This window comes from Mytilus edulis, chromosome 5, assembly GCF_963676685.1.
Source record: "Mytilus edulis chromosome 5, xbMytEdul2.2, whole genome shotgun sequence".
In the NCBI taxonomy this organism is placed as follows: domain Eukaryota; kingdom Metazoa; phylum Mollusca; class Bivalvia; order Mytilida; family Mytilidae; genus Mytilus; species Mytilus edulis.
The window spans coordinates 39,589,463-39,724,595 of record NC_092348.1 but is presented as its reverse complement, the minus strand read 5'-3'; the positions used below and the strand labels follow the sequence as shown (position 1 = coordinate 39,724,595).

At 32.8% G+C, this 135,133-nt stretch overlaps 8 protein-coding genes and 2 long non-coding RNA genes across 15 annotated transcripts in view; 6 read left to right on the top strand and 4 right to left on the bottom strand.

Annotated features, from left to right (window-relative positions):
• Window positions 1-10,106, bottom strand: part of LOC139523644 (uncharacterized) — a 13,140-nt gene extending 3,034 nt beyond the window's left edge. Inside the window, exons 1-6 of one of the 2 annotated variants that reach the window (XM_071317811.1) lie at window positions 10,022-10,106; window positions 7,396-7,581; window positions 6,618-6,683; window positions 5,705-5,773; window positions 4,730-4,875; window positions 1-2,920 (exon numbers count right to left, since the gene is read on the bottom strand). The exon at window positions 1-2,920 is cut by the window's left edge and continues 3,034 nt beyond it. In XM_071317811.1, coding sequence (XP_071173912.1) covers window positions 2,805-2,920; window positions 4,730-4,875; window positions 5,705-5,773; window positions 6,618-6,683; window positions 7,396-7,571 — 573 coding nt within the window. In that variant the 5' untranslated portion in view covers window positions 7,572-7,581; window positions 10,022-10,106 and the 3' untranslated portion in view covers window positions 1-2,804. Of the gene's footprint in view, window positions 2,921-4,729; window positions 4,876-5,704; window positions 5,774-6,617; window positions 6,684-7,395; window positions 7,583-10,021 lie in introns of those variants that run through there. The other variant, XM_071317810.1, reaches the window with a different exon arrangement.
• A 5,238-nt stretch (window positions 10,107-15,344) lies between these two features.
• Window positions 15,345-17,596, bottom strand: LOC139522402 (uncharacterized). Its single transcript, XR_011664419.1, has 3 exons — window positions 17,333-17,596; window positions 16,980-17,090; window positions 15,345-15,480 (listed from the first exon to the last, which is right to left on the bottom strand). It is a non-coding gene; the product is annotated as an uncharacterized lncRNA (long non-coding RNA).
• A 4,130-nt stretch (window positions 17,597-21,726) lies between these two features.
• LOC139523643 (uncharacterized) lies at window positions 21,727-23,956 on the top strand. The gene is made up of 2 exons (XR_011664657.1): window positions 21,727-21,814; window positions 23,596-23,956. It is a non-coding gene; the product is annotated as an uncharacterized lncRNA (long non-coding RNA).
• A 5,002-nt stretch (window positions 23,957-28,958) lies between these two features.
• On the bottom strand, window positions 28,959-42,615 carry LOC139523642 (uncharacterized). 2 transcript variants are annotated; one of them, XM_071317808.1, is made up of 3 exons: window positions 42,563-42,615; window positions 35,686-35,775; window positions 28,959-32,427 (listed from the first exon to the last, which is right to left on the bottom strand). In XM_071317808.1, exons 1-3 carry the CDS (start codon window positions 42,599-42,601, stop codon window positions 30,226-30,228), a joined length of 2,331 nt encoding a protein of 776 aa, XP_071173909.1. In that variant the 5' UTR covers window positions 42,602-42,615; the 3' UTR covers window positions 28,959-30,225. The 2 variants fall into 2 exon arrangements, with proteins under 2 accessions (XP_071173909.1, XP_071173910.1); XM_071317809.1 differs by lacking the exon at window positions 42,563-42,615 and adding an exon at window positions 40,565-40,585.
• Window positions 42,616-54,031: 11,416 nt separating this feature from the next.
• LOC139523641 (uncharacterized) lies at window positions 54,032-57,973 on the top strand. Its single transcript, XM_071317807.1, has 3 exons — window positions 54,032-54,152; window positions 55,148-55,900; window positions 56,662-57,973. The coding sequence occupies exons 2-3, from the start codon at window positions 55,159-55,161 to the stop codon at window positions 57,822-57,824; spliced, it is 1,905 nt and encodes a 634-aa protein (XP_071173908.1). The 5' UTR covers window positions 54,032-54,152; window positions 55,148-55,158; the 3' UTR covers window positions 57,825-57,973.
• A 192-nt stretch (window positions 57,974-58,165) lies between these two features.
• LOC139525086 (uncharacterized) lies at window positions 58,166-59,533 on the bottom strand. The gene has a single exon (XM_071320268.1). It carries the CDS (start codon window positions 59,531-59,533, stop codon window positions 58,166-58,168), a length of 1,368 nt encoding a protein of 455 aa, XP_071176369.1.
• Window positions 59,534-61,005: 1,472 nt separating this feature from the next.
• On the top strand, window positions 61,006-65,250 carry LOC139525085 (uncharacterized). The gene is made up of 5 exons (XM_071320267.1): window positions 61,006-61,041; window positions 61,496-61,598; window positions 62,706-62,827; window positions 63,375-63,449; window positions 65,170-65,250. Exons 1-5 carry the CDS (start codon window positions 61,006-61,008, stop codon window positions 65,248-65,250), a joined length of 417 nt encoding a protein of 138 aa, XP_071176368.1.
• A 33,209-nt stretch (window positions 65,251-98,459) lies between these two features.
• LOC139523640 (sterile alpha motif domain-containing protein 3-like) lies at window positions 98,460-108,268 on the top strand. 3 transcript variants are annotated; one of them, XM_071317806.1, is made up of 7 exons: window positions 98,460-98,725; window positions 103,950-104,510; window positions 104,771-104,923; window positions 105,200-105,299; window positions 105,654-106,025; window positions 106,354-106,540; window positions 106,861-108,268. In XM_071317806.1, exons 2-7 carry the CDS (start codon window positions 103,957-103,959, stop codon window positions 107,244-107,246), a joined length of 1,752 nt encoding a protein of 583 aa, XP_071173907.1. In that variant the 5' UTR covers window positions 98,460-98,725; window positions 103,950-103,956; the 3' UTR covers window positions 107,247-108,268. The 3 variants fall into 3 exon arrangements, with proteins under 3 accessions (XP_071173907.1, XP_071173906.1, XP_071173905.1); XM_071317805.1 differs by lacking the exon at window positions 98,460-98,725 and adding an exon at window positions 99,243-99,322; XM_071317804.1 differs by lacking the exon at window positions 98,460-98,725 and having other exon boundaries at window positions 103,862-104,510.
• LOC139525084 (uncharacterized) lies at window positions 100,835-103,273 on the top strand. Its single transcript, XM_071320266.1, has one exon. The coding sequence runs from the start codon at window positions 100,835-100,837 to the stop codon at window positions 103,271-103,273; it is 2,439 nt and encodes an 812-aa protein (XP_071176367.1).
• Window positions 108,269-111,270: 3,002 nt separating the features above from the next.
• LOC139522401 (uncharacterized) lies at window positions 111,271-126,932 on the top strand. Of its 2 annotated transcripts, none has more exons than XR_011664418.1 (5): window positions 111,271-111,397; window positions 114,347-114,448; window positions 123,617-123,919; window positions 125,243-125,275; window positions 126,487-126,932. XR_011664418.1 is itself a non-coding variant. In XM_071315919.1 (5 exons), exons 2-5 carry the CDS (start codon window positions 114,394-114,396, stop codon window positions 126,636-126,638), a joined length of 528 nt encoding a protein of 175 aa, XP_071172020.1. In that variant the 5' UTR covers window positions 111,271-111,397; window positions 114,347-114,393; the 3' UTR covers window positions 126,639-126,932. The 2 variants fall into 2 exon arrangements, 1 of the variants encoding a protein (XP_071172020.1); XM_071315919.1 differs by having other exon boundaries at window positions 123,617-123,904.
• Window positions 126,933-135,133: the final 8,201 nt, after the last annotated feature.

Here is a 135,133-nt window from a genome sequence, read left to right as displayed (position 1 = left end):
ATTATAGATTTACTATCATTGTAACCTTGATGCAGGGATACCACGAAGGTAGTTATTGCATTCAGGCTTCCAAGCGCTTTAGTTGAATTTTTCATTTTGGAAATTTTACAAACATCATCATAGTTTGGTCAATTATTTTTGTCAGATACGAAAAAATATATGTGGTACATATGTTAGCTACTACCGAATTATCCTTTTTTTATTGTGAATTTACCGAATGCGACCCTATTACCATATGAGTACTGCAGCCTAGCATGAGAATAAAGGTTCCCTGAAAAGATATATATATAAAATTTACAAGGGACAAACAATTTATAAGAATGCAACAAATGTTGAGTGTAGGTTAAACAGACACGCAATTCGTACACATCAAATCAAGCTCAATGATTTATGTTATTAATGTTCTAAACTACATAGTGAGTGCAATCGAATTTGAGTACAAATTTTCTTCAAATAACCAGTTGTTCTAAATATGCATGAAATAGTTGCCACTGAAGGTTAAGTAACCAACAACGAATGAATCAATCAAAACGATGGTGGCAGTAGTAGTATTTTTTTAAATCGTTTTTTCAGATTGATTTTTTTTTTAAAGTAAAACTCAAATTGAAATAAAAAAGAAACAAAAAAAAAAAAAACCCACCCAAACATAACAGCTTTAATTCAATGTATTTAGTGTTCTTTTAATTTATGATATTATAAAACCATGAGCAATGGTTGATCTGTCATGTAAATCCGGGAACATGAAACCCTTATCTTGATCATAACACTTGCTGGGAATAATTCTTAACGAGTCTGAATGCATGCTTTATTTAGCTACTGTGAATGTGATATCTGATTTAATGAATCCACAAATTATTAAATCCTACAACCCATGAGAACTTTAGTCAATTTGAGCTAGGTATGTTTAAGTTTTAATTCCATACATAATATTTGAACTCAAAGATGTCTTTCTTAATGCCCCTGTATAGAATATTGACACTTGAACAGTCTTTTTTTCCATTATGATTTGATTGTTCTATCCTTCTGCTAAAAACATGATCCAGAGAATATTGTCAAAATAAAATCCCTATTTACTCCCACGAACCGTAACGACAAATTAAATACGAGTTTCTCAATTGCTGAACATATAAAATCTGTTACAAGAAGAATTAACGACAAAAACCCATAGAACACTTACACAGAGCAAGATAAATGACTTAAGATACACATAATCTAAAATTGAATGCTACTAAGCTTATTGTATGAATCTATGAAAAATTATTTATCTTGTTGGTCAAAATGGTTGACCATCATATATTATATTTGGTACAGATTACCAGCTGCAATTCTGTTCTACAATCCTTTATTGCGACACAACTGAATACGATTAATCATCGTTTTTTACTTAAATAAAAAGTTAGTGAGCTATTATGCAATCGCAATGTTCACAGCCATGTTCAAACCTGTAAAATATAAGAAGAAATATATTTGTTGTAACAGACAAATAGCAAACAAGATATAAACATTGAGAGTAAATTAATAATCATCTGTAATATGCATTTGCATTACTGACGATGGAATTTATCTATAACAACATTTACCTGAATGAAATAGCGCTATAAAATAAAATATGTTATTCAAATATGTTAAATATTGAAGTACAAACATATGACTAAATTTAATAACAGTTACTGTTAACTCACATAACAATATCAATATATATATACATATGTTAAGGTTAGTAAATGATTATATCATTACACAGCAATCTACACAAAATATACAATGTAAAGCTTTTTACTACTATTGAGAACTTTATAAAGAGAAACAGAAGATACAATATATTGAAATTTATCAGTTGATGGCAACCTACAAATTTCATGGTAAAAAAATCAGAACACGATCATAAAACATACATCAGTCTACAAAATACAATATATAACATAAGACTGAGCAACTAGACATACCCTAACATAACCAATGGTGATCTTTTTATATTTAACCATACAAAGAGATTTTGATTTTGTTCTCTATATTTTCGAAAGTAAATCCTAGGAAATGAATGAAGAACTTCTCTTTTCAAAAAAAAAAATCCAAATCATGTCATACAAAAGACAGCACATGTGCATACTTAACAAGTTACAACAACCATGGTAGAAATATTATTATACAATGAATTAACTATGCAGGTATAAGCATGATAAGAAATATTTATTTTTATGTACATTTATTTTTACCCCAAAGGGTCACCATATTGAACGCAAGAGACAATGATCTAAAGATACATTCAAAGTTATAGAATTGTTTATAATATTCATAAATAAGACGTTTCAGTATCAGTGATAAAACATTTCCATGGCACAGTAAATAAAGGATTTATCACCGAGTGTCCAAATTACCATTGATTTTTTTCGTTAAATAATTAATCACAAAATGGTGTACAATGGTATTGTTTCTTTAAAATATTCAATACCACTGGAAGATAAATTATATATAATACAGTGATGTGTTTTTGATGAGTATATTTATGTTACGAACTTGTTAAGTATATTTATGTTACGAACTTTTACTACATAGTGGTTTCTCTATCTCTATCCGTACACTTTTTATGTATGTTTCAGTTATTCTATGCAACTTTATTCATTGGTTTACAATATGTCTTTATTATTTAAGAGCTTGCCCTGAAGTCATTTAATGAACAAATTGTTTTGAAAAAGCCAGCATTTTGACACAAAACAAATTACATCCGTTTAAAAATCCATGCGATGCTTTCTTCAAAAAAAGGGAAGCGTATCCCGTAACACGTTAATTAATAATTTATATTTCTAACCTGTACATAAAGCATCTCTCCAGCTACTAACACAGGAGCATATTAAATCGCCATAACTGTCCTGACTACAAGATCCTCCATTCGAACAGTAATCCGGATGACAAGAATTGTCTGTGAATAGCGATTAACACATTTAATCATGCAATTATAATGTTTTAGATTTCTGTAAACTGAATTAATTAAGTATATAAGCCAAATGCAATATGATAACATGGGTTACATTGTTTTATGGGGTTTATGGCTCTTGTTTTATGTTTTCTTGTTCAACACTTAAACTAGTTTACATTTGAACTGGATACGAAATAGAAAAACCAAACATTTACTTTTAAATTTACATTGAAATTGAACACATAAAAACTATTTCTTTTTAGAAAACATGAGAGTGTTAACATATACAGCGAAATTGTAAACAGTGTCAACAATAGATCTATCAGTTGAAGCAACAGAAAACAAACATAACATGCAGCGAGTAAAACATGAAATACATTTGCATATCAATCTCAATTTAAATCTGTGACAAATTATCTTTCTTATCTTTGATGAGTTTGTAAAATCTGGGAGCGTTATGATATTTATACAACTTCTGGTCTACACAAACAATCTAAATTAATATATCCAGTGTCTGTGAGAGCTCCTAGCAAAATATGTTTCTTTAGATTACAAATGTAAATTTCGTGTTGGCTTTTATTAAAAAAAAATGTGTTTCTTTATTCAAGTCTCATGTAAACATCATATGTATTTCTTTGATGCACTTGGATAAAGCTGAGGGTCACGTTGGACTTTTTCAATATATCTTAAAACCGTCTTATGAATATGTCATCTCACAATTTTTAAAATCCGTAAATTAGTTTTAGTCTTCAACAGTCATGTTCATCACAACATCACCGAAATCTGAAGAACTAATTATGCAGTCATGTTCAGTTGACAGTCTTATCCACTACAGTTAATTTAGTAATGTTCAGATAATGTCACTTATAGCCAATTCATTACTGTTCGATAGTATCTTTGTAGACAATGGCAATGATGTTGTTGTTTACAGTTTAAAATATCGAACATTTAATCGCCTGAACGTAGACTGAACAGATCTTTATTGAAAGAAAGCTTATTATCGGCACAGTACTGAATTTACTGTTTTGGCTAATGGTTATCAAAGTTACCAGGCTTAATAGTTGATACGCGATACAAACTTATCGTCTTCAAGGGATTCATCAGTGACGCTCAGATAAAAAAGTGAGGAAGCCAAATAAGTATAAAGTTGAAGAGCATTGAGGACCCTAAATTCGAAAAAGTTGTGCCAAATACGGCTAAGGTAATCTATATTGTTATCGAAGGTACAAGGCTTATAATTTGATTCGCAAGACTCATCTGTGACGCTCAGATCAAAATAGTTATAAAGCCAAACAAGTACAAAGTTGAAGAGCAATGAGAATCCAAAATTCCAAAAAGTTATACAGTTTAGGCAATCTATGCCTGGGATAAAAATCCTTGGTATTTCGAATAATTCATACTTTTGAAACCTGTGACCATATAATTGATATTGATGCATATCAACACCGAAGTGCTGCCTACTGGGGTAAGTCTAAATACTAGTATTACTTGAGGGATTATCATGACTTAATAATTTCTGGTTTTATCTGTAAACAGCTGTTCAGTTCAAAATTAATTAACTAGTGGTACATATAAAAATACATTGTATACAACTGTTCAACCGTTTTTCAACTTGAAGATTAACCAATAACTAATATTTTACAGTTGTAAACAGTCACATTGTTTATTATTAGAGCACAATATCATGACAATTGATTCGAATTTGCACGCCTCCCTTACAAAGCATATTTCATATTTGTATTGTTTAAAATATATTAAATGGTTAACTTTAACCTTTCTCACACATGTATTATCGTAGTGTTTAATACTTACAGAAACAATTATCAAAATCGCTTGCTTGAAGACTTGACAGTAGAACATTATCCCGATCAAAACAGGATACACTGTCAATAGTAAACGCTTTTGATTTCAGCCAGGACCAAAAGGGAACATTGCAATCACAGAAGGACTGAAGATATCTGTTCATAAAAGAATGATAAAATGAAACGATTTACTAATTGTGCATGTATGATTTTGTATTTCTAATAATTTAGTAATTAAGATACGGCAGTTTGAGAAAAGGACCAATCGAGGCTTCTGAACAAAGACAGCAATATTAAAACAAAGTTGTCAAATACAATAAAAAAAACACATAATTACGGAACCGCTGTGGGGAATTCAGATTAACTTTCCCTTTTTTACTGCACAATATAATATGTCGTAAGGCGACATTTTGTTTAGTGAAACAAACATTTATGATATAGGAATGAGAATGAGAGCTGTTTGATTTCTAGAAATAATGTACAGGGCATATGCCAATGAATATGATGCATACACGTATAGTGCACTCAAAATTAGCATAATTTAAAGAAAACAAAATTACCCTTTTCACATACTAGTAAACACATAGTGTCCTTAATATTTTGTTAAAGCATATGCATATAAGTAAAACGGTATTACAATATGTTTTTTTTCACATAACAGGTACAAAGATGACACATATTACAACTAAATTCGGATTTATTAGAAATTAAAACTCAAAACAAAGGACAGATTATGTGTTTCTCTGTACTACATGTATCATCTAGTTCAAGTTTACTTTATCAAAGTTGTTGACGGTGAATGATCGATTTACTCAAATGGAGAACTTTTTTCTTCTATCTGTTTTTATGAAATTTTAGTTTCGTCTTTTCTTTTGCTATTTTGGTCGGCTTTTTAAAGACGACAAAAATAATATGATTATAACACGTTTAACATTCAGCTGTAATAACATGGTTATAAATAGTTTAATGTAAACTTTATACTTACAGATTGTCTACGCTGATCATGTCGATGTTATATGAAAATGTGTTTTTCTTGGCAAATGCACTCAAACCTCTGAAAAAGTGTTTAACAACTTCAAAATGGCATTATCTGATAAAATAGAATGTAATGTAGGCTATTGGTTCCCTATCACTTTTTGGTGCATCATAAATAACGTGAAAATTTTACAGTTATTACTTTCCCAAGTAGTATTTATATGAGTTTATCTTAAATATCTGAACACAAAAACCAAACTCTTATTTCTTTTTATAAATACTAACATTTTGACGATAAGCAAAAAAGACGAACACAATTAAATATATATCGATAGAATCTGTCTTATACATGACAAACACAAGGAGACATATTAATGTCACATGCTGGCATTTTATAGAGTAACACTTCACACAGAAAGATATACAACCAAACACGTTTGAAAAATCTAGTTTTGCTCGATTTAAAATCCACAAATACCTATTTTCAGCTATTGACAAAGAATAAAAAACGAAACCCCCGACATCATGACGATTACGCATACGTACTACCAGTGAAAGATGTACCCGGTTTCGTCTTTTTTTTAAAAACCATTTACGAATGTGAATGAATTGTTTGATTCATAATTTGACTTCATCAGTAATATTTACACCGAAGCCTTCTGAGGATAGAGAAGTATAAAAAATTAAAAAGTTAAAAGCCATATGAGAAAAGTCGGTCACCAAACTCGTGACTATAGTCACATTATGTCTTTTGTTACAGGGAGTTTTACTCGATAAAAATGATTTTGTCAACGTATAATTTCAAAATAGTTTTGATAGACTACTTTTCGTTCGATTCTCTGAGCAGGGAAAGGAAATTGTGAGTCTACAACACATAAGTCACATAACTGAATATTAGGAAAATAAAAACAGCTTATACTTACACATTATATGATAATGTTTTATTTTGAAATGCTCCGATTGTGGAAATGGAGTCGTCAACCATATTTCTGAAATAGTAAAAGCAACACGATATTTTAGGTAATCTACTTGTAGATTCAATATACACTGTTGTTCAAAACAACAAAAAATAAAATCGCAAAAATACAGAACTCCGAGGAATATTCAAAACGGAAAGTCCCTAATCAAATGGCAAAAACAAATGACAAAACACATCAAACGAATGGACAACAACAGTCATATTCCTGGCTTGGTACGGGCATTTTCAAATGTAGAAAATGGTGGATGGAACCTGGTTTTATAGCACTAGACCTCTCACTTGCAAAAGGATGGCAAAATTGTCAAAGTAATCTTATCTAACAAACACATTTAAGGGTTGTAACTACTGAGTCACAAAGATGGTAAGATCTGTGATAACACATCATGTAAATGCAGTACTTGTGATGTCTTTTTAACTTTCAAAATGATATATATTATCGTAAAACATATATTAAATATTTAGTCATTATTTCAAATTCTACCAAATGAAATATGTAATTTGTAGAAAAGGTTATACCATTTACATTTTTCTTACAGATATATTAACATTTTATATTTCATTGGTATCCGCCTTTTGGGTTCATACCAGGTCTTTGCAATGTTTTTCACGACAGTTTTTTATTCTTTATAATTTTTAAAACAAATGTTCATCTTTTGTAACTATCATACTGTTTTTGAAGTAATAACTAAGAATTAAAGACTGGCAAATAAGAGACATATTACATGAAGTATGAGTCACTTTGGAAGTTGGTTGGGATGACAGTCAATCCTTCTGAACTGCAATTTACTTTAACTTGTCCAATGTATGGCCAACTTGTAGAACAATTGCAGTCTGGACATAATATAACTACGTCTGTATACGATGCAATGACAAGTAATCTAACTATATTGTAGTACATCGTGTTCAATCTGAAATATAAAACGTATAAGACTAAACATATTTTTCCTTCTTTGAGATACTTTTTCCAAAGAATTCGGATTACTTTTTATACTATAAATATTCAATAATATAAATAAAGCTCATTGAAAATAAAAACGGATGATGTACCATGGCCTTAAATGTGTCTTCACAGCGAGAAAATCCTGCATCCGGAAGCGGCAGCTGGTCCCTAAAACAAAATGTGTATTAGATCAACAAAAACAGACGTCACACTAAACTTCGAATCATATAAATGATAAAAAGGCATACAAGACTTACCAATGGCCAGGGGTTCATGACCTAGGACAAGCCAAAAAAATGCAGCGGGGTTAAACATGTTTTGTGAGATCTGATTGTCAAATATGACTCTAGCTAATGTTAAATAAACAAAACATCAGCTCGTTAAACCTGTAATTGAAAATATTAAAATGCATTACCATGTTCGCTGTTCAACTTCGCAAGTAACCGAAACACATGTTAAACAAGTTTAGAAGAGTAAGAACCATAAATTCACTTACACCATGAACATAAAACACGAATGACATTTTTTCATCCAGTCGCATGATGTATGCTTATATTTAAAAGATGTAAACAATGTCACACATGCCGATCAAATCTTATCAGAAAAAGAATGTGTCCAAAGTAGTTGATTGGATTTCAACTGCAGCAAAAAACTTCCTTGACCATTTTTTTTTAAAACTGACTTGACCAAAAGCTTTAACCTAAAGCAGAACAGACGAACAAACAATAGGCCCCTATATGGGGTCATAAAACATCTATCAATAAAAACTGGAACTATCAACTGTAAATTTTAAATTATCTGCCAGTATGCATCTTGAATTGTCTGCAACATGCATAAATTAAACATACAACATGTATATGCACGACACTCATAAGTTACTTTCAATCTATCAGATGCTTTCATCTCATAGAACTAATGAAAACAGGCAGACTTTAAGTGCATGCAACCTTTAAAATAACAAAAGGACTAAAACAAAGTTTATGTATAAAACACCACCACATTATGTATGTGCTTATCCCAAGTCAGGAGCCTGTTATTCAGTGGTTGACGTTTGTTTCTAAATGTCATATTTGTTTGCGTTAATTGTAATTAAATAAATCTTATACATTATTGCTAATAGATAAAATCGTTTAAATTGTAATACGTTTTGTCACGTCATTTTTTTGTACCCTTCAAACGGTATGGGTTTTGTCCATTTTTATCGTGCAGCCTATATCTGCTTTCATCCAATCATTTAGGCTCTAGTAGAAAATTGTTTCATTGGCATATTTTTATATGTTTAAAAGACAAGTCAAGTTTATTATCCTAAATTCAAGATGACAGTTGCTTTATCTTTAAATAAGAAGATATGGTTTGAGTGCCAATGAAACTACTCTCGATCCAAGTCACAATGTATAAAAAGTTAACAATTGTAGGTGAAAGTAAGGCCTTCAACACGGAATCGAACAGTAAGTTCTACAAGGTTACAGAATGAACAGTGTTAAACAAGTCATTCAGGAAAACCAACGTTCTTATCTTTTTGTGAAACGAAAAACGAGAAACACATATGAACAACACAAACATACGAAAACGACTGAAGCACAGGATAGTTTTTTTGTTGTAAAAAATGTTCAAACATGAAAAAACGATACTTGACTCAAAAGAAACATGGGCTAACAGATACATCATTTTCTTTTCAGAATACGATTCTCGTCTTTATTTTTTTGGGGAGACAAATTCAACCTTGTTTGTCTTTTTAGCAAATCCAACACTTCACATTTTGGATAGCGATGTATGTTTCACAACATGCACCGTTTGCTGGAATATGTTCTATTGAAGCTGATTTAAATTCAGATCATTTTTATACGTTTTTTAAAAATCATTTATGCAGGGTAAAAAAAATATTTATATTATACAAAATGAGAAATGATCAACACTTTAACTACAAATTTATATTCACTAAATAAAATATAGTTGAGTGCAGATCTAGTCCGTAATATTGTTAAAACTAAAACAGGGAATCATATTAAAATTCCTGACATGTCTTATATCAACAATTATCACAGTTGAACAATATCTACTATCTAAATTGGTTAAACTGGTTCTTTCTATTGACGATCTTTCCGATGTTAATTCTTTTTGGACGTTCAAATATACCACTGATTTCAGGTATTTTAAAAGGCATACATGTACATCAATTATTTTACTTTCATGATGGAAATTAGTGCAAAACAAAAACAAAACGAATTATTTCAAAAGTTTGATTTTAGATAATTAAAATATGCTGATTTTTTCTTGAACGGCTAGTTCATTGTAATAAAGTAAAATTTCGAACAATTAACGTAAACCTAAGGAATAATTTCCATACAATTCTACCGAATACAACGTTAAATAGAAATACAATAATTATTGTAACAAAATAAACCTACCTCACTGAAATGTATTGTACACAATGTGGGATTTAAATCCAAGTCTACATTTATATAGATACGAATCGATCCATAAAATTATGACAAGACTCTTTTTCTAGTCGGTTAAAAAATTGAAGTGTAGGTTTCGTCGTTGATTCATTAATACGTCATATGACCTTTTAAATGGAATATCAGGATACAGTAAGAATAAGTGTAGGAATCAAATAATTGTTTTAAAACCGTTCGGTTAGTATTCTACTTTTAGAAATTCAGTAAACTAAAGCTACTAGTATCTACAGTTATAGCTATCAAAATATGTAAATAATGTTTCTACATATAAAACAAATAAGCAATTCACTGTTCAGATCGTTATGTAAATTTGTTATTTTCAAACTTTTAAATCTGGTTTTTTTTCTTCATTTACTGGCTTCCATGACCAGTAGGGCCAGGTGAACTATCGTCCATTCTTTGAATCTTGTAAATATACCTTCCAAAATAGTTCTGTGTAGTACTAATTTGTTATTGATATGTCTTATGGACATTGTCTATATATTTTATCTTATCTCCTATAGATCTATGGGGATATGATTGGTTTAAGGACTACACGTGGTGACTGTATATATTTGATATAGGGTGTCCTAAAAATACAGGGTTAGTTACCATACATGGTAAGCAATCATATGGGGTTAGTAAGGATTTACGTCCCTTTCGAAACCGAAAAGATGCCACAATCCTTTATAAAAACAACACGGTGAGGAAAAATCTGAAAGGATTCAACAGAGGAAGAAATTAATGATGAAAGGTTGAATTAAGTTTATAAAACATACAGCTGACACGTTTTTATTGTTGGCATAACTTCCCTTTCAAAACAAAAAAACGTAAAAGGATTCAACAGACGAATAAATTGATACATGTAATGAACGATTGAAATAAATTCATTAAATAAGAGTTTAAGCTAAAAAGTTGTTATTGTTGCCATATGTTTTCTGTATAGACAAATGGAAGTAGAATCTTAATACTAAGTATTGAAGACTTTATCACTTTGACAGGCCGCTAGTCAAAATACCACATGTGAAGATAGTCGGTAAGATAAATTTCGTTACACGGTGTGCTAGTGACCTAATACGATATATATGGGGTGAGAGCTTCGATGTAACTAATAATATACGTCCTCATATGATTTTCATACTGGTGTGTCTTCGTCTGTAAGTGGATAATTTATACAAGTAACATTTTAACACTTTATTCTGTGTTGGAATTGATGTTACGATCGACCTTTTTCTGTAAAATGTTAAAAAAAAACTACATTTTACAGTATTTTCACATATATAATTGTGCAGCATTTATTTTTATCAGATATTATGCATGCTTTAGTAAGCTTAAATCAGTCTATGCAGTGCGCTCAGTGTCTATTTTTATCTACGTGTATCACCACTAGATCTATTCCGGAAACCAAATATAAAAGAGAAATATGCTTTATATGCAATAACTACAAAGAAGGTCAACATGACCGAGATTTCATTGTTGACTGACTTTAAGGTCATACGATGCATAAAAAGATGTAGTCTTAGTGCCAATGCGACAACTCTCCATCCAAGTCACAATGTGTATAAAAAAACCATTATAATTCAAAGTACGGTCTTCAACACAGAGCTTTGGCATTTACAGCTACATGCATATATATATCTAACTTTTTTTTTTAATTTCAAAAGATAAGCGGATTTTTGTTAAAGCATTTGAATATCTTCTACAATCAAGTATCTTCTAAATTTGTGAACAATTCTTTGGAATAATGATTTATTTTTATCAAACTTGATTTTAGAAGAAATTTTTGCTGTATATTTATCTTATCTAAAGATAAACCATAGGTGATTTGTTCTTTAAAAATGGTACTAATAATCTTCATACATAATCAAGCCACATGTTATGTTTAAAAAGAGGCCCCTGGGGTCTATGTATACGTTTTCAAACTATTGGTTAAATCAGTCGAAGGATTCATCTTTTATCCCATATGTAAAAAGTAAAATTATAAAAATACTGATTTCTGAGGAAAATTCAAAACGAAAAGTCCCTTATTGAATGGCAAACCCAAAAACCCAAACACATCAAACGAATGGATAACAACTGTCATATTCCTGACTTGGTACAGAATTTTTCTTATGTAAAAATGTTGGATTGAACATGGTTTTATAGTTAAGAGTTATAACTCCTGTAATTGTATCGTATGCCTTTAAGGATGTACTTAGGTGAGGTTTTATATGTCAGATGTTCGGACTCCTTGGTGTTTTTATCTACGATACAAGGTAATATATTTTGCCCCATAACATTCATTTATCTATTCATATAAGACTTAATAGCTCATGAAATGTCATTTATCAGTATTTGAGCAGTCTCTTGATTTTCTTTCTTTTGATTTGAGACCCAAATAATACCAATGCAAATATAAAGTATCTCGAAAAGGAGCTCCATGACCAATTAATATTTTAAGCTTATTTTAACCTTAACTAATGCTCTTCCGGTTTATAGAATAAATTTTAAATTCTTGTTTTATCTAATTTCACCTAAATACATCCTAAAATGTTTATGAAAAATATAGTAAGGGTTTATCGATAAATTTCAACTCGGGTAGTGTTAGTCATTACATCATCACTATTTGTGTCGAGGTTCGTGTTGATGAGTATCTTTGGTTAAATCATGATTGTCGTCAAGAGTTTGCACCTACAGTTTTGTAATTCATCATCGGATCATTTAGTAAATGAACGAACAAAGAAAGCAAATATGGGACTCTTTGGTGACTTTATGACCAACATTTCAAGGACTACATCATTCTGTATAGATTTATAGCATGCAGCTAACTATAGACAATTTTTATTCATGCGTTCATTGCAGAAAGTTTTCTTCTTTGAAAGTGAAATATCTTTACGACTTGTTGAAAATTAAAAATGAAGTAAACAAGTTTGACGAAAGATACCAATTAGACATTCAAACTCAAAGGAGAAAATAAACTGACATCGTCATGACTAAAACAGAAAAAGACAAACATCATTACACAAAACACAACAAAGAAAACTAACGACTGAGCAGCATAAACCCAACCAAAATTGGTGGTGATCTCAGTTGCTCGGGAAGGGTAACATATACTGCTGCACCTATGGCAACCGCCCATATTAGTACAAACAGGAGAAAATTCGAATTCAGTATGTCACATTTGGGATTGTAATTACGACAATTATAACATGTCCGATGTCATCTATGAAACACATATTCTATAATGTTTAACCATCTCGTGATGGCGTCCGTAAAAATGTAATATTTTGCTCCTGTTTGTTGTTCGAAGATAAGCTTTCAAGTATGAAAATACGTATTACCAAAGCATAAGTCTCTGTTATCTGTTGTTGTTGTTTTATGTGAAAATTCTTGACAACGGCTTTGCCACAGGTATTCAAGACAACGCCGTTTAGTACTCGGAAATTTTTGATTAATTTATAACCTCTGGATCATCGATTTTCGTAGAATGAGCAAAAGTTGTATTTTCGTGGATACTTGATTTCGTGGTTTAGCCTATGACTGCACTCACGACTATAGAAAATGTGTACTTCATTTAAACTGGTGGTTCACTTTTACTAACTAAATCTACCAAAATTGCTATCCAACGAAGCTGGGTTTTAGGTTAAAATTCGATATTGGTAAGAATTAAACAGTGTAAATCAACATTCGTATTACAAGGGAAGCTATATATGTGAACAGGTTTAAAAAAAACTATGGAACCTTGAACTAGAAAATTACTGAGCAAAACTGTTTTCAAGTTTTATACATCTAGTGTATAAAAAAATCATTAATGAACCAAATACCGAAGCCCTTTGCCTAAGTTGGGTGTCTCATATACTATTATGGATGTTTAAATACGCAGCAAAGGTTGGTCAACATGAAGACGTTTAATCTAATGCTTGTGTAGAATGTGAATTTATCCAACTGTATGACGGAATGAGGACTGAAATAATCTCTTCAAATTGGTTGTTTGCCAAACAATTATCTCTAATTACTAAAAATATTTTCACTCCGTTATAGGTACCACAGTCATGTCCACTATCTATTTGACCATTTCGCTTTTGCTAGAATCATAGCCATGAAATATACCGGCTACTGGACTAACTGGAAACGCAAGAGAAATGATAATATAAAAAGTTGCTTACCCTTTCAACCATGATTTTATTTCGTTTAGAGTTAATGCAGATATAATTGTAAAAGATACATTTTTCTCAATCGATTCTGAATTTCGAACAGCGGTATACTACTGTTGCCTTTATTTATGTGTATGTTCACTTGTGTTAATATGTCTTTTGATTGAGTTAAGCCATTTCAATTACTATTTTATATTGTGTCTTTATATGTTGTGATATTACACTATTGTTTCAGATAAGGGTGAAGGTTTGGTACCATTAAAATGTTTAAACCCGCTGCAATTGTTTGCACCTGTCCTAAGTCAGGAATCTGATGTTCAGTATTTGTCGTTTGTTGATGTGTTTTCTCGTTTTGAATATAGATTAGACCGTTGGTTTTACACTAGAAATTTTTGGGGCCATTTATAGCTTTCTGTTCGGTTGAAACCAATGCTCCGTGTTGAAGACAATACTTTGACCTATAATGGTTAACTTTTATAAATTGTGACTTGTATGAAGAGTTGAGACAATTGGCAATCATACCACATCTTCCTACCTCTATGTATGTTTTAACTTGGACTTAATGCTTTGGAACTGAGTGTGGAATATTGGCGTTTGGGTTTGGCAATATAAACAACAAATCTTGAAGTAAAGAATTCATTCATACAAATGAGTCCAATCCGGACTGTATTAGATAACACATGAAGACTATTAATTTAGATTTAATTTTGTAAAATAGTGAAATGTTCATTAAAATTCAAGACGTTAAATATTAAAGGAAACAGTTCTGTCTAAAATCATTTTATCTTTTTTCCCCAGCAATATATCAGCAGGTGAATCAAACTATCAAATTCAAATATTATTGATACAATTTCCATCCGGAGAATGTTGTTCTGCTATGGTTCTCCTTGCTCAAGATTTTACCCTGGTGAGCATAATTATTTCTGACGTAAACTTCCATTCCTTCAGTTACGTATTTGATGACAAAGCCTGTTGTGCATGCGTCATCTAGTTTCGTTTCCGTATCTGTATGTAATACTCCAATGACGGAATTGCCCCTCATCAATTCTGTGCCGTATTCTCCGTAATTCAAAGCACCGCCGTCAGTAGTACGTGAATCGACGCAAAAGGTCCATGTGAACCCGTAAACACCAGAGGACGGGGCTGTAAACTTTCCTGTACTGGTACTATATCCTGCACCGTAATTTGCCTCTGTTCTGTCGAACTTAATGATGGCTCCGTCTGTCATAGATGCACTTTGTGAATTTGCACTAGCCTCGGTTATGTACGAGGAAAATGCAACGTTGCAAGAACAACCTGATCATTAAAAATAAAATTCAAAGTATAAGTACAACTAATGTACACAAATTCTCCTAGATATATGTACCACTTAATAAAAACTACATTTTTAAAAATATTTATTGGACTTGTTCATGTCTGAATATTCTGCAGGAAAAAAGGTTTATCTTTGGCAAAACAATGGTATACATGAATTTAAAAATAATATCTTATAACATTACAATCAGGACACACAATATTTTGACTCTACATTTAATAAGATAAAAGAAAAAACTGGAAATATAACTAATATATATATTTGTAAACGTATTTTTTTTTTTATAGTAACTCGTTCAATACACTAGTCTATAAAAAAACCCCGCTGAACTAGTGGGACTGTTATAGTCTTAAAACGACGGAGATAGTTGATTCGAATTCAAATTGTTGCATCTCCCGCTAGTTAGTTCGGAAGATAAATATGAGCCAAATTTGATTTTCTCAAAGTAGGACCAACTTGTATTTTATATGAAGCATGTAACTGTTTGAGGTACATCGCATGAAAAAAGCTGAATTAAAATGGTTCATATAAACAAGATGTTGTATGATTGCCAATGAGACAACTGTCCACAAGAGACCAAAATGACACAGACATTAACAACTATAGGTCACCGTACGACCTTTAACAATGAGCAAAGCCCATACCGCATAGTCAGCTATAAAAGGCCCCGATAAGACAATGTAAAACAATTCAAACGAGAAAACTAACGGCCTTATTTATATAAAAAAATGAATGAAAAACAAATATGTAACACATAAACAAACGACAACTACTGAATTACAGGCTCCTGACTTGAGACAGGCACATACATAAATAATGTGGCGGGGTTAAAATCATATTACATTTAATTTCATAAGATCTCGTCCTAAATGTTTTTGAAATATCGCCTGCTGGACATTAAACCTTCAACAATTAAACTCACCTTGTATATGAGCTTTGTTCTAGAATCATGTTCATGGGATTTTTAGTACTAACTGGTGAAATAAGACGTGAAAAATCTAACGAAGAAAGTCAAAATAGTTCAAAGTATATTCATATGGCACAAACATGTTGCCTTCCTGACATTACTTATACATGCAGGTACCGCTAGATCTTAAATATCCCTTCATTCTTGTTATAAAAGGTAACTTCGCTTTTCAATCATGAAATTACGGAAACTTATATTGATTTGTTAATGGAGAACGACAAACTACCCGACGGTTCCAGCATCGATACGCATACTATTCTAGGACTAATGATGGAGTAAAAGAAAAATAGTTCCGGAAAGGAAACGATCACTGTAGGAGTTTAGGAGAAAGAGCGAGTGAGGCAAATAGGTTTAACAAGAACTGTATATTGTAAAACTATGAAAAAAAAATTAATTTAACATTAGCCATATAATAGTACTTGATCAGGGATTTGTCTTAAATGCGGGCAGTCGTTGGTCCGAACATTGTGACCTAGTCCCCTGAACTTTGAATGAGAAAAAAGTCCAACTTACCAGAACCTCTGGTTATAAGCATCATCCAAATCAAAATGAAAAACGTTATTTTTGATGACATTTCCATTCCTTGGTCACTAAAATTCTATTCATGTAATCGTAGTTGCTTTTCTGAACAAAAAATAAAAATAAAACGTACACTCATATTAAATTGAATAAAATTATATTAATGATACTAATCATATTGACTGTTACATGTATTTGTTAAATTTGAAAAAAACATCATGGGTAATCGAAATTTGTTTACTGTAAAAACTTAATTATCATAACTAAAATCCTTTATTATTAAAGATACAAGTACATATTATAAAGGTATCATATAATAAAAAATAAAACAAACATATAGTACTTACGTATTTGTATTTCTTTCAGAAAGCACTGGTACCACGTACATGGGTGCAAGTCAATTTATAGTATACTTGTTATTGTCGTCATCAACTTTTGTTCAGTCGATTAAGATGAGCTTTTCCGGTTATATCAGATCGCCTAAGGAATCATTTCTTTTTGCCGTCAAATCAAATATTTCAAAGATTTAAATCAGTGTTGTTGTTTTCAATAAATTGGACAAATGTACTTTCATCGTGGCACCATTAAAAAATCATATCCGCGTAAACCGGACAGAAAGCTTTTTTTGAGTTATAAAACAACAATCTTTTTAAATCATCAAGTCTATTTATGAATAAATTTAAAATGTCATGTAAACAACTTATTTTTATAAAAATAAAAAAATGGATCTATCAACTGATATAACTGTTTTTTTTTTTTTTTTTTTTTTTATCTTAGATAAAGATATAAAACCAGTAATGTCATCCTTCATCGAATTGTAGTCTCGAAGCGTTAAACTTACAGAGTGTAGCTTTCGTCAAAGGGAGAGAACTGGAAAATAATGATACACATTTACAGATTTTAATGTTTATTTTCAAACAGACCAAGTTTGCAGTAGTTGTAACATAGTATAACAGGAGAAATATTTTGTTTCATATATATAAATCTCTATTTTTACCATGATTCGTACAAATCAGTGAAAAAGCAACGGAAAAGCTACTGTATTTATTTTTTCGTTCATCGAGATATAGCCACTTTCCTTTTGCTTATCATAAATTTAGGACACAATATACACTGAAATTTATCAAACATCCTCACTCGAATTAATACATTGATGGTTTAAGTAATATCAATTGAAATTTGGCAGTTTATGTATAGTCAATCATTTTACTGATTATAATTATATCAATATATATCTGTTTTTAAATTAAAGAATATAAATAGGCTGACAACGCATACATTAGAAAAAAAATGTCGTTATCTGACAGTATTCATACCCAACTATTTAATCAGTTATATTCAGGACCGACAGCTTTGTCGATAAATATTTGCGGGTACAACCCATATTGAAATGTACGGAAGCCGTAAGGGGACACACAAAACATTAGAAAATATTTTTTTTAATTCGAGATCACGATAAAACATTACCGTTTTACCGAGATCTCGATAAAAAATATATCGTTATCTCGAGAAAACGAAATTGTTATATCGAGATCTCGGATTATTAAATCGTTATCTCGGTTTAATATATCGAGATCTCGATAAAAAATATATCGTTATCTCGAGAAAACGAAACTGTTATATCGAGATCTCGGATTATTATATCGTTATCTCGAGAAAACGAAACTTTAAAATATCGTTATCTCGAGAAAACGAAACTGTTATATCGAGATCTCGATAAAAAAATATATCGTTATCTCGAGAAAACGAAATTGTTATATCGAGATCTCGGATTATTAAATCGTTATCTCGGTTTAATATATCGAGATCGCGATAAAAAATATATCGTTATCTCGAGAAAACGAAACTGTTATAACGAGATCTCGGATTATTATATCGTTATCTCGAGAAAACGAAACTTTAATATATCGTTATCTCGAGAAAACGAAACTGTTATATCGAGATCTCGATAAAAAAATATATCGTTATCTCGAGAAAACGAAACTGTTATATCGAGATCTCGGATTATTATATCGTTATCTCGAGAAAACGAAACTGTTATATCAAGATCTCGGATTGTTATATCGTTATCTCGGATTATTTAATTGCTTCTTATCACGTGTCAACTTATTACACAATGGTGACAGTCAACACGGCGGAAAGAGTAAGTATGATTTGTGTGTTTTAAAGCTTGTTTTATATATGATGTTATGGTGGTGTGTCACTATTATAGGTGCATTTAGCTGGGAATATATGATATGCGTAAGAAATCTGTATGGCAATATCTGAATAAATCAATTGAACAAATTCGTCAATTAGTGAATGTTTACAGTATAAACAAAACATGATAAAGTTCTCTTAGAAATCATACTGTAAACACTGAAGAACACGATCATTTCCGTCAGGAAGGTAGAAAAAGGGACAGTACTTCTTGATGGGTTGATAAATCAGCGTCCAAACTTTAGAGGAGGTACATTTTTATGTTTTGATTGTGTTTGTTCATCCTTTAGAAGAAATATTAACATCTGTTTAATGTGCCATTGACCGTCATATGAACGATCTAGGCTCATAATCTAAGATTTGCTGTAGCGGCCATGTTTTTAATTGGACCAAAACAAAGGTAGGATTGTTGGTAACATTCCTGCATAGTTTCGTCAAAATCCGTCAAGTGGTTTCAGAGAAGAAGGTGAAAATGTAAAAGTTTACGACGGATGACGGACGCAACGTGATGGTGAAAGCTCACACTGACTTTCAGTTAGGTGAGCTAAAAAGGATTATATTTTCATCCCAATTTTTATCAATTATGTGTATAGTAATCCTTTGGGTAAACATTTTATCAATTCAATGAGATATGAGGAACTCTTTCTTTTGAATTCTATAGTCGGATAATCGGAAGATCTGCTATATGTATGTAGACAAAAAGACAAAAATTACAACAAAGTTCCAAAGTCATAACATTTGTATATACTAGAACACACCCGTGATATCACAGGTCCGTGACTGAATTAAAGTATATAACTATGCGTAAGCCTTATTTTAGTACTAGTATTGTCATCTGATAAAGTCATGCCGATTATAAGTTTCACAGTTTTCTCTGCTTTCAAAATCTTTCTGTTTGAACCAGTCGACCTGGATTTTATCAGTTATAGGTAATATTGGAGTATTTTTTAATAACAGCATTGTCCTATATTAGTTATAAACAAGAATGTGTCCCCAGTTCACGAATGCCCCACTCGCACTATCATTTTCTATGTTCAGTGGACCGTGAAATTGGGGTAAACCCTCTAATTTGGCATTAAAATTAAAAAGATCATATCATAGGGAACATGTATACTAAGTTTGAAGTCGATTGGACTTCAACTTCATCAAAAACTACCTTGACCAAAAACTTTAACCTGAAGCGGGACAGACGGACGGACGAACGAACGGACAGACGGACGGACAGACGGACGAACGAACGGACGCACAGACCAATAAACATAATGCCCCTCTACTATCGTAGGTGGGGCATAATAAAGTTGAATTCTTTGATTCGCTGTTTTAAGTCATGCCGGCTAACAAATCCAAAACTACCTATACGCCTTATTTTAAGTCCAGATTTTTTGTATTCGTATTGACATCTTAGATAGTCATACTGATTAAAATACTACAATAGGGAACAATATGACAATGATTGAATTTAGAAGTGTCAACCCTTTGATTATGACCCGTGTATATAGCAAAATCCTAAATACACCGTTTTGTGGTGCGCCTGTAAGATGCGCAACGTACAGATAAGGTAATAGGTAACAGGTGAATATATTATTTATATCGATATCGGATTCTACCCGGAACTTGTTAATGTTATGTGGAAAACAAACGGGTCTGGAGTGGTGTAAATTCTAATCAACACCATTGTTCTAATATTAGCTATATATAAAGTTGAATTCTTTGGTTTGTCATTTTTACCCCATGACGGCTGACAAATTCGACCTCGTTATTTTAGTATTATAGATATATACAAAAATATTTGATCTTGACAGTTTCTTTTGTAGGTAAACGTGCTTCGTTTGGTGAAGAGATATTTTGAAATGGAATTCTTTTATAGAGATATTGTCAAGATTTTACAAATGAATCATGCCATTAGTATATCACTTCGTCAGGTTAAGAGGTATTTAAAAGAAATGAATCTTGCTCGTAGAAAAGACTACTCAAATATTCGATCTGTATTTAACTTTGTTCATACGCAAGTCACTTCATACGGACCAGCGCATGGATATCGTTGGATGTATCAGAAGTGTAAGCGGCACGGGTTTAAAATAAAAAGAGACCACATTAGCCTCATGCTTAACACAATTGATCCAGAGGGGGTATATCTTAGAGCCCGGCGAAGACTAAAAAGAAGAGAATATTTTTCAAGGGGGCCAAATTTTTGTTGGCATTTGGACTCCTACGATAAATTGAAAAGATATGGCTTATGCATCAATGCTTGCATCGATGGGTTTTCCAGGAAAATAATATGGCTCAAAGTTGGTAGATCTAGTAGTAATCCAAAAGTCATAGCTAGGTATTTTATAGACGCAATAGAAGAGCATAGAGGTCATCCATATAGCATGAGAGGTGATATGGGCACAGAAAATGGGCTGGTTGCAGTAATGCAGACGTTGTTTGCTGGAGATGAAGTGACAATACCTTTCATTTACGGAAAAAGCACTATGAACACTAGAATTGAGTCCTGGTGGGGCATTTTTCGAAAGAAGTGCTGTCAAGTATGGATATCGGCGATGAAAGGCCTTCAGGAACGAGGTCAATTTTCAGGAGACAAACTTGACATTAACCTAATTCAATTTTGTTGCATGCAGTTACTTCAGGTACCTTTCTTTTCTATTTGTAGAAATATTTTACCTTCCAATATGAGCTCATGGCAATAGGCTTTCTTTGAAAGATCCTTTTTGATACCAATTTTTGTTGTACGTTTTACTTGTTAAAAACTCTTATTTTGATATAAGGAATGTATTATGTTTTTTAATCAATCCCTCACAAACGGTATTTTAAGGGAAAATATAGATTATTTGATACGTTGCTTGGAGCATAACTACGTAATTGGCTTACACTTCAAAATTGTTTTATTTTAGTTATCAGTTAGGTCATCACACGATCTACTGTATCTACTAAATCATTGGAATGTCACTCCGTATTCATCGTAGTAATCTTCATTTGACTAATTTATTTTAGGATGAAGGATTTGATATCGAGGTGCTTGGTTTTTTTTTCTATTCAGTATCAGTCGTTTAGGTTGTCTGAGCTGCCTGTCAACAACAGCGAGTGTTCTCTTGTGAATCTTTTTATTTATGTTTTGTCTTCTTTTTCTGTAAACATGGTAAATTGTCTATGATTTTTCTCGATGAATTGGATCCTTTTTAATTCTTATTTAGATTGTACGTTTTACTTGTTCAAAATTGTTATTCTCATCTTGGTATATCAGGGACAGGCTGCATTAAATACGTTTAACCCCGCCTCATATGTTTAAGTGTGCGCCTGTCTTATGCCAGGAACCTTTGTCAGAGTTTGTATTTGAATTAATCTTTTAATTTCTTTCTGGGAGAAGGTTTCTCATTTGGTTTGCCTTGGTGTTAAGTTGGCATATCCTCATGATGCCCTATGGGACCATACATAGACGGTCGTACATGGTGTACATGCTGCATGGCGGCCTCCGTATGTCACGCTTTAATTGTTCGATGATTTGGTATCTGATTGGCATTTGTTCCATAAATTGTACCTGACTTCTAATGATTGTAACGTATAGGAGTTTTTGTAATAAGTAATATCCTATTTTAACGTATAAACTCGTAAACGACATACATATCAAATGTGATCTGGAACAGAAAAAAAAATAACATCATAGAAAAAAGTTACCCACATTAGGATTTCTCGGTAACGCGAAATTGTAGAAGAGGGACGAAAGATACCAAAGGGACAGTCAAACTCATCAATCTAAAACAAACTGACAACGCCATGGCTACAAATGAAAAAGACAAACAAACAACAGCACACACGACAAAACATAGAAAACTAAAGAATAAACAACACGAACCCCACCAAAAAACTAGGGGTGATCTCAGGTGCTCCGGAAGGGTAAGCAGATCCTGCTCCACATGCGGCACCCGTCGTGTTGCTTATGTGATAACAAATCCGTCTAAGGGGGACGATCCGAGAATTTTGAAAAGGAAGGGTGCTAGAACAAATGAGGGGTGGTGGTGTGCCAGGCTACTATTTGCCGATTTTGGCCTATATTTAACTTGAATTTAACAAAATTTTCCAAAAAAAAGGGGGTGCACATACCCGGAACACCCACTTCCCTCACCTTTTAATCGTGTGTTGTTGAATCTGGACATATTTTGAGAATGACACATATACTTTCAGTCGACGTTTCGTCTTAATGTATGTTTGCCAATCAGAACCTAGAGAAGACAATTACGCCAACAAGATTGGATTTTTACAGTGACATTTGGAACAAACTGATCAGCCCTACTTCTAACGGTAGTGTACAATTAATGGGGAAGATTTTAATCAGATTGCATTTGAAAATCTTGTGATTTGATTGGCCTTTTGTCCTGATTAAAAATGAAAAATGGCTTTGTCTTTTTTACAGAACGAACTAGATGACACTGCGCAGGTATGGAACACTCATTATATTAGGAGAAGTAGAGAGTATGTTTTTCATGGACGGCCTGTCAACATGTATCTTTATCCCGACTTGTTCAATGCTGAGGAGCATATTCGACTGGTCGATGACGACGTGCTACACTTTTGTCGATCAGAATGCGCTGAAGAGGACGAGTACCCATGCGAAGAAGAGATTTTTGAGTTGGGATGCATTTACATGGAGGAAAATCTACTGAAACCACCCGAAAACGTCGACGAGTCAGTAGCGCTATACCTAAGTTTGCGTCGCTGGTTTATTCAACAGCTATGAAAATGAAAGAGATACAAAATAAATAAATTGGTTTATGCTCTCGCTCTTTTGTATTTGCATGTAGTGATATACAAAGCAGTACCTTACGAAAATGGGTGTAACCGATGTTCTTCTATCACACAGGTACAAAATATGGTAGTTTTTTTTGATAAAGATCTTGGCTTTTGACTTTGTAAACGTTCCAAAATGATACGTGGAAATAACCATGCTAATGATTTTTGTTGTATATCAGACCGAGAGCGTACATATATAGGTCTTTTGATACTTGAACTGTCAATCAACTGTTTGCTAATTACACTTGTTCCATCTTGTTCCGTATGTCAATTCTCTGAGATATTCTCCAATGCTTCTCTTTCTTTTGCTCTATCTCACACCGTATTCAAACGTTGGTCTTTTGTTCTTTTTGCTAAAAAAAATTCTTCTTCTTTTGCGCTCTCTTGCACCGTATCCCAACCTTTTTCTTTTCTTCTTTTCGCTCAAAATAGCTCTCCCCTCACAACTTATCCCCACCTTTGTCTTTTGTTTTTTTTTCTCGCTCCAATGGGCTCTTTTCCGTTCCTATTCCCGGTACCCCCGGTGATCTACACTGCTCTGATCCGTGCTCACAACCTTGCTTTTCCTACTTTCGGCGTTATTTTGACAGCAAAGGAGGAGAAGAGAGACTGTGGCCGATGCAAAATGTAACCATGAGTCGTATGAGCAAGCCAACGAGTCATACGAAAAAGCCACGAGTCGTATGAGCAACCATACGAGTAGTATGAGGTACCCTGCGAGCAACGACTCTCTCGGTCTCTTTCACTCACTTGTTAGGTGTTTGTGTCTTGTGTCCAAAATTCCTCAAAAATAGACATGAGTCGTATTAGCATAGCTTTGAGCACTATGAGCAACATTTCGATTCGTATGAAAAAGAGTGGACACACTGAAATGTCTCGCCTGTTCCAGTGTTCATAATATAACTTATGTTGTAAGTATAAAAAAACAAGTTTAAACCACAAGCATTATAAATAAATTAACATTTAAATGATCAATGTACATGAGACGAAGGTGAGATAAACCCTTTCAGACAGAAATGTAGTTCATGCACTCATTCCATACAACAAATCTAGTTTACCTATTGCTAAAAGTATCTCCGAATAAACCTCTTAAAAAATAACCTTGACCATGAAACATAGGTCAAGATCAACTTACACCTACTTAACAGACATACACACCTTACAATTATTCCCAACACCAAATATAGTTATACTATCCCTTTAGTATCTGAAAGAAGGCCAAATCAGATAAATGTAACATTGGCCAATGAACCATGACCTTGAGGTCAAGGTCAAATGATTATTGCCAGAATGGAATCCATACACGAAATATAATTGACTTCTGAGAAATAGACCATATCACAAATTTTTAATTTGGCCAGTCAACCATGAAAAAGAGGTCAAGGTCAGATTATTATTGACAGACAGACATGTACACCTTACAAACATTCCATACACCAAATATAATTGACTGGATACTTATAGTATCTGCAAAATAGACCAAAACACCAAAAAAAATATACTTTGACCACTGAATCATGAAAATGAGGTCACGGTCAGATGTCACCTGCCAGTTGGACATGAACAACTTACAATCATTGCACAACCAATTATAGAAGACCTATTGCTTTATAGATATGGACTTATAAAAAAGAAGATGTGGTATGATTGCCAATGAGACAAATATCCACAAAAGACCAAAATGACACAGACATTAACAACTATAGGTCATCGTACGGCCTTCAACAATGAGCAAAGCCCATACCGCATAGTCAGCTATAAGAGGCCCCGATAAGACACTGTAAAACAATTCAAACGAGAAAACTAACGGCCTTATTTATGAAAAAAAAATGAACGAAAAACAAATATGTAACACATAAACAAACATTAACCTTGTTAACTGATCCATGCAATGATGTCGAGGCCAAGTGAAAACTGACTGACAGACATGAGGACCTTGCAAGGTAGTACATATCAAATATACGAGTATCCTATTACTTATATTAAGCGAGAAATTATCATTGCAAAAGAAAAAGAATTTTTTTCTCATGTAGTTACTGAACCATGGAAATGACGACAAGGAAAATCGTCATGACAGACGAAAAGTTCGTAACATAAGGCATCTATATATAAAGTATGAATTATCCAGGTCATCTACCTTCTGGAAAATAAAGCTTTTAAATCAAGCGCTAACGCCACCGTATCACTATTCCTAAGTCTCGCTTTCTGCGACAGAATTCGCTGGCGAGACAAAAACCCTGAAAGTAACGACTCTTAACGCTGTAAAGCATGATTCAGAATAACGTTTCACCGCACACACACCACCATTTCCACGCTGAGACCTTGACCTTTTACCTTGAAAATCGATAGCTTCCGAGTAGATACAAAGGACTATCATCAAAACTCGTCAAAACTCATTGAAAGATGTTGATTCTAAAGTGTCCACAAAGGGATGATATGGACAACATAAACAATTACAAGTATTACTGCGACCTTGACCTCTGACTTTGAAATTCAAAAGCATCCGTGATATTGTTTTGGACTATCATCAAACGAAGCATGCTGATTCTAGAGTGTCCACAAGAAATGTTTCGGTGGAAGGACGGAAGCTTTCAAATATTCCCACGCAACTAAATTAGCAAATAAATCTGTCGTTCGTCATTACTGTGAAGTTTCAAAACATTTAGCCTAACAGTTTCAGAGGAGAAGATTTTAGAAAATCGGCCAATGAGAATCTAAGGTTTGCTATAGCGACCCTGTTTTTCATTGGACCAGAACAAAAATAAGTAAGTTCGTAAAGAACCTTCAACTGAACATTCCTATAAAGTTTCGTTTAAATCCGTCCAGTGGTTTCAAAGAAGAAGATGAAAATGTGAAAAGATTACGACGGACGACGGATGCAACTTGATGGTCAGGTGAGCTTAAAATGTAGCATAAGGACATGAAAGATAGACTGTGCCAAGTTCAAAGTAAATCCCTTCAGTGGTTTTTGAGAGAAAATTTTCGGAATGTTAACAGCGGGCGACATACGATGGAAAGCAAAAGCACAAATAGTCTTCGGCTAGGTATACTAAGCTAAACCAGATGCTCCGCAGGGCGTAGCTTTATACGACCGCAGAGGTTGAACCCTGAACGGTTAGGGCAAGTATGGACACAACATTCAAGCTGGATTCAGCTCTAAATTTGGATTGTGATTAAATAGTTGACACAGCATAGGTTTCTGACACAGAATGAATGTGTTCTAATGAACTTAAAATTTTTGTTTCTCTTAGAGCAATTCACTATGCTGTTGAATATTAATCCTCTCAAAAAAATGTTTGAAGAAATTTTCTTTTTTATTTATGAAATTTCAAATGAGAAAAATTGAACCCAATTTTTTTAATCACATCCCCCTTTCCCTTATTCCAAAACTAATCTCAATTAAAATTTCTAATGGAGTTTGCAACAATAACTACTCATTTAAATACATCATAAAATATTAAGATGTAAAAAAACTGCTTGTTATCACTGAATGGTAAAGATTATTTTAATTTATCAGTTGGTAGTAAAAAGTGAATATACATTGTATATTGTATATAACAAAGATTTAAGTTGATTCTGGACAAAGAAAGATAACTCTAATTAAAAAAAAATTTGATATTTCACAATATTGTGCAATTAGATATTTCTTGCCATTGCGCAATACTGTGCAATTGAAAAGACTTGCTATTGCACAATACTTAATATAATAATTTTAGATCCTGATTTGGACCAAAATTGAAAACTGGGCCCATAATAAAAAATCTAAGTACATTTTTGGATTCAGCATATCAAAGAACTTCAAGATTTCAATTTTTGTTAAAATCAGACTAAGTTTAATTTTGGACCCTTTGGACTTTAGTGTAGACCAATTTGAAAACAGGACCAAAAATGAAGAATCTACATACACAGTTAGATTTGGTAAATCAAAGAACCCCATTTATTCAATTTTTGATGAAATCAAACAAAGTTTAATTTTGGACCCCGATTTGGACCAACTTGAAAACTGGGCCAATAATCAAGAATCTAAGTACATTTTTAGATTCAGCATATCAAAGAACCTAACTGATTCATTTTTTGTCAAAATCAAACTAAGTTTAATTTTGGACCCTTTGGACCTTAATGTAGACCAATTTGAAAACGGGACCAAAAGTTAAGAATCTACATACACAGTCATGACAGTTAGATTCAGCATATCAAAGAACCCCAATTATTCAATTTTGATGAAATCAAACAAAAGTTTAATTTTGGACCCTTTGGGCCCCTTATTATGTTGGGACCAAAACTCCCAAAATCAAATCCAACCTTTCTTTTATGGTCATAAACCTTGTGTTTAAATTTCATAGATTTCTATTTACTTATACTAACGTTATGGTGCGAAAACCAAGAAAAATGCTTATTTGGGTCCCTTTTTGGCCCCTAATTCCTAAACTGTTGGGACCTAAACTCCCAAAATCAATACCAACCTTCCTTTTGTAGTCATTAACATTGTGTTTAAATTTCATTGATTTCTATTTACTTAAACTAATGTTATTGTGCGAAAACCAAGAATAATGCTTAATATTTGGGCCCTTTTTTGGCCCCTAATTCCTAAACTGTTGAGACCAAAACTCCCAAAATCAATCCCAACCGTTCTTTTGTGGTCATAAACCTTGTGTCAAAATTTCATAGATTTCTATTAACTTAAACTAAAGTTATAGTGCGAAAACCAAGAAAATGCTTATTTGGGCCCTTTTTGGCCCCTAATTCCTAAAATGTTGGGACCAAAACTCCCAAAATCAATACCAACCTTCCTTTTGTGGTCATAAACCTTGTGTTAAAATTTCATAGATTTCCATTCACTTTTACTAAAGTTAGAGTGCGAATACTAAAAGTATTCGGACGCCGGACGACGACGACGACGACGACGACGCCGACGCCAACGTGATAGCAATATACGACGAAAATTTTTTCAAAATTTGCGGTCGTATAAAAATAAATATCATGAAATCTCCTTCAATATCTTTATTTGGCCAACAAAACTGACAAAATAATATAAAGCTGAAAAATGGGGGCCCGTATGCATAACACATCTTAAGGTTATATTTGTTCGTAAAGGACAGTTTTTTCTTCAAAAGCAATGGACGTCTACTGGTACTCTAAATGGAAATCTTAACTTCAGTATTTTTATGAATACAGGCTCAGGCCATTCTCAGTAATGCATCATACTCAGTACATTTTATATATTGAACTGAAAAGCAAACTTAATCATGTTTACTTAATAAATATTTACATTAAAAAGTTACATTCAGTGCATATGATATTAAAGTTTTACTAAAGAAAAAAAGCTAAAAACTTTATGATCTTATTTAAATTGGTCTAAATTTGAAAAAAATGAAAACAAAATTTCGACAGGAATACCTCTGACTCAGAAAAAAAGTGTAATTCACACTGAATAAAAGTGTCAACGAGTTAAAATAATGGTGGAAAGGTTATTTATTGGTTACATGCCTAAAATTACCCCAGTTGCTGGAAACTACTCTGATACTTTCAGAAAGTACTCCTACAGCTTATTAAAAAAAAAGGCAAAAAAGGGACATATCTCCCAAGACGAGACATTGGAGCAATGTAATTAATATGCTGACCAATATTTTGATAGCTTTACTGCTTTACAAATACTGAGGCTAACCTCATGATCTATTTCAAGCCATTTGAACATTGTTAGTAAACCCTTTAGATTATGTTTACCTAGTTAAGATCAGGACCCTTTTGATTTTTACAGGGTCAAAGATTTTAATATGTTTATGATAGATAGTTGACCCATATCGATAATACTTTCAGACTGGTGACCTAAAAATGCAAGAGGTGGGATTAACTTCAAATCATTGAAATGACATATTTTAATGCGATTTGAACCATGCATGTTTATTTTGTTGAGACAAGTATACACTCTACATTTATAATCTTCAGTTAAACATATCTAGATTCAGTCAGGCCAGTCACTCAAAGGATGCTGCAGTGATCTAGCATTGATGTAAGCATGGTTAAACAATGTGCATTTAGTCCCTGACAAATTTACATTTTGTTGATTCTTCTTTGAATCATTACATGAAATCATACAATGCAATCTTAAAACAATGTGCATTTAGTCCCTGACAAATTTACATTTTGTCGATTCTTCTTTGAATCATTACATGAAATCATACAATACCAACTTATTGAATGTAAGTGATAAAGGCAAAAGAAAGAAATGTCCAAACTTCAATCAAAGAAGTGACTAAACATAATCCATCTCCCACATGTTTGTTTTGAATATGTTCATAAAGTCTTCTCTGAGGTCAGCAACAGACTCATAACAAGATGGCAGTTGTAGCATATTCCCACAAGTCTGAGCTGTGGGTCTCCTCTCAAAACCTGAAAGCATACTAAATGCTACATTTAATTGGTAACACATGAGGTTTGATCCAGTACAAAAACGCATAAAGTTTTGAAGTCCTTTCTCGTCTAAACTTTTTATAAACTTTTTAAGATAACCAGCCACAATCTGTTCTTTGAGTTCAAGAACATCAGGAAACTTTAGAAGTTTCAACACTTTTGCAACTGTTGGGTTCTTGTTTTCATATAGTTGGACCAATTCTTTTCTGTTCACTGAAAGTTTATTACGGAATATATCTTTCCAACATTCAATCACAAATTTTGGTTCTTGTAAAATTTCTTTATGCGCTATTTCTTCTATCAAACGTTTAATATTTTCTGCATTTGGGTACTTTTTGCAATTATAGACCTCCAGCACATCAATCAGCTCTCCAATTTCAACATTAAATCCTTCTAAAGCATACTGAATAGTCACTTTATCTGGGTAAGGTATATACTGTAGGAAGGTTTCAACCAAATCTACTTCTGTTTTCCCATACATAGCATCTTCAAAAATTGCCAAACTTATTTTGATTGGAAAATATCCAAATTGAAGCCCATTACAAATAATAGAGGCTACTGACTCCCAATGTTCACGTTGCATGTCATGACGTAATATAGGGACTTTTGTAGAATTACCCTCGCAACATCTCAAATAAAATGTGTCCCAAAAATCAGTAAATATGTCTCTGAGAATACCAATCCCTTCCCCTGCTTCCTCTTTCCCATTATCCATAATCCTTATTACTTCACATTGTCCAAGATCTAGAGTTTTGTCCCGAAATAAGTCTATCAACTCACAAAATGTGTTGCTTTTATGAATCTTAATCACTATCTTGGTATGTTCCTCGTCCGAATATAGTAATATATTAGGCACAACCAGTGGTTCATTTGGAATGGGCTGTTGGAGGGGCGGCTCATTTAAAGAGATTATCAAATCTTGTGGCTCATTTGAAGGAATCAGTTGGGATGGTGTCTCAACACGGTCCTCTACAAAGTTAAACAAATTCTGAACTGAATCATTTGATGATTCATCATCATTTTCAATTGGACTTACTGGCAAATTTAGCGGCAATGTTTCATTATAACTGTCAACTGATATATCATGTGGCACTATATCTACATATGGATTCAATGCCACCAGCATCATATTATTGCCAGAAGGTTGACCAGAAATGACAAAAGTATCATCTTCATTAACTCTTAGCTGGACTGTTTGTGGAGTTAATGATGAAGTCTCTGAAGGTGAATCATTTGATGGATTAAATTTATCAGAAGATAAGTTAGCGCCTTTGCCTGCAGCTGCAGTTGAAACGTGTTTATTTACTTGTAGTAATTTGGGATCAGGTAAACTATCATCAGATGGAGATTCCATTTCAGAACAGCCCACAGCAGTTGTTGGTAACTTCTTGCTGTATATGTAAAATCGTAGAAGTTTTGATCCTGTCAAAGTATATAGGTCTGCAATTGTGCAATCATTGTCCATTCTGTCTCCCATAAAATTTCTGACTTCATATTGAAATTCTGTTACTTTTCCTCTTTTCGATTTGCCATTCAGGAAAAATACCTTCTTCCCATGTTGCAGGATATCATCCTGCCTCCAGGTCTTAGGTGCATTGATGTATCTTGCGCCTCCACCATTTGGTGTCCTGACTTGACGATATTCACTACTTCTGTAATCGTAATCAAACCACCCAATTTCAATCTTCCTCTCGTGCTTTTTGGCATTGTTCTTTCCTTTGAGCTTTTCACTTCTGTTAGTGGGTCTTGTGTCCTCTTCATGGGCATTTTTTTCTTTTTTCTTTCTTTTGTTCTTTTTTTCATAGGAACATTTGCTGTCTTCCTCACTGACATTGTGGTCACTGTCTGATGACTTATCATGTTTCACTTTGCGTCCCATTTTTTTCCTAAATTTATGGAACAGACCTTCTGTTCTTTGATTTTTTTTAACATTTTGTACTTTTGTCTTAAAATGACGTTTTGCTGCATGGATATCTCCATAACTTATCATAAGGAACTTGTGCAGGTCGGTATCAGTCATGTCCAGCAAAGTCTGGGGATCGACCTACAAAATTATAAAAAAAATAATAGAATTATTGCATGTATGAGCCAGCACCTTAAACTGTTATAGTGTGAGTTACTGGACAAATGATACCAGAGCATTTGTTTTGTGACAAAGATTTTGATAGGACAATCATGGAAGTCTTCCATGGGACAATGTAATATATCATTACCGGGAATCTAATCTATGACAGATGACAAATGATGGTAGCGTGATAGCTCACATGACCATGATGACCCTTTGCTTCAGGTGAGCAAAAACATAATACATAATCAAATTGAACAATCGATGCAGTATGTTACCATAAATAGTTGAGCAATCTAAGATTTGTTATTTTTTATTGATAATATAACAATTGTAGTTTTCCTCTCAGGTCAATACAAGGTTATAATATCCAAATGCCATATGTATATCAACATTGGACTTTGGCCTGTAACAAGTGTTGATATTCATTTGTCAGGCAGATACAATCTCTCATCATATACGTCATGCCTTAAACAGTGCTTTCTGCACATGTGTAACGATTGGAAGGAGACAAGCCGTATTTGCAAAACCTGGACTGATAACCCTGTACCAGCCCAATGACGTCACTACCCAGGCTAATATGGCCGTATCAACCAGGGCAGAAAATCCATATCAGCTTCCAATGTTATTCTACCTTATTGTCGGAAGAATATGATGAATAGATTAATATATGGGTAAATCCATATCAGCACGACTATCATCTCTCTTCCCATATCGGCCCTCGACTACGTCTCAGGCTGATATTGAAGTCTTGGGATAATAACCGGGGCGATATAGATTTACCCCTATATTAAGCTATAAGTATTGACCAGAGAGAAAAGCTATAATTGTAGAAATAATTTCAGTTGGGAAAACTGACATTTACAGGTCTATTACCCCTAATATAACACATTCTTGTTTTTTCAAATAAGTACAACTCTTATTAAGAAGTAAGAAAAAAAATACATTTAAATTTATGTATTTGTACCGTCACTAATTAATAAGTAATTATTCAGATTAGAACACAGATTTGTGTATGTAACACTAATCTTCCCTTTCAATTCTATAAATGTAAATGGCATGACCCCTTAGGGTGTTCATTTAGCAATTTGAATGTATAACAATTAAAATAACAATTCACTTATGCCCGCGTCACACTGTCCCGATTTTTATATACGATGGACACCCGAATGCGAAAATTGTAAGTTCGTACGAAGTTGGTCCCGATCTCTTTAAAATACCCAAAAGTGACCGAAGCAAGTACGATGAATAACGAAGTCTATACGAGGGTGCCGAAAGTATATACGATAGCAAAAGATGGACATACGAAGGTTAACCGAAGACGGTATTAAAGTATGATTCATAAAATGTCTTATAACTTTTGATTGAAAAGAGATACGCAAGTTCGGTTTGTTGTAAAGTCATTCTCAGATCTGCAGTGACATCACAACATGTAACTGACCAATCAATGAATAGCATTTTTGTTATGTAAACAATGTTGAGAGGTGATGCGGATAAGATTCCTCTAGATTTTCCATAGAGTTATTGCAAATTAATTTAATTGATATATATCGTAACCAGTTGAATATAGTAATTTTACTCTTTTAATACTGTTAAAGACACTATATAATATCTCTATTTTGATTTTTAACATACTATAACCTCTGGTTAAAAAATAATCGGCAATATAAATAATCAGTAATCCCCTTCAAATAGATGAAAAATCTAGAGGATTCCGAATGACATCACCTCCAGACAAATGTAAATGCCAGGATGTCCGGATCTGAGAATATTCATAAGACTCTTTTAACTCGTTGATATCTAATTCATACAAAATCTACCTTTTGCAACGTTTTTCATGCAGTATGTAAATATTTATAGGATTCTTGAATAACGAAATCACTTACAATTACCATTTACTTGTTAATTTAGAGTTCACTAAAGCGCAAGGCCGACTTTAAAAAATGCATGACATCCCTAACTTTTTTTATCGAATCTCCGCAGACTGTCTGTAACTTTATTTTCAGATGTGGGTAACTTTTGATTTCAAAATTTTAAGAGTTATAATTTCAACAATTAAAGGATAATAAACACTATGAAACCCCTTATTTGTAACCTTCACGGCTGTTTATAATGGTCATTCACCACCAAATGTGATTGAATTATAAATAGCATCATACTTTTTTTTTGTAAGGGTTTGTGGAACTTGATCCTGGCCATTTTTGTCTGTGTTTTCACTTTTATTGATTACTGTGTGTCTTGTAACCGTTTTTCGCTTTGGACCATGGCTTTGTCATGCTGTTTTACATTTTGGAGTTTAGTTGTCTGTTTATTTACTCACCCCTCTCTTTCTTTTTTTAATGTTTATTTTGGTGATTACTCTTTGACGCGGCTCGGTATTTATACATCCCGCTAGTTAGTTATAGTGTAATGGTTGTTTTATGAATGTTTCCTAGTATGTTTTGTATTTTTCCTCTGTATAGTATCAGAGATTATTAATATATTGTTTTTGTTTCTAATTAGTGGAAATGAGTGTCTTTTGAATATACTCTTTATGGCTGAACCTTTAATAATTGTCATGTGACTTTTTTTATACATTATTACGATATGGATCAAAATAACCAAGAGAAAAGAGAACATATCGAGTAGCTATCCTGGGGTAGCCAGTATACAAAATCATATCAGAGTTTTACGGATTTATCATTATTTTTTTTCAAATTATAATCCCGATTTTGTCTTTCATCAATACAATGAATTATATCATACTAGAAATCTACTTCATTTCTGATTATATATTCGATGCATTCTCAATTTTATGTTTTAACTTTATATCCACGTATATCGATTCTTTGAATGTTACGGACATCCCTATTGGTAAAATGAAAAGATTTAGGACAAGTTTTTTTGAAGTTGCAGACAGCCTAAGTCATATGTAAGTGTTTTCGAAACTCGTGCTGTGATTGTTTATTTTTTAGTATTTAATCACCTGTTAAGATAAGGAGTTTCCCTAAACGATTGATACAACTTTTCAATTTGAGTGTTTTAAGTGATGCATTCATTCATGGTATTGTTATCATATAGAAGACAAATTTCGTACTGACGAAAGGCATCTCCATCTTGGGCTGTGGGTAACTTAAGTCGTTTAAGCACAGTGTACATGTTATTATATTCATGACAGTACATTAATGTCAAAACCTGGCATTATAATGTAGTATTGTGTATTAAAATGTGAATATACATGTAATAATGATAATGCACCTTCTCTTCTCTAATTTTTTGTATTGATTCATCTGATGCATGTCGATCTGTTAGAAACTGAATCACTTCACAGTAGTCATCCATTTCTTTCTGTAAAACAAAGACAAAATTTCAATATGATCATTACAAATCAAGAGTAATAACAAAATTACCGAACTGATGAGCAAAAATCCAGGGCAGTAGTCAATAAATAAAAACAATCAAATTTAAAAAATCGATAAATAACGCTTATCAGGGGCAACAACTCTTCCACGGAGAAAACACATACCTTTGAATTCAATTAAATAATATTAAATCAGACCGCTGCGCAGAAATATGGAAATTCGCCAAGAATGGGAGAAAAGATGTTCCCCATTTGAGAAACAGATAATCGTATGGAAAACTTTACTTTAGTTTTAGGGTAATGGCTGATTAAGTAATACTCAACCAGGCCTGAATTAAACATGCTTACATGTACTTCAGACTATTTCATATTCACGCCGGGTATCCTGGCACACGGAACCGCAATATCCATAGCACAGAGTTCTAGTTCTGTAGGTCAGTAGTGAGAATGTGGATTTAGGGAGTCCTCTGCTTTCAGTGATTGACGGAACCGGGATGGCAAATAGAACGTGGACATGTCACAATGAAAGCACACTAACTGTCTGTGTGTAAAATCTGGACAGAAAGGACCGTAGGCAAATAATACTCTGTTGAGTCAGAAAATTTCAGTGCGTGAAATTTTATTTATTTTTTGCACACATCGAAACAAAGCATTTTGTTCTCAAGATACAGGAATTTACAGTTAATACAGCTATTTTGGATAAGGGCAGCACTGTTGCATGGACCATTTGATTTTTCAGGGGGGGGATTGGTTGTCTTTTCATGTGGACCCAGATTTTTTTTTCGGCAAACTTACGGCCAGGATAATTTTATCTAAGAAAAAATTAAATGGTCTGTACCTTGGAGGCCAAATTTTCTCTTTGACCATGTTGAGATCAGTTTATTCCACCCTTCCTGGACAAATAATTTTTTCCCTCAAATTTCAGGATATTATAAATATTTATTTCCGGACAAGGCCCCCTGAAGTTAAATGGTCGGTCCTTTATTTGAACTTGAATCCGGGTCTGTTTGCTCTAATTCACGTTGCCCTAGGACCTGTTCACTCTACTTCTTGTTCGTCCTATTTCGTCCTAGGTCTGTTCACGCTGATTTTTCATACATGTTTCATATATTTTATTGTTTGTTGGAAATTTCACCAACTTTTTATCTTGTTTTTGCTGTATATTTTCTATCATTTAATTTATCTGTAAGTTATATAATCACTGTGATACAATTTTATTGTATTGTCTAACATGTCTCAATTGTTTTACATGTATATACGTTTGTGTGCTTTGTGATTTTTTTTCCCTTCATAAATTTGTTTTACTGTATTGAGACTTTAAATCAAGGCACATCGCGTTCTGTATTTGCTTACATTTATACATTTTATTCATTAACTCAGAGAGAACAGACACCATGTATTTCCTCTTCATATATACATGGTTTTACATTACTAATTTTTGGTGCCCTTTATAGCTTGCTGTTCCATGTGAGCCAAGGCTCCATGTTGAAGGCCGTACCTTGACCTATAATGGTTTAGTTTTATAAATTGTTATTTGGATGGAGAGTTGTCTAATTGGCACTCATACCACATCTTCCTATGTTACAGTGAATTTATATAATCAGGGATTATGTAGAATCCCTGATTTTTCAGGGAATATGTAGAATCACTGAAATCATTAGTAATTATATATAATCCCTGAAAATGACTGATTTTACACTCACTGAACATTTGAATGATTATTCTACAAACTCCCTAATATTATTTCAGGGATTATCAATAATTTAAGATTCCTTTGTTTGATAATTTTTTTTAATATAATAAGACAAATTAAAAATGTATAATTTTTTTCTTTCATATTCCTTTCCAAATGAGATAAATCTGCTTTTAAACACAGAGGGTGATCTTAAAGTCATATGAAACCAGTGAGTGGTGAAAAATAATGTTTATCCAATTCTTGAACCAATGCATGTATATATCATAAACTTAGAACTCTGTGCACATGGAATGCATGGTGCACGATTTTGTCATTTTTTACGCAAATATATCGTATAATCGTCAATTTTTTTTCTCTCTGTCTGTTATGATTTAACAAATATGGCTGCTCACTAAATGCCGTGTTTTAAAGCCGAAGTTTACCGATTGTCACCTTATAGTAAACAAATAACAAAAAGCATGGGTATTGAGCACGTTTTTAACATGTACAATTAGATAATTGTTTATTTTAATGACAGACCCTTGCGTATTGCGATCACCAGATTTTTACGAGGAGGGTTACGCTCAGGTCACTATGCATATGGAAAATATATCGGCGAATTGCTTCCTGGAAGCAAGCAATTAAAAATTAAAGAACCTTAGTGAGCACGCTCACATACCCCACGTCCCCACATTGTCATTGGAGAAATAAAATATGTGTAAGAAAAAAAAATTGTATAAGAAAAAAAAATTGAGTCATAATTTCCTGTCAATATGCACATAGTTTGTCCTTATTATCTACAAAGTTTTTATGAAATTATGTTGTGTGGTTTCAGAGGAGTTGCGATGACAAACTGTTGCAGAAGTACATTGAAACAAATAAGTTCAAAGGGGTGCAACTCCTAGAAAAAAAATTGAATCATAATTTCCTGTCGATATGCACATCTACAAAGTATGTCCTTATTATCTGAAAAGGTTTCATGAAATACTGTTGTGTGGTTTGAGAGGAGTTGTGATGACAAAAGGTTGCAGTAGTATATTGGGCAAATATGTTCAAAGGGGCGTAACTCCTGGAAAAAAATTGAATCATAATTTCCTGTCGATATGCACATCTACGTAGTATGTCCTTATTATCTGAAAAGGTTTCATGAAATTCTGTTGTGTGGTTTGAGAGGAGTTGCGATGACAAACTGTTGCAGTAGTACATTAAAGTAAATAAGTTCAAAGGGGCGTAACTCCTAGAAAAAAAATTGAATCGCAATTTCCCGTCGATATGCACAACTGCATAGTATGTCCTTATTATCTGAAAAGGTTTCGTGAAATTCTGTTGTGTGGTTTGAGAGGAGTTGCGATGACAAACTGTTGCAGTAGTACATTAAAGTAAATAAGTTCAAAGGGGCGTAACTCCTAGAAAAAAAATTGAATAGCAATTTCCCGTCGATATGCACAACTACATAGTATGTCCTTATTATCTGAAAAGGTTTCGTGAAATTCTGTTGTGTGGTTTGAGAGGAGTTGCTATGACAAGAAACAGGACTGACGGACTGACGGACGGACGGACGGGTCAAAAACATTATACCCTCCGCAACCCGTTGCGTGGGGTATAATAAGTAAACTTCTTCTAAATGTGGACAAATTACAGAATTTCCCTCAGAAAAAAGTATATGTACATAAGTTGTATAATGATAACTATCCATTTAGTTATAAAAAACATATGCATGAATTTTTTTTAATTTGAGGTTTCTTATGACTTTAAAGATATAACTAACACAGGGTTTTTAGAAAAAATTGAAGACTTCAATATTAAAGTATTTTTAATTGCTAACGAACCTAGGGCAAACGAAATCCATGGGGGAACGAACTCACCGCAAACTGACCTAGGCCAGGGCAAGCATGTAACTAGAGTGAAACGGTCCTGTTACCATTTAACTTGAAATGCGGGGGTGAGGAGGGGGGATTTGATTTATTTTTCTCAGTAAGAATAAGGATTTATAACGTTGGTGAGATCATGCCAGAACATTTAATTATTCTTTGAGGTGGCATTATTATTCTGTATGAAAGATATTTTCATACAGCATAATGCCACCTCAGAAAAGATCCTCTATCAAATTAGTCTTTTTCTAGTCCAAATAATTATGACGTCTAGCAAGGCTATTTTAATTTTTTTCTCTGGGACACCTTCCTAAGGCAAGGCTATTTTAATTTTTTTCTGGGACGCCTTCCTACGTCATAGCAAGGATTTATATAGTAAGACAATACAAATCCTTGGTGATCATGGTGATAGGAAATCGTCCCAGAAAAAAAATAATTAAAATAGCCTTGCCAGACGTCATAGACGTAGGAAGGCGTCCCAGAAAAAAAAAAAATTAAAATAGCTTTGCCAGACGTCATAATTATTTGGACTGATCTTTTTCGTGAAAATTCAGGATCATAAATTATAAGTGTTGTTTGTTTCGGAATTTTAAACAAAAGCCCCCCCCCCCCCCCCCCCCCCCCCCCCACCCCCTGTTTTAGATTTAAATGGTCGGTCCTTTATAGAACTGAGTATGGCTGATCACTTAACATCTTGAATGTGTCGAAGTGACTGCAAACTTTCTGCAAAAATAGTGGTGAAAAAGCTATATTCTAACATGTCTTTACGTCTTACCCAATCGTTACTACTCGGCCATTCTCGCTACGCAGTACAATAGCCTCGTATGCACTACGGAGAAATTCTTCTTAAATTGTTGGCCGGAATTGTAGTGATCCGCGACACAAAGAAGTTCTATCCTCCAGGTGGCGCTATAATTTGGTTACATATCACAGAGTAATCAAGAACTTTAACTCTGCCAAATATTTTGGCGCGAAAGAAGAAGCAAAGTAAATAAGTAATGGTAAAAAATTTGTACCATTCCAGTCGAAAAAATATAAAATTCAATCGGATCGGAAAATTTTCCGGACAGGAGCAAGTTAAATCAGTAGTGGTAAAAAAAATGTACCAGTCCAGTCGAAAAAATATAATTTTGAATCGAAATTTTCCGGACAATGATTCCTCCGCCTAATGCATACGAGGTTATTTCTTCGTGCAACCAGAAAGGCCGAGTTGTTCCGATTGCGTCTTACCTAGTTCATGGGAAGTATAATAAAGGGGAAAGATACGAACCTTATTGTATGTGTATAATACCTCCTACTAAGGAGCATCACCATATAATAAGGTATGCTGTAGAGGAGGACATATTAGCACATTGTTTCGGCCGTGACAGATAAATGTGAGCATTTGCCTATATAGTTTCAAAGACAGGCCGTGACGGGTCTTTCTAACAGAAAGTTAACCATCCCAAAACATAAATAAACAATACAAGACGGCCATCATGACCATACTTGCCGCATAATTAAATGCATGCATGTTATGGTCCCATTAAAACAAGAAATGAAACATACAAAACAAAACACTTTGAAATAAAATAAGAATTTGAGTAATACACTAAAAGAGAAATAACTTTATAAGCCCCATATACCATATATATACGAACCCATATACATTGACACTCATCACAGGCACTTGTCTCATAATTTTTTTACTATATACTTAATAAGTGCCTGTGACACTAACCAAACAAAAAAAAATCCTTTTTCAAAGCTATTATATGTATATCTTTTTTTACCAAGAGTTGATGGAAATCGTTCTTATATATCATATCTCCTAACTATATTGAGGGTCTATATTTTTGACTGAAATAGTTTAGGTACATCGCAAAATATGCATATTGGTATAAGAAGTAATTCATGCCATATCCTGGAGCTCCTTCATTACGATTAATGGGACGGAATTGTAATCCTAACGAAAGAGTATTGGAAGTCAGATAACGTTATTGAACATGGACGTGCAATCGTCAGTACCTAGATGACAGGGGATCTACAGTATATGAATTTTTCGTCGCCGCGGATTATTGGCCCAAAACAGTGAGTGCTTTTAATAATACAATAAAATCAATAAAATGCTTTATAAAATACTTCTGAAGGAATTAAACGATCGTGTTCGTTTACAGTATGACTTCTAAGGTTAATTTCTATGTCATTTGGTCTCTTGTGAAGAGTTGTCTAGCCGTATTTGGCACAACTTTTAGGAATTTTGGGTCCTCAATGCTCTTCAACTTTGTATTTGTTTGGCTTTTCAACTATTTTGATCTGAGCGTCACTGATGAGTCTTATGTAGACGAAACGCGCGTCTGGCGTATAAAATTATAATCCTGGTACTTTTGATAACTATCATTGACAATTACACCACATCTTCTTTTTTATATTTACCATATAAAAAAAGAAGATTTGGTGTAATTGCCAATGACACAATTCTTCACAAGAGATCAAATGACATAGAAATTAACAAATGCAGGTCACCGTACGGCCTTCAACAATGAGCAAAGCCCATACCGCATAGTCAGTTATAAAAGGCCCCGAAATGACAAATGTAAAACAATTCAAATAAGAAAACTAAGGGCCTAATTAATGTATAAATAAATGAACGAAAAACAAATATTTTGGTTTTATGTGTTACATATTTGTTTGAATTGTTTTACATTGTCATATCGGGGCCTTCTATAGCTGAGTATGCGGTATGTGATTTGCTCATTGTTGAAGGTCGTACGGTGACCTATAGTTGTTAATTTCTGTGTCATTTTTGGTACCTTGTGGAGAGTTGTCTCATTGGCAATCATACCCCTCTTCTTTTCTATATGTAACACAACAACAAACGACAACCACTGAATTACAGGCTCCTGACTTGGGACAGGCACATACATACATAATGTGGCGGGGTTAAACATGTTAGCGGGATCCCAACCCTCCCTTAACCTGGGACAGTGGTGTAACAGTACAAGTTCAACATAAGACATGTTTGTTTGGTGTAAAAATTGACTAATTGACGAATTTGTGAAATTGCTTCACTCACATATTGCAATACAGATTTCTTACCCGTATCATATATTCCTATGTGAATGCACCTATAATAGTGAAACATCCTTATCGCATCAAATATTGGAAGTAACTTTCCGTGCTTCTTTATCATGCATATCGAGTGAACAGTCATTCAAACAAGCTTTGAAACAGACAAATCATACTTACTCCTTCCGCCGGGTTGCCTGCCACCTCTTGATCCGCCATTTTGTTATCAGTTAACACGTGATAACTAGCAATCCGAGATCTCGATATAACAGTTTCGTTTTCTCGAGATAACGATATAATAATCCGAGATCTCGATATAACAGTTTCGTTTTCTCGAGATAACGATATATTTTTTATCGAGATCTCGATATATTAAACCGAGATAACGATTTAATAATCCGAGATCTCGATATAACAGTTTCGTTTTCTCGAGATAACGATATATTAAAGTTTCGTTTTCTCGAGATAACGATATAATAATCCGAGATCTCGATATAACAGTTTCGTTTTCTCGAGATAACGATATATTTTTTATCGAGATCTCGATATATTAAACCGAGATAACGATTTAATAATCCGAGATCTCGATATAACAGTTTCGTTTTCTCGAGATAACGATATATTAAAGTTTCGTTTTCTCGAGATAACGATATAATAATCCGAGATCTCGTTATAACAGTTTCGTTTTCTCGAGATAACGATATATTTTTTATCGCGATCTCGATATATTAAACCGAGATAACGATTTAATAATCCGAGATCTCGATATAACAGTTTCGTTTTCTCGAGATAACGATATATTAAAGTTTCGTTTTCTTGAGATAACGATATAATAATCCGAGATCTCGATATAACAGTTTCGTTTTCTCGAGATAACGATATATTTTTTATCGAGATCTCGATATATTAAACCGAGATAACGATTTGATAATCCGAGATCTCGATATAACAGTTTCGTTTTCTCGAGATAACGATATATTTTTTATCGAGATCTCGATATAACAATTTCGTTTTATCGAGATAACGATATATTTTTTATCGAGATCTCGGTAAAACGGTAATGTTTTATCGTGATCTCGAATTAAAAAAAATATTTTCTAATGTTTTGTGTGTCCCCTTACGGCTTCCGTAGAAATGCAATCATAAGTTTTGTCTGAATGTGTTTAATTATATTGTATTAAAAAAATATAAATGACAAAAATCATTTCCGATGAAGTCTATGAAATTGAAAAAAAAACCAACATTAAATATAAAATTGGAATTGGAATATTTGTTTTAAAACAAAAATCGTGTGACATAAATATTTAGTTTATTTATAAATCAACTTTTCGAAGAATTTTTCTTAAAAAAATCATTGTTCTAAAGTTCCTTATGTTAATTATTTCTTCAGGTGTTTTTACAAGAAAGAGAAAATATTTATTGGTAAATAACAGAAAATGTTTGTATATAACAAAATCTAAACTCTGGATATAAAATTGAGAAAGGAAATGGAGAATGTGTCAAAGAGACAACAACCCGACCAAATAAATAACAACAGCAGAGGGTCACCAACAGGTCTTCAATGTAGCGAGAAATTCCCGCACCCGGAGGCGTCCTTCAGCTGGCCCCTAAGCAAATATATACTAGTCCAGTGATAATGAACGCCATACTAATTTCCAAATTGTACACAAGAAACTAAAATTAAAATAATACAAGACTAACAAAGGCCAGAGGCTCCTGACTTGGGACAGGCGCAAAAATGCGGCGGGATTAAACATGTTTGTGAGATCTCAACCCTCCCCCTATACCTCTAACTAATGTAGTAAAGTAAACGCATAACAATACGCACATTAAAATTCAGTTCAAGAGAAATCCGAGTCTGATGTCAGAAGATGTAACCAAAGAAAATAAACAAAATGACAATAATACATAAATAACAACAGACTACTAGCAGTTAACTGACATGCCAGCTCCAGACTTCAATTAAACTGACTGAAAGATTATGATTTCATCATATGAACATCAGGCACAATCCTTCCCGTTAGGGGTTTAGTATTATACCATCATAACATATATGAGAAGAACATAACCCGTGTCATGCCAACAACTGTTTTTAGAATAAATGTGTTTAGTTCCGATGCAAAGACCTTATCAGTGACTCAATATTAACGCCAAAATATGCAATCTTTAATGACTTGACAACAGTATCGTAATTATATCCCTTCTTAATAAGTCTATTCAAAGGTTTTGTAAGTTTCTGAGGTGAATACTGACACCTTTGTGCTTTATAAAGAATATTACCATAAAAGATTGGATGTGAAATACCTGAACGTATTAGAAGTCTGCATGTTGAGCTATATTTACGAATGATGTCTTTATACCGTTGATAAAATTTAGTAAATGTTTTGACTAGTTTGTGATATCGAAAACCCTGGTGTAATAATTTTTCAGTAATACATAAATTTCTCTCGTTAAAATCGAAAACATTGTTACATACACGAACGAATCATACAAGTTGAGATATATAAACACCGTAAGATGGTGACAAGGGAACATCACCATCTAAAAACGGATAATTAACGATAGGAAATCAAAAATCATCCCTTTTATCATAAATTTTAGTATTCAGCTTTCCATTAGTGATATAGATATCAAGATCGAGAAAAGGACAGTGGTCATTGTTAGTATTAGCTTTATTTAAAGTAAGTTCAACAGGATAAATTTTATTAATATACATACTGAAGTCGTCATTATTTAGAGCCAAAATATCATCCAAATATTTAAAAGTATTATTAAATTTGTTTATCAGATGTTGTTTCGATGGGTCTTTGCTTATTTTTGTCATAAATTGTAACTCATAACAATACAAAAACAGGTCCGCAATAAGTGGTGCACAGTAAGTCCCCATTGGAATTCCGATAATCTGACGATATACGGAATCTCCAAAGCGAACAAAAATGTTATCTAGTAAAATATACATGTTTACACAGGATGTTAATGTCACCTGGTGGCTTTTTGTAAGACACATTCCTATTCCTTTGCATTGTCTGGCAATTTGTTGTTATGTAACATTATCATCTTAATCCAAATTCACCTATTCGTTAAGCATTTATATATTGTTGGGCAACATTTTTTTTTTCTGTAAAAAGAATTTTACATATTTTTCAAAACAAAATTAATTATACAGAAAAAGAGAAAAAAAAAAAAAAAAAATAGGGAAAAACCATTCTATTATAAATTTCATGTAAACTGATTTCTGGGAAAAGTTTATCTGTCAAAATATATGTTCCTGCTATTTTGTCATTTCACACTAAAAAAAAACTTTTTCTCAATATATTTTGAAATCAAATAACTTTTTTAATCGATGTGGGGCAACACTAACCTTCCTTTAGACTGTAAGTAGAATACTTTGCCTTTTATCATTTATAATATAATCAATCGAGTTAAAAACTTTTACTTTTATTTACGGAATGTGAGAATTTGAATTTCAAGCTAATGTGGGGTCGCTAGATTTAACATTGAGTCAACAAGAAAATGAAGTGAACACGTGCGAATTTTTTCGAATGTCCAGGGACAAAATATATCAATGATTAAACTATCAGAGCCAGCATTGTTTGGTATAATTTTATGTAGACGAAACGCGCGTTTGGCGTACTAAATTATAATCCTGGTACCTTTGCTAACTATTTACATCACTTGGTCGATGCCACTGCTGGTGAACGTTTTGTCCCGAGGGTATCACCAGCCCAGTAGTCAACACTTTTGTATTGACATGAATATCAATAATGTGGTAATTTTTATAAATTACCTGTTTACAAAACTTTAAATTTTTCGAAAAACTAAGGATTTTTTTTTATCCCAGGCATAGATAACCTTAGCCGTATTTGGCAAAACTTTTTGGAATTTTGGATTCTGAATGCTCTTCAACTTTGTACTTGTTTGGCTTTATAATATTTTGATATGAGCGTCACTGATGAGTCTTATGTAGACGAAATGCGCGTCTGGCGTACTAAATTATAATCATGGTACCTTTGTTATCTATCTGTTCGAATATCAAGGATCTAGGTTGCAAAAGAAAACGGGTCAGATCTATGACAAAACTGAACTTAATTAAAACACCTATTGATTTTATATGGGGCTATATAACACAAAATGGCCGTTCTCCAACGTCAACAGAGTCACGTGATGTCTTATTTTATAGTATTTGAACTCCAATAAAGAATCGTTTGATGAATTTAGAAGCACAGGAAAACCGTACCAAAATAATCAAAATATGAAGAAAAATGTTTTCTTAGAATGAACGTTTTACTTTTACTTCTACCTGTTTTCTTAAAGAAAAATAAAACATTTTAACGTTAAAAGAACAAATCAACGTCAACGTACGTAACCGCAGTACCGTAATCGTGTTTTTGATTATCAAACAATTGAATAGTGCTATTATTTTGGATGCTGTTGTAAATAATGTTTGGTTGTTGTGAATAATAAACTGATCACAGATATCAGGATTTAAATTTTATATTTACGCCAAACGCGCGTTTCGTCTTCAAAGGCTAATCAGTGACGCTCGAATCCAAAATGTTAAAAATGCCAAATAATGTACGAAGTTGAAGAGCATTGAGGACCAAAAATTCCTAAATGTTGCATATATTTGTTTGGCATAATACTTGTTCCCCCTTGAACATTACTTTGGATAATAAAAGTTCTTGTGATTGCCACATTAAGAAATATATTTGCTGTATGACATTGACGGAAAACACAATAAGAAATATATTTGCTGTATGACATTGACGGAGAACACAATAAGAAATATATTTGCTGTATGACATTGACGGAGAACACAATAAGAAATATATTTGCTGTATGACATTGACGGAGAACACAATAAGAAATATATTTGCTGTATGACATTGACGGAGATTAGTTATCAAGTGAAGGAAGCAGACATCGTTCTCTGTGACCTTTTAAAACCACAAAAATAAGATTGTAGTATATGATGGAAATTAGAAATAGAAAGTGTACTCTTTTTTTTCATTCTTGCTTAAATTAACTCATCATAGATACCAGGATTAGATTTTGTATTTACGCCAGATGCGCGTTTCGTCTACAAAAGACTTATCAGTGACGCTCGAATCCAAAAAAGTTAAAAAGGCCAAATAAAGTATGAAGTTGAAGAGCATTGAGGACCATAATTCCTAAAAGTTTTACCAACTACAGCTAAGGTTGTCTTTTCCTGAGGTAAAAAAGCCTTAGTATTTCCAAAAATTCAAAAGTTTTGTAGACAGGAAATTTATAAATATGACCATTTCAATGATTATATTATTCAAATTTCAAATATTTATTGCCATGTAAACTTTAAACATTAAGTTTGTGACATACAAAATAATAAACAATATAACTATATTTCACATACTGTAGAAACATTAATTTTCGTGGGGTGTGAAATATAGTTATATTGTTTATTATTTTTGACTGGAATATTTACTGTAAATGAATGATTGTGTATATATATATATACTGTAAAAGCAGAAATTTTCGTGGAGGATTTAAATGCTAAAACCATTTTTAGACATATAAGTATAATAACCTAATGAGTCTCCTAATAACCTTCCGTTTACTATACGTAGCCCCGAGGACAAGCAGAGACCCAAAAGATTTTTACCATGTGTATTTAAAACTTTATCTTGGTTAATTCTCTTGTTTTCTATATCAATGGCATAGTCTGGTGGTAGTAAATCTGAACCATCAAAATTATTTATCTGTAAAGAATCATTTTTGATATAATCTGGTAATTCTCCTGTTCTGGAGTTTAAATCTCCTATAACCAATATCTTACCTCTACTAGATAGAGTGCTTAACTCATGGTCAAGCATAATAAATTTCATTTTCAAAATGTGTAGATGAAACTGGAGGAATATAAGAAGCACATATATAAATGTCGTCTGATAAACCGAAAAAATATTTATCCACCTTCAACCAAAGTCTATTTTCTGATAGTGAAGCATCCTTTAAATAACTAATTCCCTTCATATATTCTTTTCTAATGTAAATTATTATACCCCCACTATATCGTCTCGACCCTTTTTTCTTTTTACGACATTTTGAAATTAAGTTAAATCCCTTTACTTTGAATTCCTCACATTCTCCTTTCCAGGTTTCTAATAAAATATTAGTATCACTTTTAATATTATTTAAAAAGAATGGATCATCTATCTTGTCCCCAAGGCCATGAACATTCCATGATGAAATAGAAAGCTGTTCTTTCCTAGATACCATAAAATTTATATATATAAAAACTCCATTATTTTGGTCTGAGCTAACTTCATCTTGAGATAAAAACTATAATATTGTAAATTTTTCAATATTCTTATAATAAACCATACAAGTACTTAAAATTCAAGTTAATTACACTTGTAAACTTTTAAATTATATATATATATATACATTTATACTCACATTGCAATGCAAGATACAAATGTATTGCATACAAAGAAAGATAACTCTAGACTTACTCTTTGTAATTTTTGTTTTTCCAAGCCTTTCACTTCCATACAATATAATCAAATCTTATATTAATTTCTTTTACAGATAATAGAAATGTTTGAATAAATAAATATCTGTTAAGTCTCTTATTAAAGAACAAAAATAATTGATACACAAGTGTGTATCTTATATGGTTGTTTCTAATAACTTTTAAAGCTAATTTTATTTTTGTTATGAATCAGAAAATGACCAATTCTTATTTCTCATATATATCATACAAGATATTTTTCATTAAGCTGATAAAATTAAAAAATTATTAACTATATTGAACTGTATTTATTCTTTAAAACAATTAGATTAAACATATCTTTTCAACATTGATGCAAAATTTTACATCCCTGATTTCAAAGATTTTTTTATAGAGGGTAATATTGAAATCCACCCAATTAAAAACTATACTGAACAAAAACAAAAACAAAAATAAAAAATATAACAACAATAAACACCTGTTTTTGCTATATATATCAATTGTTTAGAATATCATTTAGCTTTTTCAATTACATGTAGTTCAAAACAAAGAACTATGTGTTTTTCATTTCTTTTAACATACATTCTATAAGTGATAACATGTTATCCCTGCTGTTAGTTTGTGTTGTGTGATTGTTGTATCTATAATTGTTATTCACGTTTTGTGACGTCACATTGTTGTAACTATAATGATTACCCTGCCATGACAGCTGTGTGTCATCATTGTATGGATATCTTTGATATCTTACATCTTGAGTTTTATCTTTATATTGTCTCCTATCTATAAACCTGTTATTAAAATTTCTATTTCCATTGCCATGGTTACTATAATATTTACCCCTATGATTGTCATTCTCTGAAATGTCACCTTCAATTTTTTATACCTAATAAGGTGTTAAGAACCTTTTTCATGTTTGATACCATAATTTTAACACCAGTCTCACTAGCATGTACCCCATCATAGAAATCAATAAACTTTAAATTAGCATATGTAACAAATTCAATAGATTTCTCATTACAAAATTCTTTAACAATACTGTTATAAACAGCTCTCTTTTTTCATATTTTAGTGATAATCTGTGATCTTTATAATATCTTGGAAGCAATTCGCCTATCACAATTGTTGATTTCGGTAATATTTTCTTAGTTTCATCTACCAATTTCTCTATTTCTAATAGTACTTCTTCTGCTTCTTTTGTGTCTAAATCATTTGAACCAATTTGGAACATAACATTTTTTGTTTTCACTTTACCCGACTTCAAAAATTGTGTCGCTCCGTAAATGTTGTTATCTTCACTGCTCGGTTCCTATACATTCTGCGACTGTTGATATCCTTGATAATGGAAGATCCTATAATCCAGAGATCTTGTTCCTTATCCTGTTGATGTTCTCTATTAGTTGTTTTTGCCTGTATTTCTTGTGTCTTATTACTTGTATCTAAGCTTGAGTTGTTATCATTGCTGTTTTTTCTCATTCTCTTTTCTCTTGTTTTTTCTTCCATTTCAAGCTCTATGTCTTTTTGTTCCATCTCTTCCCTGTCTTGTTTTTGTGTTTTTGAAATCTCTTCCTTTATTGTTTCTATTGTGATGTCATGTAATTTTGTCATCTTGTTTCTACATTCCTTAAGCTTTCATTAGCCTTATCTGCTATTCTTGTTACTGTTGATGTTATTTCATTCACAAATGAGTCTAACATTTCAATGTTTATTTGCCTTATCTCACCTTTGTTTTCTTCTACTTTCTTTTTTGTCTTTGCTTGGTCAGTTTTTATTATTTCATCTAACTCACCGTGTGTACTTCCTTTCTCTGACATTTTTGTAACATTTTCTTTTATTTCTACACAAATCTCTTTCAGAAACGAAATTTTCAAATTTTGATCTACCTGGTTTTGTTCAATTCTGTGCAACACTGTCTTTATGTTGTCAATATCTTCAGTTTGTTCTCTTATTTTGTTTTGAAGACCCGTCAAATCATCTTTTTCAGACTTGTTTGTTTCTTTTCCGTCGTGTTTACATTTTTCTACGTCATTCTTTTGTTTTGATTTTGAATCAGCTGTCGACTCGTCTCTTTGTATACCTTTCTCATTCTCGGAAGTTTCTTTTTCGTTATTTTCTACTTTTTCCTCCTCTACATGTACCACTGAAGTACCAGTGTTTTCCTCGCTATCTGTCAACCATGTGTCATTAAATGGGATGTTTCTAAATTTCGAGTCCATATGTCCAAAAGACCCTTTGCACGATTGTCTACAAACTGTGCTACACTTTCGGCTATGGATATTTTCTCGTACTTTTCCCATTCTCCCGTTTTTTGTCCCTGTACCAGAATCGTGTTAGTTGTGTAATATAATGTTATAACAAACAGTTTTTTGTTGCTGAATGACACTGTTACTGTAGTTTTATTCAACTTGGGATGGGGTAGTTTCCAGTCAAAAATCTTACTCTCGTCATTAATTGTTAAATTATTCGCTTTCTCATCAAAGTCATTCCACTTCACTAGATAGTTAGCGTTTTCTCCTAATTTAAAAAAGTATCTGATGGCAAAAGCCCTCCTTCAAACTAGAATTGATGTCTTGTTACATTTCAATGTACATACATTTTTGATTACCTCCCTTGGATTGTATCTTTCCATTTTCAGCCATTTTCTCTTATAAAATATTCGTTTAGTTCAAAATTATACTTTCCCTAGTCATTTAGTGACTATATTTAGTCAATAGCCATGTATCATATCTATCTTTTGTTTGCATCAGACCAAAATAATAAATTTTTCAGGAGCTCTTCTTATCGCATGTGCTCACTTCCGCCATTTTTAATTGATATCATTATGGTATATACAATAGTTATGTCAGTTGTCATTTTAAAATGCTTCTGCATGTATTCATTGTGAGTCCAGTCTGTATTAGATTTTTGTTCATTGTCTGTATGATATTTCATGATTAATGGATCAAATACAAATCCGTCCTAAATATGAATGAAATATTTGTCACTGGACATATAGAAAGAAACTTTTAATCTGAAAAAGCGGAATGACGACTGATGTTTTGCTACTGCCAATCATCTCAACTATCTAGGGGTAGGGTATGCTTATGATTCATAAATAATACGGAAATAAATTGAGGTTGGTGAGGGTATGGGATTACAAGGTTATCATAGTGTAAAGGATTACGGTTGTGTCGTGAATATTAACGCGCGTCTGGTGTATCAAATTATATGCCTGGTAATTTGATATCTATTGACGTGTTACCTAATATATCAAACACATTTATATGCCTGGTATTCATGATGAACACAAAAATAGCTGCCGACGGTGTACATTAATTGAATGATTCCTCACACTTGTAGAGTCTTGTATTTAAGCCCTTGACAAAAGTGATTGCCACTTTGACTGTGCTGGATGTATAAATACGCAGTTACAGCTAGTCCGAATAGGAACGTTGAATTTAATGCTAGTGTAGAATGTTCATTTTCATAAATAAGGGAAATAGAGAGAAAACAAAATCAGGGTAACAAACCATAACTAAGAAAAAACATCGACTACAAGAGGAAAACAACGGAACAACAGAAACACTAAAGTGCAACAAAAACAAACGCCAAAGCAACATGTATAGAAACGCACCACTTGATAACACCTTTCTTACTTGGTACAAGACTGCTTAAGAAAAAAATGCTGGGTTGAACCTGGTTGCACGGCTAAACAAACCGTCCGCTTAATGACAATGTTAAAAATTTCGCTTACAAGTGTATGACAAATCAAATGAAGACTGTAATATTAACCTCGAATTAGTTGTTTTCTTTATTTGTAATTACAAGAAATAGTCGCACTTTTTTTAAAGGTACAATAGTCGTGTCTACTATACCTATTTGACCAATTCGCTTTTGCCAGAATCAACGTCATGAAATTTACCACTTCCAGAAAAGCCCTTCGGACGCAATAAATTATTAAACGTGTTGTTTTCCATTTTGTACCAGCTACTGGACTTACTTGAATATCCCAAGAAGTAATCGCATGAAAAGTAGAGTTGCAACATCTTTCAATCCTGATTTTTTCGTATAATAGTTCACGGAGATATAAAACTTATTGCTTTAAGAACTGACCTTCGAATAATTGCGTTTTGGTTTTAAACGAGAACGACCATTTTCTTTTAAAAACGGGGTGGGGTTTAGGGTAGGGGTTATGCTTTTTTCTTATGATCCTCTATTAGATGAAAACAAATATTCTGGATAAGCAGATGACCAAAATAAATTCTGAGATCCAGATTTCTCCATACTTTCTAGTGTTACATGTGTTAAATATTGAAGAAATATAAATCGTTTGATAAGCGTTGAAAAACTAAATAAAAAGATCACGATTTGACTCCGACAAAAAAAAAACCCATAACGCCCCCTTGAAGTTTAATGGTCGCACCCTAATTTAAACAACAAATCTTGAAGTACAGAACTTTATTTTTGCAACAAATGAAAAAAGGCATTATATAAGGAATATGCAAAAAGTAAAATGCTCATCAGAAATGCCAGACGTGTAATATGGAAGAAAACAAGTCAGTCTAAACTCGCTATATCTTTACAAAATATCGAGGATGTTGATTAGACCATCAAATTCAAATATTATTGATTCAAATTCCAGCCGGAAAATGTTGTTCTGGTATGATTCTCCTTGCTCAATATTTTACCCTGGTAATTATTCTTGACGTAAACTTCCGTGCCTTCAGATACGTATTTGATGACAAAACCTGTTGAGCAAGCGTCATCCTTTGTCGTTTTAGTATCTGTATGCAATACTCCAATGACGGAATTACCACTCATTAATTTTGTGCCGTATTCTCCGTAGTACAATGGACCGCCATCCATAGTTCGCGAATCAACGCAAAAGGTCCATGTGAACCCGTAAACACCAAATCCTTCACTCTCATATTTGCCTCTGATTTGTCGAATTTAATGATGGCCCCATCTGTCATAGAGGCACTTTGTGTATTTGCACTGGCTTCGGTAATGTAACATGAAAATGCAACGGTGCAAGAACAACCAGGCGATAAAAAAAATCATCCGAAAAGCCTGTTGATATATAATATATGGGACGTTATTCGTTCATAGTGTTAATTTACGTTTTTTGATTGAGTTAAGCCTTCCAATACGGGACTACACGGTTATCGACGCCATCTTGGATAGGGGGCAAACAGCGATTGTTTACTTCCGGATTTTTTCATGGCGGCAATTTTAACATATATCAACAGAGAGGCTTCAAAACAGATGTAATACTATTGTGTTAAACAAGATTCAACTTTTATGAAGGTAAAAGAGTATTAAGTTGTTGAATTTCACTTTGTTTTCAATTGTGTATTGATTATACTAATCATTAATGTAGATAAAATGCCCGATAGAAAAAAGGGGCGTGTCACATTTTTTGTCAACATTGATCAACTAAACTACTGCTAACTCAATATTAAGTGATTACTATACAACATATTATGATGTAAATGTTAAAACAGATCAAAACAAACTATACAATTAATTAGAGAGTGGCCTGTCATATAGAATCTTCAATAATGATCCCCACTGAGTGAAATGTCAAATGATCAGTTGGGAGAGTTTTTTTTTACTACATGTATATGTAGCTTTTGAAGACCTAATAGGATGACAAATAGCAATAAAACACTTTTCCTTTGCTTAATGAGTGTTTATTTTTGTTGTGATCAAATATAAGAAGATGTGTCAAAGTGCCTTTGAGACAACTCTCCATTTATCTCAAGTCACAATTTGTAAAAGTAAACCATTTAAGGTCAAATAGTGGTCTTCAAAAGGGAGCATTGGCTCAATCTGAACAGAAAGCATCAAGGGGTCCAATAATGACTATTGTTAAACTATACAAACAGGAAAACCAAGAGTTCAATCTATATAAAAATAACAAGACACACTTATAAACCACTGAATATCAACTTCCTGATATAGGACAGGTGTAAAAAAAAAATGCACCCGATTTAAACATTTCAATAGATACAAAACTTCACACTAACTTGATTTTGTGTCATAGAAGACATTAATATATATATGCACATTGTTAATAGCCTATGGTTTTCAATTTCATAACTATGAAATGGTACAAATTTTAATAATTTTTGAAGGAAATATCAGGATTAAAGCTGATTTTAAATGTACATGTATCTAACCTCATATTTTGATGACATTTGTTTATTTCCAGCCTTTGTTAAAAAAATTTCATATTGAAACTTTGTTCTATCATTAAGCAAATTGATACCACCATAACCTTATCAATGGTCTTTTTACAGATGCTGTAAAAATGGATTCTGACAATTCAACAAATGTCTACCAAGAATTTGCTGCATATACATTGGGACAACTCAAGGACTACTTATCAGCTAGAGGTCTTTCTTGTCAGGGAATAAAGGAACAGTTAGTATCCAGATGCTTTGTAGCTTGGGAATCTGCTGTTCCCCTAAGGTATTCTGAACAACAACAAGCAGCCAGAATAAAAGAGGAGTACACCAGTCGTTTGAAGAATGCAGATATAGATGATCCTAGATCATTTTTGGATTCAGTTTGGTCTGATGATGTTAAGCTGTGGCCTACCATAGATTTAGGCATGATTTTCTCATTCATTTTGAAGAACAAGGAACAAGATTTAGACTTTGTAGGAAAGTATAAAACACAGAAAGCTTATTCCTATTATGAATCTGGTTTTGTAGATGTTATAAAATCTACAACTGTTCGTGATAACACTGTCATAAAATCAAGAGTTACACCATCACAGTCTGTGAGGAATGAACCCCATGAGGTATGGATTTCTATAAAAGCAAATGAAATAAAATCATGTTGGTGTAGCTGTATAGCTGGGATGGCCCAAACCTGTAACCATGTTATAGCTGTTTTATACAAACTGGAGTATGCAACCACCATGGGATACAACAACCTAGCTTGTACATCGCAACCCTGTGGATGGAATTCCTCGACAAAGAAGGATGTGAAACCATGCCGTCTGTCAGAATTGAGCTTACGATGTGATAATCGGTCTAAAGTTTCAGGTACATAATGGGCATTTGTAATTGTTCAAGCCATATATATTTGACTGATATATATACAATATATATATCATAATCTTATATTAACAGTACTTTTTTAACATTAACAACAGAATCAAAAGATAAATCCAAACTGTAAAAGTACATATATAAATTACAATTCATTGTACATTGTAATTCATTAATGACAGTATAATAAAATTCTGTGCTAAGCAAATAGGTATATACATGCAACTTTTGAATAATACATTTCTATATATTTACAACACATCAAAAGAAAGATAACTCTAAAACAATTTCAAATTCATATAACTACACCTATGTAGTTCTACTCCTAAAGGTGTTTCATAAGGGGTTCATAGAAGGAAAATGTACCATAAGAGGACAATAATAACAAAAACAATAACAATAGTGTAGTACATGTATACTGGTACATGAAAAGTAACTGAAAAGCTATACACATACAAGTATCTAAATATATGTTAAACATGTAAAGTGTTATACAGAATAAAATAATTCATTGATTGTAAGCTTTATATTTTTCAAAGTATTTTGCAATTATAGTAATATTTTGTGATCTAAGGTCTTAGAATACATGACCTCAAGTTTTATTTGCTGCCTAACTAATATTTTAACACACATCTACACATACATGTACATGATATACATGTATAGTTACTTTGAATACAGCTGTCAGAAAAAATAATGTATAAAATCTGATTGATTTTTTTTGGTTCTATTCTATAAATACTTATTTGTTACAGGAGCTACTGCACAGGAAGATAAAGATGTAAATGCAAATTTTAAAATGAAATTTGATCCTAGAAGAGAAGACCATATGGTGTCTACTGATGCAGAAGTAGAGAACCTGTATGCTTCTCTATATAGCGTGAGGCCAAAATCAGTTCTATTTACAGGATTTCCATCTTTAACCAAAAAAATGAAGTATCCTGATACAATTATCAGTTCTGCTGAGAAATTTATTACAAGTAATATTAATGATGTCGATTTTGTGGAAAGTTTGTCATTGTCATCTGACGAAGCTGCTTTGATCGAAATTACAACCAGAGGTCAAAGCAGTAATGCACAGTGGATGGAACAGAGAAAAGGTCGAATCACAGCATCGATTATACATGAGGTTGGGTATAAAATGTCAGAAATTGTCAAAAAGAAAAATGTTAAAACTTCACCACTGGTTGCGAAAGTATGTGGAAAATATAAATCAATTGGACATTTAGAATCAATAAAATACGGAAAGAACAATGAAGTCACTGCGCGAAATTTATTTTCCATTTTGGAATCACAAAATCACAGGAATTTGAAAGTCGATCAGTGTGGGTTATTTGTTAAGGCAGACAGACCTTATATTGCTGCTAGTCCTGATGCTATAGTTACATGTACCTGCTGTAGCAGTAAAGCTACATTGGAAATCAAATGTCCAATTTCAGTTTCAGATATTTCTATAAGTACAGAAGGTTGGAAAAAGTTGGACTACCTTGAAATGGATGAGGGAAAATTGCGTTTAAAACAATCACACACTCATTACACTCAAGTGCAAACCCAAATGGCAGTTACTGGTTGCAAAGTGGCATATTTTTTTGTATGGTCACCTAAAGGGTCATTTTGTGAAAAAATTGAATTCAACTCCACTTTATGGCTCAAATTACAAGAACAGCTATGCATTTTCTTCAGAAGCTACATCGTTCCTGTTTTGTTGGGCAATAGAGATTTATGCTTTTGTCCTAAATGTGAAAATGTTTGTTGTGAGCCAGAAGAAATTGTAAAAAATGAGGACAATAGTGTACACTGTGACTGTTGTGATCTCTGGTACCACTGGAAGTGTATCAGTATAACTACTGATCTCACTCAAGAATCCTGGGTATGCAACGATTGTTTACAAAAATGCTGTAGATTTGTAAATATTTAATGCACGAAGCTTGGTTGATGTCTTTACCAAAAAATGTTTTGTAAACAATCGTTGCATAGTTTTTAATGCTGTAGATTTGTAAACAATTAATTAATTCATAAAGCTTGGTTGATGTCTTTACCAAAAAATATTAAAAATTTACTACTGTCTGCAAATTATTTAAATTGTGAACAAACTAGAACTGAACATTTAGTATTTCTAGCATATCCAGTTAGTACAGTTTCACACTGGAAGATATATTATGACAGAATTTTGTTTGAATAAACTTCAAAGTTCAGAAAAAGAAATATCAACTATACAAATACACAATCATGACAATGTACTTAAGCAGTAAAAATAAATTACATATAACATAGGGGATCAAGCAGATTGTAAATAGCACAACAAGTGACAACAATATCATCAGATACAGGCAAGCAAGCTATTGGTATTTCATGCTTCAAAAATCTAAATGTCTTCAGTCTACCAATTGCCTGCTCCACATAGATTCTAACATTTGCAATACGAGATGTTTCTGTAACTGCAGTGGCACACATGACTAAACTGCCACAAGTGCTTGGTGGTATTGCTAGTTTAGCCTGAACAGTCATAAGGTCTTCCTTTATTTTAAAACCTCTATATGCCATAACTTGATCGTTCGGTTCTAGTTTGAGATAGAAGCCACAGTCTTTAGTAATGAATTTGTCTGAGGCTCGGCCACCATAACAATTTGACACAAAGCTGAACATTCCATTTGGTGTAATAGCAACCAAAAATTTAATAGTACAGTGATGCTTATATTCAGACCAGCATTGAGCTTGTGTATCAAGACTGGATGGTGTTTCTATAAAAACTTCGCTACAATCAATAATGCATCGTACATGAGGGTAAAATGTCTTAAAACAAAGGGGCAAATTTTGTTTGATTACATCTTTTGATGGCCAAATTATAAGATGACTCAGTTCAAATCGCATGAGACGGACCCAAGTTAGAATGATTGAACTCACAAGTGATTCTGAAATTTGGAATCTGAATGCCAAATCATGTAGCAGTAGACCTAACCGTAGTCTCATCATAACTAATAAAAGTTCAACCTCTAATCTTAATTTTCTACCAGGCCCTGGTTTAAGAAAAATGTTTGGGTCATCCTCAAATGAGTATCTCATTGGGGCTTCTTTTATTGTTTGTCTAGGACCTTTCCAATACTGCATAACAGATGCTTTCATACTCAAATGGTCAAACAACACCTTAAATGTGTCTGTGTTGTGTAACCCAGTGTAGAAATGTACATCTGCATCTCTTGTTAGCTGTGTTGATGCTATACAGAGAGTAAAAGTGCTATTTGGAACTGAATCTTCACTAGTATCAGTTCCTGATTTTGCAAGTTTCCTTTTTTTATCTACACTTTTGTCACTTCTCTTACAAGGATTTCTTTTATGTGGTGATTTTTGAGTTTTCAAATCACTGTTATTTAAAAAAAGTGTTGGAACAGGGCAACGGAAGGTTCTCTCGCCATCCTGAAAATGATTGGAGCAGATTTTTACGCTTTTACTCTCTAAATAATTTTGTCTACCTTGACGGATTTTGTCGTGCCAAAATTTACTCAGTTGTGGGTCTTTTGGCAGAGAATGAAATTGTAAATTAGAGACATGTGACCTTTTAACAAGTTTATCTGGATATCTTCTATCATTGTCACAAATTCCAATACTGCACCGATCACCTCCTCCCATGATGCGAAATATTAGTATGATTATACATATATACATGTATGTTAGTAAGTACAGATATAGATATACATGCAAAGATTTAAGTCCAGGTAGTCATGAAAAGAAGTTGTTGATTGGATATATATAAAGCAGGTTAGTACAGGTTAGCAGAACATCCATTGATTAAGCAAGCATGCATAATATTTCAAAGCTGATGATAAGGATGAAGCCATGCAGATAACAACACATTATGCCCAGTGAACCTGAAATTACAAAAGAAATGGGGAAATTTTGTATTTTAACATGGATCAAAAAGAGACAACATTTTATTTAAAATAGTTAAAATGAAGAAGGTCTGAACATAAGGGTACAGCCATTTAATTTTAGGCATAATTTAATTATTAAATAAAAAGCTTCATTTAAACTTTTGCTATTTATTTTACATATGTTTTGAACAGATTTACTTATTGTTCTAATTATTCTTATTTTTTAAAGTAAAATATTTATTATCAGTCTGCAATTTTATATCTTGTGCTGTTCTACAAGATTTGTTTTTCACCCCTACCCCACCCACATGTTGCAAGAAAATAAAATTGATTACTTTTTCTATTGATTTTGATGAAATACCACGCCCACTTGTCATTGTCGTTTTTTCCTTATAAATATTGAAAAATATTCAGATTATCGATAGAGATTTTATTTATGGGTATATATATTTACCTGTTAGAAAAACATTTCCTTCTAATTTAGCTTAAATTTACATATGACGTTATAACAATTTTATTTTTTTAATATCGCCGCCTTTTTAAATCCGGAAGTAAACAATACGAGTCACATGATAGTTTGCCCCCTATCCAAGATGGCGTCATTAACCGTGAAGTCGTCTATTGATATTTTAAAGTGTGTTTTTCTATGTTGTGATGTTTTACTATAATTATTTCAAAAAAGAGAGAAGGTTTGGTACCATTAAAACGTTTAATCCTGCTGCAAATGGTCGACCCTGTCCTAAGTCAGGAATCTGATGTACAGTAGTTGTCGTTTGTTTATGTAATTTATACTTGTTTCTCGTTTCTCTTTTTTTTTTAATATAGATTAGACTGTTGGTTTTCCCGTTTGAATGGCTTTACACTAGTAATTTTTTGGGGACTTGATAGCTTGATGTTCTGTGTGAGCCAAGACTTCGTGTTGAAGGCCGTACATTGACTTATAATGGTTTACTTTTATACATTGTTATTTGGATGGAAAGTTGTCTCACTGGCACTCATACCACATCTTCCTATATCTACTTATATCCTACTGATAAAAAACTATAAATATCAAGGTATTTCTAAAGTGAAATAATAATACATTCTTTAGACTTTTGCTAGCATGGCTATATATTCAAGTTATGCATATTATTACTTATTGCTTGATATAGTGTGTGCCAAACGTTTGCCTTACTTATAATTATTTCGTTTCATTCTAATATTTCCAGATAATTTCAAAAATCTTTTCTGATGGCAGGGTTATATTCATCTCAAGAGAATATGTTTGTATGTTATTTTACAACAAGTAATATAAGATTATTTTCAAATATAAATGTTTACCTGACCTCACTGAAATTATGTGACACTTCATGATATACAGTGACAACTATAAATGTACATGTATAATTATCAATATTTCAGAAAGCTGCAAAATATAAATACTTTGAAACAGCTAGTGTATATTTGTTTGAAATTGAACATTAATAGCAACATTAAATGAATTGATATATCTTTAAAGAGAATCATAAGCCCTTCCTATGTACAAATCTTGACCAAAATTAATGAAACTTATTAGTCTTTATTCATATTAGCAATGTCACAGACAAATCAGAAAATAAATGCCTAACTTACTTAAAAAAAATATAGGAATAACTATTTAACTTTTACAATTGAAATATGTGCAAGGTGGGGGATATAATAAAGCTATGTTTTTTTATGAACATTGGAATTTTTTTTTCAGCCTGAGAGTCAGGAAGAACAAGCTACTACTAGTACTAGTGCTAGAAATATTCACATGAATGTGCCTAGTACTAGTACTGGAAGTGTGGAAATTCGCGGAATATGTAAGTATTTTATTTTGAAATAAATTTAAATTACATAAAACATAAGTACAGAACAAAGTATATATATAATTTAAAACAATATTCTGTCTGTTTGCCAAAACATTTTAACATGATTTAATATGGAATGATTTTGATATATTCTAAAAAATAACCAAAAAAACTGCTAAGCTAATTTTCATCAAACTTATTGAGAACTAAAAATATATATAAGGACCTCTAAAACCGAACATTAGTTATGGTTGGATGAACCACATAGCAGCAAGAGGCAATCTTAAACTTTCATTGGCTAGTTTTTAGGTCACCTTGGCCAAAGGGCCAAGTGAGTTTTTCTCATCATTTGGCGTCCGTTGTCGTCTTTAACTTTTTACATTTTGAACTTCTTCTAGACACCAACTAAAAGGAATGAAACTGAACATAGCATGAATGTTTCTTATAAGGTGCTGACCACGTAATGTTAATTTGTAACGGATCCATCATTCATGATGGACGCCAGCAGGGGATTTAGTTTAACATAGAACCCTATGGGAAATGCATACAAATGACTTCTTTTAGATAACCACTGAAGGGAATGAAACCAAACACAGCATGAATGTTCGTTATGAGGTGCTGACCAAGTGTTGTTACTTTGTAGCCGATAAATCATTCAAGATGGCTGCCAGCGGTGGACTTAGTTTAACAAAGGAATCCATGAGAAATATACAAATGTCTTCTTTTAGAAAACCACAGAATGGAATGCAATATCAAACCAAATTTTATCCTTTTTTTTTTAATATGATTTCAAAAACCCAAGTAGTCAGGTGAGCAATACTGCAGGCCCTTGAGAGCCTCTAGTTCAAAAATTTTATTTGTGAAACAGAAAAAAGAATTGAAACATGGCTATTTAAATATGTGCCAAATAATGAAACAATGAATCATTTTAGTTCAGCAAAATGGATAACACTCTACACTTAAAAACGTTCACTTGAACCAAAATAAAAATCATAAAAGATTTAAACAAATACTTGAGGTTTCTTACTCTGTACAATTGAGAAAATGCAGCAGGTTTAATCAAGTTTTGAATAATTGATAAATTGACTTATTAAAACTGATTAATTATCTTTATTGTAGTGAAGGAGCTGAAGGGACTGGTGCAACAAGTCAACGAGATGAATAAGTCCATGACAGAGATCAAGAGCAGCATTAAAAAACTAAATAATGCTGCTCTTGATCTAGACACTTCAAGTATGAAGGTACATTTTCAACTTGAAGAGTACAAGTTTTGTATCTTTTAACTCTTTAGTTGTGTATACAAAAGACAATATTAGAATAGTTGAACAATTGATTTGACTGTGAGATGTGTTCATGGATGAAACATAACACAGAGTTCAGTGGAGTTAAGAAAGTTAACTTAAAAGAAATAATAGAATTTTAGAATTAAAATGACCATTTAACTCATTGACAGAATTAACACAATAATAGCTTTTAGGATAAACAATAGTAAGGCGTATATTGATGTCTAGAAGATATCATCTGACCTTGACCTTAATTATCAGTAAAAAAAATTGGGGTTTGTCAATGACAGAACTAAATTCATGATTTTTCAAATTCTTCTTAAGATTGTTATAATTTACAAAATTCACATAAAATCAACAGAACCGATCATCATGGTCTCATGAATCTGGGTAGACCTTTTGCACCAAATTACTGAATGAAATGGAAGTCAGTGTTATCAACCATAGGCACTAATATCATGTTTAAACGAAGATTTATACCTGAAAATTGTTTTTCTACTTTCAGAAGCCTTACCTTGCTTATCTGAAGGGTAGGTTTTACACTTACCCTTGGATAGTAGAAGAGGATGAAGATCTCAAGGTATAATTATTGCTTTCTGTTAAACACTACATTTTGATTATTATTTATTTATACATATGGGACAATATCCCTAATGTGCCTCCAATTGAGAAAGAAAATCGTGCACAGCAGACTAAGGTTATGATGTTTGTATGCATTGATTCAAGAATTTGAATAACATTATTTTTCACCGGTCACACACAAAAGTTGTGTGTAAACAAAAAACATCTGTGTAGTGATATAAGACATATTTCAATTTTAAAGAAGTGACTGAGCTTAACAATTTGTGTTGATATGGAAAGTATTGAACCTTAGAATAAATGTGTAAAAACTATGGAGTTATTATATGTATTCAAAGTATTAATTTTTAAAATAAATTATTGTGTGAAAAAAGGGAATTTTTACCATCAAGAGTCGCATCACGAAAGGATTTTCTGGGTATGCTGATTTACGGAAAAAAGAATGACACTAAGTACCACGAAAAATTTAACCACATATGTGAAAATGTCTCAGCTTCAAAAAAAGCCATCATACATATATACAAGTTTACGATATGGGCTGAGCTACAGAAGAAAACGTTACCATTACCGCCTATGGAGAAACAATTGCGCATATTGCCCAATATAGGTGAAATAACATGCACTTGGACAATAATATACAAATATAGCCTTTGTATGAGGTTGATACAAGAATATAATGACCTGAAAGAAGTATATTTACTGAGGAATAAGCCTGATATAGATATACCTCTTTGGGTCGATATAGCCTGTATTGACATCATCCCCAAAATTTAAATAAAATAAAATATTGTAAACACATGCAATGTAACGATTGAAAATGCTTTTTGTTTGTAGATTGCAGTATAATTAGACAATATACGTATAGTGTCTTGAAATATGAAAGTTATCTGTATGAGGCTTAGAAACGGGGGGAAATACGAGGTTATACCGAGCATTTCCCCTGTTTCGTGCCGAATACAAATAATATTTCAAGACACTATATGTATATTGTTTTTATACTGAAATCGAAAAAAAAAAAAAATTAAAAATAATATGTAACAAATATTGTTAAAAAAAGTGTTTGGAATTTCCCTCTTAGGGTACCATTTTGGGGTATTTCCCGATGAGCGTAGTCTAGGCGGTTAGACATTGACAATTGAAGGAATTATAAAGGAAAAATGAACTTGATTAATAATATTTAATAAACATGGTATATAAATTACCAATTTGAAGACATAAAAAGTTTTAAATTCATAAAAGTTTGACCATTGTTACTACACGTTGTTATGGTTGTGACGTGACGTTGTTGATGAAATACAGTAGTTCCGGTAAGTAGGCGGGGCTTATAGGTTAGTTGAGGTCATTGACGTATAAAGCTAACGTTTAAACGTATAGCTTTATCTGTATAGCAAAATAGCTGATTGCAGTATAAAGACAATTATAGTGCATTACCTTGACATATCAACAGGTCATGTTTTTTCTCTGTCTGTTTATGACGTCTCAACACTAAATCCATTGGATGTTGGATGTGTACGGATAGATTGTTTAGTCTTAGATGCATGATTTTTTTTATTAGTTGTTAGTGTCTTTGAACTAGCTGTCAGATAACTGCGAGTACTCTCAGATCTGTTCATTGGGTCTTTTTGTGTCGGGATGTATAAGTACCCGGACACGTCCACTTGTATTTTTGTCCATCTGATGAGTTAAGCCCTTTTCAACTGATTTTTATAGTTCGTTTTTAGGAAAAGTGCAGGGCCTTTTTGGAAGAAGCTGGTTGTGAAGTGGAGGGAGTAAAAACTTCACCAATTGGCGTAACCAGTTGAAAATAAAGGTAACTTTCAATTATCACATAAAGCCTGAAATAAAAAAAAATGTGTGTTTCCTTATATAATAAGCAAAAAACTCACTTGGTGCACCTGAAAATCTTATTGTTATTAAATTGTATTACATCCTGGAGCATCCAAAAAGCCAGAAACCACCAGGTGTTTATCTTTGACGCCAGCAGCGTATCTGTTACATCACCTAGTTTAGGAGTTAAAGACACGAACCACCGTGTATTGTCAGTACAGCAGATATAGGTACTAACCAAGAATAAATTCATGCGGAATGTAAATTTATGTTTGTAGAGATTCTTTAACCAGGGGATTAATATCATTACAGTTTATTCTTTAAAAATACATGAGTGTTTGAGTTTTTATATAAGAGTCCAAAGAAAATCTACCTAATTCTGATCTAGCACCTATGTTAGTGGCTGTCTTTTTCATTCCTAATACTGTTTTACAAAATTTAGAATGAACCTTTCAAAAGGATATTTTTCTGCTAATGCAAGAGTATCACAAAAAGTATTTTTTACAGCAGCTCTATAGATGCCCAAAAAGTTGACTGAAAATTATCCATAAACCAAATTTCAGAGTTGTATGTCAAAATAGGTCTTATAAAGAGTATCAAATGATTTACATGACAAATTAGTGGGAACAAAAATTGAAATTTGACATATTTTCTCAATAAAAATAAAACTTTAATACCTTTTTTCGACAGCTCTTCAGTATTTTTTGTAAAATCCCCCCTATAATTAATAATATTCCCTAAAATTTAGTCCTTAACTTCAGTCAAAAATTTATCATCGAACAAGAGGGATGGGGATTTTTTTTATACATATTACAAATCTTTAAATTTTTCGAATTTCTTATCCCAGGTATAAATTACATTAGCCGTATTTGGCACAACCTTGGAAATTTGGGTCATCAATGCTCTTTGACTTTGTTCTTGTTTGGCTTTATAACTATTTTGACGTCACAGATGAGTCTCATGTACGAAACGCGCATCCGGCGTATTAAATTATTATCTTGGTACCTTTGATATAAAGCAATTAAAATACAAAATTAGAAAACACTAAATGAGGTTTTTAAATATAATATATACTTTTTGGTGATTAGTTTGCTTTTGTTGTGATTAAGAGTGAGATACGGTGTTGACTCCTGTACCATTATTTAAACAAATTTACCTATCATGTCTGTTTGTTTTATTTTCGCATCGTTGTCAATATAATGGAATTGGATGCGACTGGCATACAAGTTATATATAAAGCGCTTTAAAACAGGTTTAATCCATTATTTTCTACAAAAAGAAAACAACTGAACCAAGTCAGGAGTATGATAATTGTTGTTCATTCGTTTGATGTGTATAAGCTGTAGATTTTGCCATAAAATTACAGACTTTCCGTTTTAAATTTTCCACGGAGATCAGTATTTTCGTGATTTTACTTTTTGATAACAGGTTATTTATAAAAAAGACCATATAATTGATCTACATGTCAACACCGAAGTGCTGACAACTCAGTTGCTTATACCCTTGGGTGTATAAAAGGTTCATGTGTCGGAACTAAGACCTTATTAATGAATATTCCTTATCAACTACTCAAATAATACACCATGGTCTTGGTGTATAGATTTTGGGTACTGTCGTTGATTAATGATCTTAATAACGTATAATATATTATACTTTGATATGTCTTTTTGAGTATTACTTTTACTGTTTAGTTGATGTTTGCTTGTGACGTGGCTCTGCACTTATACATCCCGTCATTGTTCTATGATAATTTTTAAATTCATGACTTGAATATTTGCTAATATACTTTATCTATATGTTATTTAGTGTGTATGTGTTACATTTAGACATTGTTTATTCATGCAAATCGTGTTGGTTTGTTAACATTTTCACAACTTCCTGTCTAGATACGATTGAACACCCACTTCCAATATTATCAGGTATTTTAACACGGAAAGTTTTCTGCTTTACTTTACTTGAAATTATGTTAGCAAACAGAAGTGTTTTTAATTTGTATTACAACGGAATTGTTTTTGTCGTACGTTTTCGAACAAGGGTTAATTGTAACAATCATGCTTACTGCTTTCGATTCTCCTGCAAATACAGTTTTTCCTTTTTTCAAGATTACTCATAAATAAATGTTTACGACTACTGCCATCCATCAAAAGTCTGGAATGAAGGGTGTGTACCTCTCTATCTCCACGCAAATGATAATATTGTATTTCACGTTAGTTATGATTTAGTTTAAGTGTTCACTTATATTGACTTCAGGAAAAGCAGTCCAAGATCGTAAAACTGGTGGAAGAAAAGATTTCTGTTAAAATGTTGTTCTACATATTAAAAAAGAAGATGTAGTATGATTGCCAACAAGTTAATTCTTTACAAGAGCCCAATGATACAGAATTTAACAAATACAGGTCACCGTACGACTGCATCAAAGCAAAAAGACACATACTTTAAAGCCATTAATGAAAGGCTTGAAATGATAAAATTTAATGTAAAGTAATTCAACAACGAGAAAACGGCTTAAAAGAGGGACGAAAGATACCAGAGGGACAATCAAACTCATCAATCGAAAATAAACTGACAACGCCATGGCTAAAAATGAAATGGACAAACAATAGTATACATGCCACAACATAGAAAACTAAAGAATAAACAACACCAACCCCACCAAAAACTAGGGGTGATCTCAGGTGCTCCGGAAGGGTAAGCAGATCCTGCTCCACATGTGGCACCCGTCGTGCCTAATATACGTAGAAAATAATGAACGGCAAACAAATATGTTACAAAGCATGAAACGGAAACCGCTGAATTCCACATTCATGACTTGGGACAGGAACATACATAATGTGGCGGGGTTTAACTAATTTGAAGGCACCAACCCCAACTTCAACTAGTATGGAACAATAATGTAACAGTTAAAAATTATAAGAACAAACTATAAAAAAGAAGTTGAAAAGAATAAAAAATCATCCAAAAGATAAAACTAGAAATACATATAACTAAAAACGCAGAGTTGACGTGCCCGGGTACTTGTACATCCCAAGATCGAAAGGACACCAATTATAGATCTAAGACTACTTCGCAGTTACTGACAGCTAGTTCAAAGCAAATACCTAATACTGATTGATAAACAATAGTTAAAAGGGAAATGGGGAAAATCAAACATTGGAGTACATTTATAATAAAAAATTGGAAAACAACACGTTTTATAATTTATGGCGTCCGAAGCGCTTTTCTGGATTTACCTTCATCAGGAACGCTCAAAGCCAAACATTTGAAATCCGAAGATGTATAAGTACCGAAAATCGTTGAAGAGCTTTATGTAAAAAAAACCTAAAATAAATAGCCAAATTCATTTAAAGCCAACTTTGCCCGAGGGAGTTGAAACCTTAGTTTCATAATAATTTCAAAATTTATAAACAGACAATTTTAGTAAAGTTTGTTAAATCATGTCAGTATCGAAGCACCGACTACTGAGCTGATGATACCCTCAGGGACTGATAGTGCACCAGCAGAGGTATCGACCCAGTGATGTAAAAAATGGAAAACAACACGTTTTATAATTTATTGCGTCCGAAGCGCTTTTCTGGATTTACCTTCATCAGGAACGCTCAAAGCCAAACATTTGAAATCCGAAGATGTATAAGTACCGAAAATCGTTGAAGAGCTTTATGTCAAAAAAACCTAAAATAAACAGCCAAATTCATCTAAAGCCAACGTTGCCTGAGGGAGTTGAAACCTTAGTTTCATAATAATTTCAAAATTTATAAACTAACAATTTTAGTAAAGTTTGTTAAATCATGTCAGTACCGAAGCACTGACTACTGAGCTGATGATACCCTCGGGGGACTGATAGTCCACCAGCAGAGGTATCGACCCAGTGATGTAAAAAATGGAAAACAACACGTTTTATAATTTATTGCGTCCGAAGCGCTTTTCTGGATTTACCTTCATCTTACTTATAATAACATAGATTAATTACAATTGAAAACTCCTATGCCCCACTTCGTATTTTTTTTTAAGTAGTTGTACTGTTTTGTTTTTCCCCTTTGTCCAAGAGTGCTTCCTTGTCAAGTTGCTTAAATCTGCTTGTATTGTAGGTGACCAGTTTGGTGAAATTCAGCTGGTGTTTAAGCAGTGTCTAAATCCTGTATATTTTCGTCCCTAAGTGTTGCAGCATACTGTGTTTGGTTTTTAGAGTTCTGAACATTCTGGATTTGCGGTAATTTAGAGTTTTGATAATTCTGGATTTGAGGAGGATTTAAAGGGTTAATATCTCGTGTGATTCAATGGTTTCAAAAGCTTCAACTAAAATTTATCAAAGCCAGGAACATCTTGATGCAATACCTCATTGAGCTCCAATTCAAATGTTATAGGCGGTGGTGACAGATTTTCCCGCTCCGAGTCGGATCAGATAACCTCCGGTTCAATTGTTTGTCTTGTAGTAAATAGCAGATGGACTCGTAGAATTGAGTAACATTTATAATGTAATTAAACGATCAGTGGGAATAGACAATCGATAATTTTTTTTATCGTTAAGCATCATTAGCGACGCCATCTTGATTACATTTGTTACAAAAAGAAGTTCCGTCAACGTTGTCAAACGTTATTGAGACAATAAATTACTTCAAGAACTACCGGAAGCCCTCTCGACCAATTATATTAAAGTATGTCCTGCTATGCAAATCATATTAAGAGTTATTGTTATATAATCGCCAGCCGCGTCTAAGGCAGCTTTTGCCTGCGCAGTTTAAATTAATTTCTAATGACAATCATATCCTAAATCGGAAAAAAAGTTGTTGTTAAAGGACCAAAAAACTTCGACGGCTCTTGTATTGCGTAGCACAGCCATCATTAAATTCGTGCAGAACTCTGGATTGTCGCTAATTTCATGTTAATATTCTAAAACTAATTTTTAAACGTTATGTGTAAAGTGTAGTTGCGTTTGCCATCCGCTGAACTTTCGATCTTATCTTTTCCAAGGACCACGTTCCCCAAGGGTGACTGGGGTATAAAAATATGGTCACTTGGTCTTCTCCCGACCGGCAGTAAAACGCTTGCCGAAGTGGGGCGTCCGTTTGGCTGTGCGGGATGTATCGAGTTCGCAGTCACGTCCTGTCAGAAGGGGGACGTTTAATCCGATGCCTCGTGTAAAGAGAGTGCCACGCTCTTTGCACGTTAAGAACCCTTGCAACAACTCTTTTAGGGGTCCGTAGGTGGCCTGTTGCAAGGCAAAATTTCTGTCCCTATCCAATATACCCTCATTTTCCCGTGGCAGTCCAAATTTCCCCGACCATCATCCCAGATGGCCTCTATCGTATCAACCTACCTATTTTATTTATTGTGAATTTGTTCTCGTCCTGAATATGCATGAAACATTTGCCACTGGACGTTAAGCAACCAACAATCAATCATTTTTATGCCCCACCTACGATAGTAGAGGGGCATTATGTTTTCTGGTCTGTGCGTCCGTTCGTCCGTCTGTCCCGCTCCAGGTTAAAGTTTTTGGTCAAGGTAGTTTTTGATGAAGTTGAAGTCCAATCGACTTCAAACTTAGTACACATGTTCCCTATGATATGATCTTTCTAATTTTAATGCCAAATTAGAGTTTTAACCCCAATTTCACGGTCCACTGAACATGGAAAATGATAGTGCGAGTGGGGCATTCGTGTACTGAGGACACATTCTTGTTTAAAAATGTACCGTCAAGATATCAGTCTTATCAAGGCTTAGTAGCTCCCTGGGTAATAATTTGCTGTAACACAAAGATTGACAGGCAAGCTATCTAATAATGATCGCAGCTAATCAGTTTGCCATGCCTCGCTACATTGGTGGTACGGAAAAGTATTTGTATAAAATTCGATAACATTTCAAATGGTTTGGGTGACTTCTTTGCAGCATAAGCTTTCTCCTAGATTATATATCCGCGTTCTAAATCTACGTATTCATATCGTTCACACTGTACAGTGGACATGTTTAAATTATCAGTTTTTAGCTCACCTGGCATAAAAGGCCATGTGAGCTTTTCTCATCACTTGGCCTCCGTCGTCGTCGTCGTCGTCTGTCGTCGTTAACAATTTTTCAAACATCTTCTCCTCTGAAACTACTGAATGGATTTGAATGAAACTTAAAATGATTGTTCCTTAGATTATCCTGCACAAAGTGTGTGCTTCGATTTTTGATCCGTCAAAAAACATGGCCGCCGCTACTTAAAATAGAACATAGGGGTCAAATGCAGTTTTTGGCTTATATCTAAAAAACGGAAGCATTTAGAGCAAATCTGACATGGGGTAAAAATGTTCATTAGGTCAAGATCTATCAGCCCAGAAATTTTCAGATGAATCAAACAAACCATTGTTGGGTTGCTGCCACTTAATTGGTAATTTTAAGGAAATTTTGCAGTTTTTGGTCATTATCTTGAATATCATTATAGATAAAGATAAAGATAAACTGCAAAAATGATCAGCAAAGTAAGATCTACAAATAGGTTAATATGACCAAAATTGTCAATTGACCCCTTAAGGGGTAAATGTCCTTTAATGACAATTTTTCACAATTTGTTCATCATATTTGCTAACTTTAAAAAAATCTTCTCCTCTGAAACTACGGAATGGATTTGGATGAAACTTAGCATGATAGTTCCTTAGATTATCCTGCACAAAGTGTGTGCTTCGATTTTTGATCCGTCAAAAAACATGGCCGCCGTTACTTAAACTAGAACATAGGGGTCAAATGCAGTTTTTGGCTTATATCTCAAAAACGAAAGCATTTAGAGCAAATCTGACAGGGGTAAAAATGTTCATTAGGTCAAGATCTATCAGCCCTGAAATTTTCAGACGAATCAAACAAACCATTGTTGGGTTGCTGCCACTTAATTGGTAATTTTAAGGAAATTTTGCAGTTTTTGGTCATTATCTTGAATATCATTATAGATAAAGATAAACTGTAAACAGCAAAAATGATCAGCAAAGTAAGATCTACAAATAAGTTAAATATGACCAAAATTGTCAATTGACCCCTTAAGGGGTTATTGTCCTTTAATGACAATTTTTCACAATTTGTTCATCATATTTGCTAACTTTAAAAAATCTTCTCCTCTAAAACTACTCAACCAAATTCAACCAAACTTCAACTGAATGATCAGTAGGATGTATAAAATAAAGTTTGTGTTTTATTTTCTATTTTGTCTAAAAACATGGCCGTCATGGCTAAAAATAGAACACAGGGTAAAATGCAGTTTTTGGCTTATATCTAAAAAAAACTCCAGCATTTAGAGCAAATAAGACTAGAAGTTAAAATATTTATTAGGTCAAGGTCTACCTGTCCTGAAATTTTCAATTTGCAATTTGCAAAAAATAGAAAATATTCTGACCAGAAAAAAAAACCATGTCCCCCTACAAGTTAAATGGTCCATGCCTAACTGTTATTAATGAAATCATTTAACTGTTTTGCTGTTTCAGGTAGGAGTTTCAAAATGTATTGTCTGACCAATTTAGAACATATTCACACTTTCAAATGACCTTACAAAATTATCCTTTCCCGTTGTAATATTCAAACCTAAATAAGAGTTCACTTTTTATAATGAACTTAGCTGTACATGTTTGCCTGGCATGGTTCAATATGTTCAATAAGGCATTGTTTACCAGGTGAGCGATTCAGGCTCTTGAGAGCCTCTTGTTTCTTCTACCGATAATTTGTACTTGAAACAATTTCTGTGTTAATATTTAAGATAATCCACATTTTCCGAGGTTTTACATACAATTTCGTTCACACGTCGTTAATATATTCGTAAATTTGTACTCCTCCTTGAAGTGCCGGATTGCTTTTAAGTATTTTGCGCCGTTTCTTCTTAACAAGAATGCACACGCTGAAATGTCTCGCGGTCTTCTTATCATTGATATAATGTTGATAGTCCTAAATATAAAGCTTTATTACAACTGTCACATAAACTTAACATTGACCAATGAACCATGAAAATAAGGTCGAGGTCAGATGAACCATACCAGGCAGGCATGTACAGCAAACAATTCTTCTATACAACAAAAATAGTTGATCTATTGCCTATAGAAAAACAAACCAAAACACAAAAACTTAACACTGAGTAATGAACCGTGAAAATGAGGCCAAGGTAAAATAAAACCTGCGGGACTGACATATAGATCATAAAATATTTCCATACACCAAATATAAATGACCTATTGCATATAGTATTAGAAAAACAGACCAAAACACAAAAACTTTATAACCACTGAACCACGAAAATGGGGTCAAGGTCAGATGACACAAGCCAGTTGGACATGTACACCTCACAGTCATTCCATACACCAAATATACTAGACCTATTGCTTAAAGTATCTGAGATGTGAACTTGACCACCAAAATTTAACCTTGTTCAGTGATCCATGAAATGAGGTCGAGGTCAAGTGGAAACTGTCTGACGGGCATTAGGACCTTATATGGTACGCACATATCAAATACAATTATCCTATTACTTATAATAAGAGAGAATTTACCATTACAAAAAATCTGAACTTTTTTTTCAATTATTCACTGAACCCTGAAAATGAGGTCAAGGTCATTGAAACTTCGTAACATAAGGCATCCATATACGAAGTATGAAGCATCCAGGTCTATAACCTTCTAAAATATAAAGCTTTTAAGAAGTTAGCTAACTCCACCGCCGGATCACTATCCCTATGTCGAGCTTTCTGCGACAAACGTTGCAGGCTCAACAAAAAACCACGAATTTCGATATTGTCAACATAATTGATTATCTCTTGGCCTAACAAATTGCACGCAGAACGGTTTAAAAAATTGATTGGTTGGTTGGTTGATTGAATGATTGGAAGTCTACATAGCACTCTCCCTCTCTTAGCGAGGCCTAGGACTTAAAGTCGATATTCTGACCGACGACGTGGCTGCGTAATTATACATCTTGCACTCTCAAACAGACAGTCTACGGATATCCCAAAGAATAAAAGTCCTTACATCTTCTTTTCTTTCAAATATAAAATTGAGAAAGGAAATGGTGAATATGTCAAAGCGACAACCACCCGACCATAGAGCAAACAACAGCCGAAGGCAACCAATGGGTCTTCAATGTAGCGAGAATTCCCGCACCCGTAGGTGTCCTTCAGCTGGCCCCTAAAATATGCATAATAGTACAGTGATAATGGACGTCATACTAAACTCCGAATTATACACAAGAAACTAAAATTTAAAATCATACAAGACTAACAAAGGCCAGAGGCTCCTGACTTGGGACAGGCGCAAAATTGCGGCGGGGTTAAACATGTTTATGAGATCTCAACCCTCCCCCTATACCTCTAGCCAATGTAGAAAAGTAAAACAATAACAATACGCACATTAAAATTCAGTTCAAGAAAAGTCCGAGTCTGATGTCAAAAGATGTAACAAAAGAAAATAAATAAAATGACAATAATACATAAATAACAACAGACTACTAGCAGTTAACTGACATGCCAGCTCCAGACCTCAATTAAACTGATTGAAAGATTATGTCTTCATCATATGAATATCAGGTACAATCCCTCCCGTTAGGGGTTTAGTATCATACTATCATAAAATATATGAGAAGAACATAACCCGTGTCATGCCAACAACTGTTTTTTTTAGAAATAAATGTGTTTAGTTCCGATGCAAAGACCCTATCAGTGAATCAATGTTAAAGCCAAAATATGCAATCTTTAATGACCTGACAACAGTATCGTAACTATATCCCCTTTTAATAAGTCTATTTAAAGGTTTTGTTAGTTTCTGAGGAGAATACTGACATTTTTGTGCTTTATAAAGAATATTTCCATAAAATTTTGGATGTGAAATACCTGAACGTATAAGATGTCTGCATGTTGAGTTATATTTACGAATTATTTCCTTATACCGGTGATAAAATTTAGTCTATTTTATATTGAAACTCGTACTTCGTGTTTTCTTTTACATGCTTGCGTTAGACTCCATAAAGTATTGTCCGCTTTTGTTCATTTCGTTTTTCTCTTCTCTTTTGTAAATACCACTTTATTTCTGTACCGGTGCCATAAAATACCCCTCATTCAACGTTTATAATTCCCATAAGGTATCAGATTTTAATGGCAGTGATTTAGTGGAGTTCGAGGAAAAGTTTTGCATTATACTTTAAAACCACATCGTGTATTACTTTAATCTAGCGGTGGTAAGAGAGATAACACAAAATGTACAAAAAGTTATATTACAGGGAAGTTTTCTGAATTTTTTATGGTCTCATATGTGTGCATACTAAGTATTACGCGCATAATTTCAGGTTAAAAAAAATGAAGGGAAGTATGCGGAGGATGGAGTTGCAAATGCAGTTCATAACGTCTCTGGAATATCACGTTGGCGGCATCAAATAATGTAAACGGTCATCCTTGCGATACAGTTTCATTAATTCGTATGTTTGATAGATAATCTGTAAACTTCATACACTTAAGCTCCAAATACAATTTTTAAATGTTCAAAATGCCGGATAACCATGCTGGCAAGCAATGTTTATTTGGAAACACTCAGCCACATATTTACATGTGCAACAAGAGGCAACATACATAGTCATTATTGTGGCTACTACAAAACAATGTGAACATATAATCATATTGATTACAATATTTTGAATAATTTCTTAATAATGATAAGTTTTTAAGAACTTTGATATTTCAAAATGAAAGCAGTCCCTTCATTCCTCAACACATGGATAAATGCGGTAATATTCTGAAATATATTTTTTTTCTGATATTTTAAGAATATCAGATTGGCACTCAAATAAGTAGTGAAACTCATTTCCAATTTGCAATGAGCGGAGATGACATTGTCTTTCATCTCTATGAATTCCCTTCCATCTTCCTGTTTCAATTGGAATTTTAGGCCGCAGCATCGCATCTTAGTTATATTTTACTACTGCAGATGAGAGTCTGAATAAATTTTTTTCTAAGCCAAAGTCGATTTTAAAAAGACCGTAATATTCCCCTCTCGATGAGTTTTTGTTTGAAGCAGAAAATGTGTAAGTAATATCCATAGAAGGGTTAAAAAAGGGTTTCTGCCAAAAACAAATGCCCTTTCTTATCGAATTTGAAATCTGCCTTAACCTTATCATAACCTATGATTTCAAGAAACCTGCTTTGTTTATTATGAATTTATCGCTTGCCCTTCCGCCGTAGGCTTTTGATTCATGGTTTATCATTCCTGATGGAGTTATGCTAACCAGAAACTTTGCAGTTTGGTGATAATTGTAATTACTCCAAGTAAGAGCCTCGTGAATTGCCAGATTATTTCGCCTTTCCAAAAAAAACCTCTTTCAAATCTTTCATGTGGCAAACATCTTGGTACCTTTGGTTCTTACAGGATAGTGGTAGACCTGCCCTTATAACCTTCTTTGAATGGTTTGAAACAACTTTACCGTGTATACTTGACAGCATTCTAATCCATGTTGTAAATAAACTGAATAAAGTTGCCGTTGAGATTCCAAAACGATCTGCAAGATCTTCAGACAAGCCTAGTCTAAGTTTCATCAGGGTAAGCACATATTCTTGACGCAGATATAACGTATGTTTGAAAGTTATAAAATATCCTTTATATATCAAGGGAGTGGATACTGTTCTAGGTCAATGCAAATATATCATATTTTTTAACCACGTGCACAGGCTTGATAAAAGAAAAGGAGTGTTTCAAGAACTGCTGTTGGTATGTCAGTGTAAAATTTCACCTTACGGTAACTGTTAAGCACTATTTGAGTATTGAAGGTCGCAGTATAAGAAATAGCCATGGTCACAGTTTCTTGTGTTTAGGTCTACAGTATTAGAAATGTTAGTAGAAGATTTATTCTAAGGCACATGTGACAAATGTGGATACAAATTCAAAGATATATCGTTACGAGGGTATCACCAGCCCAGTAGTCAACACTTCAGCGTTGACATGAATATCAATAATGTGGTCAATTTTTATAAATTTCCTGTTTACAAAACGTTGAATTTTTTCGAAAAAAATAAGGATTTTCTTATCCCAGGAATAGATTACCTTAGCCGTATTTGGCACAACTTTTTGAAATTTTCGATCCTAAATACTCTTCAATTTTGTACTTGTTTGGCTTTATAAATATTTTGATATGAGCGTCACTGGTGAGTCTTATGTAGACGAAACGCGCGTCTGGCGTACTAAATTATAATCCTGGTACCTTTGACTAAATAATGGTAATGGATAATGGTAACGTCTGTAGTTCAGTCAGTATCGTAAGCACGGATAAGGATGTTGGCTCTTTTTAAAGCTGATCCATTTTTCTTAGGGATGTTGGCTCTTTTTAAAACTGATCCATTTTTCTTAGGAATGATGGTTCTTTTTAAAGCTGATCCATTTTTCTTATGTGTTGTTAAATTTTTGGAATACAAAGTGTGATTCAATTTCCCGTGATGAGCATATCCCGAAAATAATTTCGTGATGCGGTTCTTCATGGTAAAAAAAAACCCCATTTTCCTTCGATAAGTTTAATACTTTGAATACATTTTACAACTCCATTGTTTTTACACATGTATTCTATGGTCCTCTGCTTTCCAAATCAACACAAATGATTATGCTTTGTCACAAAAAAAAAAAAAGAACTACAAATGTATGTAAATACATATAATTAACAAAAAAAGACGTCTATAATATGAAATCGAAAAGGTCATTTAACAAAAGATCGTAGATTTCCTAACTTTAAACAATGTTGATTTGAAACTTTTACTTTGTTAAATGGACCTGACTACATCCTTAAAAAGTACTGAACACAAAGAGTTTTGTCATCATTAGAGATTCTAAGGACAAAGAAATTGAATACTCTTGATACTCTAAAATCTTGATTTTCTACTGTGATGTTGGCAAATAATGCATGAGCCCACATAAGCTAAACAATACTGCTGGACACCTGCCATGTGTATCATATTATGTCATTTGGTAAGGTACATCATAAATATAGTTAGCATATATGCATAATGAACGTCGTGTTATGTTAACGGATTAAATATGTCACAAAAAAGTTTAAAGTTATAAATAAAAAAAAAAAAAAAAAAAAAAAGAAAACCAAAAAACAATCACATATAAAACAAACACCCGCATTTTAATCGTTTAATTGTCGATACATCCACTCGTCTAAGTTCATCTGTTGCACTGATTTAATTGGTGAAACAGTTAGAAGTGTTCTTGAGGTAAGTGGAATGTTTGTATTTGATGAGACAACTTCCACTGGAATAGTAATGTCTTCATTTTCTATCATCATGGATGTTCTTATCACTTTGGTTGCTTTTGGCCTTGCCTTTTTATTTAAATTTTATTTCAAAATTATAGATGTTGAAGGATCACATTTGACCGTATGTAGCACATTTTCGTCGGCAATAGTTGTCGTAGCTCCAAATTCATCCTTGTTTTCCAAATTTATCAACTCCAGTTCTGGTTCATCATGTGTGAATGCTCAGCCACTAAAAATGGATGCGCTTCGTTTAAATTCCATCACGACGTAATTTGGCGAGATATTTTCATTCTTCGTTGATAATATGTAAGTTCGGTGACTCACATTTGATGAAGATGGAATAAGTGATTGTTGAATTATTATTTTAACGACTCTGTTTCCCGTCAGTCTTTGCAACTTTGCCGAAATGCAATCTCTGAGTCTAGCAAAATTTCTTCTTCTGATGTTTTCTCCTCTGAAATTTTGTGCAAGATTTACCCATATTGTGATTATATTAAGATAATCAATAAATTCGAACCCTGTATGCTAACATTGCCCATGTGAAATTTCAAAATTGTTTGTATAAACATTGAACGACAAAAATATGTGACGTATAAAATTTTCTGACGTCAGACACGCAAAGCAATAGCAACATTTTCTCTTGTTTCTGTTCAGTATTCTCGGTCCTCGTATCTTTCTGTTTACATTCACAAAAAAACCGCGGAAAAAGTACATGTTTAAATTCAGCATAACAAAGAACCCCAATAATTCAATTATTGTTTAAATCAAACTTAGTTTAATTTGGGACCCTTTGAACTTTAATGTAGACTAATTTGAAAACAGAACCAAAATTTAAGAATGTAAATAGGAAATGAACCCTGATTGAAGATGCAAGGTCAATAACTTGTATGGACTAAATATACACATAATACACATTAAAGCAATGATTGCCTCGCTTGTCCTGTTCAAACTTCAAGTGAATGAGGCAAAACTGATATTCAATAATTACCATTTGATGATTCTCCAGTATTCAAGTTTTTCAACCCCTTTTTTTCAGGTATTGGTCTCTTTTTGATATATTATGCAAAAAGGCATTTTTTACTCTGAAGTCGGAGATTTGCACGGAATTTCAAAAGCCAGCGTTTCTAGATGCATCACAAGAGTATCTAAAGCCATTGTATCAGAAATGGACAACATAAATTTCCATCAACAGAAGCTGAGATGAATGTGGTAAAAAGGGGACTTTATCGTATTGCCAAGGTCCCAAATGTTATTGGTGCAGTAGATGGTACTCTGATCCCTATTATTGCTCCAAAAGAGAATGAACCTGCATACAGGCAGTTGTGGATCATGAGATGAGGTGAGTGAAAACAAAACTTGAAATATGATATGATATTATATTTATATGGAGACTACTAATTTGCTACTGTACCTGTTATATCCAGGAAACAAAAAAAAAACCAACCAATAAAAATAACAGATAATAGTATCATAATTCACTGATGAAAAAAGCAACAACCTGAAAATAAGCATTGAAATTAAATTCATAAAATAGGGTAGGAAAGGCAACATTAAATAATTTAAGTTTATGCATGTACACATTTTATTTTTATTTCAGATTTACAAACCTAGTAGCAAAATTTCCAGGCAGTGTACACGACTCGTACATATTTTCAAACTCTGAATTGGGATACTTTTTTGAAGAGAACAATGTAGATGGATGGTTACTGGAAGATTCTGGATATGGTCTAAAAAAGTATTTGCTTACTCCAAAATTAAATCCAAACACTCAAAAACACGCACCATAGTGGAAAAGGCCTTTGGTGTATGCAAATCTAGATATAGGTAATTTTTATTTTTATTATTTTCAAATTTCAAAAAAGATCATTTTAAATATGTTAATGAAAGAAAAACACTGGTCATTTTTATGCCCTCTATAACTTGCTGTTCCGTGTGCACCAAGACTCCTTTTGAGGAAGTTGTATTGTTACCTAATTCAACTACATTCTGTCTTGGGTGTAGAGTTTGTCTCATTGACACTCATACCACATCTTATTAATAAAATATGAAGAATGATTCATACCACATCTTATTAATAAAATATGAAGAATGATACAATTTTCTTCTTTTTATGTGCAAATTACAACAATTTCCAATGTAAAAAAACTTTGTTCTTTTTTCATTACAGATGTTTGCATAAAACAGGCGGCTGTTTGCCATTTACACCTGACAAATCTGCAATAGTTGTGACAGCTGTTTTTAAACTCCACAATAAGTGTATAGATGACAAGTTGCCACTTCCAGATTTTACATCTGATTTTATTGACAATGGAGATAACCATATTAGAGATATTGCACCTGCTAATGTTCAAACTCTTAGAGAACACATTATTCAGAAATTTGCCTAAAAACTTATTTTAATGCCTATATGATTCATGAAACTTAGAAAAACATATTTATGTTTTCCACCAAAAATATATATTTATACCATTTTTCAATTTATTTAACAGAAATCATAATTTTTACTATTATGTATCATTGCATGTACTCAATAATTCACAATTAAGAAATATGAATGAAAATATGGTTGTACGGTATTATACAAAATTATCTTTAAAGGGACACTAGCTACAAGATATGTAAAAAATCTTAGTTTTTTTGTTGTTCTATCATTAATGAAAGTGAAATAGTGAAATAATAATTTGCTTTTATCAGCTAAAAAGGTTCAATTTTGTCAAATAAAGCTAATAAACATTGAAAGTTGATGAACCAGGGGTATGTCAAAGAACGGCGCGTCCTTTTTTAGCTCACCTGGCCCGAAGGGCCAAGTGAGCTTTTCTCATCACTTGGCGTCCGGCGTCCGTCGTCGTCCGTCGTCGTCCGTCGTCGTCCTGCGTCCGTCGTCGTTAACTTTTACAAAAATCTTCTCCTCTGAAACTGCTGGGCCAAATTTAACCAAACATGGCCAAAATCATTATTAGGGTATCTAGTTTAAAAATTGTGTCCGGTGACACGGCCAACCAACCAAGATGGCCGCCATGGCTAAAAATAGAACATAGGGGTAAAATGCAGTTTTTGGCTTATAACTCAAAAACCAAAGCATTTAGAGCAAATCTGACATGTGGTAAAATTGTTTATCAGGTCAAGATCTATCTGCCCTGAAATTTTCAGATGAATCGAACAACCCGTTTATAGGTTGCTGCCCCTGAATTGGTAATTTTGAGAAAATTTTGCTGTTTTTGGTTATTATCTTGAATATTATTATAGATATAGATAAACTGTAAACAGCAAAAATGTTCAGCAAAGTAAGATCTACAAATAAGTCAACATGACCAAAATGGTCTGTTGACCCCTTTAGAAGTTATTGCCCTTTATAGTCAATTTTTAACCATTTTTCGTAAATCTTAATTATCTTTTACAAAAATCTTCTCCTCTGAAACTACTGGGCCAAATTAAACCAAACTTGGCCACAATCATCATTCGGGTATCTAGTTTAAAAATTGTGTCCGGTGATCCGGCAAACCAACCAAGATGGCCGCCATGGCTAAAAATAGAACATAGGGGTAAAATGCAGTTTTTGGCTTATCACTCAAAAACCGAAGCATATAGAGCAAATCTGACATGTAGTAAAATTGTGTATCAGGTCAAGATCTATCTGCCCTGAAATTTTGAGATGTATCGGACAACTCGTTGATAGGTTGCTGCCCCTGAATTGGTAATTTTAAGGAAATTTTGCTGTTTTTGGTTATTATCTTGAATATTATTATAGATAGAGATAAACTGTAAACAGCAAAGATGTTCAGTTAAGTATGATCTACAAATAAGTCAACATGACCAAAATGGTCTGTTGACCCCTTTAGGAGTTATTGCCCTTTATAGTCAATTTTTAACCATTTTTCGTAGATCTTAGTTATCTTTTACAAAAATCTTCTCCTCTGAAACTACTGGACCAGATTTAACCAAACATGGCCAAAATCATTATTAGGGTATCTAGTTTGAAAATTGTGTCCGGTGACCCGGCCAACCAACCAAGATGGCCGCCATGGCTAAAAATAGAACATAGGGGTAAAATGCAGTTTTGGCTTATCACTCAAAAACCAAAGCATTTAGAGCAAATCTGACATGTGGTAAAATTGTTTATCAGGTCAAGATCTATCTGCAACAACAAAAGAAAGAGAGTTTTTAACGACCTCAGCTGGCTATACAACCGTTGCACAATCAACTGAATTTTGCAGAAATCATTTATAGGATAGATTGCCCATATATGATAATTTTTTATTACCTTTTTGTTTTTTTTTGGCAAAGGCGGGGGGGGGGGGGGGGGGGTTGCGCAACAACAAAACTACTTCACAACTTTCTCATTACTTTGCATTTCTTGTTAGATAAATTTTACAAAAATTCTCCCCTGAACAACTGTCGGATTTAAACAAACTTGGTTTAAATCACCACTAGGATATCCAGGGACCACTGTGTATGATGACCCTGCCTGCCCACATGGCTGAAATAAAACATAGGTTTCAAATGCACTCTTTAGTATTATATCTCTGAAACTAAACAACAGTACAACAGTTGCATTTATCATGCAACAATTGTAAATAAAAATATCAGGTGAGCGACACAGGGTCCTTGGACCCTCTAGTTTTTTTTTTTAAAGTTCATCGGAAGGTACCAAGACCTTTTTAATGAATATTCTGTATTAACTTCATAAATAATACATGATAGTCTTGGTGTATATAGTCTGCGTACTGACGATGTTTACCATCTGTTCTTTCGTTAGTCTTTGTTCTGTTATGTATTACTTTTACTGTTTGGATTGTGGATTGTTTTCTGCGATATCAATTTGACGAGGCTCGGTACTTATACATCCTTCATTTTTGCTGGTGTGTTTTGTGCATACGACTTTTTGTGTTTCTTTGGTTCTTATAACGTGACTCAGTTCTTTAAAAGATCCCGTCAGTATGTTAGTGTTCTATTATACGTCATTATGTCATATTTCTATTATAAATTAGAAAATACAAAATACAGATTTCGGTTCTCAATGCTCTTCAACTTCGTACTTTATTTGGCCTTTTTAACTTTTTTGGATTCGAGCATTACTGCTGAGTCTTTTGTAGACGAAACGCGCGTCTGGTGTATATACTAAATTTAGTTCTGGTATCTAGGATGAATCTATTTGAACCGCAATCGTCAAATTTATTTAATCGCGTAGAGGTATTAACCATTTGTGGATTCTTATCAATTCTAGAGAAATTCTAGACAAATTTAGATCTCGGTCTATTTCTGAAATTAAATCTAATGTTTAAACCTGTATGCAAACATTGCCCATGTGAAATTATAAAATTGTTTTGTATAAACATTGAACGACAAAAATCTCTTCCTATGTGACGTATAAATTTTCTGACGTCAGACACGCGAATAGTTATCAAAGGTACCAAGATTACAATTGAGTACGCCCGACTCATCAGTGACGCTCATATCAAAATATTTACACAAGTACAAAGTACAAAGCATTGAGGACAAAATTCCAAAAAGGTTGTGCCAAATACGGCTATTAGTAATGAATGTGTTGTTAATTTGAAAGAAGCTTTTCAGTTCTTTTTTAAAATTGTTTCTTTTAAAATTGTAACACGGTGATGACTGCTGTACCCATATTTTGACTATTTTATTTATTATGTCTGTTTAATTCACGCATCGTTGTAAATATAATGGAATTTGATGACACTGTCGTACAAAGTGAGAGGTTTAGTCTGGCGTACTAAATTATAATCCTGGTACCTTTGATAACTATTAGCGCTATAAAACCAGATTCAATCCACCATTTTCTACATTAATGCCTGCACCAAGTCAGGAAATAATAGTTGTTCTCCATTCGTTTTTGATGTGTTTTGTCATTTGATTTTGCCATGTGATTTAGGGACTTTCCGAATTGGTTTTCGTCGGAGTTCAGTATTTTTGTGATTTTACTTTTTATCGATTTGTATTGATGTGATTCGAACACTGTATGCCCCTAATTAAAAAAAAACCCACACAAAACTGATTAAAGGAAAAGTGACACAGTGTACGAAATTCTGAGAAGTTTTTTTTTCCCAATAGTTCGGGAAAATGTTTGTTTTCCTTTTTACCTAAATGTAATGCGAGCAGTGTCTTTCAGCAGTTGATTTACCAAGGACACCACAGAACAAGAAAAACCAATACCAGCAACATACTCCAACAGCAGATGGCAAATGGGCCTTGAAAAAAAAATCCTCTTACACACACGGATTTATTTCCATATGCAAAAATGTAGATGTATGGCAGGTTTGCATTTGGTGGAAGCATTAACCCATTCAGCGCCGAGACGCTGTTCATCACAACGTCACGTTGCCATTAATATGTGAATGACGTAACTATATATTATACGTTATGTAACGTCAAAAATTGAAAACAACATGTTTAATAATTATATGCATTGGACGCGCATGTATCAGTAACGCTTAAATCAAAACATGCGACGTACAGGCACATGCATGCTGTTTACGTTAATTGAATAATTATTTAGACCACACATAAGGCATATGAAAAATTAAATATCTTAATTTAGAGCAGAAAGTTTTTGTAATTCTATGGTGAGATGTCATTTTAAATGTGTTTAATTAAGAAAACATTTCATCCTGAAGTTGCCAGTCATTGTATTTTTTAAGCATGAAAACGATAATGAAATTATTAAAAGACTTTATTGCATAATGTTCAATTAAACATGTTTTGACAAAAACATTCAAGACTGAGATCGCCTAAAAGAACTTCAAAGTTAATGCGGGTGTTACATCTCCTGAAACGTACATTTTCTACCTCAGGCATAGATTTAAACCTTAGCTGGATTTGGCAAAACGTTTAGGAATTTTAGGCCTCAAATGCTCTTCAACTTCTTACTTTATTTGGCCTTTTTAACTTTTTTGGATTCGAGCGTCACTGATGAGTCTTTTGTAGACGAAACGCGCGTCTGGCGTGTATACTAAATTTAGTCCTGGTATCTATGATGAGTTTGTACATGTTGATGCAGAGTCCGACTTTACAAGGTGCACACCACCACTGAGTCAGTAGTTTTCTGAATCTTACCATACCAGTTCAAACTAAACATTTCTTGCGTTTCATTCCGTTTTTTTTTTCTGGGAGTCTGGGTAACTTCAGAAGTATCTTTGTGGTTTCTTGTCCAATCTCTGAGATAACCGAAAAGGTCATGAAACAACTGTTGGTGAATCTTTAGGTAGTCGAGCTTTGATTCTTCGACAAATGTTCTTTTTATAGCATATGAAAAAAGTTACTGAAAATTAGGAATAAAAATAATAAATAAAACAAATGTCTTAAAAACATACCGAAATCGCGAAAATATATCAAAATCTTAAATGCAAAAAACTATTTTCTGTAAATTGTATGCACCTATATGCAATTTGGCATCAGAAGAAAAACCATACACATTAAACTCAGACCTGTACATAGTACTGACGAACGAAACAATACAAACTACCGAATTTTAAACTGTTAGTACATTAGTCTTTAGTCATATTGTTTGTTTTGAGAAAAAAATTAAAAAAAAGACAATACTTCTTGAGGAACTTTCCAGGATATTTATGTTAATGGAGCCATTTTGGTCTAGTCGCAATTATGTGTGTATGCAGCGCTTGTTTTTCAAAGTATTTTTGATTTACAATTTACATAAAGTTAAACTATTACAAAAACTGGTGAATATGTAACAAATGCTAATGAATTTGTAAAAAATGTTTTATAAATAAATATACGGTTATTGAATTAAAAAAAAGTTTGTTATAATTTATAGACATAAACCTAACAAAGCAATAACTTAATTCAAGTCTTTCTGTTTCAGTTGATTCAATATTTCATTATTTAGATCGTTATTTAGATAAATTCTTTACTGCAGGAACATGTAGAGAACAGCACTTCTACACTATAATGTGATTTTAGATCAGAATAAGATTATTTACATTACTTATCTAGATTATGTACAAGATTATGTACATTACTTATCTAGAGTATGTACAAGATTATGTACATTACTTATCTAGAGTATATACATGCAGAATTGAGTTATCTAGTACCACAGAAACAACTTACAGATCAGGAGTATATGGAAAATATGTTGAGAAAAAAAAAAACAAAAAAAAAAAAACATTGCAAAATTTTGTTTCATCTTTTTCGTTTCATTTTATTTTATCTCAAACTGCATTATCTTTTACCAATTTAATTATCAGTGTTACTTAATTTATAACATATTTTACAACTTATAACATTTAGTTTTTGTTTGTATTATTCTATATTTAATAAATAGCAATATATACATTTTTAGAGCTATGCGTGTCCCTACTGAGTATTTAAATGCATTTTTTTAAGAAGATCCCTGAAGAAAGAAGTAGTAATTTTTTGACTGCATATCGTTGACTGATATTTCAAAGTAAAACTGATATGGTGTACCCGTTCTAAAAAACTGAATTTGGAATGTTTTGTGCTTTTGTATACTCTGTTGTAGCTGTTCTGACAGTTTTGAAGGTCAGACTTTTTTCAATGACAACTTTTTTTTGAAATATTCTGTAAGATTCTATTGAAGCGTTCTACGCGTCCTTGGCTTTGGAGGTGATATGATATAATATAAATTAACCCAATTTCAACCAAGTTTGAATTTGTGAATACTTTAGCATTGTCACTGTGTATGTTATGATTTTGGCAAAAAACATAAATGCCTAGATCTTAAATAAGTTCAGTAATATTTTTTGCGAATTTCATTTTTAATGAACCTCGCAACTTGATTGTATAACATGTATAAACAGAATAACAATTTTCTATGTTACACATGTAGTTGTAACCTTTCACTGGTGGCATCTATTTGCCAACGACTGTTATCCATAAGTTGCAGGAATTCGGGGTCCTACAACCATTGTTTTAGGAAGTTCTATGGCATTGTTGTAGCGCTGACGATTCAGTTGACGTTTAATTTGAATAGTATTTCTGGTGTTTTCTCTTACGAAAAGAAAAATTGTTCCTCATTGTTACATAAATATTATTTATATCATAGAGCATGAATTCGCATTGCTATAAGACGAGTCACGGTACTTTTCAATCCCAAATTCATGTATTTAGTTTTGATGTTATATTTGTTATTCTCATCGAATTTTGTCAAATGCCTTTACATTTGTAAATGTTTTTCCCTGTTGTATTTGTGTGTTGTGGTACCCTTTGGCTTGATCCGCAAGTCAACTTAGAACTTTATTAACACGATAGACAAACTGTAACAAGAGGCACTGGATAATTGATACAAATAATATTTTACAATAGTGAACACGATAGATGGAAATATACATAATTACATAGTTTTTGAACATGAAGCAGGATCTCACCCCCCCTTTTTTAAACCTGGGACAGTGGTGTAACGGTACATCATTAGAACACACCATATAAATCATTCGAAAAACGCTTAACTTATTAGATGAATACAAATAGAAATAAATATAAAAAAAACCACATGTACGTGATCGGGTACTTGTACATCCAAAGTACAGATCCAAGAGTACTCGCAGTTACTGACAGCTGTTCAAAACCAATTGCAACTAAATAAAAAAATCGTGCTTCTAAAGACTCAATTACAAATCACAAACCGAAAGATTGAAGATCCATTAAAACATGAATATCTCATTTGAACCGATCATATGTATTCATAATATATATGAACTTTTTTGTCACTAACATGAATTTATAGCAATAAACATATAAGCAAGATTTGATATGTAGCAGGTCAAGTTTACGATCTTATTTTACCCACGTCAGGGACTTACAATCTTACGACTTATCACTATACACTAGAGGGTTGCATGTTATATGTCATTTGGTAAGGTAAATTCAAAATATATTTATCATTATATATGCATAATGAACCCTATGTAGACATGTTATCTTCAATGATTATATGACTAAAAAAAAGTTTAAAATACAAAAAAACTCTAATCACTGTCACTCGCATTCTAGTCCTTATAATGCCAATACATCCAATTGTCTAATTACATCTTTTGGACGAACAGTAAGTTGTGTTTTAGTGTGAGTGGCATGTTTGTATCTAATGATACAACTTCCCAGGAATAGTAATATTATGCACTATTCCATCTGCTGATATCCTGGATGTTCTTACTCCTTTTGCAGCTTTTGGCCTTGCCTTTCTATTTATTTTTTATTCCAAAATTGGAGTAGTTGAACGACCACCTTTTGCCTTAGAAAGAACTTTTTTTAGCGACTATAGTGAGTGCAGCTGCTATTTAAATTAATCCTATCAGCTCAAGTTCATGTTCGTCGTTTAGGAATGCACTTCTTTTTAGTTCCATTACTACGTCACTTGTGAAATATTTTTTCTCGCAACTTCATCTTTTGTTGCCAACATGCGAGGCCGATATCATAGGTGATTGTTGTAGTGCGATTTTTATACTCGATTTTCCCTCAGTCTTTTGAAAAGCTTATCTCTGAGTCTTGAGAGATGTCTTCTTTCGGTGTTTTCTCGTCTTCTCCTCTCGAAATTTGTACAAGATGTATCCATTAGGTGGTTATAAGATACTTGAATATCTCATACAGCTGATTTGACTGCAAAATTTTGAGTAAGCCGCCATGCACTGGGGTATACTTATATGATGCAGTTGTCTTAACCCGATATACATGATTAAGATTAAGAGATTTGACAATTGAGAATTTGGCTACCTCCAACTCGAAACGCTATTGTTGTTTACAATGGAAAAGAAAGGTGTGTCAGAGGGTTGAATCATGTTCTGCAAATTACATAACATACGTCACTTGGTAAGGTACATCTTAAATATGATTTGAAACATATATGCATAATGAACTCGATGACGTAATGTTATTTTTACTGATTAGATGCCACAAAAAAAAAAAAAAAAAAAAGTTTATAATACATAAAAAGTAAAAAGAAAAAAGAAAAAGTAGCACAAAAAAAACCCTTCTCCCTGTCTCTTGCATTCTAATCATCCATATGCTGATACATCCAACTTTGATGCAGCTTCTCCTCTACTGTGAAATCCACCCCCACCTCTCCAAGGGCAGACACATTCGGATGAGTCACCAGTTGATGAATTGTCGAATTCATCTGTTGGTCGGATTTAATTGGTGGAACAATAAGTTGTGTTAAGGCGGTGAGTGGCATGTTTGTATCCAATGACACAACTTTCCTGGAATAGTAATACCATGCACAACTCCATGTGCTTATATCATTGATGTTCTCACTCCTTTCGCAGCTTTTGGTCTTGAGTTTTTATTCTATCCTTACTGGAGCCTTGCTCTGAATATGGTTAGTGGCTGGTAGAGCCACTGCCCTTACTGGAGCCTGGTTCTGATATGGGTAGGTGGCTGGTAGAGCCGCTGCTCTTACTGGAGTGGCCACAGGTCTTGCACGGATCTTAGAAGCCCAATGCCTCTGGGAATTAATAGCAGGTAAGACCTCATAGTCAGGAAAGTCTAATAAAGCATTAAAACAAGATGTTGTGAACTGGTGAACAAGTTTTCAGAGTCTCCCCTGAATCTGTTCTATGTGATGCATACATTTCTTTCTTTGGTTTACATATGGCATGACTGTGTCCACATGCTTGTGTAGGGTTTTCACGGATTTACATTTGTTCATGCACAGAGTACAGAGGAATGGCGCAATTTCTAGGGTCAGGTGCCTCTTGTAGATATGCGCCTCCATACGTGTCTTCTCTGCCACATGAGCTTCCTCTGTGGGATACATCTCAAACATCTGTAGGCCAAGTCTCTTTTAGTCATACGGATTTGTGAAGACATCTTAAAAAAACCCAGATAAAGTCTCCTGTTAAACATGTTAAACACACGAACTCGTCCGTAGTAAAAGATCCTATATATATATATCAGTTTTTCCTCCAAAAAAAACTCCAGATCACAACCATCCTAGTAAATGACCTATTTTCCTGGTTATCTTTGTGGCAATTGTGTTAAATTCTGTAAACCGTATTTGATATATTTCTGACTTAAGTTTAAGTATAGAAAACAATTGAAAAGTTGGCTTTTAAGAAGTTAGACTAATCTAATTATAAAACAATGATCATGATCGAATTACATATGATTTTGGAAGGTTCAAAGTTAATCAACTTTAAAAGTACATGTGACCTCCCTTGGGCAAATATATCTATATTATTAAATAAGAAGACCTCATTTTGTGTAGCGCTCCTCCTCCTTCCCTATTAAACTAATCATCATGCCTCTATGTCCTATAGGTACCATGCATAGTCACATTTGTCATCCTTGCTAATGATTTTTTAGGTTTGGTTATTTTGGGAGAAAAACGAAAATAAAGTCGTCCGGATATTGTTTCCGTCATCGGACATACTTTTAAGTCATAAACAAGTCTTCCGTTTATAACTGTTTTTAACATTACACGTTTATTTCAGTTTACTCAATCATAAATAAAGACTATTTGCTAATTACTAACAATTTCAAGTTTACTATCTATGGGCGAAAAAAATTGAAATTAACGGAAATTCAAAAAACTTTGAAAAAAACTACCTATTAACTCTTAAGTATCAGTTTCATATAAACTTCATCCTACAACAGTTAACATACTTTCAATCACATTCTAAAGCCCGCGATTTTGCGGGTGTGTTCTAGTAGCGATTATAATAACAAAATACTCCGACTTGACCGTTATAGGGTTATAGTTTGTCATGATTGACAATTTTCCATTGGGTATGGGCATTTATATGAATTTCATAATCCAGGTAATTTATTTTCTTGGTCTCTAGTCGAGGACCAGTAAAAAGGGGTTGTAATTTAGAACATATTCCTTCCCTTTTAATCTCATTACGATACCAGACCTTATCTGAGACTTTATAGTCATATAAATTGTTTTATTGTCATAGTAGTCTTTTCGCCTTTTACAGTTTACTTCTAAATGTTTTCCTGGAACAGTGTTCACGTCCCAATTGGTCTGTTCTCCCCTAAGATATGCTTTTATTATGGATATTATACTACTGTTCAATATTTCAAGTTGTCCATTACATTTTGGATTTCTAGGACTTGTTCTAGTTTTCCTTTTTTCAAGAATTTGACATAATTCCTGAAAAATTTGACTTTCATAGGCTCGACCTCATTAAGAATGAAGAGCCAATGGACTGCCACAACGACATATGACTTCATTCAAGATCAACTGTGCACAAACAACAGCAGTCTGGTCTTAAATAGGAAATACCTCAACCCACTTTGTAAAATAGTCGGTCACAGTTAAATAAAATTTATAAGGTGTGGTGGGTAAGGGACCTAGGTAATCAGTGGCTAATCTATCTAGTGGTGCACCAACAGGCATGGCTATAACTGGTGTTCTTGATGACTTATGAGGGTGTTTATTTGCACCACATATGTTACATGGGGTAATCTAGATATATATATATATATCCTCCCCTCATTTCATACCAAAAGTATCTCGAGATTTAGCTTTTGTTTTCTTTTTACGTAAATGGCCAGACAATATAGAATTGTGCATGTTTTTAAAACTGAACATTGCCATAAAAGCGTGAGGTTTGGCATGCCACACAACCAGGTTCAACCCATCATTTTTTTTCTTTAAAGGTCCTGTACCATGTCTGAAAAATTGTCATTGTATATATTTTTGTTTGTTTCTGTGTGTGTTAGATTTTAATGTTGTGTTTCTGTTGTGTCGTAGTTCTCTTATAATTGATGTTTTCCCCATTTTAAGGTTGTAACACGGATTTGTTTGTTTTTCTCACTCGATTTATGAATTTCGAACAGCGTCATACTTCTGTTGCCTTTAATTGTGTTCTAAAATGAACAATTAAATATGACTGAATATACCTAAAGCTGTTTGTCAACACATCACATTTTATATGGTGAACATTCAAATAAATAACATCATAAATCTATTCACAATTCAAATTTTACAATTCAAACACTGTATGTCATATAACACACACACACACACACACACACACACACACACACAGGCACACAATAATATCAACAACACAATTCTTATACATGTATGAGTAGGGGTTTGTGCCTTACAGTATACTCACCGGGGTAAATGTTATCTCTGCAGTTACGTATATCAAAAGATGGCGGAAGCTTCTTTTCATTATTCAACCGTTAAATTGAGAAATCATTATTTCAAACAATCGTCAGGATATGGGTAACTGCACAGACTGATATCCGTAACTGTAGATTTGCGTTGTTTCAGCTTCATTTATTATCCTCGATTTAATAGTTCGGACCATCATTTTTTTGAAAATAAAACTGTCATAAATTCGTCAAAATATATGAAATTATCGGGATAAATAAATATGCCCACAATATTATAGCAACATTTGAAAAAAATCCACTATTTAAGACGTTTTCACACTTCATTCTTTGGATGTCGGATGTGTCATAACTGATAGCTTAATCTTAGATGCATGATTTTTTGTATTAGTTTTCATTGGCTTTGAACTAGCTTTCAGTAGTTGCGATTACTCTCAGATCTTTGTATAGTGTCTGTTACTTATTGGGATGTACCAGTACCCTCCCAAGTTCACTTTGTTTGTGAAAAAAAATATCCACCTGATGAGTAACGCCTTTTCAACTGATTTTTTTTAGTCTGCTCTTATGTTGTACTGTTACACCACTGTCCCAGGTTAGGGGAGGATCGGACGCAAGCAAACATGTTTAACCTCGCAATATTCATACGGACGCCCAACTTTGGATATGGTTAAAATAGAGGAAGACCACTAGAGACAATTTTTCCAATCCCGAGTCAATCTTGGGCGTCTTGAAATGTAATGTTTAGGTACTTGTTGTTTATCATCTAATGTAGGTGATATTGTGCTCTTTTTTATTGGGTGGCTAAGTATTTATACATACCGCCATTTTGTTACGGTGCTATGGTCATTTTGTACTCTTGCCTTCAAATTTGGCTTATGAACTTTATCTTGAACGCCTTTAAATGCCATTTTGTGTTTCTCTGTTGAAATTGTTTTAAATATTGTTTTATAGTGATTAAGATTTTAAAATTATGTTGACCGATTCATTATCCCCAAATTTTGATCTTTTGACATATCATGTGTCTTTGCTTTGCTAAAACAATGTTGTTAATATAATGGAATTCTATGCGAGTCTAATAAAAATGATAGGCTTAGCTAGCTATAAAACCATATTTAATCTACCATTTTCTACAAAAGGAAATGCTTGAATTAAACAAAGAATATGACAGTTGTTATCAATTCGTTTGGTCTGTTTGAGATTTACATTTTTACCAAATATATAGCTAGCTCACTATGCATGCTGCTGACTTTATAGAAATACAGAACTGGAAGCCTGATCAATATTTCACATAACAATTTTAAGACTTCGAAGAACTATTTTTATTAATTGCTTTTTACCTTTTTAATTACTGGAGACATTTATTTCAAATTTTCAAACATGATTGAATTGTTTTGAAATAAAATCAGTTACGGATATCAATTTTTCCAGTTACGTATATCATTGACATTTATTTACTTCAGTTATCCATATCATCACGATAGTTTAAATGGCTGTTTGTCCATTTGGCGGTTGAATTATGAAAAAAACACTTAATACTTCGGTTTCAAATCTAGGAAGACGTTAAAAAAGACATGAAATACCAAAGAATAATACATTATTATTACAGAATTTACAAAAGAAATATTGACCAAAAAAATCGTCCGCCATCTTCGGATAAATGTACATGCAGTTACGGAGATCACATTTACCCCAGTGATACTGGAAGAAATTAATTAATTATACAAACACATTGTATTCAAAATAAATAAATATAGCGACAAAAGGGTCATTGCCTTATAGTGCTGAAACAAATTATTTTTCAGAAATAGACAAAATTACACAGATTTATTCAAAAAGTCATACATATGAAGATCACACAAGAATATTTTGAAAATTCAGAGCTTTATTTATTTATTTAATTTAATATGGGTTAATATCTCTAATGCGCCTCAAAATGAGGAACTCAAAAGTTTTGTGTAAACAAAAACATCTCTGTTTAGTGATATTGGATATGTTTCTTTTTTTCACAAATTACTGAGCAAAACCATTTGTGGTGATTTGGAAAGCAGAGAAATATATTATATATGGTAAAGCTATGGAGCTGTTGTTCAAAGTATTAAATTAAAAAAAAAATTATTGTGGTAAAAAAGGATTTTTTACGATTTTTTACCTCGAGAAGCCGCATCACGTTGGAATTAACGGGTATGCTTATTTACGGAAAAAAGTAATTTCACTTCGTACCCCCAATATTTAAAAACATATGTGAAAATGTCAAAGCTTCAATACAAGCTATCATACATATCCAAGTTTACGATATGGACTAAGCTACAAGAAAAAAAACGTTACCATTACCGCCTAAGGAAAGACACAATTAAGTATATTGACCCAGCTATTGACGCTTTGTATTTCATGTTTGAAATTACTTAAGGAAATAAAAGAAATGAAGCATAAATGAATAAACCTAAACTACTGTATTGTACAGCACTTTTGCATGTTTAAACACATTGAATAAAACTTCATTTTTTAAGACTTTTTTTAAATTTACCTCACTGTAGCATAATGTAGTATTTTATTTGAGTTCATGGATTCATCCCGACTTCATACTCATAGCTGAAATCATTTTCACACTCCTCATCTCCTTACAACTAGTCTCTAGCTTGTCTCCATTTGTCACAAAAATTTCCTGACACCACGCTTTTTCTCACCTGCTTTCAATGTCTCAACTTTTTTTTTGCGTGCTGTACTTTGATCATCAGCCTTTCGTTTTTGACCAGGCACGGCCCCATCTTAAAAACGGAGGAAACTAGTGTTAGTTTACAACATGTGTTTCCGGCGAATGCGTCAAAAACCGAGGAAAAAAGAAATTCGGGAGACGAACACAACGGAGATGACAAAACGGAGGAAACTCGTGTTAGTTTACAACATGTGTTTCCGGCGAATGCGTCAAAAACAGAGGAAAAATGAACTTCCGGAGACTAACGCAACGGAGATGACAATCGAGATACAAAATCTTCAAATTTAAAGGGTTTAGGCAGTAGGGGACAAGCCAGTGAGCCTTTTAATCGTCTGATAATATTTTTTTTAATTAAACGAAATCACATTAGAAAGGCCGATTTTTAGGGAACGCATAAAATAGCGGACAAGAAAATCTCGCCGCGTGTCACCGGAAGCGTGATTTTATTGGGTGCGGTCCGACGATGCTTTCGATGGTCTGTATGCCTTATTGTGCTTCTTTGTTAAAGATTTGGTTATTTGGACGCTAGTGTTATTATTCCGTCCTGTCATTATTGTTAAAGTTATTCTCGAATTCTTGTCTTTCAATTGTGCTTTTTCTAGACGCCTTTTAATGTTACTTTGAAAACTTGTTTGTTGCTTGTCCTACATTTTTGCAATGTGCTTTGTCTATATGCTTTTTTATGTCCTTTGTTACATATATGACGTGGCCCTGTACTTATACATCTCTTTATTGTGTTATTGTACCATGGTTAATTTTTGTATTGTCTTTAATGTTTGCTAATATGCTTGGTCTATTGCCATTTTTGTCCTTCTTTATTTTTTATTAATATATATTTTTTTTTAGGAATGAAGATTATAACACAATGACAACTAATGTATTTTTGACATTTTTACCTATATTGTATCTTTTTTGTTCACACATTGTTGTAAATATCTTAGTCTAGTCAATATAGGTTAAAATTGACCCTAACCTTGAAGTATTTCATGAGAAGATTTTAATGTGTTAATCGTTAGCACTATACCCCAAATACACACAGAAAAAGGTTCAAAAATATCGTTATTTGAGGAAACTTTAAAAAAAGATATTTTAAAATTCCTATGGAGATTTGCATTGACATGGGAGATAATTCTGCCAAAAAAAACCAACAGAAATATCAATAAAAATTGATACAAAATTATAACTTTAACCGTTCTTTTCAATGGAATTTATTGATTCTTGATTTTAAGCCGTCTTTATAGATTATTACCAAAAACTCGAAACGTGTTTTCATATCTTTTATCAAGCTAAAACCTATATTTCACCATTTATTAGATGTTTCAGCATGTCAAGGTAAACAATCTCAAATTTAATAAGATAATTAAGCATAAATTCCTTTTTTTGTGGTTAAAAATGTCTTTTAACAAGCTAGATGCTGAACAAATGTAATTAACCGATATAAACAATACCTAATATTCACATTATTTTTTTAAAATGATTAAAAAGCAATAAATTTGCAATTTTTTTTTATGAAAAATGTGCAAAAAAAATAAATACCCACAACATTTCGGTTTTGTACATGTCATGAGCAGAAGATTAGATGATATAGTCAAATAATAACTTATAAAAACCCCATCAAAGTATTTTACTTTACATGAATTTTAAGAAGGTTAACAAAAAACTGACAAAAAAGACTAATTTTTGCGGAGTTATCTCCCTTTCCAATGTTAATAACCATAAGAAATTAAAAATGCTGATTTTTTTAGTTTTCCTCAAGTTAGATTTTATGGGATTTTTTTCTGTGTATATTTGGGGCAAAATGCTATAGATTAGAATTAAAGCATTTTTTGTTGCAATTAGTTTGAGGTGGACTATGTTGAAATATGGTGCGACTATCTTGACTGTCCCTTTTGGTATCTTTCGTCCCTCTTTCATACACTATAAAACCAGGTTCAATCCACCATTTTTTACAAAAGAAAATGTATGTACCAAGTTAGGAATAAGACAATTGGTTTTCATTCTCTTGATGTGTTTGAGCTTTTGATTTTACCATTTGATAAGGGGCTTTCCGTTTTATAACGTTTAACCGATATGTGTTTTCTCATTGTTGAAGACTGTATAATATCATCTCATCTCATCTCCTCTCTGCCAGATAGTTTTCTCCTTTGCAATCATACCAAACGTCATTTTCAAGAAGGTATGCTGTTTCCGGCGTCATCAATGTATTAGTTTGTGATTAGGTCTAGTTTATGGGGAACCACTAGAGGTAAGCTAATGATAATTGGTATGCAGTTGTATGAGCATTGGCACATCTCATTACCATTGAGATTATTTGGACCCGCCCTCTTAGTTATGGTCTATTAACTTTAAAACTTTTGCTTAGTTTTCATGTATTAGTTCGTGATTATGTCAGTTTATGGGGAAACACTAGAGGTAAGTTAATGATAGTTAGTATGCAGTTGTATAAACATCGGCGTATCTTATTTCTATGAAACTTTTGGGCCCCGTCCCCTTAGACATGGTTTATTGAGTTTGAAACTTTTGCTTATTTTTCATGTGCAAATTGAATATCAGCAAAAAATATTTTCTCAAAATAATGGTAATAGTCCAAAAGAATATTTGAACATACTAAAATCTTTTAAAACAGATGAAAGGGAAGATATCCACAAAATATTAAAAGAAGAAGATGAATTGATCAAACACTTTATAAATCAAGGAAGTCCAACTCAAATTAACGCTACCTTCCAAAGGGAATTAGAAAAATAACCTTAAAAAAATAGAAAATTAAGAAACAGATAAACCATTCAGTTTCTCAGAAAAAAAAGTTATTAATAGACTAAAACTAGGGAAAGTTGCTGGCCCAGATAAAATTATATATGAAGTTATCAAATATTCTAACCCTTTTATGATTAAAAATTATGTAAAGATATTTAATCTTATCCTGCAGACGGGGAAATATCGTAAAACATGGAGAAACTAATTTTTGATCCCATTACAGACATTACATAAGACTGGTGATTAAAATGATCCCAGTGACTACAGAGGAGTCTCTTTGATAATAATTTTGCAAAAATATGTTATGCAACTATAAATGATTGGCTTACAAAAATTATGGATAACCAATTAAGTAACAGCCAATTTGGTGTTTTTTGCTATCAACGACGGCAGCAGGAATGTCAGGCCAAACATATCGTCTTCACTGAAAAAATTACCTAGTAGAGACTACTAGTTTGGCTAGTACTTCTTTAAAAGTCCCTAGTAGATTATAAGAGTACTAATTAGACTAGTATGTTTACTATCGTGGATGCATCATATTACCAGGCACCAGCTGTGCAACTGATAACAGGATTTTCCGCCGGACGATATCATATTCGCGTGGCTTCTGTTGCACATGAAGTGAAGACCGCAATCAAGTATACAATTGAGTATTATCAGCCTGATTCATTGAGATTTTTGGAAAGCCGTAAGTATTATAACTAAATGGTATGGTATTTTATAGTATTAACTTGTTTTACACACAAAAAAGATCCACAGCATCTCGTATTTTCACGTAATTGTACATCATAAGATGGTCAACTCAACCTTGAGAAAAACAAAGCACCAGTAACACGTGGAACAAGCTTAATCTATAAAAATTAATCAGTTTGATTTGCAAATATGTCTAGCAATGATATTTTTTTAATTTTATGTGTTATATGCTTCAATTTTATCAAGTTTATTAAATGTGCAACACCGATGATTGACCAGTATTAGTCTAACACGGTCAGACGGCACCCCACAGCCGGGCGCCATTTTAATGACCTATATTTGGGAACGAGATGCGCGGTAACATATTCTGTCTCTTTTATTTTTTTATGCTTTGTTTCTCTTTATATAAGAAAACTAATTTCAATAATAGTTATAATTCTTTTTAACGTTCACCATAGAAAACCGTAACTTGAATCCGAAACGTTTTAAAATTATATAATTGAAGACGCCTCGTTATGAAATTAATATGGCTGCGCCCATGGAGTGTAATATGAACCCATCAAAACTAACAGATATGGGATGTTATTACATGGTATATCTTCAATAATTACTTATGAAATATAATATCAAGAAACATTTTAAAGCACAACAGAATTTAATTATGACATACATGTACCATGAAGATGTACACTTGCATCGTGAGTGCACAAATGCATTCACATATGACAATAACAATCAGACTACATGTAAACAACAGAAAAAGCTTGAAAATTTGTATTTTTTTTTACATATATATTATTTACATGTAGGATGATGGATTATTATTTTTTTTTAATAAGTTTTTCTGCTTTATAACACATGATGTCACCAAATTTTGTATCCCATCCCAACATGATTTAATGATTTAAATAACTATATATTTATATAAGATCTAAATAAAATTAATAAATGTCTACCACCCCGCAACCTCAATGTGCACTACAAATCTCAAATGGTATATGTATGTGTCACAAATTTAATTATAGGATATACATGTATGTACTAAATTTTCTTATTCTTTCCCTTATATGTAGGTTAATATGGGTAAACATGATAAAACTAAAAGGAGGGAATATTTGAAAAGAAGAAAACAAGTAAAAAAATTGAAAACCAAAACCAGAAATGATAAAGAAAAGGAGCTTGAAACTTGTAACATTAATGTGACTACTCTATGTGCAGAGTCAATTGACCCTAAAGATGTTAATTTAGGATGCAAAAGGGAAAATAAAGTGTCACTCCCTAAACCTGGGACAGAAAGTTCTGTAGGAAACTATAACTCAACCTTTAGTTCAAGTTCATGTAGTTCTCCATTTAAAGTGTCATTATCAGAAAATGAAAGTTGCAAGTATGCAAGCAGTGTTAAGTCAAATCAGTCCTTTTCATGGGAAAGAACAGAGGCTACAGATCCTTTGATAGTTCGATGGAAAGAATACAAACTGTTACAGTCAAGATTAGCTAAAATCAGAAGACAAAAATTTTGAAAATTATGCTAAATGAAAATACTTTATACATGCCTCTGGGACAAGTTATTTTTTTTGCTCTCTTTATAGCAGTATATTGCATTTTGTATAATATAAAATTAAAACATACATGAATGACACTCGTTAAACTCTTTTACTTGAAATACTTATTAGATGTAGGAAAATGAGGTATTAGTGCCAATGAGAAAACTCTCCATCCAAGTCACAATTTATAAAAGTAAACCATTATAGATAAAGGTACAGTCTTCAACACGGAACCTAGGCTCTCACCGAACAGCAAGATTTAAAGGGCGTCAAAAATTACTTTAGTAAAACCATTCAAATGGGAAAACCAACGTTAACAGTCTAATCTATAGTTCCAGTAAATAGATATTAATTAATATAAATAGCATGTGCATGAAGTGTTATGGAATTCTGTATAATTTCAGGTTCAGAAAAATCACCAGAATTCTTAGAACAGAATTGTCACTTTAATCAACCAGTCATCAACATAAATGTTACATACTTGTATACATGTACAAATCATGATTCTTTTTCTAAAAGTCTAAGAAACTCATATGCATTTTTGATACAGTTTTTTCAAAATGTTTTTATGCTCAAAATGCAACCAAGAAGTAAGATTTTTTTCAAAACTTATAAGCCACTATCGCTTCACACATGGGCATGAACATGGATTCTTCTTAACATGTTCTATTGAAGGGTGTGAAAAACAGTATCAAAATGTTGATTCTTATCTTAAACATGTAAAAAGAAAACATAAAGAGTTTTATCAGACCCACTTTTCAAAATTAAGAGAAGAAAATAGAAGTGCTGATATTGCTGATTGTTTAATGGAAGTTCATGAAAATGAAGATGAACTGATAGATGATGCTGGCAATAATGTTGTTGACACTGAATTCTCTCAAATTGATTTTAAGAAAAATATTGGTATATTTTTGATACAACTTCGTGAAAATTATAAGCTTCCAGCAAAAGTTTTACCTATCGTTGTTAATGAATTCCAATCAATGATAAATCATCACCAAGCAAGTGTATCACATTCTTTAAATAAATTAGTAGGTAATAATGAGTTCAATGCTATCCAGGTTGATCAGTTTAAGCAGATTCTTAATGAAAAATCCGAGATTGAAAATGCCCTTAGCAATCTTGATTCTGAGTATAAAATTAACAAGTTTGCAAGATTTCATTTAAATTTTGTTAAACCCATTGAATATAAACCAGACAGGAATCATATTGAAACATACCAATATGTTCCAATTATAGACACATTACAGAATTTATTATCACATGATGATGTTTTTGCATATGTGATGAACAATCACAAATCCACTGATGGCATTTTGAGAGACTTTTGCGATGGTAATATATATTCAACTAATCAATTTTTTATTGACAACCCTGATGCACTTCAAATCATGTTGTTTTTTGATGAATTTACTGCTGTCAATCCTCTTGGTCATCAAGTTAAGAATTATAAAATAGCTGGTTTTTATATGCTTCTTGGTAACCTTCCACCCAAATTTAGGTCCCAATTGCACTGCATTCAGTTGGTAGCCCTCTGCCATTCTACAACACTGAAGCATAATGGTTTTGAAAAAATCTTGGATCCATTGATTAATGATCTTCAATCCTTAGAAACCAATGGTATCACTGTCTCTAAACATAATGTTGATCACCATTTTTATGGAACTGTTAGTGTTGTTATTGCTGACAATCTTGGTGCCCATGGTATAGGGGGCTACATGGAGTCATTTACAACACTAAGGAATTGTCGATTCTGTTTCATTGACAAACACCACATGCAAACCAAACATGATTGTTCAAATTTCCACATGCGTACACCTGAGATGTATAATAACCAAGCAAGACTTGTACAAGCTGACCCTGCCTTAGCCAGTGTTTATGGAATTAAGCGTTCTTCAACATTGAATAAACTTGGACATTTTCATGTTGTCGGTGGAATGCCATCTGATATTGCACATGACTTGTTTGAAGGAGTTGTTTGTGAAGTCATGACAAACGTTATAAAGTACTGTGTGGTTGAGGGTTTCTTTAGTCTTGCAGAATTGAATGAGGAATTAGCAAGCCTTAAATTTTCAGAGGTGGATAAAAAAAACAAACCTATTAGGGTAAACAATGTCCTAAGAAATTTCAAAGTTCATCAGTCAGCTTCCCAAACTTGGTGTTTTGCAAGAATTCTGCCCTTGCTTGTTGGTCATAAAGTTCCTTTGAATGATCTTACATGGGAGTCATTTCTGTTACTAAGAGATATGCTATTTTATGTATGTGCACCTGCTTTGGACCCTGGCCATCTTTTGTCCATGGCAGATGTTATAAATGAATTTCATGAATGTTATCGCACTTGTTTCCCTGATGTAACTGTGAAACCTAAATTTCATTATACACTGCATTACCCAAACATGATCAAACAATTTGGACCACTTCTTCATCTTCAAACCTTGCGTTTTGAGGCAAAGCATAACTACTTCAAGGAATTGGTTTATAGGTCAAAGAATAGGAAAAATATGTGCAAGTCATTAGCTGAGAGACATCAATACTATATGAGTTCATACAATACGGGTGGGAAATTTCTGTCATCAGGTGATTGTGACTCCACAGGTGGGTCTACTGTACCTTTAGTATTGTTGGATAATGAATTTCAACGTCTTTTGGCAGGTGTTGTACAAGGAGATGAAATATTTCTATGTAACTCAGTTAAAAGTCTTGGAATAACTTATTGGAAGAATACTTGTATAGTGATAGGGTTGCAAGGTTTTTTGTGTCAATTTAGCAAGATTTTGCACTGTGCAATAATTCATGGAAAACCCTTCCTCTTATGTCAAAAACTTAGAACAGTTGGATTTGAAAGGCATTATCATGCATTTGCTGTTGAAAATACAGGTCATTGTGAGGTGTACAAGGTTTCAGATGTGCCAGAAACTAATCCTTTAGGTATCTATGACCACCCAAATCATGCCCATAGGTGGAAGTTGGTTGTTCCAAAGTATAAAGTGATTGTATAGGTTCTTCTATTAGTATTTTTCAAATGATGCTGCACAATAACCCAAAAGCTAGAGTATCTGCGAGTTAATTCCTGCTGGTCTGAATGGTTTATTGTATATTCTATATACATGTACATTTGTATGTGTATTATACTGTTACATAAGCTAGTAGTTTTTACTACTCTGCACCTTAAACTGCAGGTAGACGGTACAGTTTTTGATGTGCACAGGTTGTAATATAGTCAGATTAGTCATATTAGTGTTATATGTATATTATGGTCATTTTGTTTTACTTTCAAATACAATTGATTTCGAATTTCTTGCAAATGTCAGTCCTGCAGTTTCTAGAGTAGACAGTATTCTATTTATAGGCTGTTTGGTCAGTGTGAGATATTTGCATTTTTTTGGGCTGTTAGTTTTATTTTCTGCTTGATTTAGATTTTTTCACATTCAGAAAGTCATCAAAATGAAAAAAACATGTACTTCAAATTTGCTCCTATTCAATAATTAAAATTTTGTACATGAATATATATATATAGTAAATGTAGGTATTTTATCAATCTGTATATGAGGAAGAAAATGTACACAGTATATTATCATTATTCATAGAAAAAAACTATTGTGCATATGATAATTTGTACAGTTTATTTATTTTTATTATTACTAAGGGTCTTTTTTTCTTCTTTTTAATGTTTAGATTCGAAATGGAAAACAAGTTTATTGTGGTGAACTATGGGACCCAAAACAAAAAAATTGCAGTTCATGACATGAGTCATGATACTCTATTAAAACTGATAAAGGAAAGATTTCAAGTCCAATCTCCAGATATAAAGTATTATGATCAGGATGTTGATGACTGGGTTGATTTCGACAGGGATGCAGATGAATGTATTGCAACATTAAAGGTCTTAAAATTAAGAGTTAAGGAGACTCAGCTTCTGAATGAGGATGAAAACTGTCAAGATTCTGACATGCCACCTTCACCTACTCAACCAAGTACACCATGTAGACCAGGGACACCGTCTATAAATAGTAGACCTCAGACTCCAGTCAGTAGACCTCAGACTCCAGTCAGTAGACCTCAGACTCCGGTCAGTAGGTCACAGACTCCTGTTGATAGACCGCAAACTCCATCTAGTAGAGCAGAGACCTCCAGTAGGCCTGATACATGTCAATCCCCTGGTGGAGGAGATCTGACATTACCGTCATTGAGCAGACAAGATACTCCCAGTACTAGCTCAGCATCCAAGTACTCTAGGTAGGTATATTGCCCTGTCAGCTGTATGTCTTTTCATATATAAAGCTGAGAATGATGAAATAAAGCATGTTTTTATGTACCCTCAAAACTTATACAATGTAATTCAAAAAAACTACTTTTATGAAAATATAATGATATTATCAACAAAATATTTCATGCAATCATTTACTTCTTATTTAAAATTGTGTTTCAAGATATGTTTCAAAATAAATTGCTGTCAGTTTATGAAAAGATTTCTTTATATGATTTATTTTTTTCAGCAAAACTTGGTGCAGACAGTATAAAATCTCAAAACCACAACTGTCTAGGTCTGTTCTGTCCAAACTTGAAGCAAAGGAGGAGCTAACAACATCTGAAAGACGCCATTTCCTGGATGTAATATACAATGATGTGACAAAGTATGCTGGAGGAATGTAAGCTATTAAACTTTATCTGAACAGTGTAACTGTACAAGTTTGAATTCAACAAAAAAGAAATCTTTGATAGGACTAAAACTTCAAAGCAAATAACATTAAACATAATATCTTATGAAACACAAATTTACAAAAAAAACATTGGCTTTTAGTGCAAAACACATATTTAAAAGAATTATAGTCTTATTTGTTCCATGTATGGTAAAGATCGGAGATACATGCATTTATACAAAAGCTTAACAAAAATAATTAAAATTATTTATCTTTTTTTTTTAGGTATCCAACATCTGAAATGTACGAAGATGTAGTTGATGGGTTGATAAGGGAATTTCCATATCTTTTGACATATGGTGGATTGCCTCCTTCATCAGCAAGAGTAAGTGCCACACATTTATGAAATTTATAGAATATTATCATTACTTTATCCAACACTAAGTATAGTAGTCACTAGCTCAAATAGAAATAACATATTCAGATACAATAACATAGAACTGTTGGGCATCTGTCTATCGGTCCAAACCTTAAAAGCATTGTCATGTCTACATTTCTCAATATATTTAAGAATATATATGTCCGATGTTACTAGCACAGATGTATTGAATAAGTTTGAAATTTGTTTTTTGTGAGAGACTTGTACGTTAATTCATTCTAAAAAATTAAACTGGGCTCAAGAGGGGGATATTTGAATGCTGTTCTTTTATTGATATTTAATTATTTGAAATATTTAAAGGAGTTCTGGAAAGACAAAGTTCTTTACAAATTTGGAAATGCAAGAAAGCTGTTAGACAAAAATCATCCGGATGTCAAGTTAAGGAAAAAGAAAGTAATAACCGAGGAGAAGAAGTCAGAAGGAAACAAAAACAACTTTACCTGGGGGTTAGGTAGATACCTTCCTGACATTCCAGATACAGAAGATGAAACATCTTTAGACATACATACAAAATGGCTTCAAAGAGAGTATAAAAAAACAGATCAAGACTTGGAAAATGTCAACAGAAAAATGGACTTAACATTCCCATACAGGCGTAGGCAAATAGTGGAAGACAAAATAAGTGTCAGAGATCTGGTTGAGCTTTATCCATGGCTTACATCCAGACATGAGGTAGGAAAAAAATATTGTTTTAAATTTAAAAGATGATTGTAAGAAAACTATTGACTATTTAAGGCAAACATAACAAAGATAGAAATTAAAAAGTACAAATAATAAACAAGCAGGACAATCTTGGCATTGAATTTGATCTGGTAAATGTGATATCATGTAAAAATGTTAATGATTATGCTTCCATCATTTTAACCCTATATAGTTAACAACATGAATTTAGTAGCACACACCTTTATTATGTTTGAAAAAAATCTTAATGTAACTATGAATGAAGATTTTACAAAAAAATATATGCATATGACATAATGTGTTTCAATATTGATTGCAGCTTTTGAAAGAATTCCAGCGCCTTGAACCCAATACAGATTCTAATGACCTCGTTGAATTGCTCACAGAAGGGCTTCAAAAATACAGGAAGGGCATTGTTGGCATAATGAAGGCAAAGAAGAAACCAGATTTTCTGGTTGCAATTGATGAGGCAGCCAAACATTATAGAACTGAAGGACAGAGAAATTGTGAGTTGAGTGTTTAAAATTGTTACTGCTTAAGGATTTTTCACTAATCTTATGATATTTCACTACACAGTGAAGCTTTGACTATCTTTGAATAATATATATGTTTCACCTATTTCTTTTATAAAAAAAATGTATGTTAAAGTGTTTGAAAAATCCAACAGTATTGGAGATGCCAAGCATTGACTCTAAACACAGTGATATCTTTATACCAATTTCTTTCATTACAGATCTTGTATAGTTGAATAATCAGATTGTTTGAATTTGTCTTACATATATATGCGTTTATGTGCAAACATTAACAAAGTTTTTATATGTTTTAGATGCTGATGATTGTATGGCCCTTGCTGGTATGGCTGTGTTGTTTAAAGAAAAGGCTGCAACCTTGTTTGTTAAAGAAAATGCAGAAAATCAAACGACGATGGCTATTAAAGTACACACCCATATCATGACAATGGATACAGATGCTTTCAGTGTCTTTGCAGAGGATACTGAAGTGTTCAAATGTGATTCTTTTTTTGAAGCATACAGTGGCCTATTAGCATGTATTTATGTGTTGAACTTGGCATACCCTAAAGATCTGGAAAAGTCATTCCTCTTTGTTCAAAACATCTTGTTAGGGTTAAAAGACAATGAAGCAAACACAATAGACAAACGTATTGTAAATGTGCTTTCTATGGTCAATGGAGAAATTAAAAAAAGACAATAGGTCAATAAGTTTTAGATACTGTTATATACCAGTATCATGTATATGTGAGAAATTCATTGTTTACCATACATATGTTTTTATGCAAACAATAGAAAACTGTGAAAATTTAAACTGTAAATATTAAAGAGGAAGTAGGTACGAAAATCACATTTTTTTGTAAAGGTTTTTGTACATTAATTATATATTATAAGGAATGTGTACTTCATGGTCACATGTGATGAATAGTGATAAATTTAACCATTGCTTAACATTTATTCATTCACGTCAAAACTGATATAAGCAAATATTAGAATTTAATAGATAAGGACTATAAAAAAGTTCATGATTTGACCTGATCCTGTTTATTAAGCTCAAATAAGATTAGACGAAGTTTCATATAATGTAAAATATGCATTTAGGAGCAAATGGTGAAAATGATTTAGATCCTAGTGCAATATGAGATGGGTGACATGTATTTAGATCCTGGTGCTCTAGAGGGGTGACATTGAGTTGGATCTGTTTGCTCACACTAAAATTTACAGTGCTTTAAAGAAATAAAAATAACATATCATGCTTAATTAACTGTTGGCTACATGTATACTTAATTCTTGACAATTTAATTTTATTCTAAGTGTTTTAAAATGTAAACTTCAAGTAGGAAGACATAGAATAATTGATAAGTCTTACTTTTTTGTTGTTGTAAATAATACTTGAGGGAGAGTTTATTCATTTTAGTTATGCAGGGAGAGCTAATTGATTCAAACAATGATCGTGCGTTAACTAGATGGGTTATTCAACTTATACATTGTATATCTTTAGAATTGTTAGTTGAATCTTCTAAATACAAAACATTGATAATATTGATTAGGGTAGACAGCTTATAAATGTTTTTTTAATATGAATTTAAATGACGTCTTTGTGGTAAATTGGGTAAATTTTACCTATTTGTTTGTTGATGATTGAAATTACTTTGTATTGTCTAATCAAATGTATTGTACAGTTATGTTTTTATGCATCTTATTGAAATAAAATATGTAGGATTTTTTTTTTTTTTTTTTTTTGCTGAACTTCACACACTGACAAATTTAGTTAAATAATTCTTAAGTGTTCAGGCCTAATATGGATAAATTTAAGGAGAGTGTGTGAAAGAGAAAAAAACAAGAACAAGGACTGTAAAGAAATGGTTTTGTCTTTATTGACATTGAAGGTCAATTATCACTACGGAATGCAACACGTTTTTTATCTGCATTAATTGGCAAACAAGGTTTAAATTCAATTAATTTTTAGGATCCTGTGACCTATTACTGAAGTTTTTGTCTGTTGTCTTATGGTCATTGTTGTATTCATATCGATCAAAATTTTACATTCACATTATGTTTTCTGAATTGAAAGATCACTTATACATACAGGTACCGTAGAAGCTTTTAACAAGAAACTTGAAATTCCTGTTGAATTTAATGATCATACATGGAGAATGGTTTAATGGCCTCAGAGCCCCTTTGAATGGAAATATTTGGTTGATTATGCAGTGAAAAATGAAGCATGACTTGAGGGCCCCTTTTATGGCAGTCAAAGTCCCCCCTTTAAAAAACATCTGGATTTTCAATTTGGAACATGATACCTGTACATTAGGGAAATACCTATATGAAATTGCACTGCTATGTCACAATACATACTAATTAAAAAAAGGATTCCTAATCTGTACCATAACTAGGTTAGAAATGTACCATATTAGGACGATCTGGTACCTGTACTTATAGCTAGTAAAGTTACTAGCTGAAGGAGGTATTCCTACTAGGGAATGTTTGTAGAGTTACTTAAAGCTAGTAGAATAACTAGTCTTACCATGTATTTGCCACTAGGAGGACCTAGTTATGTTACTTAAAGGTAGTAATATTACTTATTCAGAATAGTAAACTCACCAAGCAGCCTAGTAAAATTACTAGGGACTCACGGTGTTATTACTAAGTAGCCTAGTGAATTTACTTTGGAGGCCTAGTATAATTACTAGGTAGGCTAGTAAATATACTTCTAGCCTAGTAATCTCATGGACAGTAAGTTTACTAGTTTACTTAGTAGAGACTACTAGGTATTTTTTTCAGTGTTCCTCTTCATTCGATCGTAGCAGGCGATAGCAAGCACTTGATAGAACCATATCTATATCTTCCCTGAAAATAAACCTGACAACTATTGGCTAGGTTCCATTAAATCCCTGTTTACCAAACCGATGGGCGGTTCTGAACTCTATATGCTGGGTAATTTTAAGCTCATTGTGTAAGAAGTGTCGGAGTTTGTCTTTTAACAAGCTCATCCTTCTGGTATTTTTAACCAGAGAATTTAAGATTATTTTTCAGTGAGCGACACTTAGTCTTATCAAATTTTCTTCCATTTTTTGTATAACGTGCGATTGATCGGTGATTTTTGCGGTTTTTGATTTCTATATTTCCGATCATATATTTCCGTTTCTAATTTCAGTTCTTTGATTTCTTGTTTATTCCTGGTACATTTGTCGACCATTTCAACCACCGCTATGCTTTAGCCCTCAAAACTGTCCTCAATCTGTTCGTTTCTTTGATTAATTACTATGACATTGTGTTCAATCTCTCTTAACTTTAACGTTATCCGTTTTATCTGGTCAAATTCACTCTCAAATTTCTCTATTCTATCCTTCATTTTAGTTTGTGTCTTTAATATTTTTGTAAGTATGGTAGTTTCTGAAATTGTAAGATATTTCTTTGAACTATCGGAATTCATCATTGTGTTCTCAGTAAAATAAACAGGAAAACAAGTTGGCCGTAGTAATGGGGTCATTTTGTAGGACAACAAGTTCTTTGTAGGATAGTGGAACAATCGAATTATCCTTTATGAGGACGTTGCTTGTTGCGTTTTCCAAAAGAGGGACGAAAGACACCAGAGGGACAGTCAAACTCAAAATCGAAAACAAACCGACAACGACATGGCTAAATATGAAAATGACAAACAAAGAATAGTACACATGACACAACATAGAAAACTAAAGAATAAGCAGCACGAACCGCACCAAAAACTAGGGGTGATCTCAGATGCTCCGGAAGGGTAAGCTGCTCCACATTTGGCACCCGTCGTGTTGTTCATGTTATAACATATCCGGTAAATACTCTAAATTGGTAGGTCACATTCATGAAAGGGAAGGGGATTGTAGTAACGACGCAAGTCCAACAATCGAGGCTAAATGAATTTTATAGAAAATTACGGTATAATGCGATATTTGACTGGATCAGTCTTACCTCTTGACTCGGAATAAAAGAGGGACGAAAGATACCAAAGGGACAGTCAAACTCATAAATCTAAAACAAACTGACAACGCCATGGCTAAAAATGAAAAAGACAAAAACATGCTGGATAAGTTGAAAAAAAAATTCTTCATATAATATTCTCCTTCAAGAGAGAATATTTTCGTGCCACCTCCTCATCACACATCAGGGTTCAAGAATGGGACAAATTTAAGACATTCAAGAAATGGACAAGACTAATCAAGACACGAAAGAGTCGAGAAAGTTTTAGACAATGTTAATACTGTCAGTTTTCAAGAAAAAGTTAAGAACTTTATTAGACAAATTCTTACCTTTAAGATTCTTTTAAAAAAATTCCGAAATAGAAGAATGTAGAATAAAAAATTCATGCAAAGTCTGAAACATTCGTATTTTTACAGTGCTTTATGCAGTTTTCCGTCAATATTTCGTACGCAAACAAGAAACAACAAAATATTAACCCAATAGAAGCTTTATTAACCAAATATAAAGTTGTTTCTTGTGTGTGCATATACTTTTTCAATCTATTTAGACCCTTCTACAAAAGAAGAATTAACATCCTGATCTTTTTAAAGCTCTTTACTGATACACTAATATTATCCTGATTTAAAAATAGATGCATGAATTTGTAATTTATTTCATAAAATATTTTACCTGTGTCGGTCGAACTGATATCTGTAAACAATAAATTTATCAAACAGATTTACAAACGAAATTCCCATAAATCAATAAATCAATGACCAAATACACTTATGGTTAGGAATATGACAGTGTCCATTCGTTTGATGTGTTTTATCATTTGATTTTGCTCTTTCCGTTTTGAATTTTCCTTTAAGTATAGTATTTTTGTGATTTTACTTTTTACAAGCTTATGTTATCTAGGTAAGTGATTTAAATCTGAATTAATGAGTTTGAAAGTAGAAACAAATTAACCTTTACAGAACAAAAGCAAACATGACTAAGGAGGACCTTCGAAACGTGCAACTATGGTCACTTTTGCCATAAAGGATTACAACTTTATTAATTTTTAAAATGGCTGCATTCAATCAAAAGAGCAGAAAAAAATTTGCAATTTGTCATCCGATTATAGAGTATTTTTGCTGCAGGTTTTTTTTGTACTAACTTATGAGTATTAATTGTTAAAAATTAGATCTGCGTAGAAAAAATTCAGCCAAGGGTGACTGTTTATAACACATATGTTCACTACAAGCCTAAGCTTCGACGACCGTCAGTAAAACATTGCCAAAGAGGGGCGTTCATTTTGCTGTTCAGGATGTATAAGTCAACAAACACGTCTTGTCAAAATAAAGAAGTTATATCCGATGCCTCGTGTAGGTAGGGTGCAAAGCTCATCATTGCAACAACACTTTGGCATGTTGTAAGGTGGTATTTCTGTCCTCGAATACACCATTATTTTCGAGTAGCAATATAAGTGTCCTCGACCTATTGCCACTAATACAGGACCAACCAAATGTATTTTATTTATTCTTGTCCTGAATATGCGTGAAATATTTGCCACTGAAAGTTAAGCAACATAAATCAATCCATCTTTTGTAAAATACAGAGAAATGTAAGATCGGTAGGTCTTCTAAAACTAATAAACTTGTATTCGTAATCATTGAACATACATTCCATAAGTGTGTTCAAAAGTAAGTAAACAAATAGTATTGATTTAAATGCCAAAATCTCCTTTCGATTACAATATTTATTATATGTAAAATTTAACATTCTTTAAAGTTTTATAAGAATGAGCAATGGCGATTGTCGATATGATTATTTGTAAAATATAATGACAGCCATACTTGCCAGATCATTTATTAAAATTTCGGTTTTCATTCACAACATTAGTATTTTGTTTATAAGGAGTGTTTATCTCTATATATCATCTGGTAAGACATATAGTTAATGACGCAGTTCTTATCTTTTTTGAAGACTTTCATAATTGTTTTAGGTTGTAGATCGATTTTCAATACATTCTTATGAATACATATTTGATAACAAAACAGCAATAAGTAGTAGTACTAAACGAAGTCAAACAAAAGTTAACTTTCAATATTGGCTTATTTTTTATGCCCCACCTACGATAGTAGAGGGGCATTATGTTTTCTGGTCTGTGCCTCCGTTCGTTCGTCCGACTTCAGGTTAAAGTTTTTGGTCAAGGTAGTTTTTGATGAAGTTGAAGTCCAATCCACTTGAAACTTAGTACACATGTTCCCCATGATATGATCTTTCTAATTTTAATGCCAAATTATAGTTTTGACCCCAATTTCATGGTCAACTGAACATAGAAAATGAAAGTGCGAAGTTCAGGTTAAAGTTTTTGGTCAAGGTAGTTTTTGATGAAGTTAAGAGTCACAACTACTTGAAACTTAGTACACATGTTCCCTATGATATGATCTTTCTAATTTTAATTCCAAATTAAAGTTTCGACCCCAATTTCACGGTCCACTGAACATGGAAAATTATAGTGCGAGTGGGGCATCCGTGTACTATGGACACATTCTTGTTTTAATTCTATTTTGGTCGATTTTATATAAACTATTTCAAATGATTATAATAGTGAATTTCGAAATGACTTGATAAAGTGTTTATAATTTCAGAAAAAATCGTTACTTGCATATCTAAAATCAATACTTTGTATAACATGTCACATTTTCCCCAGTTTTGAAAGCTTGTCTTCTTCTGCAAAAGATTGAGATGTTAAACATAAAATATATTGAGTCCTTGCATTTTTTATGCTCCAAGTAAGTTATGGTATCCACACAATTTAAATAACGTGTTGATGTCAGGTCTTGATGGAAAGTACGTTGTGATGATTATCTTTGAGAAATATGAACGCGACACTTACATATAAATGCTCTATCAGTCAGAGAAACAATAAAATTTAATTATAGTCATTATTATATATAAGTAATTTTATAAAGGTTTTAAGATGTGTAGCCTATTTTCTATAATTCTATAAAACAGCATTGTCATTTCAAATGCTAATAAATTGTATAGGTTTACGTACGCACATTGAATTTAATATTTATTACTGTATTATATTAAAATATAATATTAATCGAATTATAAATACATGTTCATTTAGACTCAAGACTCTTATTTACATAGATTTTGACAGATGTCGAGAACATGTATGTTAAATGATCGGTATGCTCCACGCATATTGAAACACAATTTCAATTGAGTGGGAAGCTTTGCCTTTAATTGTATAACCCATCAACTGATTCGTTCTCGTAATTTCTTAAAATTAAAAAAAAAACTGAACGAAAACCAGCAATTGAGCAATAGCTTGTAAAAAGCACCCCAGCAATTTGAAATATTTAATAGGATACTTACAATATTATTCAAATACAGAAACATCTATAAATACAAAGAAGACTACAATATCTTTTTTGAGCTGCTGAAACAATGGTAAGGAACATACAATACGTTATGGATCATTTCATTTGTCTTGATTATTCTTATATTGTACTTTGATTACTGCAAAGACATTTATTTGAAAAATCACAAAAATACTGTACTCCGAAGAAAACAAAAAACGGAAAGTCCCTAATCAAATGACAAAGCAAAAAGCTCAAACACATCAAACAAATGGACTACTCTGAAATTCCTGACTTGATACAGGCATTTTGTTCCGTAGAAATTGGTTGATTTAACCTTGTTTTAAAGCTAGCCAAACTTTGCACTTTTATGACAGTCGTTGAATTCCATTATATTGACAACAATGTGTAAACAAAGGAAACAGACATGATAAGCAAGCCCAACACAAACAATCAAGAAGTTTGATTATTTCTTAATGTATTATTAATAATGTATGCATTATTTCAGAGAATTACACAAATGGTAAACAAGTTTCTGCCTAAAAGGAAACGCCCATGGACTATTTCCTTGTTTGGTTATTTACTTTCTTGACTTGGAAATCAATAGACGGTGAGTTAATAAGCAAAACAGCACAATTAACCATATTCTACAAAGTCTGATCGAAGAATGCCATTATTAACTGAAAATGCTATATTGTTTGTCAATTTAACTGATACAAATGTATATGCAAAAATCTTACAAGTAATATATGAAGTTTGCTTTCTTTGGAAAATGCCTGAAAACGACATTTGTTTTCCATCGGATTTGTGGTTGATAAAGTTTGATTTTGTCAGTTTTGATCGACTTCCCTTTTTAAATTGGCCTTGGAGTTCGGCATTTTTGTAATACTTTTTTTGTTTTCGTGGTAATTTTTGTTAGTTATACGACTGATTAAATTGGTAAAACAGGAACTTTCATCCGTTCCAGCATAACTCAGATCAAACAGGGCTTTTGTAGATTTTTTGTTTCCCAATATTGGTTTTTTTTGGTTTTTGTGTGTGCACTGCTAAAACATATTATTTAATTAATTGGACTAAGTCTTTTGTTTTTTATTATAAATAGTAAAAAGTCAAAACAAAAATTGTAATATTTTTAAATGATTATAAAGAAATGCATCTCATTTCAAGATTTATAGATGGGATTCAGTTATTTTCTACGAGTTGACATCAAACGAGTAACATAAAAGAAATACCGTACTCCGAGGCAAATTCAAATATAATCTCAAACTGGTAAATAAAAAGCTCAAACACATCGTGTATTAACCTGCTATTTTGATGGCTAGGTAAAGCTCTCACATCTATGACAGACACATTACATTGACAACTAAATGTGACCAAAAATAAACATATAATAGGTAAACATGTCATAAATAAGGGTACAGCTGCCAACATTGTGTTATAATCATAATCAATATAAAAACTTACAAATGTTTAAACATAGAAAAACCCAAAGTAATATAGTTGAAGCTTTAAGAAAAATACGAAAGACGAGAAAAAATAAAATACAATAGCACAAAAACGGAATATATGAGGACCGAGCCACGTCAAATGGATATTAGTTTAAAAAAAACACCAGTAATAGTAATAATTTACACAGAAAACAAAAGCAACACTATAACACACAATTAAGATGATAAACAATGTAAGTACCTTGAATATATATTTAAGTACATCGTGTATTATTTGTGAAGTTGGTATAGATTATTTATCAAGCAATATTCCATTATCACGAGTTGTTTCACAGTTCGGAATGCTCATAAAAAAGGCATCAGTTGAAAACAGGTTTTTTAGTCATAAATTGATTGAGAAAATAAACCGTGAGAAAAAAACCGAAAAATCCGCGTTACAAATAGAAACCAAGGGAAACACGTCAGCGATAAAACAGGAAAAACGAAGAAACAATAGGAACACCGAAATGCAAAAATAAAAAAAAAACACAACGCCAACACGCATATAAACGCTGAAAACTTAACAATTTAACTGTAAATTACATTCATTCTGTCAATTTTCACTTACTCAAAGCATTATATACATGAATTTTGAATAATAACTGTCATATTCGACTTGATACAAGATATTTAAAAAATAATTGAGGGTTGGTCCTGGTTTTATGGCATGTCAAACCTTCGTTTTATCACAACCGTTAAAATTGCTATGACACGTCTTGAAAGAAAATAAACACAAACATACGTTAGAACATTGAATTTCATAACAGAGAAGTAGAAACAAATAATCAAATAATTATATAGTCGACCAAACATGCTAACCGTCCTTAGTCATTAAATTCACTACATTTTTCTCTAACCAGTTTCACGTCTTTGTGATATATAAAGATGTAAAATGGTTTGAAAGTAATTTCAATGGTAAAATTAAAATAAAAAATACTGTAGTTTCAAGTTACACTTCTGAAAGTTGGGCTTGTAAAATAATTGAAAATGTGGGTATATAAATATTTACGTATACATATATGGCTATGAAATCTAAAGTATTAACAATACAAATGTGGGTATGTTGATATAATACAATTTAAATGGGGGTATGTTGATATAAAACAATTTAAATGTTGGTAATTACAAATACATGAAATATTGATTCCTAAATCTTACTAAATGATTAAAACCAATCATACTGTAGACATTATATTTCATAATATTCAATGCTGATATGGTAAATAATTATTGTACCAAAATGTGGTTATATATAGCAAACTAGGATGGTTTCCTAATTCTTCCAAGGATTTGTATAGCTTACTTACTTGATTTAACAAAAACATTTGTGTAATGTCATCTTTGGTATATATATTAAGTATTATACGTGGACAGGATGTTCCCCAGAAAAATAGGTATTCCACACCCCAGGTTACACGCAACTGTCACATGGAAAATTACTGTGTTACCTGTAATCAACCATTATTGCCAATACAGTTTATAAAGTTAGTCGATAGATGAAAATATAATCTTTTTAATTTGTTTTTGAAATTTAAATGGATTTGCTTCATCAAAATTATGAATTTAATTGTTTTAACATCAAATACATTGAATAATTTCCCAAAGATTAAAAGAAATTTATTATCTACTCCAGGAATAATAAAAAAAACGGGTCCTTTTTCTATAGAAATCATTATCTTATGAAATGGATCTTACATGTAAAGAGACGCGCATAATACAGATCTAAACATTTTTTACTTTTCAGGAGGGAGTTATCACAAATATCTTTTTTTCTATAAACAGATTATCAAACTCAACACTCAATTTTGAATAAAAAATGTTTTTGGTAGTTCTATTAAATGAATAAGGGTTTTAATTAAACATTGGATCCAATTCTGTATTTTTATTTGTTTTTCGTTCATTTTTTATATAAATAATACCGTTAGTTTTCTCGTTTGAATTGTTGTACATTGTCATTTCGGAGCCTTTTATAGCCGACTATGCGGTAAGGGCTTTGCTCATTGTTGAAGATCGTACGATTACTTATAGTTGTTAGTAGATTATAACACATCTTTCGGTATTGCTGCCAACTCAACACAGTTTACAGATGGATCTTGCCAAACATCCAGTTTGGAGTTACAGCCACTTGTTTTACCGCCCACCCCCAAGCCAAAGAGGAATTAGAGGGATATATACGATGGTTGTGTCTTGGTATCGATCAGTTTTCCAGATAAAGAGAAGCTGTTAAGCAAAAATTAGAAGAGGTCCGAAAAGAAGGTACAAAAATATGAACAAGAAAGAAAATTACGGAGAGACCTTGAGGCAGAAAACAGACAACTGAAAAGAGAAATTAAGGAAACTAAATGGAGACAGCAATATCTTTTCCCAACTGAACAATAGCCGAGTGATTATTGAGTTACCACGTCCTTATTCTGAACATTTATCTAACTTCCGATGATTGACTCATGTGAACATTTGAAATTGCCATTGTAATATTTATTTTTGAAGTTGTTTACTATGTGATTGAATGATCTTTCCATAAGCTTCCAATGTCATTGGAATCACTATTTCCGAGTTATCTGATTTTAAAGAATCAAACCATTAAAGTTTCAATGAGGATTTATTTGACATTCTACAAATGGAACCTTTGTAATACATTATAATTAAAGCATACAATTTTACGGGAGTGCATGGTGGTGCCTTAAATAGCTTAAATATGCTAAGCTGGTTGGTTACCTTATAAACTAAATGTTTATATTGTATAGTTGTTAATTTCTGTGTCATTTTGGTCTCTTGAGTAGAGGTGTCTCATTGGAAATAATACCACATCTTCTTTTTTATATTTGACCTTAACGAAAACACAACAGATCATTTGTGGGGTCCAAAAGAGACATATGGTCACATTTTAAAACTGTGCCTCAAGTTACCTATTTTAGTAAAGCAAATTTAACTGGCGATTTGCGTAGGGCAAAAATCTAAATGCTGTTTGACAGTAACATATATTCCAAGTGAAAATCAAAATCAAAACTATATGGGCAATTCAGGGTATTCCAACTTACTTGCACAAAAAGGGTATCTTTTCATTTTCCCAAAGGTATCACAAGCCCAGTTGTCAGCATTTCTGTGTTGACTTGAGTTATCATTTATATGTTCATAATAATAAAAAACCTGTTATCAAAATTTAGAATTTTTTAAAATTTTCCAAGGCTTTTCTACCTCAGGAATAGATTACCTTAGCTGTATTTGGCACAACTTTTAGGATTTTTTAAACCTCTTTACTCTTCAACTTTATTTAGCCTTTCTAACATTTATGATTCGAGCGTCACTGATGGGTCTTTTGTAGACGAAACGCGCATCTGGTGTAGATATGAAATTTTAATCATGGTATCCATGATGAGTTTATATTCATGCAAAATTAATCCTTGATTCTTCAAAGTTTAGTTTAGCCATAGCAACAGCATTAAAAAGGCATTAACAGTGCAGAATATGAGCATAAGAATGTCAAGAATGTTAAGACTGATCGAGAAAAATTAAGACAATCAAGAATTGGTCGAGAATAATCAATACTCTCATTAAATGATACAGGAAGGTATTTTACAGGAAGTGTGGAGAAATTTTAAGACAAATTGAATATTCATACTGTCAAGACACATGTCAAGAAAAATCAAGAACCTTTTTAAACATAATTATACTATTGTTACACAATAGGGGTAAGAGTTAAGGATGATAAGTATATTTATGTAAAGCTATGATTATTTTTATTCTTATTATCCAGACTCTTTGCAATTTCTCTGTTTTGCCTTGCTCGCGGTTGCGTCCGTTAAAGTCTGAAATTTTTTAAATTGTGTGACGTATCATGTCTGAATTATATTATAATTGTATGTATTTATTGTTATATCTATTTGGGAATGATCAGTTATAGAGTTCGTCTAATTGTTTGTCCAAAAAGGGTCCCGACATGTTCCCAGCCGTATTTCTCCCCGGGTTATCATTGTCACCCTTTCTCACCTTTATCGTATATTTATATACGGGTGATATCTTGTAACTGGGCATATCATTTGATAATGCTAAGCTTCTATCGTCCCCTTTTCCGATATTGTCCTATACTTCTCTTACGTTTACTGGAGGCCGCCATTTATTTACCTTGATTGCGCATGTGCTTACTGTGGGAATAGAAGACGACACACGACCTATAAGCCCGTGTGCAATCAACCAATGAAGTACCGTAAAATTGCCCACTGATACCATGGAGATGTGGGCGCCAAGTATAAAAAGGGCATCTTTCGTGGGCTCTGGTGCTAACTTTACAACCCGATACCAGGGACCTTTATTAGTATACCCTGTAAGCTATACCAGAGAATACACCACAAACAACTGTTCTAAAATCGCTACCAGATTAGTTTGAGTAGGTTTTCCCATATAAAGATAGGACTGGTCTCTGACCTAGATTGTTTTACTACGGAATTAACACCCGAAATACCAAATATTATGATTGAAGCTTGACGTTTCACGGGGGGTTTCTGTACTATTTTATGCTCTAGGGATTACTATATTTGTAAGAAATATTTCTTTTAGCTGTGTATTAAATTAATTAAGAGTTGATTCTGACTCTTAATATTTTAAGTGTGTTATATAAAACCAGTGCCTTTACAAGCCATGCTACCAATGGTTGAAAACCAGCAATTTGTGACTACAATAACCAGTAGTAAGGACTGTTAACCTACTTCCAAGGTTGTCCTAAACTACAGATTTTGACTTGAAACAGTTTGAGGTCCACAGACCCGAAATGTAACAGAAATGACTTTTCCGTCACGAAGTCAACCTGTTCATACCCATCCGTCAACAAGTACTAGTCCAAGGCAGTCATAATCAACCATACAACACATTACAGCACTTTTGGATGAGCAGATGCAAGATTTTGCTGAGCTTCTTAATGAGCCGAGGACACCTTCTCCGATGAAGAGGTTGGGGAATGAAGTGACCACAACTATACTGTCTCCATCACTTTTTATACCATCTGATATTCTCTTTAGCAAGTACCTAGAACCCGTATCTCCACAGCCATTTAAAGATCCTATGACGTATTCCCCATCAGACCAGCCATTTATTTCGCATCCAAAAACTATTATATCAGCAGACTGCACACCTACCAACCCTCCAGTATCACCAGAACCGGCAACACCTATCGACACAACCCTGGATTTGACAAAGACCATTGCAGCAGTTTATGATGAGCTAACTATTGACGAACCTATTGATTTATCCAAGAGAATGAAAACTTTGTTACCAAAACCATCACCAGTAACCTAACCATTACTATCACAAGTTACCTTTACAGTCATTTGAAGCACTGTTAGACCTAACAATCAATTCAGAATAAACCATACAACCAGCAGAAACAGATTGCACCCGACCACCAAAAAAGTGGAACAAACTAAAAGAAATCGAGGTTGATCTTACAGACTATAATGAATTTTTGTAGGTATGGTTTTGTAGGTAGCATTTCCTTATTATCTATAGTTCGAGGCGAGCTCTTCCAGAGGGTTGGGGTAATGTTACAAAATAGGGATAAGGGTAAAGGGTGATAAGTATATTTATGTAAAGCTATGATAATTCTTTTTCTTATTATCCAGACTGCACTTTCTTTGGTGTACCTTGCTCGTGGTCGCGGCCGTTAAGGTCTGGAAAATTAATTGTGTGACTGAGATTATATGTACGAACACCGTTATATTTCAGGTGTAGTGTCCGAATAATATTATTAGTGTGTGTTTATATTGTTTTATTTATTGGGAATGATAAGATATAGAGATTGTTTCACTGTTTGTCTAAAGGGGGCCCTCGACATGATCCAAGCCTTATTTCTCCCCGGGTAATCATTGTCACGGTATATTCATGCAATAGCCCTATAATTTTAATTAAACAAAAAAAAAAAATCTGCTTTTTAGTATACTCAGGAATTATTGTATTCATTCATCATACATGTTATATTCTTTATTGTGATTGAAAAAATTACGGACCAAAATATTTCATTTATTTGGAGTCTACACACCAATCATGCTGAAAAAAATCTCTTATGACTTTTAACATCACAATTTCTGAATTTAAAGTATATTGGTACAATCATGAAAATATTTGTAAAACATATTAAAGGAAAGATAAGGACTCATTTAGATGTTGTAGCCAGTATATGACTTCACATTGGCTTTTACTATGCGTGATACACAGTGTTAATTAAGTTAATGTTGTAGTTAGTGTTTTCTTATGATCTGTTAGAAATTTCTGTTTTGGAAATATTGTGCTTATTTATAGTTTTATTTGTGATTATTTTTAATTTCAGTGTTATTAAATGAACAGTAATACTTACAACCACTTTTGCAAATATATGTCTTTCATGTCTCTACATTCATCCATAGGGTTGGGTTAAATAAGTTCAAGTTTCTTTGGAAAGATGGCCATTAGAGGCACGTCTGGCGTATTAAATTTTTAACAAAGTACCTTTTGTTGGCTTTTAATCCTATTTTCTCCCATTTATTTGTATTGTAGTCCTGTCATGTAATGTTGTCATTTTAATGTTCTAATTAACATTGCCATTAAAGCGGGAGGTTTGTGATGCCACAAAACTAGGTTCAACCCACTATTTTTATCTTTAAAAATGTCCTGTACCAAGTCAGGACAATGGCCATTGTTATATTGCAGTTCATTTCTGTGTGTGTAACATTTTAACGTTGTGTCATTTGTTTTCTCTTATATTTGAGTGTGAATTCACATCACGATAAGACGTGTCACGGTACTTTTCTATCCCAAATTCATGTATTTGGTTTTGATGTTATATTTGTTATTCTCAGCGAATTTTGTCTAATGCTTAATTCGTTTCTGTTTATGTTACATTTTAATGTTGTGTCGTTGTTCTCCCCTTATATTAAATGCGTTTCCCTCAGTTATAGTTTGTTACCCCAATTTTGTTTATTGTCCATAGATTTACGAGTTTTGAACAGCGGTATACTACTGTTGCCTTTATTTGTATATTGTAACTGGGCATATTATTTGTTAATTCTAAGCTTCCATTGTCCCATTTTCCGATATGCCACCATTTATTTACCTTGATTGCGCATGTGACACACGACCTATAACCTAGTGGGCATTCAACCAATGCAATACCGTAGAATTGCCAACTGATACCATGGGGATGCAGGTTGTGGGCGTTAAGTATAAAAAGGGCATCTTTCGTATGCTCTGGTTCTAACGTTGCAACCCGATACCAGGGACCTTTATTATTATACCCTGTAAGCTTTATCAGAGAATATACCACCAGCAACTGTTCTAACATCGCTACCAGATTATTTTGAGTAGGTTTCCCCATATATAGATAGACTGGACTCTGACCTAGATTGTTTCACTACGGAATTTACAACCGGAATACTAAATATTATGATTAACGCTTTGACTGCTAACCTACTACCAAGGTTGTCCAAACCTATAGATTGTGACTTAAAACAGTTTGAGGTCCACAGACCCGAACCGTAACACTATGTTAGGAAAAAAAAAAGTTCTAGACAAATAGAAAAAATGTCGAATAAAAATTCATGCAAATTCAGACAAAAACTAGTCTTTTCAGACTTTTTGGTGTAACGCTCCAATAAAAAAAAAACCGTTAAAAAGCCAAAATGAAGTACGAATTGGAAGAACAGTGTAACCAAAAATTCCTAAAATTTCAGCCACATACAGCTAAGATAATCTATTTGTGAGGGAAAAAAGCCAAAGTATTTCATAAATTCAAAGTTTTTTTTAAACAGTTACTCTATAACTTTTAACATATCTATGATAGCTCAAGTTAACACAGAAGTGCTGACTATTGGGCTGGTGATATCATTGGGGTTTTAAAAAGCACCAGCAGTGGCATCGACCCAGGATTGTAAATAAACTCGATTCAAATATTTGCGCAAGACGTGCGTTTCGTCTATAAAAGACTCATCAGTGACATTCAATAATCTTTTTTAATAAGGCCAAATAAAGTACGAATTTGAAGCGAATCGTCGACAAAAAAAATCATAAAAGTTATGCCAAATACATCTAAGATTATTTATTTCTGGGGTAGAAATGCCTAAGCATTTCAAAAAATAAAGTTTTATGAACAGGTAATTTATATTTATAGATATGAATAACCCAGTGGTTGTGAATAAACTAATCATAGTACATGTAGCACCAGGATTCAAAATTTTATATTTACGCCAGACACGCGTCTCGACTTAAAAAGATCCGTCAGCATAAAACGATACAATTGTGTTTTAAACTTAAAATCTTTTGTTTTTCAGGTTTTATTTCTATCAAAGGATATGGCTCGCTTGAATTGAATTCGCATTTCGAATTGGGATGTCAAATCATCTCATTTCAAGGGCAAGCATCATGGAGTAATACTAATATTGGGTCTATCACATGTATAAGCGATGGTTTTTGCACAACACTTTCTAAGGACAACTTTAATTTCTCTGGAAATTCATCAGGCATTTTTGTAATAATAAACCCACTACTTGAGAAAGATGATCAAATGGAATGGACATGTATTCATGATACTATGACCACATCTTATACAGTTGAAATACGTGAGATTTAATAAAGTACATATATATTATGTCACATAGGTTTCACAATATAACCAGCATCTCGGAATAGTTCTGAAAATCCTCAAACCTTCTTGAGCTCACCTGGCCTAAAAGGCCAAGTGAGCTTTTCTCACCACTTGGCGTCCGTCGTCATTAACTTTTACAAAAATCTTCTCCTCTGAAACTACTGGGTCAAATTTAACCAAACATGGCCACAATAATCACTGGCGTATCTAGTTTGAAAAATGTGTCCGGTGAACCAGCCAACCAACAAAGATGGGCGTCATGGCCAAAAATAGAACATAGGTGTAAATGTAGATTTTGGTTTTTATCGACAAGCCGTTATTAGGTTGCTGCCCCTGAATTGGTAATTTTTCAGGAATTTTTGCCGTTTTTGAATATTATTAAAGATAGAGATACCCTATAAACAGTTATAATGTTCAGCAAAGTAAGATCTACAAATAAGTCAACATGACCAAAATGATCCAAACTTGTCCACAATCATCATTAGGGTATTTTGTATTGAAATTGTGTCAGATGACCCTGCCCGCGAACCAAGATGGCCGACATAGCTAAAAGTAGTACATAGGGTAAAATGCAGCTTTTGGCTCATATCTCTAAAACCAAAGCATTTAGAGCAAATTTGGCATCATAAAATTGGGTCAAGATCTATCTGCCATTACATTTTCAGACCATTCAGGCAACCTGTTTTTCGGTTGCTGTCCCTAAACTGGTATTTTAAGAAAATTTTGCAGCTTTTGGTTATTATGTTGAATATTATTAAATGTAGAAACAAAATGTAAAAAGCAATAATTACAACACAGTAAGACTTAACAATAAGTCCACATGACCAAAATGGTCAATTGATCCTTTGTGGAGTTTTTAACTATTTTCATAAATTTTGTAAATTTTACAAAATATTTTCCGCTGTAACTACTGTGCAAAGTTCTTCAAAGGTAGAGATGATTGTAAGCAGCAAGAATATTCAGTAAAATAAGATCTACAAACACATCACCATCACTGAACCACAATTTTGTCATTAATCTATCTGTGTCATTTGTTTAATATGCACATAGACCAAGGTGAGCGACACAGCCTCTAGAGCCTCAAGTATTAAGACAGTAGTGGAAAGTTATTTCAAAGGTTTGAGCAATATTTCGAAAAGAGTTCGACAAATAAGCGGCACCTCAAAATTACTTATGGAGTTTTACACATTGAAAATGTACACACTATGGAAATCATTATTTAATGATCACCGGACGTTTATGAAATATATACCCAGAGAAGAAGTAATTGTTTTTCATGTAAATGTTGAGATCCGTCTAAAATGCATTTCAGGTTCAGCACACCCAACTGACCAGACAAAGTCAGGTGAGACAAATAAAAAAAAAACGAATATTACAAACTAAACATAATCATAGCATATAGAAAAACAATAACCTTATGTTGTTTGAAAATTGTATATTATTTAAGAAAAAGATGCTTACTTTCTGAAAACCTACATAACACTAATTCAATAATTGGGCCTGTCCAAAGCCAAGAGCTTGTACGCCTAGGTTGTCGTTTGTTAATGTGAATCAAATGTCATACGTTCATTATTTTGTCATAAGTCATGTCGTTAGAATTAATTGATTTTCGTCATTTCGAGGCCTTTTCTAGTTGACTGTGTGGAATAAGTAGTATTTTTTGTGGAGGGCCTTTCGGTGACATTGTGTTGTTAATTTGTATTCAAATTTATTATTTGGTTTCTTTTGGAGAGGTGTCTCATTAGCAATAGTACCACATCTTCTCATATATATAAGCTTAAAGGGACACTAGCTAAAAAATGAAGAAGAAAAAAAAACCAATCATGTTCAATCATTAATGAAAGTGAAATAGTGAATTTATAAAAAAAACAACAAAAAAAAACAAAAAAACAAACAAAAAAACGCTTTTAGTAGCATGTATGTTTTAACTTTGTCAAAATATGCTAAGAATCATAACTGATGAAATATTTATTTGCAAGTGAATAATTTGACCTCATAGAATCCGTAATTATGTGAACTTCAATTTAACCCCTTTGCTAGAGATGGAAAACAGACGTTTCGCTCGTGATCTGTTATTTAAAGGAAAAGATTGTCAACATTGAAAGTGAAACAAAGGTCAATCATTTGATTGACCGATTCGATCCACATAAAAAAAAATCTTATAAAAGATGATTTACATGTATTTTTTATATATAATATGAAATTAAATATACCTAGAAAAAAACAAATTGCACGGGTTCGTTTAATCTTTTTATATCTATTATTGTATATATCCCTTATATGGCCATCGGAGGTTTTCGGAGGTCAACTCGATAGTAAATTTGATGGCGTCTAGACTAAAAAAACAAACAAAACAAAGCTACATATTATGGAGTACATATTATGTAAATTGTTTATTTTAGACTTTGAATAATTTGTTTAAATGTTTTATATTGTCATAAATCAAATATGAGAATTTGAGTCAAATCGGTGAACAATAATATGACAGCTAGTGCCACTTTAAAAGGGTATCCTTTTCGCTTTTATGTACTTATGATGGATTTGTTTCTATTACAGGAGGTTTAAAATTTGGCGATATTATTGGCATCGTAATTGGCTGTGTTACATATTTAGCACTAGGTGCAGTATTATGTTATTGCGGAATAAAAAAGAAATATGGTTTTTCTGATAACAAAGTAGCAACAAAATATGAAAAGAATGAGCCTTGAGGAGCCATTGGCCCTGTTCAACGTAATCTTTACACACTGATCCAATAGAGTGAATGGAAAAAGATCATTTCAAACTCAAATTAGTAACTATGTAGTTTTAATACTTTTAAAAGAGTTCAGTAATTTGTGATTCAACTTTTTTCCATATTCAAATTAATTGATTTTTCAATGATTTTGTGTTTGCATACTTTCTGTTCTTCATTTCTTTAATATGACGCATACAGTTTAGTGTATTCCTCTGGTTGAGTATGAAGGTTAACAGAATAGACACTAATGGACAAAAAGTAAAGAAGAGAGGAAGAGGGACCCATAAAAAAAGAAGGGATAAAAGGGAAGAATGAACACAACGTATAAAGAAAAGAGTAAAATAGGCTAAAAAAATAAACATGACAGAAAATGAATGCCTGCCCCCCTCTCTAAAAAATATCCAGCCCTTCTTGGTATCGTTCGTAGGAAGTGGAGATACCAAGAGGTAAACGCACATTAATTCGAAGACACAGTAATATCATGGACAAAATAGACAAATACAAAATAATCCACAAGAACTCCGACTACTAAAAACGAGAGTGGCTACAACATCCGTAAAGCTAAGATCAATTAGAGACGGAATGTGATGAAACTATTGTAAAGTAAACACAGGTATATAATAGAAGCACTACTTACAACACAGAAACAAAAAAAAACCATGATGAACCAAGAAACTCATGAAGGATAAGCAGTTCCTGCTCAACAAGTTGCACTTGTGAGGTTAAAATCTGTTGACAATTCCATTCGTTATAAAGAAAAAATGTGGTCACAAAGATGTGGAATTGTAAAGTGAAATTGAAATATATAGATATAGGGAGATGTGGTATGAGTGCCAATGAGACAACTCTCCATCCAAATACTATTTATAAAAGTAAACCATTATAGGACAGTGTACGGCCTTCAACACGGAGACTTGGCTCACACCGAACAACAAGCTATAAAGGGCCCCAATATTACTAGACGTGTAAAACCAATCAAACGGGAACCAACGGTCTGAATATAACCTGTTTGTGTTTAACGTTCTCAACCAACATACTTGCTTATACCTATTTCATTTGAACTTTGGTGGATTGTTGTCTCATTGTTGTCTCATTGGCGTATATGTTAGATTGGTCGCAATAATGTTGTTGTAGTCAATAATCAGTATGTTTACGTTTGAGAGCTCATAAATGCATTCCACAAATGGAGCAACCATGCTATATTGCCGCACTTAGAAGTCATATTTATATTTTTGCTTAGTATTCTCTCGTTCTTTCTTGGATGTGTATGTTGTTCATAGTTGAAACGGCTTGCTGAATATATAGCTTTTTTCCTCCATCCCTTTTATTTTTGTATCAATGGATGCATGTTGAGCAAATAGTTGCCACAGGATACGTTTTTAATCAGATTCAGATATATCAAATCGAAGTTCAACCCATCATATTCAGTAATGTTAGTTACATATATGTACTAGCACAATGTGTAACGGGTTTATGTTACCAAGTATCTTAACATGCGGTACTATAATGCTTATCAAAGATCACCAAAGTGATCTAGTCTTCGATATTCATAAACTAATTCCGTTGGTCTATGCAGAATTATAAAATGACAGAAATAACAAGTTGTTAGCTTTTAATGAGTTTAATGAGTTCATTTCAATCTTTCATCAATATCTTCGCTTGTTGAAACGTGATCGTGTTGTTTTAACAAAGGGACGTAATATCACTACTAACCGTATATTAAGTAAAGTAAACCGCGCCTACTGACCATCTATGAAATATACAGGTATCCACGCCGTTGCTTTTAACCAATCATCGTCCTTGAATGGTATAGGATGTAAGATAAACTAGTAGCATAGTGCAAGATCGTAACATTTAGCAAATCCTTTAAACATAGAAAAGGGTTTTAGTATTTGTATATTAAGTTAAATCATATAGTGAGGAAAACAGATAAAATTGGGAGTAAAATTTGTTTTCAATTAAACATTAAGAGCATAAGACTAACAACATGAACAATAATTACTTTTTTTTCGTGTGCGCGTAATGATTTTGCATCAACAATTTGTACAGCTCATTTTCTTTTGTGTTGTAAAAAGTAGTGTTCAGAGCTAGATATCATTAGAATCTTTGATCATGCCTATTTTCAACTATCATATACATATAGCTTATACCTGTTTGTCATATTAAGACAAACGCAACATATTTGTAATATATCCCACTTAATGTTTAATTATTATATACAACTTTATTGCAAAAAACATGAAACCCTGACTGGTTAAAATGCAAACATAGTACATTGTATACACAAGTGACAAGAAACATAATACATGATAAATGTTTAAAAAAGTGAAGTTGATATTAATAACATATATCTATATATATATAATAAAAACTATAACACAAATTCCCATACGTTTCGGCCATTACGGCCTTCTTCATTGGAATAAATTACAACATTGAAACAACAATTACATCGCTTGGATACATTACGTTATAATAACTTCTATGACGTTCATTTGCCGTGTTTTTCGCTTTTTTAATATAAATATATTTATTATCGTTCATACATTGTATTGAATCCTTTAGGTTCTAAAGTTTTGTTTTTTTTTTATCCAAAAGGCTTCTATATTTTTTCTGTAAATTTCTGTCCAAAAAACTCTTTCTATGGCGGTAACTTTTAAATATGTCATCGAATGATTGTGCTGAATGAAATGGTTGGCTACTGGATCTTCTGTTTTCTTTGTTCGTATTTTTGAAAAGTTCAACAGCATCCGTTGATATAGTGTATCACTCGTTTGTCCTACATATATAACTTTTTCACATTTTGTACAATTAATTGCATATACTACGCCTACGGTTTTTCAATTTATTTGTCTCTGAATGGTATATTCTTTGACGGTGTTGTCATAAAATACCTTGGTTTCAATTATGTGTGAGCATAATGCACAATGTTTACCACATGGTCCACATCCATTAGTATGTTTATAAAATAGTAAATTATGCACTAAGATGTCTTTTATGTTGTTATCACATTCTTTCTTTGATTTGCACTGTAATAGATCTAAATTGTCAACTTTTTTCAAGTTATTGTATCCACATTTTCTTAGGTGCGTTTTTATTTCTTCTCTTCTTGTTTTGTAATTTTCTTTTGATGAGCAAATTCTTTTGACACGAATACAGAGTCCATATGGTATAGCATTTTTTACAGAATTTGAATGGCTTGACGACACATGAAAGTACTGGTGTTTATCTGTTAATTTTGTATAAAGATCTGTTTTAAGTTGTCCGTTTTCTATGTGTACAAACACATCAAGGAATTCATTTTTTTCAGTTGAGTAACGCATTTCTGTTTCCAAATTCTGTAAAAAATGCTATACCATATGGACTCAGTATTCGTGTCAAAAGAATTTGCTCAACAGAAGAAAATTACAAAACAACTACGCCTATCGTAGCATTTAAACGTGATAACAACATAAAAGACATCTTAGTATGGCATGGTATTGGTTGCAAAAATTTGATATTTTCATTTAAATGCAATATTTCGTATTCAATTGATATATTTCTTCATTCAAATGCCATGATTTTTTATTTGAATGGTATATTTTTTCATTTAAATGCAATATTTTTTATTCAAATAGTATAATTTCTCATTCAAATCGTATAATTTTCATTCAGATGCAATATTTTTTATTCAATTGGTATAAAATGTTCTTTGAATGCAACATTTTTTATTCAATTGGTATAAAATGTTATTTGAATGCAACATTTTTTATTCAATTGGTATAGTATATTTTTTATTCATATGCAATAATTGCATTATGGGAAATTCTTTGACGTCATAAGGTCAAATTTGCAACAACGTTTGTGATTGGTCAGTAACTGTTTTGGATTTCTCCCCTTTCTTTCTAAACATTAGTGAACAAGAATTACAAAACGCGTCAGAATTTCGCCGCGCTAACTAAATCTGGCGTTCGTGCGAGTCCTGCACTGGCTGTTTTAAAAAATCTTGTGGTCATCTATACTATTAAACGAGAAGACCTCATTTTTGGTGTCGCTTCTCTTCTTTCCACAATAAATTAATCAACACGCCTCTGTGTCCTATAGGTACAGTGCAAGGTCGCATTTGTCATCCATTCATATGATTATTCAGATCGAGTTATTTTAGGAGAAAAACGAGAAAAAAGGCATCCGGGTATTGTCCCGTCATTGTACGAAATTTTAAGTCAGATTAGACTTCCGGTTTGCGTTTTTCTGTATACTTTGAACATACATATACTACTATTTTTTTATCTGCTATCATTTTCAAGTTTACTATCCACGGCAGTCACAGAGTTTATTAAATAGAGAGGGTCTGTATACTATATCAATGATCACCATGGATCGATAAGTAAACTTAGAATTGAAAGTAAATACGCTTTATTTATATAGTAATGAATGTTCATAATATACAGATAAGCGCTAAAATTATTCATGTGAACTTTTGATACTTTTTCTGAAATTCTCCAGTCATTAAATCTTTTACAAAATTCATTGATTACAAAAAAAAAGAAGATGTGGTATGATTGCCATGTTGAGACAACTCTCCACAAGAGACCAAAATGACACAGAAATTAACAATTATAGGTTACCGTACGGCCTTCAACAAAGAGCAAAGCCCATACCGCATACTCAGCTTCAAAAGGCCCCGAAATGACAATGTAAAACAATGCAAACGAGAAAACTAGCGGCCTTATTAATGTACAAAAAATGAACGAAAAACAAATATGTAACACATAAACAAACGACAACCACTGAATTACAGGCTCCTTACTTAAATAAAATTTATGTTCATAACATACTAAATGTATGTTCATATTGAAATTGATAGAAAACCAAAAATTGTGAACTTTGGAAATAAAGGTGGAGGGTAAAAAAAACATTTTCCTGTACCCAATAACCTATGACTTATGATACTTTTGCTGAAATTCTCCAGTCATTCTGTATCTAACAAAATTCTTCCAACAACACTTTACATACTGATACTTTAAACTACGCTCTGAATGCCCGCGATTTCGCGGGTGTGTTCTAGTAACTAGTTTATTTCTATTGAGAAATTTCGATGGTCAAAACGTTCGGTTCACTTTTCAAAAACGTTCATTGTATATGGATTTATATGCAAGTTTATCGTATTTTTTAAATAGAATAGACACCGTTGGTTTTCCCGTTTGAATGGTTTTACACTAGTAATTTTGGGCGCCCTTTATAGATTGATGTTCGGTTTGAGCCAATGCTCCGTGTTAAAGACCGTACTTTGACCTATAATGGTTAACAAATTATGACTTGGATGGAGAGTTCTCAGTCTTGGAGAACAAGATTTATTTCAGTACTAGTTGTAATTAGCTTTGAGCAAACTTCCAGTAATTGTAAATACCTTTATGTCGGTGCTTTGTGTGTATTGTCTAGGTTTTAACTCCCTCAGGCAAAGTTGGCTTTAGATGAATTTGGCTATTTATTTTAGGTACTTTTGACATATAGCTCTTCAACGATTTTCGGTACTTATCCATCTTCGGATTTCCAATGTTTGGCTTTGAGCGTTCCTAATGAAGGTATATTCAGAAAAGCGCTTCGGACGCAATAAATTATTAAACGTGTTGTTTTCAATTTTTTTTCAATCATGTGACATTATGTGTCGCATCAATGCTTAAGGGCATACGATACAGTTTTGATCCTGTATTTACAGTTTTATGAAAATTTCCATATAGGCTAGTTTTTGCCTGCTTAAATCAAATATGTAATAAAAAATATACCTTCATGTGCTACTTTTTGAGTTAAATGAGGTCGAAAGGAGTATGTTCAGTAAGACCCCTTTTTGGCCCCAAAATATAGCAGTTTTAGAAAATTGTAAAAATGTAATCTTTAAGCTATAATTTTTAAAGTAAAATGATTCTGCTACATAAATATATTTTTGACAATGCAATGCAAATATCGCGTTCTAGCATCATTAAGTCATGCTAAATTACTGACATCTTCAAAATTTTAGCATTTTGGTTATTTTTATATAGAAATGTAAGTTGTATTTGATGATAATACAAAACATATATAAAGGTTGAGGATGAACACTGATGCGGCCACTTTCATTTTTGACAAAAACCATCTGAAAAGGGACGTTTTGTGGCATATTTGATAGATTTTTCATATTTAAGCTTGAATAAGAGCGTTTTTAATGACTAAATCAGTTACAATCCTTCACATAAACTAATCGAATCAATTGAAATAGAAACTTAAGTGTTTAAAAAGTGTCCAAAAACTTTCGTTAGATGAACCTAAAATTTTAGGCCAAAATCGGCTCTTACCGGACCTACTCCTTTTGTATATTTGCTCTAAATTCGGATTTGTGGCCGTATTTTCTCATACGAAAGAAAGCCATATCTTTTTTGTTTTAAAAGATAAACACAAGTTGTTTTTTGTTAGATAGTTCTTAATTTTTGTATTTTATAAGTAACTATCCTAAAAAAATATGCATTTTTTATTCAGAAATAACTCATATTTATCAAATGGTCATGAATTAAGAAAAAAACGTATTTTTTGCTGTATATTTATCAAGATTAAAAAAAATACTCTATTTACAGTTTTTAAAATTTGGTCCACATAATCCCCCTGCAAAATGAAACAAAATGTAGTTTTAAAATATAGGGGTCCATGCACTCGTTTTCAAATTAGATCAGTTTGATGGATAAAAAATAGTCGAAAAATGCATCTTTTCCCGATATGTCATAGTTTGACGTCGCGAAAATAACATTTTACGTTAGCAACGTCATTACCTCCCCTGTAACTGTATCGTATGCCCTTAACTTGACAACGTCTTTCGTTGCATTTCGTGAAGCCGACGTTGCTTTGCATTGCAAAGTTTTGCAGTCAAATCATCTGTTATCCTTATAATCACAAAATGGCTACATCTTGTACAAAATTTGACAGAAGACAAAAAAAACACCAGAAGAAGAAATTTATAAAGACTCCAGGATTACATTTCGACAAAGTTTCAAAGACTGAGGGGAAACCGATGAAGCTACAAGGGAAAACAGTTCACTAAATGACGTGGTAATGGCACTTAGAAGACGTGCATTCCAAAACGATGAAAACTTACTGGAATTAATAGGATCAAAAATAAAGATAAAAAAACGAGCTGCACCCATAATTGCCGCTGGAGAAGTGCGACCTAAGCCCAAAGGTGGTCGTTCAACTACAAATGCAAGACCAAAAACCGCGAAAGGAGTGAGAACATCAATGATATTAGCAGATGGTGTTGTGCAAGATATTACGATTCAAGGGGAAGTTATGCAATCGGATGTAAAGATGCCAGTCACCCCTAAAACACTGCTAACTGTTCCAGCAATTTCATCTGTCGAACAGATGTACTAATTGGATGTATCGGCATATGGATGATTAGAATGCAAGTGACAGTGATGAAGTTTTGTGTGTTTTTTTTGTTGTTTTTTTTTTACTTTTCTCTGTATTTATAATTTGAAACTTTTTGTGTGACATATAATCAGTAAACATAATATGACGGCATCGCGTTTATTGAGCATATATGATGAATGATTAATATATTTATTATGTACGTTAATATCAAATGACATGTGATTTGCAGAACATGATGCAACCCTCGGGCGCACCTTGAAAAATCGGAACTTTTTATATCACTGGTGTATGTGGAATAAGCTCGTAAAATCGGCCTGCTGCAAATGCATTTGATAACATTCTTCATAAATATTATTATTATTATATACATGTATTTTAATTGTATGTTTCAAATAACTCATTTGCCAACTACATGTACATCTAAAAGAGGGACGAAAGATACCAAAGGGACAGTCAAACTTGTAAATCTAAAACAAACTGACAACGCCATGGCTAAAAATGAAAAAGACAAACAGAAAAACAATAGTACACATGAAACAACATAGAAAACTAAAGAATAAACAACACGAACCCCAACAAAAACTAGGGGTGATCTCAGGTGCTCCGGAAGGGTAAGCAGATCCTGCTCCACATGCGGCACCCGTCGTGTTGCTTATGTGATAACAAATCCGGTAAATAGTCTAATTCGGTAGGTCACATTCAGGAAAGGGAGGGGGATTGTAGTTACGACGTAAGGAACATATCCAATATCATTTGTGATACGGTTATTCCATAACGGTCAACCAACTCGTGATGGCGTCCGTAAAATTTACGAAGGGACGATTTCAACTTCACCATTTGGAACCCTTGGTTTAATAGCTTCCTTGTGAGCAGCAACCCTCTATCAAGAAAATCATGATAGGAAATGCAAGCACGGGAATATCGTATCAATTGGGAGATATATACCCCGTATGCAGGTGCTGCTGGAATGTTGCTACTTAAAAATGGAGAGTTCACAATTGGAAAGCTGAAATCATCTCTTTTGTCGTAAAGTTTTGTTTTCAACCGACCCTCATTGTCAATTTCTAGATGTAAGTCAAGATATGAGGCCGA

Bases quoted from the DNA above. Each gene is read 5' to 3' on its own strand.
- LOC139525084 (XM_071320266.1), top strand. From the start codon at position 100,835: ATGTTTTTATGCTCAAAATGCAACCAAGAAGTAAGATTTTTTTCAAAA.
- LOC139523642 (XM_071317808.1), bottom strand. From the start codon at position 42,601: ATGGCGGATCAAGAGGTGGCAGGCAACCCGGCGGAAGGA. The intron at 35,776-42,562 runs GTAAGTATGATT...TTTGTTTTACAG, and splicing joins CAGGCAACCCGGCGGAAGGA to AAAGAAATGGATGACTACTG. The intron at 32,428-35,685 runs GTGCATTATCAT...ATAATTTTGTAG, and splicing joins AAAAAATTAGAGAAGAGAAG to GTCGATCCCCAGACTTTGCT.
- LOC139523641 (XM_071317807.1), top strand. From the start codon at position 55,159: ATGGATTCTGACAATTCAACAAATGTCTACCAAGAATTTGCTGCATAT. The intron at 55,901-56,661 runs GTACATAATGGG...TATTTGTTACAG, and splicing joins TAATCGGTCTAAAGTTTCAG to GAGCTACTGCACAGGAAGAT.
- LOC139523640 (XM_071317804.1), top strand. From the start codon at position 103,942: ATGTTTAGATTCGAAATGGAAAACAAGTTTATTGTGGTGAACTATGGG. The intron at 104,924-105,199 runs GTAAGCTATTAA...TTTTTTTTTTAG, and splicing joins ACAAAGTATGCTGGAGGAAT to GTATCCAACATCTGAAATGT. The intron at 105,300-105,653 runs GTAAGTGCCACA...AAATATTTAAAG, and splicing joins TGCCTCCTTCATCAGCAAGA to GAGTTCTGGAAAGACAAAGT.
- LOC139525085 (XM_071320267.1), top strand. From the start codon at position 61,006: ATGGCAGGGTTATATTCATCTCAAGAGAATATGTTT. The intron at 61,599-62,705 runs GTAAGTATTTTA...TCTTTATTGTAG, and splicing joins TGTGGAAATTCGCGGAATAT to TGAAGGAGCTGAAGGGACTG. The intron at 62,828-63,374 runs GTACATTTTCAA...TTCTACTTTCAG, and splicing joins TAGACACTTCAAGTATGAAG to AAGCCTTACCTTGCTTATCT.
- LOC139525086 (XM_071320268.1), bottom strand. From the start codon at position 59,533: ATGGGAGGAGGTGATCGGTGCAGTATTGGAATTTGTGACAATGATAGA.
- LOC139522401 (XM_071315919.1), top strand. From the start codon at position 114,394: ATGGACTATTTCCTTGTTTGGTTATTTACTTTCTTGACTTGGAAATCA. The intron at 114,449-123,616 runs GTGAGTTAATAA...TTTGTTTTTCAG, and splicing joins GACTTGGAAATCAATAGACG to GTTTTATTTCTATCAAAGGA. The intron at 123,905-125,242 runs GTGAGATTTAAT...AATGCATTTCAG, and splicing joins ATCTTATACAGTTGAAATAC to GTTCAGCACACCCAACTGAC.